Genomic DNA, 144179 nt, shown 5'->3' on the forward strand with positions numbered 1-144179 from the left:
GACACATAATCATTCTCATAGTTACAAATCACCTCTTTACTTGTAATCATTTTCTTTCCTTTTTTTTTTTTTGTTTCAAATTGGGTATTTGTTAACTCCTCCATAAAGCATGTGAGGCAATTTTAAGTGTATGAGTATTAATTACCAATCTATGAAAGGTTGCTGAGTTGTCTTATTTTCAGATTATATAAAACTTTAAAATGATTATTACAAAGAACACCTTCAACATTCAAAATTCTCAAAGAAAATGATAACATTGTTTTGTGAGTCAATTCAGTTTATCTCAGAAAAAAATGGCGATTTGTACTCTGTATAAAACTGATGTCTATTATGTGAAAGTTTCAATTCTATATGAATAAGTTTCCTTTCCTAAACAAGTTTCAATTCTGTATGCATCAAGCTGAAGTGACTTTTCCACTCATACCAAAAGAAAAAAAAGTCAAGTTCAAATACTATTTCCTTCTTGATATTTTTCTCAGAGTTCGAGAGTTAATGGTTGCTTTCTACATGAGTCTAACATACTTTTTTTTTTAAGATTTTATTTATTTATCTGACAGAGAGATCACAAGTAGACAGAGAGGCAGACAGAGAGAGAGGAGGAAGCAGGCTCCCCACCAAGCAGAGAGCCCTACGTGGGGCTCGATCCCAGGACCCTGGGATCATGACCTGAGCTGAAGGCAGAGGCTTAACCCACTGAGCCACCCAGGTGCCCCGATTCTTGTATATTCTAAATTTAACAAAACTATCTTAAATCCTGACTTCTCCTAATATTGCATAACAAAATTAATTTTAGATGGCTGTACTTCCAGTAATTCCCAAGAAACCCCTATCAGATCAACCATATGCATATAATAGGTCTCAGTTTTGTAAATAAGTTAATAAATAGTCAAGCAAATAGATAACCAACAATCTGAAGTCACTACAGAATAACGCAGAACAGGCAGAAATTAAAGGTTAGTCTATACTTAGCAAAACAGAATGGTATTAGATAATTTTCCTTTATTATCTATTTCTGGTATTATATGGATTTTTGCCTGGTTTTAAAAAAAATTTATATACGTATATGAGTGTGTGTGTGTGTATATATAGATATATATATAGTCTTACTGAATCTTAATCTTACTGTATATAATATATTAATATATTTATATATTATATTACACATATAAATTATAGATAAATATAGATATCTTACTGAGTTGAAGAGCTGAAACAAAACTCAGAGAAACCACATTAACTAAATCAAGAGGGAATTCTAGAAAGTCACATAAGGTGAAATTCCAGAGTGGTACATAGGGCTTATATTTTATATATAATCTCTACCCTATATTGGACTGGTTTCAAAACTATGCATATGCAAAGGAGACTTCCAATCAGACCAGCTAAAGCTAACCAAATAGAGATTTCTCTTGCCACATACTGCAGAAAGACCACGCTGGGAGTTTTAATTCACCCACAATAAATGCATCCTAAATCACTTCATAAAAATACCTTAGTTTTATTCTTTTCCATGTAGCTGTCCAGTTTTCCTATCACCATTCTCTGAAAGACCGTCTTTTCATCATTGTATATTCTTGCCTCCTTTGCCATAGATTAATTGACCATATAAGCCTGGGTTTAGGGTGCCTGGGTGGCTCAGTCATTAAAATGTCTGCCTTTGGCTCAGGTCATGATCCCAGGGTCCTGGGATCAAGTTCTGCATCGGGGCCCCTGCTTAGTGGGAAGCCTGCTTCTTCCTCTCCTACAAAATGGGTCGTGTTTGTGTTTCCTCTCTCACTGTCTCTCTCTCTGTCAAATAAATAAATAAAAATCTAAAAAAAAAAAAAAAAAAAGCCTGGGTTTATTTCTGGGCTATCTGTTCTTTTTCATTGATCTATGTGTCTATACTTGCACTATTACCGTATTTTTTTATTATTATAGTTCTGTAGTATGTTTTGAAATCTGGAATTTTAATACCTTGCTTCATTCTTTTCAAGATTGCTTTGGCTATTTAGGTTCTTTTGTGGTTCTTTACAAATTTTAGTATCATTCTTGTTTTGTGAAAAATGCTATTGGTATTTTGTTAGGGATTACGTGGAATCTATAGATTGCTTTTAATAGTATGAACATTTTAGAACGTTATTTTTTCTAATCCATGAGCATAGAATACTTTTCCATTTGTTTGTGTCATCTTTGATTTCTTTCATCAATGTTTTATAGTTTTAGCGTACAGGTCTTCATATCCCTGATTAACTTTGTTCCTAGTCATTTTATTTACTTATTTTTGGTGAAATTGTAATGAAATTGTTTTCTTAGCTTGTCTTTCTGATATTTTGCTATAAGTGTATAGAAATGCAACAGATTTCTGTACATTGTATTTGGCAACTTTGTTGATTTATTCTGCTAGTTTTTGTGGTTGAGTCTTCAGGGTTTTCTTTGTATAGTATCATATCTGCAAATAGTGACAGTTTTACTACTGTCTTACACCATACACAGAAATAAATTCAAAATTGGCTATAGACCTAGAGGAGAAACCTGAAACTATAAAACTCCTAGAAGAAAAGATAGGTGGTAATCTCTGAGAAATTGGCCCTAGAAACCATTTTCTAGGTGTGTCTCCCCAAGAGAAACAAAAGCAAAAATAAACTAGTGGGACGGTACCAACAACAAATAAAAGAAAAATGTTGCACAACAAAGGAAACCATGAACGAAATAAACAGACAACCTATCTAATGAGAAAAGGTATTTGCAAACAGTACATATTATGAGAGACCAATATCCAAAATAAATAAAAAAAATTTAGACAACCCAATATCCAAAAAATAAAAAATCTGATTGAAAAGTCGTGAAGGATCTGAATAGATAGGTTTTTTGTCCCAAAGAAGACCTAAAATTGGCCAAGTGACACAAGAAATGATGCTCCACATCTCTAATCATCAAGACAATACAGTGCAAAACCACTATAACGTATCACCTCGCATCAATTCCGAATGGCTAAAAAAAAAACAAAAAATAAAAACCAAAAAAAAAACAAGTGTTAGTGAGCATGTGGAGAAAAAGGAACCCTCCTGCACCGTTTGGTGGGAATGCAAACTTGTGCAGCCACTGTGGAAAATAGTATGGGGGTTCATCAAAAAAGTAAAAATAGAAATATCATCCAATCTAGTAATTCTACTTCTGGGAATTTACACAGAGAAAATTAAAACAGTAATTCAAAAAGATATATATGCACCCCTATGCTTACTGTAGCATTATTTACAATAGCCAAGCTCTGGAAGCAACCTAGATAAATAGATAAATAAAGAAGATGTATATGCATATGTTGGAATATTATTCAGTTCAAAAAAAAAATAAAAGAGAGAGAGAGATCTCACCAGTTTCAATAACATGAGGAGATCTAAAGAGTATTACGTTAAATGAAATAAGAAAGACAGAGAAAAACAAGTAGCATATCATTTCACTTATATGTGGAATCTAAAAAACAAAACAAATGAACAAAGCAAAAACAGACCCATAAAAATATGGAAGACAAACTGGTGGTTGCCAGGAGGATGGGCAAAATGGGGAAAGGGAGTAGAAGGTACAAACCTCAAGTTTGAATTATGGAATAAATACTTCACAGGGATTAAAGCTATAGAATAGGGAAATATAGTCAATGATATCGTGATGGCATTGTATGGTGACAGATTGTAGTTATAGCTGTGGTGAGCATAGTATAATGTATAGAGTTATTGAATCACTATATTGTATACCTGAAATTAATATAACATTGTGCATCACCCACACTTAAAGAAATAAAAAAAAGGAAAATAAAGAAAAATAAACCAAAAATATTTTAAGTGAATATAATGGAATTCAGAATCTCTAACACATATTCTTCACAATATAAAAGGTATAATCTAAAATTACAACACATAAAAGAAAGTAAAGGCGAACCATAATCAAAAGGAAAAAGAAAGCAAAATAATTTGATGATGATCTTAGCCAAATAAAATTGTAAATAATCTACTGAAACTATGTTCAAAGAGAAAAAGTGCAATTATGTTTGTAATGAGTGAAAAAACAGGAAATCTCAGTAGAGAACTATACAATATAGAAAGGTAGACATTCTACAAGCATGACTAAAAGAACAACAGTAAAAAAAAAAAAAAAAAAAAAAACCTTAAATACAGAGTGGACTTATCAGTGGAACATGGACTTAACTGTTTAACACAAGTAACAGGAAAGAGTCCATGAATTTGAACATAAAGCGATAGAACTAATCTAAAGAACAGTGAAGGGAAAACAAAAATGTGAGGTAGAGTTATAAAATACAAATAGATAAACTGAAATGGAATACCAAAAATACCTTAAGTAAATAAGAGGAAAAACAGAGAACACATTCTCAACTAGAGAAATAAATCCAACCAGAGGAATGAGATTATACTCAACATTAATGAACTACACATATTTCAAAATTAGATTTTCCAAATACCTGTGTAGGAATAATCATACTGTGACTTTCAGTAAAAACTCTGTTCAATGAAAAAAGTGGCTAGTTCAGCTTGTGACCCAATTTCCTATGTGTTTTTCCTAAGAACACCATAATATTTCTATATATTTGAGTAAACTTACCATTTTGGCACAGAGAATATTAAGATACATAATCAAATGCCATAATTTAATAAAATCTATGTCTATCTTTTAGTTGGAACTAGCTTTCTTGTTGTTTTAACTATCTGTGGCAGTACCGTGACCACTAGAACAATTTAGAGTAACTACTGACACGCATTTTCAGATATCAACAACTTTACTCACCACGGATCTTGCACCATTTCAAATGTCAACAAGCGAAAGAAGTCAATTAATGTAATAATTACTTTGAAAACAGTTTTATCTTCAAGAAAATGTAACACACTGATGTGTATTGCACAGATGGTCATATTTTAGGGGATAATTTAAAAGTTAGTATTCATAACTGCTGGTAACATATAGCCTTTCTCCTTTACAATTGTGAAGGAAAAAAGCCAGTTCTCGGCCAGAGCAGTTTAGTTATCATTACAATTGAAAGGCAGTTTTTGCCAATGAAATACTGTTCTTTACTTACTGAAATCCACATTTCTTTTTTACTCCGTGCTGTGAAGGTTAGAGCGAAATGCATCTCTGCAGCGTACCTAAGCCAGAATGAAAAATGTGACATTAGGAGGAAAAAGTGAGTGATGATAACTACTCTAACAGCTTGATCCCATAATTGACCTACTGGAAGCAGCACAGCCGCCATAACTGCTGACTGTACCCAAAGTGTCCGAAGATGGTGTCAGGGGAAATGCATTGCTTTGCACGTATGAAGATGAGGCCCCTGGACCATTGGAGGAGTTATTCCATGTCCGAGAGGGTTTGCACGCACTCTCCATGGAGATACTTCTGTACACGCACCCTTCCTCTACCCACCTGACCACTGAACCCCACAATCTGAAGAAACTGAGGGCGGATACGGCCGTACGTGGAAAATAACAAAAAGCGTCTGACTATAGTCATGGTGGACTTCTTACTCTCACTTATTTTCAGTGGCTACAGGCCATAAGGAGAATTTAAGGAAACCTACCATATCCTTGCCAAACCCCCTTTCTTTACGTGTTAGTTTATTTAACAATGTATCTTACTCTTTATGTAAATATAGATTCTCCTATAAATGCTATACAAGTTGTTTCACTCTAATGCTCTAACACCTGCTTGTCACACTTAGCTGGTTCTTAAAATAGTCTTCCATGAATCCACTGATGCAATAAAAAAGTAAAGAATGGGGGCGCCTGGGTTAAAGCCTCTGCCTTCGGCTCAGGTCATGGTCTCAGGGTCCTGGGATCGAGCCCTGCATCGGGCTCTCTGCTCAGCGGGAGCCTGCTTCCTCCTCTCTCTCTGCCTGCCTCTCTGTCTACTTGTGATCTCTGTCTGTCAAATAAATGAGTAAAATCTTAAAAAAAAAAAAAAAAAGTAAAGAATGTAGTCTAAAGAATCTTGACAGAAAAACTGGGAGGATGATTGGGTAGGATGTGAAAAGAGAATACCTTAAGCTGTTTCAAGGAGACGGATTTGAAAAATACTATTCAGAGTACTGGAGTCTCACACTACTAACATTGGGATTCATTTCCTTTATTATAAAGATACAACGAGTTTTAAGAATGTCATTCAGATCCCATGTCATAGTCTTTTGATTATCCTCAATGTCTTCATATTTTTTATAGAAAATTAAAATTACAAGTATCTCAAACCCCATTCAGATCCCTACCCAACTAGCAAAGTATATGGTCTCTGGAAAAATTTAAGATGCAAATAAAAATAATGAGATTGTATTTCACAAGCCAATACCAAAAGAGTTGTATCGACCTACACCAGTGTTGCTCAGTATTTATGGAGCTCCCTAACTATGCTGACGGGTTCTTATGGCAACACTAGTTTGGATATATTAAACTTATAAAAATTATTAAAAATCAGAGTCCTATATCCAAGAGTATATTATTTTAAGTCAAAATGCATACAGGTTTTTTGTGTAGCTGACTGTGGTATTTTAGGGGTTATAACAAACCAAGTTATGTTATATAATATGAGTATTATCTAATCCAATCAATGTTTCAAACCATTTCATTGAATCTATGTCACATGATCTTTTCTCTGTCTTAGGAAACACTGGTTATAGGACTTCTACATAAAAATGTTTTTTCTCTCAAAAGAATTCCCTTGCTCCCAAATTTGGTTGAGGAGACAAACTGTTCAGTAATAACTATATACTCTAATTCTCCTTCATAGACATTATGACAACTTATTGTAGTTACTTCTTTAATTAATTTGTATCCTTATAGAGTCTGATAGAGTGCATTATATGATCAATTCTGCTTCGTTGGTCTCTCCAAACTTTTCTTCCTGTGAGCTCTTTCCATAAAACCTGCATACAGAACAGCATTTTCAGGAACACATACCTAGGGCATTTCATCCTTCAGGTTCCTAAGAACGCAGCCCTGATATGTAATTTGTGCATTTGGATCATCCAACACCGGCTGGCAGTGAGGTCCATGTTACTGGTAATAGAATGAATGTAGATGGGTGCTGGTATGCTGTGGCAATGTCATTGTTAAATTTCATGAGCGATAAGGTAAACTAGAATGTGATAAAAGTGGAGGTTAATTCACTAATGGATACAACATATCAGTATGTTGAGATGTGTAGGGAAAGTAGTAATTACAAGAAGAATGGCATTTGATCGTTGTTATGGGGACAGTAAGTGCATTGGAGAAAGACCATGAAGGGCTGAGGTGGACTAATCACCCATTTAGGTGAAGTAGAATAGCCAGAGGACCTCTTCAGGTAGCGTATAAAAAATTTCACACCTCAACTATACAGTACTAAAAGCTGTGAATTGAGCCTAAGACTTAATTGGAAAAGAAGCAAAGCTCCCCAACCTTAAAAAAAAAAAAAAAAAAAAAAAAAAAGGTTAACATTTTATTAATTTCAGTCAGAGGCCAATGTCAGAGGACTGTTTGAATAGAATTTAAACTTGAAATATGGCATGGGGATCCCTGAATGACAACACTTTTGAATCTCAAATCATGTATCCCCCTACATGTTCTGGGCCTATAACTAAAGGTTGATAAGGGACTGATTATCATTATGAAAACACTCTCCTTGGATATAAGATTTAAACTTTGCCAAGGTGGGAGTAGAACCAGGAGAAAGAGATGCTCACACACATAGTGTTTTGATTAAAGGCCTTTCAGTAATTAAAGTATGAACCCTGGACCTTCTGTAGAAGTCAGTGAAAAATTAATACAAATAGTGCAGCAAAATGGGGAGGTCTTTCAGAAGACTGAAAATATTCAAGCCACCTATACCCAATGTGATGTCACAGGAATTATTCTATTACCACAGTGAAAGAAATGTATTAGAGACAGATTTCCTATGAGAATCCTGGTGCCTTCTGAAGAATCAGTAATGCCTTCTTTTTTCAGGCTCAGGCTAGGAGAGTTTAAGAACTGGGTCCTAGAAGTAAAGGTGAACATAGGATCCCAATATAATAGCATTCATATACTGGCCATTAATCATCAGAAATAAGGGGGAGAAAATTATCTTAATAAGTGACAATGACAGAGTGGCAGCCAGAGAGTTTGTCTTGTACAGTGCTATCAGGATGGCTACTGGAACATGGTGTTCTTGGGCAAGAGACAGATGGGTAGCAACAAAGAAATTTCACAATCTACATTATGTAAATAAAGATTACTTGATTTATAAAATAAACCAGGAGACTTAGAACAGGGGCAGAAGCAAAGAGTCACAATATCATGCCTACTTTCTTGTCCTGAGCATATATTCAGCTCCAGGATCTATTATCAGATGGAGAGTCAAGTCCCTAAGATAGTATCACCCTAGTAAATGTATCACCATAGCAAAAGTTTATGATGACTTTTCTCTATGTCTTTCCTTAGGGCAACTATGTCCATTAACATGGCTAATATAGTTGGAACAAAAAAAAATGGTAGTGTTTTGTGAAATTTTGAATAGTGGGCCTAGTTTAGCTTTAATATCCAAGGACTCAGACATTGCCATGGACTCTGTTAGAATGGAGCATATAAGAGATAGTTAGTAAGTTGAGTCCTGGACCAGCCCTAGTTCACAGTGAATCTAGTGGGTCTACAAACCGACGTTAATGTGTCTGTCTAAAATATTTGACTGAATGCACACATTGTTTTCATGGCCTGCCAGATAATAGCTGTTGCAGTGGAAAACCCAAGAACAAACCTCTAAAATTGACCCTCTTATAGGCCAAAATAGTAAATCAAAATATGTATCAAGACTTTTTCTTCTAACTATGAAAAACTTATGGTTAGAGAGATTGTCCTCCCTTCACAATTAGAAAACCAGGAAAAAAAAAAAAGAAAGAAAGAAGGCTTCATAAATTGAACTAGAGTTAGCACACAACTCTATCCCCTACGGAAGCAAAACCAATAATTGAACCCTAAATTTTATCCAGGATACTGCCTGGAGGCAGTTTCAAGGCTGAAATGAATGGAGAGGAAATACAAACAAGGACCTGATGACTCAGTGATTTGGGCAGATGGAAGGAGGCCAAAGCCATTATATTTCATGGAGCAAAGTTGTGACAATTAGAGACCTGCAGACATAAAATTTGGAGATGTGAAGAGGAACCTCTTAACTTCTTTGGCTTTGCATTGATGTGCTCTTGTACATGTTGATACTTCTTCCTGCTCAAAAGAACCACTAGGAAGCAGGAGACTGAAAAATTGTCTAAGCAGATGTAAAACTAAATCATTTGTGTCCCCAAGTGTCAGAATAAAGATTCCTTGTAATAAAAGGGAATTAGGTAGAATTCTCAGAAGATTAGTGCCTTCACTGAAAAGAGTAAAATCTATTCTGTGTCCTAGCAAAGCTTAAAAATGAAAAGGATCAAACTGATTTGTAAATTGACTGCATGACAAAACAGAGCCTTAAGACTCTTCTGAAGGCTATAAATCCCAGTAATCACAATATAAAATTCACAATGTCAGACATCAATAAAAAATTAGGAGTCATGCAAAAAAGCAAGAACAAGGACCCATAACCAGAACAAACAGTTAATAGAAATATAACTAGATATGCCAGAGATGATGGGTTAGCAAGAATACATTTACAGCTATTTTTATGTTTATTAAAAATATTTTCAGAGATGAAAGGAAAAGAACAAACATAATGGAGAGAAAAATGGAAGATACAAAGTGCTCTAAATCATCTAGACATGAAAAATGAAACATCTGAAATGCAAGATAAAATTGATAGAATGAACAGCAAGCTAGACAAGAAGGGGGAGAAGGATAATGACTGAAGATAGTGAAATAGAAACAATCTGAAATGAAGCAGAGGAAAAAAATGGAAAATGAACAGAGCATTACTAAGTTGAGGGAAAATATCAAGATGCCTAATAAGTGGGCAATTAGGGTTCCAAGAAGAGCTAAGAAAGAAAACGTTTTGATGAAATAATTCTTCTAGTTGCTTCAAAGTATAAAAACAATTATAAACTACAGATCCAGTAAGCTCAACTAAACTCAAGAATAATAAACACAAAGCAAAGCACAGATATATCATAGTCAATTTATTGAAAAAACAATAATACTATTAGAAGAAGAAAATTTAAAAAATTATGTAGATAGAAAATAATAGAATTATGCAATCTGGAAGGCAATGGAACAGCATATTTAAAGTGCCAAAAAGGGACAAGCAAAAAGAAGTCAACCTGAAATTTATACACCAAGAAAATATTTTTCAAAACGTAAGGCAAATTACTTTTCATGGGGACCTGGATGGTGCAGTTGGTTAAGTGTCAGACTCAGTTTTGGCTCAGGTCGTGATCTCAGGGCTGTGAGGTCAAGCCTGTGTCAGTCTCTGCACTCAGCTCTGAGTCTATTTAAAACTCTCTTTCCCTCTTGCTCTGCCCCTCACCCCTGCAGACATGCTCTCTCTCTCTCTCAAATAAATAAATAAATCTTTCTGAAAAAACAAAAACAAAAACAAAACACTTTTCAGATAAACCAAAGCTGAAAATATTCATACCCAGAAGAATTGCACTATAGGAAATGGGAAAGGGAGTTCTTTAGACAAAATGCAAAGTGAAACAAGCAGATGGAAATATGGCTGTATTTATCTATTTTAAGATTTATTTATTTATTTTAGAGAGAAAGAGATGAGTGGGAAGAGGGGCAGAGGGAGAGGAGAGAGTATCCTCAAACTGACTCCCACTGAGAGTGGAACCTGCCAGGGACTCATCCCAGGACCCTGACATCATGACTCCAGTTGAAATCAAGAGTCAGGTGCTCAACCAACTGAGCCACCCAACCACCCTAGGGCAGAAATATGGCTTTAGATGAAGAGAATGGAGAAGACCAGAATGGTAAATTCTGAGCAAATATAAAATATGCTTTTCTTATTTTGAATCTCTGTAAACTATAATTAACCACCCAAAGCAAGAAAAATAACAATGCAAGAGTGTACTTTTGAATACATAAGATATGTAGAAGGATGGAACTATGCTATTATAACATTAGTAAACCATTTGGAGAAATATTATAGTATAAATTAAAGGTAGATTATGATAAATTTAATATGTAGAATGTAAAATCTAAACTAAGGATTAGTGAACTACGGTCTGAGGCAGGGGGCAAATCTGGATCTGACCTAGTTTCTAGAAATGCTGTTTTGATTTTTTTAGGATCTACAATTATGCATCTCTGTCTGCCTGTCTGTCTATCCTCAATCTATGTGAAGGTAGGAAATACGAAAAGGATGAAAAGCAAAGAGTAGTAGAGGCAAAAGAGGAGGAAAAGAGTGAAAGATAAAAGGATATAATCATATGTGGCTTTTGAGGGTCTGGCAATTTGTTTTTCCTGACAAAAGCTAGGCAAAACTATTTTAGAATTTGTAGGCTGCATACGTCTATGTCACTTAATCATTTTCCTGCATGATGCTCTAGAGCACAACCAAAGAAATAAAGAATTAGCCAACAAAATAGCAGTGGAGATAAAATGAGGTCATCAAACGAGTTTTATAAAAAAATTGTGTTTGCCATTCATAGTCATATCACCTTTTTTTTTTTTTTTTGCTAGAGTTGTGTGTTAATAACAACATTGAAATGTGACCTAATGGATAGTAGGGAAAAAACACATTTAATATGTTAAAAGTTATGAAAGTAAATTCCTTCATCATTGGTGAAATCATAAATTGGCTTCATTATTAGTTAGAGGTGTTCATGACCCCAAAACAATTAAACTCAAGTAAGGGGTACCTGGGTCGCCTAAGTCAGTTAAGACTCTTGGATTCTTGGTTTTGGCTTAGGTTATGATCTCATAGGTCCTGAGATGGAGGTCTGCCTGGGGCTCTGCTCTCAGCAGGGAGTCTGCTTGAGGATTCTCTCCCTCTACCCATCCCCCAATCAAGCGCATGCTCTCTCTCTCAAATAAATAATTAAATCTTTAAAAAACACACATAAGTAAAATTGTTTATTGTGTGAATATAATCAACATCTAAACTTTAAATCATCATTAGAAATGTAAAGGGAGATTACATTTTAACAAATACTTACAAATGCTTATTCAGTTTTTGTTATATGCCAGTTTACAAAGTACTTTATTTTTAGTCATTTATTCAATGTTTTTAACTTTAAAATTGGTACTATTATCATCATCATTTCAATGATAAGGAAATGGAAGCACAGAAAGTATATCTCAGTATTGGCAGTAGGATTGATGAGCTATTTTTCCAGTTTTTATCTGAAGTATTTCTATGTAGCAGAGAACTTATTCAGCTAATTTGATCAATAGAAAGTATTTATAATTAATAGCAAAAGTTATTAGTTTGCACATACCAATTTGATTATAATTGTCAAATTCTGTGCAGCACATGGTGAATATATAATGTGCTGCATAATTTAGTATTTTTTCTATTAATAGGCTGTTCAGTTACAGTAGCATCTGGCGGGGTTTGGTGACAGACTGAGGGATACTACTTCAGACAGGATGGTGAGAAAAAGCCTCTGATGAGCTGATATTTTTGATGTGAGCAATATACAACAAGTCACCACACAAGTATTTTTTTAAAGACTTCCCTCTGTGTTACTCTTATAGGTTATATGATCCTGAAAACAAGGGAGGTCAGGCCCCAGTCTCTAAGAAGCTTGAAAGACAGAGATAGAGCCAGAGGAGAACAAGTTTAAACATTGTTATAAACAAAATAATAGCTTAACAACAACAACAAGCTTCTGGCAGGAGTAAGGGGGAAGTCAGTTTTACTTTTCAATGTCCAGAATCTCTTTTAAAGATTTGATATTTAATCTGGGATGTAAATGTACTGATCTATGGAGGGAATTGCTCCAGCAAGGAATGATCAGGGAAGAGGGCCCAGAAACAGAGACAAAGCGAGGGGGAAGAGACAGAAGTCCTAATTCTTCAAATAACCCATTGTATAAATGTAAGCAAACTCATTGATTACTCTGCACCTCAATTTCCTTTATAGTGAGCTGGGCTGGATGTTCACAGATATCATTTTAGTGCCAACGATTTTCTTCTGTTTCTTAATCTTTTGAAACAACTTTAATTGGTTTTACATTAGTTGAGTGGAGCCCAGGGTGCTGGATGGTGAGCTTCCATTCAATAAGAGACCACAAGAGAAATTAAAATAGAGAAATTTGTGACTCACGGTCCTGGAGGCAGAGTAGACCATGCCTGGAGAGGCCACACAGGGAGGTCAAGACAGAGGGCAGGAAGAGAGCACTGTTTGCTGGGACACATGACTTTATTAGGGCCTATGAGTAGAGTGCTTTGGAGTACCTGAACTAGGCTGGATTCATCATTTCCAACCAAGCAAGCAGGGTTTTTGTTAGCCCCATCTGGGCCATATCTAAGAGATACACAAGAGGGGGGATCTGGGAGGCAGGGGAGACTGGTGTCTATAAAGACTGTCAGGAAGTCCTATCATAAACTTGTAATTGCTTGTGACTCTGAGGGCTTCTGTCTAGGGCGTGCACTTGTGTCAGGGTGCTAGTGTTGGTATAAGGTCCCTGCTAACTGCTTCGCCAGATAAAATAGTTATAGAAATAGCAATACTGTTGTGTTGCTTTGCTAAATTCTCAACAACATTACATTTGATATAACTAGTTTAGCGGTTCTGTCTTGTATTTGTGAGTGGGTAATCATTCGATAAATCTGAGTGTTGTGGCTGGAGGGAAAAATAACAGATTCAGCTTCTACTTTAGGTGTTAGTTATATTCTTCCTTACACCTCAGTCTATTTATAAGACTGTTATATTGCCACATTAGCAGATTTCTGTGATGTAAGCCATATATTTTTTAGGCAAATTTTATTAATTTTAAATAAACATATACTTTGATGCATTACTTAAAATTAATATACATAATGCTAATGGTATATGTGTTTATACTCATTTACAATGTTAATGTTATTCTACCTTACAACATTTGTATCTATGCTGTTACTCAGCTCTGGTTACACACAACATATGGAAACAAAACAAAACAAAAGTTATTTCTAAAATTATAGTTTCATAATAGCCAATTTGAAGGCTTAATTTTGTTTTAATATTATACATGTTTTAGGTAAAGTACTCTAAATTTTGCATTCTGGGGCCATTTAAAACTGAGAATTGATAAATAAAATTTATCCAGAGATAAATGGATACAGTGAGCAGATCTTTCATCATGAGCCACACTGATGGAATAGATACCTATCTCTCTCTTTGTCTCTGTGTGTGTATCCTATATATTCATATTTATTTACACATTAGTTTTCTTTATGTCTTTGCTAACCTAAGTTCATTTGCTACTTTTCTGTGAATCAGAGAAGAAAGCTGTTGTTCATTTAAGGCAAAGGAGTTGTGATGATTATAAATCTAAAGAATAGAATTACAAATAGCAAATAATGTTTGAAGATGAAAATTGCCTCAACAGAGATTTACCCAATATCTGTTGTATGACACATTATTTAAGATACAGGAACAATGCATCAGGATTTGCAGGCTGCAGACACAAAAATATCTGTAGTACTGTAGTACGATCTATGAATTTAATGAATTTAATGAGTCATGTTTTTCTCTTGAAAAAGGTACTTGCAAAAATCATGGTCATGACCAACTTCAAATACAAGGACAGGTGTGTAAATCCTTAGCTGATTTTTTTTTTTATTTCTATATGATGAGAATACTGGTTTGGATATATTCTAAGTCAGACCAGGCAAAATTTGAGGCTTGACATTGTGTGACTCCCAAATACTAAAACAAAATTCATCAAGTGCTTACAAAAATCATAAAAGCAGCTAATAGGAATTAGGGAAGATGCTAAGGTAACAAAGGTGGTGAAAAATAATTATTCAACCTGTTCTATTAGAATCACCTATTAAGTAGGCAATTTTATGTGTTATTTCAATTAATGAAATTTAATTATCACAGTAAACGTGGAGTACTGAATTGGTAAAAAAAAAAAAAAGTCTCAAGGAACAGAAATATACCCTCGCTGGTGTAATTTTAAAAAGGGAATTAGCAAATATAAAATAAAATATAATTAAAAAGGGAATTAGTTTAACAAATAGTTATAACAGAGAGAGAGAGAGAAAGGAAGAGAAAGCTAATTACTATTTTTAATAAAGGGCAGGAATTTTCACAGCTCTAGAAAATTCAATCAGGAACACATGGATTACATATTTTGTGGATGTTCACTTTTGTATTATCTCAAGGTGACATTGCCCTCAAATTTAACTTACTAGGTGCTAAAGCTTAATTTCTGTGATTGATTCATCCACCCATCCAATGATGGCAGGGAAGAGTGGGCAAGAGGAGAGAAAGTTTATATGAACAAAATCTTCCCCAGAACCAGAGGTAATGAAATGTGAAAAATTCCTTTTGGAAATATAGGATCATTTCACTAAAAGCATGGGAAAGGATACTGTATGGAAGAAAGAAAAAAATATCCACAATATGGATAAGTCTTACTGGTTTCAGAGAGATGAAGTACATTAATTTTGGCCAAGGCAAAACAGCTTGTTTACAAGCAGGAGTTTTTCAAAGTCTACTATTTTCCTTTTCATAATACCTATTTATAAAATAGGTATTAGATTTGCAGATAGGTCTCAATGGAACATTTTATTTAATAGTAAACTCTGGTTTGATATCTGAAGCCTAGCCAATTACATATGCTTGTCCACATGACTACAGAGATGAGAATTTATAGAATACACACAAATTAGAAAACAGAAATATATTATAGATCAATTTTTATAATGGGTTGTGCTTCTAATTCTCCCATATTCTTCTGATACAGTTTCAAAAGTGAAACTCTCTACGATAGTTTCAGTCACATTGGTCAGCCAACAATTAAAAAGATAACTGGAAAAATGAAAACTTATTTTCTCAATGCTTCAATTTTAAACAGAAGGCATAAATTTAAAATTATAGCCTGAAACAGATGTTCAACATATGCCACAGATAGAGAGATGATTTTCATCATTATCAATTAAGTGCTCACTGGCTGGATATAATAGGTATTATAAGGAGAATGTCAGAAGCTGTAAATCTTGAAGCACATTGAAGAGGGCAAGGTAAAAATTTAAGTTGTAATGCAGAGTAAAATATTTTCTTGGTGTTGTTCTTTCTATAGAAAACTGAAAAATGTTGTAGTATAGTTTTATATAAAGACTATAAATTATATAAAGACTATTAAATTGTATTCAAAATATTTTGGCATTTTCGCATCAGTAAGTAAAACCTTTATAAGTACCCTATCTATCTGTAAGGTACATACTTCATTGGGAAACAGTTTGTTTCATAGAAATATTTTTTTGTCAGGCACCTGGATGGCTCAGTGGGTTAAGCATCTGACTTTGGCTCAAGTCATGATCTTGGAATCCTGGGATTGAGCCTTGTTTTGAGCTCCCTTCTCAGTGAGGAACTTGCTTCTCACTCTGACCCTTATCCACTCTCCTCTCTCTCTCTCTCTCTCTCTTTCACTCAAATAAATAAATTCTGAAAAAAAAGAAAAACATTGTCAATATTTCCCATACACAGTAACTAAAATAATTGAAATGACAAAAATATAATTGGTAAAAATTTTACAGAATTGCATAACCATGCTTAAATACTCCATAGGAACATAGGACAATATCTATTTAGAAAGACTGGTCTAGTATTAGTGAACAAAATTGGTTTCTTTATCATAATGAAAAAGATACTAAATTACTTTTAAAATAAAACATACATATGTCAAGCATTATGCTATATACTTTGCAATCATTTCTTAAATGAGTGCATTGTTACTATGAAACCTAAAGTATTAATACTGTAACACGTTAGTAATTTCTATCAAATTTCTTGATTTCTTACTCTGTATCATGAATGCATGAAGTTGACCTTATATCTACATTTATGAATTTGTTCTTTGGTAGTACCATTAAATGCTATCAGAAAAACATTTTTTTGGCAAAGTAAAAATTTTGAGTTCAAGAAATTTCTCACAAAATCAAAATCCATTAAAAAAGATAAAGCAGAGTCTCTGACAGCTCTTTGCTATTCAAAGATTTTTGAAAGCTCACTCCAAAGTGGTATTGTGAAGAAAAAAACTGTAGAGCTCTTAACAATATAAAGTGGTAAGTAGAAGCAGAACATACACAAAAGTCTAGTGTAAGAGTTCAGCTAATGTTTCTTCAGGAGAGATGCATTATTTAATATAAGTAGGAATTAGCCAATGGAAGTTTGATGAGATGTGTACATACACATAAGGGAGAAGAAATCACATTATGATTGTGTAGAGATGGCAAAACACAAAGATAGATTGTGCAGGTGATGGTACCAGTGAAAAGGAATGAAGATATAATTGTGTGGGGGGTGGAGGGGTTAGAACTGGGGGAAAGCTACAGTTTAAATATATTGATTATAAATGGCTATGATATATCCAAGTAGAAAAGTCAACTGGAAAATTGAATATAATTATCTGGCCCTTAGTGAGAATTCTAAAAAAATATGTAATCAAAAAAAAAAAAAAAAAAAAAAAAAAAAAAAAAAAACTTGTTAGAAATTCACCTTATACTAAGAACTAGAGTATCCGTATTAAATCAGTCTGGTTTATTGGGTAGAACAAACAATGGATTTAGAGGAAATATCTGAGAGAATATATAATTTACAAGAGACAATAGCTAAAACATTAGCCCTTGAGGATACGTAAGGTATGATTAAAAAATGCATGCATAAGACTTTACAATATAGAAAAAAGACAAAAGGGAAAATCCAAAGAATAAGCACAGCAAATTAGAAAAGTGAGACATTGAAGGAAAGAGTGATCCATTCTAATACTGGAGAAAACTTATCAGTTAAGTCTCCATTTCTTTGTGCTGAAGGCAGGTCATTGGTGATCTTAGAAAGGGTTTTTCAGAATGTTGAAATATTAATAATTACAAGAAATAAGTAGTATGCAGCAATTAAAGATTATGTATGGAAATAGAAATGTAGGTAAGTAGGGGCACCTGGGTGGCTCATTGGGTTAAAGCCTCTGCCTTTGGCTCAGGTCATGATCCCAGGATCCTGGGATTGATCCCCGTGTCGGGCTCTCTGCTCAGAACGGAGCCTGCTTCCTCCTCTCTCTCTCTCTGCCTGCCTCTCTGCCTACTTGTGATCTCTGTCTGTCAAATAAATACATAAAATCTTTAAAAAAAAAAAAAGTAATATAGGTAACTAGAGGAATATATTATTAAATCACTGTATTTATTTATGTTGAGAGAGATGGACAGGAAATAGTAAAAACAAAGTAGAAGTAAAGTAAAGTAAATTAAAGTAAATCACATTTCCAGTAATGGAAGCATGAGTAAGAATGTTGTATCAGTATTCAGATGGAAACGGTTGGCAGAAGACATGGAACTAAATAAAGGAATGTCATGTAAGATGGCCTTAATTTCTACAGTGAAGACAAAAAGTTATTTATGAATGTGAGATATGAAGGTGGATCATATTATGAATTAAGAATATATGATAATTACTTAGGAAACAGGAAAGAAAATGAGTTCCCTGGAAAGATTGCTATGTATACAAAAGTCACAAGAAGTTTTACTTGTCTGAAGACCATGGATCTATAGTATCTATGTGGTATCTAGTTTTTATCATTGTTGTTTTCTCTACCATTCTTCTTATTATTTAAAATAGTTTTCCCATGTGTGAATAATTGATCCAGAGTTAGTGTTTGGAAAGAAAAAAAAAGGACATACACACACAAGCATGTTGAGAGTAGTAGCTAAAAGTTTATGTCATGATATCTGGGTTGCTTAGGGATGCAGGTAGATTAATAAGCTGGTTCCTCATACTGAGTCTTAATGTTTTAATTCTTGAAAAGTAAGAAAGTGAGAAAGAAAAATTAGGTCATTATAACAAGATATCTGGGCACACAGTGTTAAATTCAGCATGTGTGCCGTCCGAGGTCATGACCAAGTATGGTATGTAACCTTGGATGAGAGTTATAAAAAGGAAATGAAGGTGAATTCTTCATCTATTAATTGGAAGATTATTGATTTCATAAAACTATAGAAGTGATTACATAAAAATTCAATCCATGTAGAAAGTTAAAAACTGGCTGACATGTAGTATATGTGCAATGAATATTAACATTTTTGAAGATATTTAAAGTTTCAACACCTCTGTTAACCATCTATTTCATTGTTAGTCTTGATGGGCGTTTACCATTACAAAGGTAACTCCAAGTAAAATACAGCAAGGCTAGAAGTAATTTGTAATACATGGCATTTCACTCACTCTTCTGGAAAGGAGCAAATAATGGAGGAGAAATATGCCTCTATAAAACATTCCGAGAAGGAGATGATGGCAGGGTTGTACCTGAGTCAGCAGGAAAGCTAGTATTCTTCTGGGAAGTCACAGTCACAGGAGAAATCATATACTCAAAGAAAAGAATAAATGTTCCACATATAGTCCGTGATAAATGTTGAAATCAGATTACCAGATCTTCCAAATATTTATGGAGCATCTTGTGCAAATCAATATCCAGGTGCCCCGTAGGTGTTCATATTAGTTGGGGTATAGATGGAACATTCTAGAGAGACAGAGAAGAAAATAGGGAAGAGGAAATGAAGAATTGACTGACAGATGGAATAAATGAACGAATCAAACACATGAATAAAATCTGACCTATTCTGGTGACTTTAAGCTAACCGAATGCTCACAGTCTCTTTTGTTTTATGCTAGAACGCATGGACAAAGGCAGTGGGTTTTTCTTTTGCTATGCAAGTTGGTAAGGTAATATTAATATAAGAAGTTATATTCAAGTAAGCATTTTCACAAACCTAGCATGTATACTATATATTTTTACACTATACATACTCGCACTTACACACATTTTTTCTCTTCTATGTTTTTTTTTAAAACTTACTACTTACTTATTTCTTACTTTTGAGTAAAGGAGATGGTCTTTCTCCCTACTCTACCATTGAATAATAAATTTTCAGTCTAAATTAAACTTAGAGATGATGAATATGAACGTAACTAGTACAGCAAGACTATATCCAGTATTTTAGTTTGGAGCTTGTTAAAACAAAATCTTAGCAATTACCAGTAAATAGAATCAGTGAACTATGAATAGATTTCTTTACATAAAGTGTATAGTTCCTTTAAGTGAAAGGCTTTTGGGTGTCATGTTTTCACTATTCAATACTTTGTATAATTTATCGAGTGATTAGCCAGAAAAAATATTGTCAGTGCAACCTAATGCAACTGAATTTTTTAATGAAAACTCATCATGAAACACAGTCAATAATACTTGGCAAAAGTGCATGAAAATAAAGACCTCCATATAGAAACACAATCTCTAGTAGCTTCATTCTGGCTTCTGAAAGGCAAACATGAACACAGAGAGTGTATCGTTAAAGTGACGTGGATTGAGAATTGGTTCAGATATCCCAGACGTTTCATATTTGGTGTCTCTCAAAAAATCCTTTCCTATTCAATTGGCTTTAGTGCTTATTTTTAGTTGTGATCCATGTATTACAGTTTAGTGTTTAATTAAATACATAATGTAGAAACATACAATTAATAATTCATCACCATACATATTGGCCCTTTATTCCATGTCCCATTTATAACAGCTTTATTAAGATATACATTCATCCCCAAGTTTGCCCATTTCAGTTTAAGTTTATGGTTTTTAAGATATTCACAGAGTTGTACAACTATACTGTGGTCTAAATCTGGATTTTTATCACCCAAAAAGAAATCCTATGCTGATTAGCCATAACTCTCCACACCTCTCCATCAGTCAGCCCCATTCAACTCACCTCCATTCTCTATAGATTTGCCTATTCTGTGCATTTTTGCATACAAAAGTATAGGGAATCTATATTTTCTATATTTTGTATAGGGAATCCCATAATACGTAATCATCTGTAACTGGCTTCTGTCACTTAGCATGTTTTCAAGGTGCATCCATGCTGAGTGTATGTTAATAATTTATTCTCTTTATTGTCAAATCAGATTCAGTTGTATAGATATACCATATGTATTTATCCATTAAAACATTGACAGATGGGGCGCCTGGGTGGCTCAGTGGGTTAAGCAGCTGCCTTCAGCTCAGGGCATGATCCCAGCGTCCCAGCTGAGCCAGGAGCCTTCTTTTCCCTTTTCCTCTGTTCACCCTCTGCTTGTGCTCTCTCTGTCAAATAAATAATTAAGTCTTTAAAAAATTTAAAATAAATATAAGTCGACAGACATTTATGTTACTTCCATTTGACCATTCTAAATAATGCTGCTATGAACATGTTTTTGAGAGGGCACCTATTTTTTATTTTTTTATTTCTATTTACTATTTATTCTCCTATATCACTTATTTTTCTTGAGTACCCCAATAAGAGTAAAATTATTAGGTCACATGGTAACTCTATAACATTTTGATGTACTGCCAGATTATTTCCCAAAATGGCTATACCAGTTTTTATTAGTACCAGCAGGGTGTGAGGGTTCCAATTTCTTTATATCTTTGCCAACATCTTAATTGTCTGGCTCTTTGATTATAGCATCCTAGTGAGTGTGAAGTAGGAACTGATTGTGGTGTAGTTTTGCAGTTTTCTAATGATTATTGATGTTGAACATTTTTTCATATGCTTATTGGCTATATGTATATCTTCTTTGGAAAAAAGTTTGTCCAGATCCTTTGCCCATTTTGAGTCAGATTACTTTTCTCTTATTCAGTTGTAGGAGTTCTTTCTGTATTCTGTATACAAATTCCTTATCATGTATATGATTTCAAATATAGTCTCCCTTTCTGGTTTTGTTTTTCTACTTCCTTGATGGCATCGTTTTACTGCACAATGGTTTTTAATTTTGATGACTCCATTTTATCTAAGGTTTTCCTTTGTCATTTCAGATTTCAGTGTCATATCTAAGAGGCAGTTGTCTAATGAATTTAAAAATATTTCCTGTTCTTTTCCCTAAGTTTTATACTTTTATATCTTACATTTAGTCATTTGAACTATTTTAAGTTAATTTCTGTGTACAATGAATGAAGTGCTTAGATGCCCAAATTTGTATTTTTCATTTGGATATAAAGTTGTCTTGGTACCATTAGTTAAAAAGACATTTTTATTCTATTGAAATGCTTTGGCACACTTGTCAAAATTCCATTGACCATAAATACGAGGGCTTATACGGGATTATTAAATTCTATTCCATTGACTGATATGTATATCCTTATGCTAATACCACATTGTTCATGTTACTTGGTAGAAAGCTTTGAAATTATAAAGTATGAGTCATCCAATTTTCTTCTTTGTTTTTCAATATTTTCAATACTGTTTTGGCTATCCTGGCTCCTCAAACATGTCTATGAATTTTCAGATGAGCTTGTCAGTTTCTACAAGAAGCTAACTGAGACTAATAAGGATTACATTGAATCTGAACATCAATGTAAGGATTATTGCCATTTCAACAATAGGTTTTGTGATGTATGAACATGGTGAATTTCCTTTGAGTCTTTCTTTTTTCTTGTTTTATTTTTTATTTTAACTTCAATGCAATTAACATACAGTGCTATATTAGTTTCAGGTGTACAGTACAGTGACTCAGCAGTTCTATGTGTTATTCATCATAGTAAGTGCACTCACTCTTAATGCCTTTCACCTGTTTCACCCATCCCCTCACCAACCGCCACTCTGGTAGCCATCACTTTAAAAGTCATTTTTTAGTCTGTCTCTTTTGTGTTGTTGTTGCTGTTCATTTGTTTGGTTCATTTGTTCATTCTTTTATTTGTTTATTAAATTCCACATATAAGTGAAATTGTATGGTATTTTTCTTTCTCAGGCTGACTTATTTCACTTAGAATAGTACCCTTTAGGTCCATCCATTTTTTTTTTTTTAAGATTTTATTTATTTATTTGACAGAGATCACAAGCAGGCAGAGAAGCAGGTGGTTGGCGGCGGGGGGGTGGGAAGCAGGCTCCCCGCCAAGCAGAGAACCCGATGCGGGGCTTGATCCCAGGACCCTGAGATCATGACCCGAGCTGAAGGCAGAGGCTTTAACCCACTGAGCCACCCAGGTGCCCCTAGATCCATCCATGGTTTTTGCAAATGGCAAGATTTTATTCTTTTTATGGCCAAGTAATATTCCATTTTACATATACATCACATCTTCATCCATTCATCTATCAATAAACACTTAGGCTGCTTCCATAATTTGGCCATTGTAAATAATGTTACAATAAACATAGGGGTGCATATATATTTTGGAGTTTTTATGTTACTGGACCATGCAATAGTTCCTTTCTTTCCTCTTTTCTTCCTTCTTCCTCTCTCTCTCTTTCTCACTTCCTCTTTCCCTTCCCTGCCCTTTCCCCTCCTCTCCCCTTTTCTTTTCTTTTCTTTTTTTTTTCTTTTCTTTTTTTTTTCCTTCTGAGAGAGTGAGAGCAAGTGGAGAGGAAGAACAGAGGGAGAGAGAGAATCTTAAGCAGGATCCACACTGGATATGGAGCCTGATGTGGAAAGGATCTCATGACACTAAGATCATGACCTGAGCTGAAATTAAGAGTCAGATGAGCCAGTCAGACTTATGTAGTAATTCTAATTTTTAATTTTTTGAGGAACTTCTACACTGTTTTCCATAGTGGCTACACCAGTTTACATTCCTACCAACAGTGCGGAAGGGGTCCTTTCTGTCTATATCTTCACCAACACTTATTTCTTATGTTGTTGATTTTAGCCATTCTGACAAATGGGAAATCAAATTAATGGTTTTGATTTGCATTTCCCTATGCTTAGTGATGCTAAGAATGTTTTCTTTTGCCCATTTTTAATCAGATGACTTTTTTTTAATGTTGAGTTGTGTAAATTCCTAATGTTTTTTCGTTACTCACCCTTTATGAGATATGTTATTTGCAAATATCTTCTCCCATTTAGTAGATTGCTTTTTAGTTTTGTTGATTATTTCCTTTGCTGTGCAGAAGCTTTTTATTTTGATGTAGTCCCAACAGTTTATTTATGCTTTTGTTTCCTTTGCCTCAGGAGACATATCTGGAAAAATTTTGCTCCTGCCAGTGTTAGAGAAATTACTGTTTGTGCTCTCTTCTAGGATTTTTATCATTTCACATGTCATATTTAACTTTAATTCACTTAAGTTTTTTTTCTCTGTATTGTTCCATTTCTTTGCATGTAGATGTCCAGTTTTCCCAATACTATTTATTGAAGAGTTTTTTTTTTTTTTAACCACTGCATATTCCCATCTTCTTTGTCATATTTAATTGAACATATAATCATGGGCTTATTTCTGGGAACTCTATTCTGTTCTGTTGATTTATAGGTCTATTTTTGTACCAGTACCACAGTGTCTTGATTACAGTTAGTACAATATTTTGAAATCTGAGATTGTGGTGTCTCCAGTTATGTTCTTTTTCAAGATTGCTTTGGTTACTTGAGATTTTTTGTGGCTCCATATAAATTTTTGGGACATTTTTTTCTAGTTCTGTAAAAATGTTATTGATATTTTCATAGGGATTACATCAAATTTGTAGATTGCTTTGGGTAGTATGAACCTTTTTAAAATATTTCTTCCCCCAGTCCATGATCATGGAATATCATATCACTTGTTTAAATCACCTTCAATTTTTTTCATCAGTGTTTCATAATTTTCAGAAAACAGGACTTTCACCTCCTTGGTTAAGTTTATTCTTAGTTATTTTATTCTTTTTGGTACAGTTGTAAATGAGACAGTTTTCTTAATTCTTATTTGCTACTTCATTATTTGTGTATAGAAATGCAACAGATTCCTGTATACTTATTTTGTATCCTACAACCTTACTGAATTCATTTACCAGTTCTAGTTTTCCTGTGGAGTCTTGAGTTTCCTATATATACTATCATGTCACTTGAAGACAGTGAAAGTTTTACTTCTTTCTTACCAATTTGGATGCTTTTGTTTTTGTGTGTGTGTGTCTGATTGCTGTAGGTAAGACTAACAGTACTATGCTGAATAAAATTGGTGAGAGTGGACATCCTCATCTTATTCCCAGTCTCAGGAATTTTAGGGGAAACACTCTCAGTTTTTCATATTGAGGATGATGCCAGCTGTGAATTTTTCACATATGGCCTCTATTATATTGAGGTGTGTTCTCTCTAAACCTTCATTGCTGGGCGCCTGGGTGGCTCAGTGGGTTAAGCCTCTGCCTTCACCTCAGGACATGATCTTGGGATCCTGGGATTGAGGCCCGCATTGGGCTCTCTGCTTGGTGGGGAGCCTGCTTCTTCCCCAACCCCCTGCCTGCCTCTCTGTCTACTTGTGATCTCTCTCTCTATGGAAACAAACAAACAAACAAACAAAATAACCTACATTTTGTTGACTGTTTTTACCATGAATGGATGTTGTATTTTGTCAAATGTTTTTTCTGCATCTATCTAAATGATCATATTCTTTTTATCCTTTCTCTTGTTGATATATCATGTTGATTGATTTGCAAATATTGAACACAGTTGCATCACAGGAACAAATTTCACTTGATCATGGTGAATTATTTTTTAAATATATTGTTGGATCCAGCTTGCTAATATTTTGTTGAGGATTTTGCAGGTATGTTTATTGGAGATACCTGCCTAAAGTTCTCTTATATAGTAGTGTCTTAATCTGTTTTTTCTTTTAAGATTTTATTTATGTATTTGACAGAGATTACAAGTAGGCAGAGAGGCAGGCAGAGAGAGAGAAGAGCAAGCAGGCTCCCTGCTGAGCAGAGAGCCAGATGTGGGGTTAGATCCCAGAATGCTGAGATCATGACCTGAACTGAAGGCAGAGGATTTAACCCACTGAGCCACCCAGGTGCCCCAGGACTTAATCTGGTTTTGATATCATGGTAATACTGGCCTCAAAGAATGAATTTGGAAACTTCTTTTCCTCCTTTTTTTTGGAATAGTTTGAAATGAATAGGTATTAACTTGTCTTTAAATTTTTGGTAGAATTCATGAGCAAAGTCATCTGATTCTGGACTTTTTTGGGAATATTTTGGTTGCTGATTGAATTTCTTTCCTCATAATTAGACTGCTCAAATTTCCTATTTCTTCTTGATTGAGTTTTGGAAAGTTACAAGTTTCTGGGAATTTATCCATTTCTTGTAAACTATCCGATTTGTTGCCATATAATTTTTAAAATATTTTTTATAATCCTTTATATTTCCTCTGGTGTTGGTTTTTATATATACTTTTTCATTTATTATATTGTTAATTTGAGTCCTCTATCTCACTTTTTCTTTCTCTCTCTTTTTCTTATGGGTCTGACTAAAGATCTATCTGTTTTCACTTTTGTTAATCTTCTCAAGAACTGAGTCCTGGTTTCTGTGATCTGTTCTACTGATTTTTGTTTGTTTGCTTGCTTCTACTTCATTTATTTCTGCTTTAATGTTTATTTTTCCTTCCTTATGGTGTCCCCCCCACCCAGATCCTTTAGGTATAAGTTTATGTTTTTCAAGATTATTATTATTGGTTTTGTTTGTTTGTTTGTTTGTTTGTTTTTGCTTCTTAAGGTAGGTCTTCATTGCTATAATATTCTCTCTTAGAACAGCTTTTATTAATTCCCATGGATTTTGGATCACTGTGTCTTCATTTTCATTTTTCTCCATTTTTTTTTTTATTTCCTCTTCGATTCCTTGGTTGACCCATTCATTGTTTAGTAATATGCTATTTAACCCCAATGTATTTGTATTCCTTCCAGATTTTTTCTTATGGTAAATATCTAGTTTCATGGCATTGTGGTTAGAATGAATGCATGGCATTTGTTAATTTTTTATGAATTTGTTGAGATTATTTAGTGGCCTACCATGATGTATTCTGGAGAATGTTCCATGTGCACCATGAAAAGAATACAGATTCCACTGTTTCAGGATGCAATGTTCTGAATATATCAATTGGATCCACCTAGTCCAATGTGTCATTCAAAGCCACAATTTCCTTGCTGAATTTCTCTTTGGATGATCTACCCATTGATATAATTGTGGTGGTAAGGTCCCCTACTATTATTGTATTATTATTGATAGCTGCCTTTATGTTTGTTCTTAGATGCTTTATGTATTTGAGTGTTCCCAGGTCAGGGGCATAAATATGTATAATTGTAACTATTTTCTCATTGGATTACACCATTTATGATTATTTAGTGTCATTTTTTTTGTATTTCAGTCTTTGTTTGAATCTGTTTTGTGTGATAAAAGTATTGTTCTCTGGATTTCCTTTCACTTCCACTTGCATGGTAAGTGCTTTCCCATTCCTTTACTTTCAATCTGTGTGTGTCTTTAAGTCTGAAGTAAGTCCTTTAGGCAGCATATAATTGTGTCTTGCTTTTTTAGACATTTCATCATATGCTGTCTTTGGACTAGAACAATTAGTCCATTTATATTCAAAATTAAAAATTATTAATGTGTGTATTTATTGCCTTTTTTTTTACTTGTTTTTTGGTTGTTTTGTAGTTCTCTGTTCCTTTTTTCTCTTGCTCTCTTCCTTCACAGTTTGCTGACTTTCTTTACTGATAAACTTGAATTACTTTGTCTTTATTTTTTTGTATATCTATACCATTATTGATTTGCATTTACCATTATGTTCATATATAATTTATGTGTCTAGCAGTCTGTAGTAAGTTGATGGTCACTTAAGTTTGAACTCTTTTTAAAAGCACTAAATTTTTACTCTCCTCCCTAGTAACTCTTAAATACATGGTGTCATATTTACATCCTTTTATTTTGTGAATCCCTTGATTTTTATAGATACACTTAAATTTATTATTATGTTTCTTCTTGTAAATCTCTTTTAGCTTATTTTACTTGAAGTATGTTGAGCTTTCTGGATAGATATATTTATATTTATCTATAAATTTTTGATGTCTTAACCATTATTTCTTCTTATTTGTTTTCAGCTACTTTTTTTTTTTTCTTCTGGCTTTCTTATTATGATCACTTTGTTCATTTGAATACATCCCACATTTCTCTGACACATTGTTCATTTTTCTTCATGTTTTTTTTCTCTCTGACTTTTGCCTTGCAAATCAATTATCAGTCTATCTTAGAGTTTGCTAATTGTTCCTTCTACCGGTTCAAATCTACTACTGATCCTTGGTGATTTTTTTATTTTAGTCACTATTCTTTTCAACTCTAGAATTTCCAATTGTTTCATTATTATAATGTCTCTAATTAGAGTATATTTTTATTTAATGTGATATTGTCATCATATCTGACTTCTTTAATCGTGGTTTCCTTTAGTACTGCAAACATATTTATAATGGCTACTTTAAAATCTTTTTAAAATCTACTGTCTGGTCACACTGCAATCTGATTTTTGTTGGTTGTCTTTTGGAAGTATAGGGGTCATACTTTCCTATTAGTCCACAAGTCATGTTTTCATATTTTTTCATATTGCTGTTGGAAATTGGACATTTTGCATAATAGGCCTTGCATTTACATAATAGATAATCTGAGTATGCATACTGCTTTCAGAGCTCATACTGTTATTTATTTGTTTTGTGGCTAGCTGGATTATTGTAGTCAAAACTACTCCCCATCCAGTGCAGTTTGAACTTTCTGTTATTATTCCCCAGGGAAGGGCAGGTTTGTATATGCCCAAAGTCACTCTGGGAGAACAGTAGTTTTGGTAGGTCTCTCTTAGCTATCTCTTTCCCTGAAAATATGTTAACTTCCATTAATTTCCAGCAAATTTCTCTTTCTCTCAATCTCTTTTTCACACACACACATACACACACACACACACACACACACACACACATTTTAACAGTATCTTGAATCATAAATTACTTCATAGGCTAATTCAATTTGCACTCTTTTTAAGGGATAGTTTCCTAAGTCAGTGTTTGAAATTATTTTTTCTGACTCCAGGAATAACCTTCCCATGTATTTATTTTCCCATTTATCACTGGGAAAAATAGGCAGCATACAGCTTAGAGGCTAAACTAGATAGACTTTCTGCAGATAAATCCATGAATCTCTTCCTATTTCTTTCACCACAAGTTCCACTGTTTGAGTTCCTTTGGGGTTGGCCTTTCCTACACTCTATTGCAAATGAAGCAAGTTCCTTTTCATAGGACTTGAAGGTCTCTTTCTCTCTCTCTCTTTTTTTTTTTTTTTTTTTTTTTTGTTTTTAATCTGTTCCTCAAGGTGCTTAAGTGGCTTAGTCAGTAGTTAAGATCATGATCTCAGGGATCCTGGGATTGAGTACCTCATCAGGCTTCCTGTTCAGCAGGGACTCTCCCTTTCCCTCTGTCCCTCCCCTTGCTTGTGCTCTCTTGTTCAGTCTCTCTCTCTCTCTCTTTCTCTCTCAAATAAATAAATCTTAAAAAAAAAATCTGCTCCTCTACCACAGGGAAAATCTTCAGAACCAGGATTTTTTGTTTGTTCATTTGTTTGTTTTACATTGGTAGGTCAATAGCATACTTCTCTCTAAGTGACACTCCCACTTTAGAAGCTGTGTGTTTGGTGGATGGGAGATAGCAGGTTAAGATGTCTTTACCTTTCTTCTCTTGGAGTGAAATCCTTATCCCACAGCTGGGACCATTAGAAACAAAGAATTCTCAGTGGTGTTTTACTTATGTAGAGCCTCTGTTTCATGAATGAGAACAGGTGGAATAAGAGAACCTCACCTCTCAGCCAGAGTTATCAAAATATGGACTTAACAGTAGATAGCCATGTTGATGACCTGCCTCTACCAGGGGCTAGCCCACCACTACGTCTGGGGAAGAGGGAGGCTTGAGCAGAGTTTTCACTTCACAGAGGTGGGAAGGTGGAGAGTAGGTACACTTCTTGGTTCAAATACAGTAGACTCACAAAGTTCTTCCTAAATGTTAGTTGATTTTCTTGAATATTTATTCATTTGCTATATGCTCATATAACCCATTCTAGATTATTTGATTTATTTTTCATTTTTATTTAATAATTTCAGCAATTTAACTGAGGAGTGGGCCTTTTCATCTTGTCTACTAGAGGTCTTCAATGGAGTTGGAGTTTTGATTATTGAGCTTATGTTTTACAGTCTTGCTGAAATTATTATTTTATATTGCTTTATTCTTTTTTAATTTTTTTTTTATTTATTAGAGAGAGAGAGAGCATAAGAGGGGAGAAGGTCAGAGGGAGAAGCAGACTCCCTATGGAGCATTATCCTCCACCCTATATATTAAGATTATATTTACTATGAATACTTCTATAGTTCCCCTGTGAGCATTCATGTCTTGTATTAAAATTATGTATCTTTATCATTGCCAAACTCTTAAAAATTGCATATTTTCTTTTACCATTCTGTTGATCAAATTTTCTGTTTTTGTCTTTTAACAGTTAAGATTTATATTGTATGCTACTCTTTGAGTGAACAATGTTATGCTTTTCACATGTGAACTTGTCTTAAGAAAGTCTTAACTGAATTAATACTTCTACAAACTTCCTTAACAACAACAAAAAGAAAATTAGGCCACTTAAATTGGATGACTCTTCAGTGAATGTTCTTTTTATGGCTTTGTTTTCCTTATTTTATTCTGCTGTATTATCTGTCAATTGAATTAATTTAATTGATTTTTTTTTATTTTTATAAGGTTTCTTCTGTAAAGAGTGTTCTTTCTGTGGTAAATTATTTTCCTTCTTTTAGTTTAAACATTTATGTTTTTTTTTACATTGTAATTCTATTTTCTTGTCTTTTAAGTCTATTACTATTATTTTTTTGTAATTTATCTTTTATATTTTTAAAATTATGGGTTTATATTCCACATTTTTTTTTCTCTACAAGAAAACCTTGAGGTTTGTCTGTAGAACTGCATCTCTCAATCAATTTTGGATTAGTTTTTGCTTGACACCCGACACATACTCTAGGTCTTGGACCAATTTTTAATACAGTTTCAAATTTTGAGGTTTCCTGAATATATGAGTAGTATAAATTTGAATCTCAAATTTGTATGAATCTTAAACCTATAGCTTCAGACTCTCAGGAAGATTTTTTTTTTTCTTTCAAAGCTCATACATAATCAAATACATCTTCCTATCATCTCTCTTTGCTGCTAGTTGTCTTTAAAACTACTGCATAAAGACCCTGAAAATTCCAACTTTTTATAGAAGTGATAGGTCCAATCCATTACTGTATAAAGATCCAAGGCCTTACCTCCTATGTCTCTGGGGGATAACAAAACTTTTTCCACTAGGTTACTTCTCTTATCCACACCCTACCTCACTCACATCCCAAGCACTTATGATTTTACCCCTCAGAGATTTTTCTTTGTAATATAATTTTCATGTTGAGCATCTAGAACTTTCTTTTTTTTTCCTCTTTTGGGCACTTAATAACACAAATAATGTTTTTCTCTCTATTATGCAGAATTTCATATATCATGGAAACTATTTTTAAATTTTTCAGTCCATATATTGTAGAAAATAATAATTATTCTTCTTTATTCAAACTGTTCTATTTGTCAGGAAAACTCCAGTCTACGCTTCAGGCAGTCATGTGTTAGAAAGCAGGTGTATGCTTCATAGGCTCAGGTGGTGGAACTGTTGGAGAAGCTCTAAGAAGCAGAAAATGGCTGAATTCATGACTCTTATAAGCTAGTGGGTGCTGCCCCAAGCTCCAAATGGGGATTGGAACTAATTATCGTATTGTTTTTTTCTAATCAAATGTCATTCTAATATATTCTATTTTATTATTTTATGTATCTGTTAGATCTCTTTAATCTAGGATATAAAGCTGGAGAATGACAAATGCCAGAATAAACAGTTAATAAATATAAAACCACACAGTCTTAAAAAACACAGAACATATCTTGACTATGACTATAGGTATAGAGAAGGTAGAGTAAGAGTCCTGTTGGCCTCTACTAAGATCCATGCCTTAGGAAGTCAGGCCTCTTTGAGAATCTGGAAAATGTTGAACCTCATGTGGGACTGGTTACAATTATTTTTTAATTTAATCCTCTAAAAACTCTCTTTAACTAAAACTTCGCTCTTTCAAACTGAAAATTTCAGCACTGTCTTAAACAGAAATTCCTTCAGTGTTTTAGTCTATAGGAAAATAGTCCTGAATAATACAATTCTGTGCTTATTATTTATTTTGGGAGGTAGATGATGAAACACCTACTTAATTTCATCATTCCATTTTACACAGCAATTTCATCACAGGATATGTTTTTTAAAGATTTATTTATTTTGTTGTTGTTGTTGTTTTAGGGAGAGAGAAAATCTTCAGCAGACTCCATGCTGAGCATGGAGGTCCATGTGGGGCTTGATCTCACAATCCTGAGATCATGACACCGAAATCAAGAGTCAGACACTTAACCAACTGAGCTACCCAGGCACCCCAGGAAATGTTTTTTTGAAAATATATTCTAATTAGCTGATGTCTGTCATTTATGGTGGTTAAGATTATTATTATAAAATCGCTGATTCATGCTGCTGTTTAAGAAAAAGTTAATTAGTACTATTGGTAATATTAACTTTTTTGATCTTTAATCTCTACTAATTTTATGGACAGTCATGGTATGTTGATATAACTATTAGAGGGAAAGAAAACTACAAAACTCCAGTTAGATAATAATTCTGGTTATCTGAGAAACCTATAACCTTATCAGGTAGACGTTAAAAAAAACATAGTGTGTGGCATGGCCATTTCATATTCCAGATTTATAATCAGCACTGTATATTATATAGCACCAGTATTTGTAGAATTGTAAAAACTAAAAATGCTAGAACACATATGACCTTGGAAATACTAATTGTATCATTCAGAATGTTTTCTCAGATTAACTGCATATGTCATGCAAGAGTAGGCTAACTCTAAGCTTTCCTACGTATTTTTCTTTCAAATTATCAATTTGAGATTACTGTGGAGAATACAAGGAAAAAATATGAAAAATAATCTGATGGCCAGAATTTATTAAACAGCTAATTTTTCAAGTAACATATGGAGAAATGAGAATAGAGAGTAATAACTAAAATGACTATAGTCAGTAAAATAGCAAGGCAGGAGATGCATTCAATTATAGTTTTATTTGATTCATCTCTAAAATATGTGAAATGCTGATTCAGACATGATAGGTAAAATTTACTAACATATTCCCAAGAAAGCTCTGTGTTACTTACAATTATGTGCTAAACACTACAAAGTAACAGGAATATAAATATCGGTACTCCTCAGATAAATGATTACCTATTTTAAAAATTAAGCAGGGAGGTGATTGCAGGAAATATCAGCCCGACAGAGAATGTTAACTTTTTTCTGATTAAACAAGAATTATTTAATTAAATAATCCTTGGGCTGATATTCTAGAGATTTATGATATTTAAATTGCATGCAATTTTAATAATGCAATGTTTCCTTTCTTGTTTAACTATTGTTAGAGATTTATTGTAAGTGGAATGCATTGTGAAGAAACAAAGTTCATTTTTATTTGGAAAATATCAAAATGATAATTTTCAAAGTATACATAAAATATACATATGAACTCATGTTTGTTATACAAAAACATAATCCTCAAAATTGTGAATGGCAAGGCATATTAAGCTAGATTTTCATTTAAGTAAAATTATAGATAATTGATAATCCTCAGGACTGAATTAGAGAACACAAATTATTAGATTATAAAATGACTTACAATTCCATAAAATTTAAAATAAAAACAGAATATGCTGCCCACTTCTGTGCCAGATTCTAAAATAAATCAGAATTACTGCTCTTCAGAAGCTTATATTTTTAAGGATAATATAATCATTATCTATTGAACATCTATGAAACAGTAGACATATTATATGTATAATGTACTTGGTGTTTTAATATATGTTATTTCCTTTATTTTCCCAAGAATTCATGATCTAATATTTCCCTTATATTACAGAGTAGAAAAATGAAGCTCAAGGATTTAGGGCATATGGAAAAATACCTGCTGACACATGATCTTCATACAGACCCATTAACAATGCAAAGGATTTGTGATAAATTTTTTGTTTACTTACTATATGACATTTAAGCTTTGAAAGCCTAAGCAACCTAAAAAAGAATAACTGACACCACACATACTCTCCTTGTATTATGAAAAAGCTTATAAATATGCAAGAATAAAATATTATGGGACCAGGATATAATACTGAGGAAAAAGACAGTATCACTGAAAGTGTCCTATTTCTAATTTTATACAGATACTTAGACTCCTGTCCATACACATATTGTTGAAATCCAGTTGTTATTTCATGCTGAAAAAAGAAAAGTATTAATGGTTGCCTATACCAGTTATACCATTACATAAGTCTAATAATAAAGATATAATTCTCTAGTGACAATAAATTCCATATACCTCAGGTTGGTTCTCGTGTTTGGTTCAATTGATATATAATGATGAAAATACAGTATCATCAGATTAAATTATTTTTTAGATTATTTTCCATTTGCTTTTGAGTAATTAATATATTCCAGGAATCTGATATGCATAATTATATCTTATTATCATTTAATATTGGGTATTATTGAGAAAATGGACATGTAAGAGATTAATTTAAAACTTAAATATTATATATTTTCATTACTGAATTTTTAAGTTTTTTTTATTTTTATGTGCAGCTAGTTATTAAAGGTCTTTAAATTTCTATATGTATATGATATAAACTTACGTGTGTATGATATAAAATTTGTAGACAAGTCTTTCACTTTTTTATTGGCTTTGTAGAACTAAACAAACCTAACTATAGACATTAAAATTACAGTAAAGGATTTTAAATACTGGTGTATTATAATCAGGATTCCCAAGAGAAACAAAATCAACAGGATATTCTTGGAATTGGATCATGTTATTGTGGAACCTAAATTCCAGGATCTGTCATCTGCAAGCTAGATATGCAGGAATAGGATATGTGATATATATGATATAATTCAGCCTGACTCCAAAGGTGTAAGCACTGGGAGAACGGATCATGTAAATTCTTGGCCAAGGGCAGTAGAAGATGATGTAAGATATTGTAGATCAAGCAATGGGACAAAAGAAAAAGAAAAAAAAAAAAGAAATTTTCTTTGTACCATTGTTCTACCAAGGCACTCAATGGACTGGGAAGGGCACAGTGAGTTCAATTCTAATCTCATTCAGAAACACCTTCCAGACTCACCTAGAAATGATATTTAGTCCTACCACCTGATGGTAACTCAAGTGGACACATAAAATTAACCATCACACCAGCAACATTAAAGGTCAAATTAAAGTATATAAAACCACAAAATAATTTAAAGAAATATAAGTTTTGCCTCTTTGGACAAAAATTTATGGTTCAAAATTTTAATTTTCTTTACAAAATTTCAAACAGCAAAGTATGGAAAATTAAGACTAAACCATCTAAAAATCAGTTCCACTATTTAAGGTTAAACTACTTTAAAACATATTACTAAGTGAGTAAATAATTCTAAAAATCTAAAAATAAGATACAGGTAGACATTTTTCTGGAATGATATCAATATTTTATCTTTTGACCTGTATTTGATTATATGATAGAATATATGGTATTGACCTATAGTCATACCTCAGAGATATATGGGTTTGATTCCAAACCACTGTGATGATGTGAATAAAGTGATTTTTTTTTTTTTTGGTTTCCCAGTGCTTATAAAAGTTATGTTTACACCATAGTGTAGTCTATTATATATGCAGTAGCATTAAATCCAAAAAGTACATATTTTAAAAATACTTTATTACTAAAAAATAAAGTCATCTTAACTTTCATTGAGTGTCTGTTCATGTCTTCTGCCCATTTTTTGATGTGATTATCTGCTTTGTGTGTGTTGAATTTGAAGAGCTCTTTATAGATCTTGGGTATCAGCCCTTTGTCTGTAGTGTCACTTGTGAATATCTTCTCCCATTTCATGGGTTGTCTCTTTGTTTTGTTGACCATTTCCCTTGCTGTGCAGAAGCTTTTGATCTTGTGAATATCATCCTCAATGGGGAAAAGCTGAGAGCCTTCCCTCTGAGATCAGGAACAGAGCAACGACATCCACTCTCACTACTGTTGCTCAACATAGTACTAGAAGTCCTAGCAACAGCGATCAGACAACAAAAAGAAATAAAAAGTATTCCAATTGGCAAAGAAGAAGTCAAACTCTCTCTCTTCACAGATGACATGATTCTTTATATGGAAAACCCAAAAGACTCTACCCCCAAACTCCTAGAACTCATACACCAATTCAGTAATGTGGCAGGATACAAAATCAATGCACAGAAATCAATTGCTTTCTTATACACTAACAATGAAAATACAGAAAGGGAAATTAGAGAATCAATCCCATTTACTATAGCACCAAGAACCATAAAATGCCTGGGAATAAACCTAACCAAAGAGGTAAAGGATCTATACTCAAGAAACTACAAAATACTCATGAAAGAAATTGAAGAAGACACAGAGAAATGGAAATGCATTCCATGCTCATGGATCAGAAGAATAAACATTGTTAAAATGTCTATACTGTGTAGAGCAATCTATACTTTCAATGCTACCCCAATCAAAATTCCACTGACATTTTTCAAAGAGCTGGAACAAATAGTCCTAAAATTTGTATGGAGACAGAAGAGACACTGAATTGCTAAGGAAATGTTGACAAAGAAAAACAAAACTGGGAGCATCATGTTGTCTGATTTCAAGCTTTACTACAAAGCTGTTAATCACCAAGACAGCATGGTACTGGCACAAAAACAGACACATAGAGCAATGGAACAGAATAGAGAGCTCAGATATGGACCCTCAACTCTATGGTCAAATAATCTTCGACAAAGCAGGAAAGAATGTCCAATGGAAAAAAGACAGTCCCTTCAATAAATGGTGCTCAGAAAATTGGACAGCTATGTATAGAAGAATAAAATTCGACCATTCTCTTCCACCATACGCAAAGATAAATTCAAAATGGATCAAATAACTCAACATGAGGCAGGAATCTATCAAAAACCTAGGGGAGAACAAGGCAGTAACCTCCTCGACATCAGCCACAGCAATTTCTTTCAAGACATGTCTCGAAGGCAAAGGAAACAAAAGTGAAAATGAATTTTTGGGACTTCATCAAGTTTCTCACTGTTTTGAAATCTTATTATTGATTGCATCAAATCAGTGTTATCCTTAGGCTCCACTTCTAATTCTTGTTCTTTTGCTATTTCCACCACATTTACTTCTTCCATTGAAGTCTCGAACCACTCACAGTCAACCATGATTAGAATCAATTTCTTTCAACCTTTTGTAAATGTTGATACTTTGACCTCATCCCATGAATCATGAATATTTTTAATGACATCTAGAATGGTTAATCCTTTCCAGATTTGCACAGATTCTTCAAAGGAGTCACTATCTATGGCAGGTGCAGTCTTACAAAATATATTTCTGAAATATTAAGACTTGGAATTCAAAATAATTCCTTGATCCATGGGCTAGAGAATGTATGTTGTGTTAACATGCATGAAAAAGAAAATAATCTCATTGTACACCTCCATCAGAGCTGTTGCATGAACAGATGCATTGTTAATAAGTGGTCATATTTTGAAAGGACTCTTTTTTTTCCCCCTCTAAAGATTAGGTTTAAAATATTCATTAAATGATGTTGTAAACAGATGTGCTGTCATCCAGGATTTGTTGTTCCACTTATAGAGTACAGGCAGACTAAATTTAGGATTATTCTTAAGGATTTTCAAAATAGCAAATGAGAATTGGCTTCAACTTAATGTCACCAGCTGCATTAACCTCTAAGAGAGTCTGACTATCTGTTGAAGCCATGCATTGCCTTCTTCTCTCTATGGAAGTCCTAGATGTTATCTTCTTCCACCATGAGGCTGTTTTGTCTCCAATGAAATTTTTTTTTTTTTTGTAGTCACCTTCATTAATTATCTTTACTAAATCTTCTGGATAACTTACTGTAGCTTCTACATCAGCACTTGTTGCCTCACCTTTTCCTTTTATGCTGTGTCCCAGGAACAGAGAGGCCTAAGGAGAGGAAGAGAGAAAGATATGGCTGGTTGGTGGAGCAAATATGTATTATATAGAAATGATTAAGGTAGGAAAACATAGTCTGGCTTTAGAATAATTTTAGGTTAATAGAAAATTATAAGAATAGTACAGTGTTGCCGTATATCCAACACTTTCCCCATTAACATTTTTTTATTAGTATCGGTACATTTTTCACCATTAATAAACAAATACCAATAAATATATTCTTCATTTGATCCATTCGAGGATCCCATCCAGTATGTGCATTACATTTAGTTTTCATGTCTCCTCAGTTTCCTGTAGACTATAAAAGTTTTTCAGAATTTGTTTTGGATAACTTTGACAATTTTGAGGAGTACTGATTACGTACTTTGTAAAATGTTTATCAACTTCAGTTTGTCTCCTTTTCTTGGGGTTGCATAGGAATTGTGTATCTTTGAGAGAAAGGCAATAGAGATAAAGTTCCATTCTCATCACATCATATCAAGGTTACATGCTATCAAAATGATATCACTATTAATGTTAACCTTGATCTCCTAGCTAAGGTAGGGTTTGTCAGTTACTCCACTATAATTTTCCCGAGTCTCTTGGAGTACTATACTGTTTGGAAATATGTTACTCTGTATAACTCAAATTCAAAGGAGGAATTGGAGGGGCAGCATCTTTATAAACTATTTGCAATTCTCTTTGGGTGGATTGTCTATTCTTCTTCACTTATATATTTAATAATTCATAACTGAATGGAATTGGAGCTATTTACTTTATACCTTGAGTTATAATCCAATAATATTTCTCCCTCAAACCTCCATGGTTTGGGCAATTAGGAGTTCTTTCAGTTGGCATATGTGTCCTTCAATGCACTTCTGTTGTTGTTGAGTTTGTGTTCTTATTTTTAATATCTTTAAATCCTGACACTACAAGATGTTAAGATGATCCAAGCTCATTCTGTGTATTCTCTGTCAAGTCTTAATATCAACCATTTCTCTAAGGAGCTCTGGTTGCTTTTATTGGAGAATGGTATTTGAATCTAAGATTGGTCACAAAGTGTGCTCCTTGCTACTGAGATGTCTTTGCTTCTAGGGTCTCTTGGCTGGCAGAACAAGGAAATACATGTGTGTATACTAACTTATGAATATACACATATTTATAAATATACATTTGTATCCATCTTAATATTTAGGTAAATACGAGTTTATATTGATTAGTCCAACTCTAACCCCCCACAAAATGAATTATTCTAGTATACTCCCTTGACTGTCTATAGTCTTCCACACCTACAGTGATTAACTTGGCTCCCACCATTAACCATCCATTTGCTCCATTATTCCATTTCTCTATATATCTGTACAATGGTTTTGGAGATGTTAATTTGTACCTTGTGGGCAAATCTTTATAAAGTTTAGACAGTGCTTATGTAAAATTCCTCTTGCCTTTAGTGTTAGAGTCTATACTCTCTTCCAAAGTCAAGTAGGTAAGCACATTTCCACCCTAACTTCATCCATGGAAACATTTCATAAATTTGTAATACAGGTAAAATCTTTTGGCATAGTCTGAATTCTACCTCAAATCTGACAAACTATATTTTTAAGTTCTATGGATTTTTTTTAATTTTCATGTATCCACCATTATACTATCATATATAATAGTTTTATTGTCCTAAAAAATTCTGTGAACTTCACCTATTCAAATCTGTTTAAAATCTGTGTAAAATCTCTAGTTTTGTCTTTCTAAAATGTCACAGGACTAGAATCTCATAGCCTTTTAGACTGACTGCTTTCACTTAATTTAGGACTCATCAAGTTATCGGCATTGCCAAAACCCACTGATGGCCCATCGCTTTATATCACCATATACTGTTTCATTGTATGCATGCACTGTGATTTATCTATTCACATATTAAAGAATATCTTAGTCATATTTTAGGTAATTATAAATAAGTGTTTTATTCATTTGCAAGTTTCTTGTGTGAACATATATTTTCAAACAAGCTGGGCTAAAAACCTTGGAGTACAGTTGCCTAGTAAGACCATGGTTAGGTGTATAGCAAGCCTATACATATATGTCTTCCATGGCAACTGAGGACAATTTTGCATACCACCAGTAACGAATAAAGGAGTTCTTTTTGCTCCATTTCTTCACTATATTGATAATTGCAGTTTTTAAAATTTTAGCTGTTAGAATTGATGTGCAGTGTATTTCATTATAGTTTTAATTTGTACTTTTCAAATTACAAATATTCTGGACAAATCATGTCCAGAATCTTTCACATATTTTATGTATTGTGTTTATATATTAACCTTTTATGCTGTGATAATGCTGGAGTCCATTAATTACAAAAAGTATTTTTGTGGGGCACCTGGGTGGCTCAGTGGTTTAAGCCTCTGCTTTCGGCTAGGTCATGATCAAGTTCCTAGGATTGAGCCCTGCATCAGGCTCTCTGCTCAGCAGGGAGTCTGCTTCCCCCTCTCTCTCTGCCTGCCTCTCTGCCTACTTGTGATCTCTCTCTGCCAAAGAAATAAAATCTTTTTTAAAAAGTATTTTTGTAAAATTTTCAATGTTTTCTAAATAGGTAATCCTATCATTTATTCATAAAAAGTTTTATTTCTTGTTGTAAATGTCAAGAATTATTTCTTTTATATGGCTGAGTAATATTCCATTATATATATAGCACACACCTTTTTTTTTTTTTTTGACAGACAGAGATCACAAGTAGGCAGAGAGGCAGACAGAGAGAGAGGGGGAAGCAGACTCCCCGCCGAGCAGAGAGCCCAATGCAGGGCTCGATCCCAGGACCCTGGGATCATGACTCCAGCCGAAGGCAGAGGCTTTAACCCACTGAGCCACCCAGGCGCCCCAGTACACACATTTTTTATTCATTTATCTATCGATGGACATTTAGGCTGCTTCCATAATTTGGTAATTATAAATAACGCTTCAGTAAACATAGGGGTGCATATATCTTTTTAAATTAGCATTTTTGTTTGTATCAAATAAATACCCAGTAGTACAATTACTGAATCATATGGTAGTTCTATTTTTATTTTTTTTCAGGAATCTCTGTACTATTTTCCACAGTGGCTGTACCAGTTTGCATTTCCAGCAAGAGTGCACAAGCATTCCTTTTTCTCAACATCCTCACCAACACTTGATGTTTCTTGTCTTTTTTTATTTTATCTGTTCACAGGTGTAGGGTAATAACTCATTGTAATTTTGATTTTCATTTTCCTAATGATTAGTGATGTTGAGCACTTTTCATGTGTCTGCTAGCCATCTGTATGTCCTCCTAGGAGAAATGCCTGTTCATATCTTCTGTCTGTTTTTAATCAGATTACTTTTTTTTTTGATGTTGAGTTTTATAAGTTCTTTATATATTTTGGAAACTAATCTTTTATCAGATATCTCATTTGCAAATATCTTCTCCCATTCCATAGATTGCCTGTTAGTTTTGTTAATTGTTTCCTTTGTTGTATAAAGCTTTTTATTTTAATGTAGTCCTAATAGTTTATTATTTTTTTGTTTGTTTGTTTCCCTTGCCTCAGGAGACCTACCTAGAAAAAATGTTGCTATGGCCTGCATCAGAGAAATTGCTGTCTTTGCTCTCTTCTAGTATTTTTATGGTTTCAGGTCTCATATTAGGTCTTTAACCAATTTTGAATTTGTGTATTGTGTAAGACAGTGATCCAATGTCATTCTTTTGCATTCAGCTATCCAGTTTCCAAAAACCATTTGTTGGAAAGATTGTCTTTTTCCCATTGCATATTCTTGACTCCTTTGTTAAAGATTATTTGACCAAATAAACATGGGTTTATATCTGGGCTCTTTATTCTGTTTCATTGATCTATAGGTTGTGTGTGTGTGTGTGTGTGTGTGTGTGTGTGTGTGCTGGTACCATAGTGTTTTGATTACTAGAGCTTTGTAGTATATGATGAAATCTGGGATTATTCTTCAATTTTGTTCTTTTTCAAGATTGCTTTGGCTACTAGGGTTCTTTTGGGGTTCCATACAAAATTTGGAGTTATTCATATTTGTCCTATGAGAAATGTTGGTACTTTGATAGAGATTGCTTTAAATCTGTTTATTGCTTTGGGCAATATGGGCCTTTTAATATTTGTTCTCTCAGCCCATGAACATGGAATATCTTTCCATTAGTTTGTGTCATCTTCAATATCTTTCACCAATGTTCTATAATTTTCAGAATATAAGTCCTTGGTTAAGTTAATTCCTCGATATTTTATTCTTTTTGGTGAAATTATATGGAACTGTTTTAAATTCACTTTCTGCTACTTCATTATCAGTGTACAGAAATGCAACAGATTTATGTGGATACTTATTTTGTATCCTGTGACATTACTTAATTAATCAGTCCTGGTAGTTTTTTGGCGGAGTCTTTAGGGTTTTCCATATATAGGATCATATTACTAAAAGTAGTGAGTTTTACTTCTTCCTTACTGATGTAGATGCCTTTTATTTCTTTTTCTTGTCTGATTGCTGTGGCTAGGACTTCCAGTACTGTGGTGAATAAAACTGGTGAGAGTGGACATCCTTATCTTGTTCCTGATCTTTTGGGAGATGCTCTCAGTTTTCATCACTGAGGATGATGTTAGCTATGGGTTTTTCATATATGGCCTTTATTATGTTGAGGTATGTTTCCTCTAAACCCACTTTTTTGAAGTTTCTTATCATGAAAGGATGTTGTACTTAAATATTTCTGCAAGTATTGAAATGATCATATGCTTTTTCATCCTTTCTCTTATTCATGTGATGTATTATGTTGATTGATTTGTGAATATTAAACCATACTTGCATCCCAGGAGTAAAAACCACTTGATCATAGTGAATGACATTTTTAATGAATTGTTGGATTTGGTTTGCTATCTATTTTTTTGTATCTATATTATTTTGTATCTATATATATATATATATTATTATTTTGTATCTATATTCATGCCTATGTTTCTGTTTTTTCTAGTATTTTCATCCAATTTTGGTCTTGCATAATTCTGGCCTCATAGAATGAATTTGGAAGCTTTCTTTTGTGTTTAAGGAGAAGTTTGAGAATAATAAGTATTAACTCTTCTTTAAATGTTTGATAGAATTGACTTGTGAAGCTGTCTGTTGTGGACATTTTTTTGTTGTTGAGAATTTTTAGATTATTTATTCAATTTTCTTGCTGTTAATCAGTCTATTCAAATATTCTAGTTCTTCCTGATTGAGTTTTGGGAGGCTTGTTTCCAGGAATTTATCTATTTCTTCTAAGTTGTTCAGTTTGTTAGTATATAATTTTTCACAATATTCTTTTACAGTCCTTTGTATTTCTGTGATGTCATTTGTATTTTTCCTCTCTCTTACTTTTTATTTTGTTTGTGTCCCCTCTTTTCTGGCTTGTGAATATTCTCATTAAAAGTTTATCAAATTTTGTGGTGCCTGGGTGACTCAGTGGATTAAAGCCTCTGCCTTTAGCTCAGGTCATAATCCCAGAGTCCTGGGATTGAGCCCCTCATTGGGCTCTCTACTCTGTGGAGAGCCTCCTCTCTCTCTGCCTGCCTCTCTGCCTACTTGTGATCTCTGACTGTCAAATAAATAAATAAAATCTTTTTAAAAAGTTTATCAAATTTTTTGATCTTTTCAAAAAAACAGCTCCCACTTTCATTGATCTGTTGTATTGATTTTTTAGTTCTATGTTATTTATTTCTGCTCTAATCTTTATCATTTCCTACCTTTAATTTTTTTTTTCTAGCTCCTTTAGGTATAAGTTTAGGTTGTTTGATATTTGTCTTGCTTCTTGAGATTGGTCTGTATTGTTATAATTGTCCCTCTTAGAACAGCTTTTGCTCAATCGCATAGATTTTGGACCATTGTGTTTTTATTTTCATTAGTCTCCATGAAATTTTTGATTGCCTCTTTGATTTCTTGTTTGACCCATTCACTATTTAGTAGCATATTATTTAACCTTCATGTATTTGTACACTTTGAATATTTTTTTTTTCCTCTTGATTCCTAGTGTCATAGTGTGTTTGGAAAACTTGCATGTTGACTTTAATCTTTTTGCATTTGTTCAGATTGTTTCATGGAATAACATGTGATCTCTCCTGGAGGACATTCCATGTGCACTTGAGAAGAGTGTGTGTTATTCTGTTTTAGGATGGAATGTTCTCAGTATATAAGAGATCTAACTAGCCCAATGTGTCATTCAAAGTGACAGTTTCCTTGTTAATTTTCTGCTCAGATGATTGTAACTGGGGTGTTAAAGTCCCCTACTATTATTTTATTACTATTGATAACTTCCTTTATGTTTGTTGTTAGCTGCTTTATATATTTGGATATTCCCATGGAGGTGCATAAATATTTATACCTGTAAATATTTTTTTGTTGTTGTTGGATTGTTCCTTTTATGGTTATCTAATGTCCTTCTTTTTATTTTGTTACTGTCTTTGTGTGTGTGTGTGTGTTTTCTTTTTTAGATTTTACTTATTTATTTGACAGACAGAGATCACAAGTAGGCAGAGAGGCAGGCAGATAGAGGGGAGAAGCAGGCTCCCCACCAAGCAGAGAGCCTGATGTGGGACTTGATCCCAAAACCCTGAGATCATTACCTGAGGTGAAGGCAGAGGCTTAACCCACTGAGCCACCCACACATCCCACTGTCTTTGTTTTTAAGTCTATTTTATCCAGCATAAGTGTTGCTACCCTGCTTCTTCTTTTTTTTTTTTTTTTCACTTTTACTTTCATGGTAAACATTTTCCCATCCCTTCAATTTCAAATTACATGTGTATTTAGATCTGAAATGAGCATGTAGATAAGTTTTTTTTTTTCCCTAATCCATTTCATCACCCTATGTCTTTTCACTGGACTTTTTAGTCCATTTACATTCAAGTAATTATTGATGGGTATGTAGTTATTGCTATTTTGTTATTTGTTTTATGGTAGTTTTGTAGTTCTTCTCTGTTCCTTTCTTCTCTTGCTTTCTTCTGTCATTGTTTAGTGGTTTTCTTTAGTGATTTACTTGAATTTCTTTCTATCTATCATCTATCTATTTTTGTATATCTGTTACTGGTTTTTGATTTGTGGTTACTATTAGGTTTATATATAATGTCTTATGTATATGGCAGTCTATAATAAGTTGATAGTCACTTAAGTTTGAACCCTTTCTAAAAGCACTAAATATTTACTCTCCTCCTTGGTGCCTCTTAAATATGTAGTCTTCTATATTACATTCCTTTAACTTGTGAATCCCTTGACTGGCTTTTATAGTTATATTTAATTCTATTTTTCCCCCTACCTTTCTTACTCCTGCTTATGGCCCTTCTTTTCAGAGAATTCCCCTTAACATTTCTTGAAGGACTGATTCAGTGGTAATGGATTCCTTTAACTTTTGTTTGTCTGGGAAAATCTTCATCACTCCTACTCTGCATGATAGTCTTGATAGATAGAGTATTCCTGGCTTCAAGGTTGTTTTTTGGGCTTTGTTTTGTTTTGTTTTTCCATTCAGTGCTTTGTATATACCATGCCACTTTCATGTGGTCTGGAAAGTTTCTGCTGAAAAATCAGCTGGTAGCCTTATGGGGTTTCCCTTTTATATGACTCCTTCCTCTTGCTTTACAAATTCTCTTTGCCATTATATTTAGCCATTTTGATTGCAATGTGTCTTTGTGTGTGGATACCTGAGGGTTGATTTTGTTGGGGTTTCTCTGTGATTCCTGTATGTGGATTTCTGTTTCCTTCCCCAGATTTAAGAAGTGTTCAGCTATTATTTCTTCAAATAAGAAGACAAAGTCAATGTAGAGAAGTGTGTTGCACTTTTATACACCAATTTTGGAGCAGCAGAAAGAGAAATCAAAGAATCAATACCATTTACAATTTCACCAAAACCCATAAGATATCTAGGAATTAACATAACAAAAGAGGTAAAATATCTGTACTCTGAAAACTATATGACATTGATGAAAGAGATTGAAGATGACACAAAGAAATGGAAAAACATTCAATGTTCATGGATTGGAAGAATAAGCATTGCTAAAATATCTATATTACCCAAAGCAATCTACACATTTAATACAGTCCCTTTCAAATTACCAGAAGCATTTTTCAGACCTAGAAAAATTGAAAAATTGTATGGAATTGAAAAAGACCTCAAATAACCAAAACAATCTTTAAAAAGAAAAGCAAGGCTGGAATCATCACAGTTCTGCACTTCAAGCTATATTACAGAGCTATAGTCTTCAAGACAGTATGGTACTGGTACAAAAACAGACATATGGAACAGAATAGAAAACCCAGAAATGCACCCCCAATTATATGCTCAATGAATCTTTGACAAAGCAGGAAAGAATATCCAAAGTAAAAAATACTCTTCAACAAATGGTGTTGGGAAAAGTGGACAGCAACATGAAGAAGATTGAAACTAAACCCCTTTATTACACCCATACACAAAAATGAATTCAAAATAGATGAAAGACCTAAACAGGAAACCATCAAAATCCTAGAGGAGAACACAGACAGCAACCTCTTTGACCAGCTATAGCAACTTCTTTCTAGTACATCTCTGGAAACAAGGGAAACAAAATAAAAAATGAACCATTGGACTTCATCAAGATAAAAAGCTTCTGCACAAAGAGGGAAACAACAGAACTAAAAGGTAACTTTTGGAATGGGAGAAAATATTTGCAAATGACATATCTGATAAAGGGTTACTGTCCAAAATCTATGAACGACTTTTTAAACTCATCCCCGCCCCCCCCCAAAAAATCCAGCTAAGAAATGGGCAGAAAATATGAATAGACCTTTTTCCAAAGAAGACACACAGATAAGGGTGCCTGGGTGGCTCAGCCATTAACCGTCTGCCTTTGGCTCGGTTCATGATCCCAGGGTCCTGGGATTTAACCCTACATCTGGTTCCCTTCTCCCTCTCCCTCACTCCTGCTTGTGTTCTCATTCTTGCTGTGTCTATCTCTGTCAAAATAAATAAATAAATAATCTTTTAAAAAAGACATATAGATGGCTAACACACATGAAAAGTTTCTCAGTATCACTCATTATCAGGGAAATACAAATGAAAAACACATTGAGATTTCCCCTCACACCTGTCAGAGAGGATAAAATTAACAACAGAGGTAACAACAGATGTTGGCAAGGAGGCAGAGAAAAGGGAACCCTTTTACACTGTTGGTGGGAATGCAAACTGGTGCAGCCACTCTAGAAAACAGTACAGAGATTCCCCAAAGAGTTAAAAAGAGAACTACCCTATGACCCAGCAATTGCAATACATGGTATTTACGAAAATATATAAAAATACTGATTCAAAGGGATACACACATGCACCCCAATATTTATAACAGCATTATCAACAATAGCCAAATAATGGAAAAAAAAAAAAATATATATATATATATATATATATTCCAGTGAATATATACACTGGACTATTACTCAGCTGTCAAAAAGAATGAAATTTTGCCAATTGCAATGATGTAGATGGAGCTAGAGTATATAATGCCAAGCAAAAGAGAAGACAAATACCATTTGATTTCACTCATATGAAATGTAAGAAACAAAACTGTTGAACATAGGAGAAGGAGGAAAAGGGAGAAAAGCAAAGAAACAAAAAAAACCAGACTCTTAACTATAGAGAACACACTGAGGGTTGATGGAAGGAGGTGGTGGGGGTTGGGATAAATAGGTGATGGGTATTAAGGAGGGCACTTGTGATGAGCACTGGGTATTTTGTGTAAATGATGGATCACTAAATTCTACTCCTGAAACCAGTATTACATTGTATGTTAACTAAATAGACTTCAAATAAATACTTGAAACAAAATATAAATTAAATTTTAAGTATCTAGAACATTAAAAAATGTATAAGAGCTCCTTATTCTCAACATCCTTTTCAACTCTTGATATTTTTTGCCTTTTTTTCTAAAGGATTTGTTTTTAGACTTTATTTATTTATTTGACAGAGAGAGCGAGAGATAGAGAACACAAGCTGAGGGCAGAAGCAGAGAAAGAGAGAGAAGCAGTCTCCCCACTGAGCAGGGAGCCAGATGCAGGGCTTGATCCCAGGACCCTGGGATCATGACCTGGGCCAAAGGCAGACGCTTAACCAACTGAGCCACAAGGACACCCTGTTGTCTTTGATACTAGCCATTTTAACAGGTTTAAGGTCATATCTGATTGTGGTTTTGATTTGCATTTCCTGGATGAATAGTGATATAGAGCATAATTTCCATGTGTCTATTGGCCATTTATATGTCATCTTTAGAAAAATGTTTGTTCAGATTCTCTGTCTACTTTGAATCAGATTATTGTTTGTCATTTAATTATAGAATTCTTTATATAATTTGGATATTATTAACCCATTATCAAATACATCATTTGCAGATATTTTTTTTTTCCCATTCAGTAAGTCGCCTTTTGTTCTCTTAATTTTTTTTTTCTTTTGCTTTGCAAAAGCCTTTTCTTCTGGTGTTGTTGATGTTATTTCAATAGTTCATTTTTTGCTTTTGTCTTCCTTGCTAGAGGAGACATATCCATCAATATTTGGAAAGGCCAATGTCCAAGAGATCACTGCCTATGTTTTCTTTTAGAGGTTTTATGTTTTCAGGTACCACATTTAATTCCTGAGTCCATTCTGAGGTTTCTTCATTTGTTTATCTGTTTGTTTGTTTGCTTCCCTCTTTGGCATGATGTAAGAAAGTGGTCCAGTTTTTATCTTTTGCGTGTAGATGTCCAGTTTCCTCTAAACCATTTATTGAAGAGACTCTATTCCCCATTGGATATTCTGACCTTCTTTGCTATAGTTTAGCTGACCATATAAGCATGGGTTTATTTATCTCTCTATCCTGTTCTATTACTTTATTAGTCTATTTTTGTGTGAGTACCATACTCTTGAATATTGTAGCTTTGTATTATATCTTGAAATCTAGGATTGTGGTACTTCCTCTTTCTCAATATTGCTTTGACTATTCAGGGTTTTTATGATTCTATACAAAATTTAAGAATAGTGTTTTTGTTCTGTAAAAAATTCTACTGAGATTTTTTATGGGAATTGCATTCAATCTGCAGATGACTTTGGGTAATATGAACATTTTAACAATATTATTTTGATCTATGAGCATGAGATTTTTTTTATTCGTGTCATCTTCAATTTTTTTAATCAACATCTTTTAGTTTTCAGAATATGTTTTTCACCTCCTTGGTTAAATTTATTTCTAGGTTTTATTTTATTTTTTTAACTTTTTGGTGTAATTGTAATTTGAATTATTTGCTTAATTTCTTTTTGTACTACTTTGTTATTAGCATATAGAAACAGATTTTTGTATATTAATTTTGTATCCTGCAACTTTACTGAATTCATTTATAACTTCTAGTAGTTTTGTAGTGGCATCTAGGATTTTCTATATGTAGTATTATATCATCTGCAAATAGTGACAATTTTACTTCTTCCTTACCAGTTTTGATTCATTTTATTTATATTCCTTGTCTGATTTACGTAGCTAGGACATCCATTACTATTTGAGTTAAAGTGGTGACGGTGGATATCTTTGTCTTGTTCCTGATCTTAGAGAAAAAGCTTTAAGTGTTCCACCATTGAGTAAGATGTTAGCTGTGGATTTTTTCCCCTGTGGCTTTTATTATGTTGGGGTATATTCCATCTTAAACCACTTCATTGAAATTTTTATCATGAATGGATGTTGTGTTTTGTCCAGTGTTGTTCCTGGATCTATTGAGGTGATGATTGTTTTTATTCTTTCTCTTTAATGTATTTTATCACAATGATTAATATGTGAAAACTGAATCATTCTTGCATCCCCAGAATAAACCTCACTTGTTTGTGGGGAATAATCCTTTGAATATATTGTTGAACTTGACTCGTTCATATTTTATTTAGAATTTTGCCTCTACGTTTATCATGGATATTGGCCTGTAGTTTTCATTTTTATGCTGTCATTGTCTGATTATAGATAGGGTAATTTGGGCCTTGTAAATGGAGTTCAGAAGTTTTTTTCCCCTTCAATTTTTTAAAAAGCTTGAAGAGTTATTAACTCTAAGTGTTTGGTAGAATTCATTTATAAGCCCATCTGGTCCTGGACTTTTGTTATTGAAAATTTTATGATTAATGATTCATTTTCCTTCCTAGTAATGGGTCTGTTCAGATTTTTCTGTTTCTTTCAGGTTTAAAAGATGGTATCTAGATATTTATTGGCATAAATTTTTCATTATATTCTCTTATGTCTACCTATGGTGGTGTTATTTTTCTTCTTTCATTTTTATTTTATTCATTTGAAACCTCTCTCTCTCTCCTTATTAATATCAGATGTAGTATTTAGTGATTCATCAGTTGCACATAACACCCCATGCTCATTACATCAAGTACCCTCCTTGACGTCTGTCACCCAATTATAACCCCACCTCCTCTTCAGCAATCTAAAATTTAGATGTTTGTTTCTTAAAATTCAGCATCTCTTATGGTTATCCATTCCTCATTTTTTATTGATTGCTCTAGCTAAAAGTTTATCAATTTTATCTTTTCATAGAAACAACTTTTGGTTTAAGTGATTTTTTTCTATTGTAATTTTATTTTATATTTACATTCGGATATTTATTAGTTTCTTCCTTCTTCTAAATTTGGGCTTTGTTTGTATTGTTTTTTTTTTTTTTTTTCTTTTTTTCCCCCACTTCTGCTAGGTGTAAAGTTAGAATTTTTGAGATTTCTGATTTTTGAGATTTTTTGAGATTAAAATTTTCTGACTTTTTGAGATTTAAGGTAGGTCTGCATAGTTATAAGTTTTTCTCTTAGAACTGCTTTTGATCCATGCCAAAGATTTTAGACCATTGTGTTTCCAATTTTCTTTTTGTCTTCAAATATTTTTTTCTTTCTTTTTGATTTCTTCATTGACCGATTGTCTTTTTAGTATCCTGTTGTTCAGCTTTCACATGTTTGGGTTTTTTTTTTCCAGTTTTTTTTTTTTCCTCTAAATAATTTCTGGCTATATAATATTATAAAAAGAGAAGCTTGATAGGATTTCAATCTTTTTAAATTTATTCCAGCTTGTGTTGCTACCTAACATATGATCTATACTGGATAATGTTCCATGTGCACTTAAAAATAATGTGTATTCTGCTACTGTTGGGTGTAATGTTCTGTACATATCTGTTAATGCCATATGGTCTGATGTGTCATTCTATCTGCATGATATATCCATAGATACAAAAGTGTGGTGTTAATGTACTTTCTATTATTATATTACTGTCAATTTCTCCTTTTAAGTCTGTTAATATTTGGCTTATGTTTTTGGTTGCTTCTAAACTGGGTGCGTAGATATTTACAATATTTATATAATTTTGGATTAGTCCCTTTGTCTTTATATAATGTCTTTTATAAAATGATAGTCTGTTTTAAAGTCTGTTTTGTCTAATATAAGTAGGGCTATCCTGGATTTTTTTTTTTTTTTTTTTTTTTGCTTCTATTTACACACACTCTTTTCCATTCTTCACTTTAGCTTTAGGACTGAAGTGAGTTCTTGAAATCAGTATATAGCACATCTTATTTCTTATTCATGTAGTCACTGGGTGTCTTTCAATGGGAACATTTAGTTCAACTATATTTAAAATAATTACTGATAGGTATTACTTGTTCCCAATTTGTTATTTTTGTTTTTTGTTTTTATTTAAATTCCAGTTAGCATACAGTGTAATATTAGTTTCAAGTGTAGCATTTAGTAATTCATCACTTACATACAACACCCAATTCTCATCACAAGTGTACTTTTTCATAATTCTCATCAGTCACCTCCCCTTTTGTAATCATTGGTTTGTTTTCTATAATTAACACTGTTTCTTGGACTGCCCTCCTCAACTCTTTTATCCCCACTGTGTTCATTTGCTTTATTTTTTATATTCCCACATATGAGTGAAATCATATGGTATTTGTTTTTCTCTGACTGACTCATTTCTCTTAGCATAATATTCTCTAGCTCCATTCACATTGTTGCAAATAGAACAATTTCATATTTTTAATGGCTGAGTAATCATTATATGCTTAAATTACTTGACTTTTCATATATCTATTAAAGATTTTTGATTTGTGGTTACCATGAGGTTCATTTTTAACACCCAATGCCTGTAGCAGTCTGTATTAAGTTATAGTCACTCAGGTTCAAATACATTCATATTTCAAAGCTTTTTATTTTATATAGTCCTTGACTAATGTTTATAGTTATAATTTACTTTTGTGTCAACCTACATAGTGGCTTTATAAGTGATAAATCTACTACCTTTATATGTTTGCTTTTAGCAGTGGAATTTTTTCTTTTCATAATTTTCTTCTAGTTATGGTCTTTTTTTTTTTTCCACTTAAGGAATCCTTTTTAAAAGTTTGTTTTAAAGCTGGTTTAGTGGTAACGAACTTTAACTTTTGTCTGAGAAACTATCTCTTCTTCAATCGTGAATGATAATCTTGCAGGTATATTAGTCTTGGTTGTAGTTCTTTTTGGTTTTATTCTTTGCTCTTTTGTTTGTTTTTCCTTCAGCACTTTTTATATATCATGCACCTCTCTTCTGGCTTGCAAAGTTAACTATTATGGATCATTTGTTTGAGGCTATCTGTAATTGGTGGACCTGAGTATCTTTCTCCCCCCAGATGAAGGAGGATTTTAGCTATTATTTCTTCAAATACAGTGCCTGCCCTCTTTTCTCCCTCTTCTCCTTCTAAAATGCCTAGAATGCAAATGTTAGCATGCTTAGTGATATTGCAGAGGTCCTTCAACATATTCTTTTTTGATGATTGGTTGATTGATTGATGTTCAGGCTTTTTCTATTACCCTGTCTTCCAGATCATTGATCCCTTCTTCTACATCCTCTAGTCTGCTGTTAAATCTCTCTAGTCTCTATTTTCCAGTTACTTACTGTTTCCCTCAGCTCTTTGTAATAGTTTCTTAGTTTTCGTTGAGTGCATTCACTGTCTCTCAAGTCCAATGAGTATCTTTTTGACCAGCACATTTAAGTCTTTATTATGCATAATGTTTATTTCCATGTCATTTAACTCTTTTTCTGTGATTATTTTCCTGCTCTTCATTTAGGACATATTCCTCTGTCACCTCATTTTGTCTGTTTATTTCTATGTATTAAGGTGGCTATGTGTTCTGGTCTTTAAACTAGTCAGTGAAGTAGCCTTTTCTAGAAGAGATTTTGTGATGTCCTATAACATAACAACCCTGTCAGCAGAACCAGGTGATCCAGGGGTGTCCTCTCTGTGGGCTACATGCCATCTTCTATTGTGGCTGAGCTATGATTACTGTGGGCAGGTTGCCCTTCAGCCCAGCTATATGCAATGACCCACTTTGCTAGCTGAGGGGGGCACTAGGCAGGGTTTTTTCCTTGGGATGTTGAGAGGCTTGGTTATAGTTGTTGTAGGCTCATTGGTGGGCAGGGATAGCCTCAGCTTGGCTGTCTACAATAAGCCACTGTGATAGCTCCAGGAACATTGTAGATCAGGGCTTATTCCCTGAACAGTCAGCTATGAGGTTCCACCTACAGGAATTGCAGCAGTCTCTTTGGAATGCTGCCAGTACTGACCATGGCTGTCTATAGGGAATAGTGGGACAAGAGAGCTTTGGAGGGATGTTGGACAAAATGGTGAGGATGGAACCAAAGGAGAATGCCAGGGCATGACATGGAGTGCTAGAAAGATATGAGAAAATTAGAATTGAATCCTACAAACATCTAGCTATTCAATATAGAGGAAGGCACAAATAATGGTACATGCCATTGCTTTTGTTCCTGGAAAAATTTTCTGTAGACCTTTGCCCCCTTGGCACATGTCCTAGAATTAATCAATAGATCTCCTTCACATAGATGTCTATCATTTTTCAGACTGCTCCTTCAGTGCTGTCCCAGAACATGCTTTTTAGTGTGTTGGTTCTTTAATTCCAGAAGCTTTACAAATCAGTAGGACTTAAATAACATTGGTTTTCTTTTTCTTTTTCTTTTTAATAACATATAATGTATTATTTGTTTCAAGGGTACAGGTCTATGATTCATCAGTATTACATAATTCATAGCACTAACTATAGCACATATCCTCCCCAAAGTCCATAACCCAGACACCCTATCCCTCCCCACAACCCCCAACAACCCTCAGTTTGTTTCCTGAGATTAAGAGTCTCTATGGTTTGTCTCCCTCTCTGGCTTTTGTCTTGTTTCATTTTCCCTCCCTTCCCCTATGATCCTCTGTCTTGTTTCTCAAATTCCTCATATCAGTGAGATTATATGATAGTTGTCTCTCTCTGATCAACTTATACAGCTTAGCCCAATACCTTCTAGTTTCATCCATGTTTTTGCAAATGGCAAGATTGTAAATTTTTTATTCCATTTGTGTGTGTGTGTGTGTGTGTGTGTGTGTGTGTGTATCACATCTTGTTTATCCATTCATCTATTGATGGACACCTAGGCTCTTTCCATAGTTTGGTTATTGTGGACTTTGATGCTATAAATATTAGGGTGCCCATGCCTCTTCAGATCACTACATTTGCACCTTTAGAGTAAATACCAATAGTGTTAAATTGTTGGGTCATAGGGTAGTTCTATTTTCAAATTATTGAGGAACCTCTATACTGTTTTCCAGAGTGGCTGCAGCTGCTTGTATTCCCACCAACAGTGTAGGATGATTCCCCTTTCTCCAAATCCTCACCAACACCTATCATTTTTCTGACTAGTTAATTTTAGTCATTCTGACTGGTATGAGGTGGTATCTCACTGTGGTTTTGATTTGTATTTCCCTGATGCCAAGTGATGTTGAGCACTTTTTCATGTGTTGGCCATCTGGATGTCTTCTTTGCTGAAATGTCTGTTCATGTCTCTGTCCATTTCTTTTTTGGATTATTAGTTCTTTGGGTATTGAGTTTGATAAATTCTTTAAAGCTTTTGGATACTAGCCCTTTATCTGATATGTCATTTGCAAATATCTTCTCCCATTCTTTTGGTTGTCTTTTGGTTTTGCTGTTTCCTTTGCTGTGCAAAAGCTTTTGATCTTGATGAAGTCCCATTTGTCATTTTTGCCATCACTTCCTTTGCCTTTGGTGATGTTTCTAGGAAGAAGTTGCTGCAGCTGAGTCAAAGAGGTTGCTGCCTGTGTTGTCTTCAAGGATTTTTATGGATTCCTATCTCACATTGAGGTCTTTCATCCATTTTGAGTCTATTTTTGTGTGTGGTGTAAGGAAATGGTACAATTTCATTCTTCTGCATGTGTCTGTCCAATTTTCCCAACAATATTTGTTGATGAGGCTGTCTTTTTTCCATTAAACATTTTTTCCTACTCTGTCAGAGATTAGTTGGTCATAGAGTTGAGGGCCTATTTCTGGGTTCTCTATTCTGTTCCAATGATCTAGGCATCTGTTTTTGTGACAGTACCATACTGTCTTGATGATTACAGCTTTATAATACAGCTTGAAGTCTGTAATTGTGATGCCACCAGCTTTGGTTTTCTTTTTCAACATTCCTCTGACTCTTCGGGGTCTTTTCTTGTTCCATATAAATTTTAGGATTATTTGTTCCATTTCATGAAAAGCATTGATGGTATTTTGATAGGGATTAAATTAAATATGTAGATTGCTTTAGGTAGCTTAGACGGTCTGACAATATTTGTTCTTCCAATCCATAAGCATGTAATATTTTTCCATTTCTTCTAGTCTTCAATTTCTTTCATGAGTATTCTATAGTTTTCTTAGTAAAGATTCTTTGCCTCTTTGGTTAGGTTTATTCCTAGGTATCTTATGGTTTTGGGTGCAATTGTAAATGGGATCTTCTCCTTAATTTCTCTTTCTTCTGTCTTGTTGGTGTATAGAAATGCAACTGATTTCTGTGCATTGATTGTATATCCTGACATTTCACTGAATTCCTATATGAGTTCTAGCAGTTTTAGAGTGGAGTCTTTGGGTTTTCCTCATAAAGTATCATATTATCTGCAAAGGCTGAGAGTTTGACTTCTTTGCCAATTCAGATGCCTTTTATTTAGTTGTTGTTGTTGTTGTTGTTGTTGTTGTTGTTGTTGTTGCCATCTGATTGCTGAGGCTAGGTCTTCTAGTATGATGTTGAATAGCAGTGGTGATAAGGGACATCCTTGCCATGTTCCTGACCTTAGGGGAAAAGCTCTCAGTTTTTCCCCATTGAGAATGATGTTTGCCATGGGTTTTTCATAAATGGTTTTTGTGATATTGAGGTATGCACCCTCCTTCCCTACACTGTGAAGAGTTCTGATCAAGAAAGAATGTGTAGTTTTGTCAAATGCTTTTTCTGCCTCATATGGTTCTTGTTCTTTCTTTTATTGATGTATTGTATCACATTGATTGGTTTGTGGATGTTGAACCAACCTTGCAGCCCAGGAATAAATCTCACTTGGTCGTGGTGATTAATCTTTTTAATGGACTGTTAGATCCTATTGGCGAGTATTTTGGTGAGAATTTTTGCATCCATACTCATAAGGGATATTGGTCTGTAATTCCCCTTTGTGATGGGGTCTTTATCTGGTTTTGGGATCAAGGTTATGCTGGCCTCATATAAAGAGTTTGGAAGTGTTCTTTTCATTTCTATTTTTTTGGAACAGTTTCAGAAGAATAGGTATTATTTCTTCTTTAAATGTTTGGTAGAATCCCCTGGAAATCCATCTGCCCCTGGGCTCTTGTTTGTTGGGAGATTTTTTATTAATGCTTCAATGTCCTTCCTCTTTCATTCATCATTTATTCATTTGGGTTCTTTCTCTTTTCTTTTTGATATGTCTGGCTGGGGGATTATCAATCTTATTAAATCTTTCAAAGGATGAGTTCCTACTTTCGTTGATCTGTTCTACTGCTCTTTTGGTTTCTATTTCATTGATTTCTGCTCTGATCTTTTTTATTTCTCTCCCCCTGCTGGTTTTAGGCTTTATTTGCTGTTCTTTCTCCAGCTCCTTTAGATGTAGGGTTAGGTTGTGTATTTGAGACGTTTCTTGTTTCTTGAGAAAAGCTTGTATTGTTACATGCTTCCTCTTAGTACCAGCTTCGCTGCATCCCAAAGATTTTGAGCAGCTGTGTTTTCATTTTCATTTGTTTCCATGAATTTTTTAAATTCTTCTTTAATCCCCTAGTTGACCCATTCATTCTTTAGTAGCAGGCTTTTTAGCCTCCATGTATTTGAGTTCTTTCCAATTTTCCTCTGTGGTTGAGTTCTAGTTTCAAAGTATTGTGGTATGAAAATATGCAGGGAATAATCCAATCTTTCGGTACTGGTCAAGACCTGATTTGTGACCAATGATGTGATCTATTCTGGACAATGCTCCACGTGCACTAGAGAAGAATGTGTTAGTTGTGGCTTTGGGATGGAATGTTCTGTGTATATCTGTGATGTCCACCTGTTCCAGTGAGTCATTTAAAGCCTTTATAACTTTGTTGATCTTTTGCTTGGATGATCTGTCCATTTCAGTGAGGGGGTGTTAAAGTCCTCTACTATTATTGTATTATTGTTGATGTGTTTATTTATTTTGTTATTAATTGGTTTATATAATTGTGCTCCTATGTTAGGCCACACATATGATTTTTTTTAAATATTTTATTTATTTGAACAGAGAGAGAGAGATCACAAGTATGCAGAGAGGCAGGCATAGAGAGAGAGAGGAGAAAACAGGCTCTCCGCTGAGCAGAGAGCCCAATGCGGGCCTCGATCCCAGGACCCTGAGATCATGACCTGAGCCGAAGGCAGAGGCTTAACCCACTGAGCCACCCAGGCACCCTAGGCCACACATACTTAAAATCATTAGATCTTTGGGGTGCCTCGGTGGCTCAGTGGGTTAAAGTATCTGCCTTCAGCTCAGACCATGATCCTGCGGACCTGGGATTGAGCCCCACATCGAGCTCTATGCTTAGCAGGGAGCCTGCTTCCCCTCTACCTCCTGCCTGCCTCTCTGCCTGCTTATGATCTCTGTCTGTCAAATAAATAACTAAAATCTTAAAAAAAAATTGTTAGATCTTCTTGTTGGATGGACACTTTAAGTTTGATATTGTGTCCTTCTTCATCTCTTGTTATAGTCTTTGGCTTAAAATCTACTTTGTCTGATATAAGCATTGCCAACCCAGCTTTCTTTTGATGCCCATTAGCTTGATAAATTGTTTCCCACTCCATCACATAAAATCTGGAAGTGTGTTTGGAGCGAAAATGAGTCTCTTGCAGACACCATATTGATGGGCTTTTTTTTTTTTTTAAATCCATTCTGATACCCTGTATCCTTTGATTAGGGCATTTAGCCTATTTATATTCAGAGTACCTATTGAAAGATATGAATTTCGTGCCATTATATTGTCTATAAGGTGACTGTTACTGCATATTGTCTCTGTTCCTTTCTGGTCTATGTTACTTTTAGGCTCTCTTTTTGCTTAGAAGATCCCTTTCAATATTTCTTGTAGGGCTGGTTTGGTGTTTGCAAATTCTTTTAGTTTTTGTTTGTCCTGAAAGCTTTTTATTTCTTCTTCTATTTTCAATGATAGCCTAGCTGGATATAGTATTCTTGGCTGCATATGTTTTTTAGTTTAGTGCTCTGAATATATCATGCCAGTCCTTTCTGGACTGCTACGTCTCCATGGATATGTCTGTTGCCAATCTAATATTTCTTTCTTTTCTTTTCTTTTCTTTTTTTTTTTTTTCTTTTCAATCTAATATTTCTCCTTCATAGGTTACAGACCTCTTGTCCTGAGTCTTTTTCAGGATTTTCTCTCTCTTTTTTTTTTTTTTTTGAGAATTGTAAGTTTTACTATTAAATGACTGGGTGTGGTCCTATTTTTATTGATTTTGAAGGGGATTCTCTGTGCCTTCTGGAATTTGATGCTTGTTTACTTCCCCAAATTAAGGAATTTTGCTGGTATAATTTGCTCCAATATACCTTCTGCTCCTCTCTTTCTTCTTCTGGGATCCCAATTATTCTACTATTGTTTTGTTTTATGGTATCACTTATCTCTTGAATTCTCCCCTTATGATCCCATAGTTGTTTATCTCTAATTTTCTCAGCTTCTTTATTCTCTATCATTTAGTCTTCTCTATCACTAATTCTCTCTTCTTCCTCATTTATCCTAGCAGTAAGAGCCTCCACTTTTTATTGCACCTCATTAACATCTTTTTTTTTTCTTTTTATTTCAAATTGGTTAGATTTTAGTTTCTTTTCATTTCTCCAGAAAGGGATTCTTTAGTATTTTCTATGTTTTTTTCAAGCCCAGATAGTATTTTAATGTCCATATTGATTATGTCCCTAGCAGTCACTACTGCCTCTTGTTCTTTTTTTTTTTTTTTTTGAGGTGAATATTTCTGCTTTGTCATTTTGACAAGAGAAGTAGATGAGTGAGAGAACAAAATGCTAAAAGAGTAACAATGACTCTCTCCCAAAATATACACTAAACAAATTAGAAGAGACCTTCCAGAAAGTGGTTGCTTTTTTGTTCATAGATTGCTGCCATTCTTTTCTTCAATGGCCAATTCAGTTTGTAGGTGTTTGGAATGATTTGATAACTATCCAGCTAAATTTCTAGGACCAGATGAATTTATGTCTCCTACTCCTCTGCCATCTTGCTCCTCCTCTTATATACCATTGATTTTTCAAGCCAGGCATTATGGGGACCTGTTCTCCCAGTGCAGGGGCCGTGTGTGTTTTTGGACTACCTCATTCTTCTGCATGTGATATCCCACCATTTGTAGTTAGTTTATGTTGGAAATTTGGTTCCCTACCACATCTTTGATACCCCTACCCTTTTCAATATGGCCTTCACTCTATAACTAGTTGTGAAAAATCTACTCTTCTCATCTATAGATTGTTTTCACAGTTGCAATCCATGTTGTTGTTCCCTCGGTGTATCCATGGCGCAAGCAAGTAAGCCTAGGATGCTCCTACTGTGACATCTCCCCCTCCCCACTTTATTTTTGTTGCTGTTGTTCAGTTTGGAGAGGTTTTTTTTTTTTTTCCTTCGTAATTTGGAAAATAGTCCTTTATCAGATGTGTGTTCTATAAATATTTTCTCCCAGTCTATGGTTTATCTTCTCATTTTCCTGACATTCTTTCATAGAGGAAAATTTTTAAATTTTCATAAAGTCTAGTTTGTCAATTATTTATTTCAGGTAACGTGCCTTTGGCATCATCTCTTAAATGTGTAAAATCTCCAAGCCCAAAGTTATTTAGATTTTCTATCTAATCTTGTAGGAGTTTTATAACTTGAGTTTTACATTTAGGTATGGGATCCATTTTGAGTTAGTGCTTATGGTTTGTGTCTAAATCCTTTTTATGTCTGTGGACATCAAGTTCCAAGACCATTTATTGAAATGGTGAAAAAGATTTTTGTAGAAGCTTATGTCTTCTGTGGTGGTGATTTGTCTATTAAGTTCTTTTTTTTTTTTTTAATTTCTTTTTCCTTATTTGACTTTTTTTTTTTAAGGATTTATTATTTTTAGAAAGAGATAGAGTGGGGTGAAGAGGAGAAGAAAGAAAGAGAATCTCAAGCATATCCTCAAGTGAAGACAGATTCAGATGTAGGGCTCAATCTTATGACCCTAGTTTATGCCTGAGGTGAAATTAAGAGTCAAGTGCTTATCCAAATGAGCTACCCAGGCACTCCTCTTATCTTGACTTTTAAAAAAATATTTTATTTATTTATTTGACAAAGAGAAAGATCACAAGTAGGCAGAGAGGCAGGCAGAGAAAGGGGGAAGCAGGCTCCCCACTGAGCAGAGAGCCTGACACAGGGCTTGATCCCAGAACCCTGAGATCATGACCTGAGCCAAAGGCAGAGGCTTAACCCACTAAGTCACCCAGGTGCCCTTCTTATTTTGACTTTTAAAAGTTACTTGTATATGTTGGAAAGCAGTCCTTTATTAGAAGGACTTTTGTCTTTTGCAAATATTTTCTTCCACTCTATGGCTTGTCTTTTCATTCACTTAACATCTTAACCAGAGTAGACATTTTGAATTTTAATAAAGTCAAGCTTACCAATTATTTCCTTCATAGATTGTGCCTTTGGTATTATATCTAAAAAGACTGCCATACTCACAGTCATGTAGGTTTTCTTTTATGCTACCTTCTAGGAATTTTAGTTTATGTTTTATATTTAGATCTGCTACCTATTTTGATATTTGTGAGAAAACTGAGGTATGTGTCTAGATTCCTTTTTGTTTTTGGTTTTTTTTTTTTTTTTTTTTTGGCATGTAAATACTCAGTTGTTCCAGCACCATTTGTTGAAATGACTAACCTTGCTCCACTACATTACTTTTGCTCTTTTGTCAAAGATCAATTGACTATATTTATGTAGGTAACAAGTTTTAAGCTAATTAAGAAATAGAACAAAAAATTATTTACTCCTTCTTTAACTTTATTTATTGCTCAAAGCTTTTCTTTCATGTAGATACAAATTTCTGATTTATTTGATTTTCCTTGTATGTGAAGAATATTTTGCAACATTTCTTGTAGGATAGGTTTGGTGATAATAGTTCCTTTATATTTTTGTTTGATTTAGAAAGTCTTTATTCTCTTAAAATTTGAAGAATCATTTCACTGGCCCTAGAAATCTAGATTGGTGGTTTTTTGTTTTAACATTTTAGATATTTTACCCTTTATTTTTGCTGGTGAGGTTTCTGAAAAAAATAAAAAAGTGGTTTCTTTTTTTAATCTATTGATGAAAAGATATACAACATTTTAATAATTTGCACATCATTCTTGTGCAGGGCCCATACTAATCTCTGTATCATTCAAATTTTACTATATGTGCTGCTGAACCAAATATTACTCTGTAATTCTTAAACTTGTTTCTTTGTTGATTATGTTTTCCTTCACCCTGGCCTTTTCCTTCAGGATTTTCTGTTTCTTTTTGGGTTTTTACATTGCCATTCATTTTTTATTGTTCTCCTATAGTTCTAGGATACTCTCTCTTTCATTGTCTCCTCTCTTTATGTATTTCAATTTGGAAAGTTTCTATTGCTTTATGCTCAGGTCCACTTACTATTTCTTCAGGCCGTCAATCATATTTATAAGACCATTGAAAGCATTTATCTTTTTTTTTTAATTTCTAGCATTTACTTTTGATTCTTAAGTTACATAAACTCTAAGATAGAATCTCTATCTGTTCTTGCATGCTATTTATAGTTATTCTAAATTTCCTGTCTACTTTATACCTGTGTTATATCCTAGACTAGTTCTGATGACTTCTTGTCTCTTCAGTTTTTTCTGACATTCAGTTTGGCTTATTTATTTATTTGATTGTGCTATCTAGAAAAGTAGTTTGATATTTAATGTGATCTGTTATATCATGTTGTATTAAGGAATAGAACTTGAGATAAATAGGTTTTTAATGTGAGAATTTATGCTATTTGACTAATTATTTGACTGTATTTAGTGTCTGTTGTAAGTACCAGAGAATGACATTCCTTAAATCCCTTATTTTTGTCTCCCTTCTGTCCTTCCAGGATTTCTATATGTTGTTGATTAGAGAGAGTTATGTCCCCTACACCCTTGCAAGGAATCTTCTTTAGATTCTCACTTTTAAAAACTTGGTGGGACCCCTGGATGTAAAGTTTATTACTCCAGGGGCTTCTGTTCCAGTTAAGCAGAACTCAGAAAGCACCTACCTCTCCAGATTTCAGAATGGCATTTGACTTCCAAACTTTGTTCCATGGTGAGTAATTTCAGTTTGTATAGTTTTTTGTTTGTTTGTTGTTTTGTTTTTAATAATGTGATGGGTGACAATCTCTGTCACTTACATGGTATAGATGCAACTGTTTCTTTGGTTTGGATTACTACTATGTTGAGTTTTAATCCCTAGGGAAAAAGAAAGGAACAAAAGCATTTTTCCCCTGATAAGTAGTTTTACTTCTCTATGCCTTAAATTATGGATAATATTACCTACCTTATAGAATTGTTAAAAGGATTAAATTAAATGAGGCCTCTGTTAATCATAATTAGTGGCATCTAGAAAATGTTTAAGTAAGTATGCTACATTAGTTTTCCCACAAATGTCCTATCCATGTAAATATTTGCAGACAAATATATACTGGCCCTAATTCAATAAGATGGCATAAGCATAAACATAGGCTTAAGCATAGATTGCATAGGCATAAGCATAGCATATAGCATATTATACCACACCTCTGTGTACTTTTTAGAAATATGGGTAGGGTTATTCAAATTGACACAAGGGAATTTTTCTCTATATCATATAGTTATTCTAACAAAGAAAATCCAGAGAGTTTTATTTATTTATTTATTTTGTAGCTGAAAGTTATATAATAAAGATTCATTATTTTTTAAAGTTTAATTTTATATGCTTTAAGTATAGAATATTAATCATATTTTGAAATAATTCCTGCATTGCCAAGACCTTAATATAAGGCAGAATTTTTTTTCTGTGTATTTAGATTTTTTTCCTTACTGTACTAAAATCAAAATGAAGTTTGGTTTATTTATTTATTTTATTGTGCTATCTAGAAAAGTAGTTTGATATTTAATGTGATCTGTTATATCTTAATTTCTAACACTAAATGAAAATATAAAACATATGCTTGCATCTTTAATTATCTTTTAGACTTGAATTAGAATATAATAAGCAGTTGTTCCTTAAGTAATAAAAGGCCAAATTTAGAAGATTACCATTTAAAAATATATTTATAGAAGTTGTCAGTCAATATAAAAAATGTTGTACCATTTCTCTCATCTGATTTATGACTTAGTTATAAGTGCAGCTGTATGAAGAAATTAATGACATAAGTGGGAGGTATAGTTAGTAATCCTATACTTAGAGAATAGTATTTTATATCTGCAGGTCATTCAAGCCTCAAATATTTTTGGTAAATTTTCCATCACTTATATTATGGATTGAGTTGTGCCTCCCCATATTCATATGTTTAAGTAAAACCCAGTATCTCATAATGTGACTATATTTGGAGACAGATCCTTTAAAGAGGTTATTAAGTTAAAATGAAGACATAATCCAATATGATAGATATCCATATAAGAAATTAGGACACAACATAAACAGAGGAAAGACCAGGTGAAGGTAGAGTGAAAAGACTGCTATCTACAAGACAATGATGGAGGAGGCCTGTAAAGGAACCAAACCTGCCAACTGCTTGATCTAAGAATTGGAGCCACCAGAATTTGGAGAAAATTTTCTGGTTTAAAACACCCACTCTGTGGTATTTTGTTATGGCAGACCAGCAAACTAAATACCTAATAAGAAACAATAAAAAAGATATGAATAAAAACATTGCAATAGAAAATAAAAAAGGCCAATGGGCATTTGAAAACATGCTCAAATTCATCCGTAATCAGGACAATGCAAATCAAGCAAGAATGAGACAGAACTTCACAATTATTAGATAAACAAAAATTTAGAAGATGAAAAATGTCAACTGTGGCCATGATTGTAGGGAGTTAAAAACCTTATTGTATAAGTTACTGTAAATTGACACAAGTATTTAGGAAAGTAATCTGATACAATTTAGTTAAATAAAGTACAGGCATTCCTTATGGCTCAGCAATTCTGCTTGTTGATCTATCCCAAGGAAATTCTAGCACAAGTAGAAAGGTAACATCTAACAGTGCTTGCCTTAGCATAATTTGTGGTAGCAAGATGTTGAGGGTAATTTGGATGTCCACAACTTGGGTAATGGGTGTTTAGAAGCACGATAGAGGAGTTGAAAGCAACAGTTTAGACACATACATAGCAACTTGCGTGGATAACAAAAAAATAATGTTGAGTTAGTAGATAAGAAACTTAGTTCAGCATATGGTATGATAATACCATTGCATAAATTGAAAAAAACATATGTACACTAAACAAAAATGAATATTTTTTAAAGAATAATGAGATAAGTGAATATTAAACACAGAATAGTTGCCTATGAATGTAAAGGAAGTAGAGGGGCTCTCAAAGATACAAAGAATAATGTTTTTAAAAATAAATAATATAAAAAGATACGTAAACATTGTGATTTTTTAAATTACATATACATTTCATTTGTATAAGATAAGAAGAACATGTAAGTTTAGAGTGTTTATTTCTATGTCTGGCACATTGTAAAAAATCAAATATTTAATGAATTTATAATTGAGTGAATGAACAAATGGATGGATAGATGAATGATTAGAACAATAATACCTCCTATACACAATATGTGCTATTGGATACTGTTATTTTCTTTCCATATATCAAATTAGTTAATCATCACGTCCCTAGAAAGTGGTTACTATTAATAACCCTGTTTTACAAATGAAGTAACTGCAGCAAAAGATTTTAAAATTCAGCTAAAAGTATAGAGGCAGAAAACAACAGAGTGTGGATGTTAGACATATCTTAAAGCATACCCACCAACAATCCCCCCTCCAACATAAGTTGTTCAAGAAAGTAAGAGATATAAACTTAGGCACAAGAAAAAGGCTATAGTTACCACTATAGAAAGAATTGAAATTAAGCTAGTTTTTTTTTATCTTACTATTTAAATGTTATATATTCATACAGATATAAAACCTAGGGCATTGAATTAGAGTCCACCCTAATGACCCCATTTTAATTCCATTGTTTTTGCCTTTACTATTACCTTTATTACCCCTATTACTAAATAAGGTTGCATTCTGAAATACTAGAGGCTAGGATTCCAACATTTTTTTTTTTTTACATTAACCTTGACACAATGTTATTGAATTTATAGACCTTATTCACATTTGGCCAACTGCCCTAATTCCATATTCATGAAACTTCTGTCTTCTTCAATTTTTAATCTTTCTCAGTTTGTCCCTTCTTTTATGAGCATATTTTTAAAATCATTTTTAAATTTATTTTCAACATAACAGTATTCATTGTTTTTGTACCACACCTAGTGCTCCATGCAATCCGTGCCCTTTCTAATACCCACCACCTGGTTCCCCCAACCTCCCAGCCCCCACCTCTTCAAACCCTTCAGATTGTTTTTCAGAGTCCATAGTCTCTCATTGTTCACCTCCCCTTCCAATTTCCCCCAACTCCCTTCTCCTAACTCCCCATGTCCTCCATGTTATTTGTTACGTTCCACAAATAAGTGAAATCATATGATAATTGACTCTCTCTGCTTGACTTATTTCACTCAGCATAATCTCTTCCAGTTCCATCCATGTTGCTACAAAAGTTGGGTATTCATCCTTTCTGATGGAGGCATAATACTCCATAGTGTATATGGACCACATCTTCCTTATCCATTCGTCCGTTGAAGGGCATCTTGGTTCTTTCCACAGTTTGGCGACTGTGGCCATTGCTGCTATGAACATTGGGGTACAGATGGCCCTTCTTTTCACTACATCTGTATCTTTGGGGTAAATACCCAGTAGTGCAATTGCAGGGTCATAGGGAAGTTCTATTTTTAATTTCTTGAGGAATCTCCACACTGTTCTCCAAAGAGGCTGCACCAACTTGCAGTCCCACCAACAGTGTAAGAGGGTTCCCCTTTCTCCACATCCCCTCCAACACATGTTGTTTCCTGTCTTGCTAATTTTGGCCATTCTAACTGGTGTAAGGTGGTATCTCAATATGGTTTTCATTTGAATCTCCCTGATGGCTAGTGATGATGAACATTTTTTCATGTGTCTGATAGCCATTTGTATGTCTTCATTGGAGAAGTGTCTGTTCATATCTTCTGCCCATTTTTTGATATGATTATCTGTTTTGTGTGTGTTGAGTTTGAGGAGTTCTTTATAGATCCTGGATATCAATCTTTTGTCTGTACTGTCATTTGCAAATATCTTCTCCCATTCCGTGGGTTGCCTCTTTGTTTTCTTGACTGTTTCCTTTGCTGTGTAGAAGCTTTTGATTTTGATGAAGTCCCAAAAGTTTATTTTGGCTTTTGTTTCCTTTGCCTTTGGAGACATATCTTGAAAGAAGTTGCTGTGGCTGATATCAAAGAAATTACTGCCTATGTTCTCCTCTAGGATTCTGATGGATTCCTGTCTCACGTTGAGGTCTTTTATCCATTTTGAGTTTATCTTTGTGTACGGTGTAAGAGAATGGTCAAGTTTCATTCTTCTACATATAGCTGTCTAGTTTTCCCAGCACCATTTATTGAAGAGACTGTCTTTTTTCCACTGTATATTTTTTCCTGTTTTGCCGAAGATTAACTGACCATAGAGTTGAGGGTCCATATCTGCGCTCTCTAATCTGTTCCACTGGTCTATGTGTCTGTTTTTATGCCAGTGCCATGCTGTCTTGGTGATCACAGCTTTGTAGTAAAGCTTGAAATCAGGTAACGTGATGCCCCGTTTTATTTTTGTTTTTCAACATTTCCTTAGCGATTCAGGGCCTCTTCTGGTTCAATACAAATTTTTGGATTATTTGTTCCAGCTCTTTGAAGAATACCGGTGGAATTTTGATTGGAATGGCATTAAAAGTATAGATTGCTCTAGGCAGTATAGACATTTTAACAATGTTTATTCTTCCAATCCAAGAACATGGAATTGTCTTCCATCTTTTTGTGTCTTCTTCAATTTCTTTCATGAGTGTTCTGTAGTTCCTCGAGTACAGATCCTTTACCTCTTTGGTTAGGTTTATTCCCAGGTATCTTCTGGTTCTTGGTGCTATAGTAAATGGAATCGATTCTCTAATTTCCCTTTCTGTATTTTCATTGTTAGTTTATAAGAAAGCCACTGATTTCTGTACTTTGACTTTGTATCCTGCCACGTTACTGAATTGATGTATGAGTTCTAGTAGTTTGGGGGTGGAGTCTTTTGTGTTTTCCATATAAAGAATCATGTCATCTGCGAAGAGAGAGAGTTTGACTTTTTCATTGCCAATTTGGATACCTTTTATTTCTCTTTGTTGTCTGATTGCTGTTGCTAGGACTTCTAATACTATGTTGAACAAGAGTGGTGAGAGTGGGCCTCCTTGTCATGTTCCTGTTCTCAATGGGAAGGCTGCAAGCTTTTTCCCATTGAGGGTGATATTTGCTGTGGGTTTTTCATAGGTAGATTTGATGAAGTTCAGGAATGTTCCCTCTATCCCTATACTTTGAAGCCTTTTAATAAGGAATGGATGCTGGATTTTGCCAAATGCTTTTTCTGCATCAATTGAGAGGACCATGTGGTTCTTCTCTCTTTTCTTATTAATTTGTTCTATGACATTGATTGATTTGTGAATGTTGAACCATTCTTGTAGCCCATTAATGAATCCCACCTGGTCATGGTGGATAATCTTTTTAATGTGTTGTTGGATCCTGTTTGCTAGGATCTTGTTGAGAATCTTAGCATCCATATTCATCAGTGATATTGGTCTGAAATTCTTCTTTTTGGTAGGGTCTTTGCCTGGTTTGGGGATTAGGGTAATGCTGGCTTCATAGAAAGAGTCTGGAAGTTTTCCTTCTGCTTCAATTTTTTGAAACAGCTTCAGGAGAATAGGTGTTATTTCTTCTTTGAAAGTTTGGTAGAATTCCCTAGGGAATCCGTCAGGTCCTGGGCTCTTGTTTTTTGGGAGGTTTTTGATCACTGCTTCAATCTCGTTACTAGATATTGGTCTATTTAGGTTGTTGATTTCTTCCTGGTTCAATTTTGGGAGTTTATAGTTTTCCAGGAATGCATCCATTTCATCTAGGTTGCTTAGCTTATTGGCATATAACTGTTGATAATAACTTCTGATGATTGTTTCTACTCCTTGGTGTTAGTTGTGATCTCTCCCTTTTCATTCATAATTTTATTAATTTGGGCTTTCTCTCTTTTCTTTTGGAGTAGTGTGGCCAATGGTTTATCGATCTTATTGATTCTTTAAAAAAAAAAACAGCTTCTAGTTTCATTGATTCATTCTACTGTATCTCTGGTTTCTACCTCATTAATCTCAGCTCTAATCTTGATTATTTCCCCTCTTATGTGTGGAGTTGGCTTGATTTGTTGTTGATTCTCCAGTTCTTTAAGGTGTAGAGACAGCTGCTGTGTTCTGGATTTTTCAATTTTTTTGAGGGAGGCTTGGATGGTTATGTATTTCCCCCTTAGGACCGCCTTTGCTGTATTCCATAGGTTTTAGACCAAAGTGTCTTCATTCTCATTGGTTTCCATGAATTGTTTAAGATCTTCTTTGATCTCCTGGTTGATCCAAGCATTCTTAAGCAACGTGGTCTTTAGCTTCCAGGTGTTTGAGTTCCTTCTGAACTTTTCCTTGTGATTGTGCTCCAGTTTCAAAGCATTGTGATCTGAGAATATGCAGGGAATAATCTCAGTCTTTTGGTATCAGTTGAGTCCTGATTTGTGACCCAATATGTGGTCTATTCTAGAGAATCTTCCATGTGCACTTGAGAAGAATGAGTATTCTGTTGTTTTAGGGTAGAATGTTCTGTATATATCTATGAGGTCCGTCTGGTCCAATGTGTCATTCAATGCTCTTGTTTCTTTATTGATTTTCTGCTTCAATGATCTGTCATCTATTTCTGAGAGAGGCGTGTTAAGATCTCCTACTATTAATGTATTCATATCAATATGAGTCTTTATCTTGATTAACAGTTTTCTTATGTAATTGGCTTCTCCCATATTGGGGGCATAGATATTTACAATTGTTAGATCATCTTGGTGGATAGTCCCTTTAAGAATTATGTAGTGTCCTTCTGTATCTCTGACTACAGTCTTTAGTTTAAAATCTAATTTATCTGATATGAGAATCGCTACCCCAGCCTTCTTTTGAGGCCCATTGGCATGAAAGATGCTTCTCCATCCCTTCACTTTCAGTCTGGGTGTATCTTTAGGTTCAAAATGGGTCTCTTGTAGACAACATATGGATGGGTCCTATCGTTTTATCCAATCTGCAACCCTGTGCTGTTTTATGGGTGCATTTAGGCCATTCACATTGAGAGTGATTATTGATAGATACATTTTTATTGACATCGTGTTACCTTTGAAGTCTTTCTTTCTGTAGATTGTCTCTATATTTCTGTTCAATGCTATTCTTAGGATTTTTCCTTTTTTATAGAACCTTCCCCCCTTAATATTTCCTGCAGTGTCAGCTTTGTGGTTGCATAGTCTTTTAAGCCTTGCCGGTCTTGGAAACTCTTTATCTCTCCATCCATTTTGAATGTCAGTCTTGTTGGATAAAGTATTCTTGGCTGCATGTTCTTCTCATTTAGTGCCCTGAATATATCTTGCCAGCACTTTCTGGCTTGCCAGGTCTCTGTGGACAGATCTGACATTATTCTGATGGGCTTTCCTCTGTAAGTAAGGAGCCTCTTTGTCCTAGAGGCTTTCAAGAGATTATACATACAATTATGATTCCTCAATTTGACTATCAGGTGCCTTGATGTTTTTCTGGAATCTATAATCTTAGATGGAGACCGTTCAGCCTCTAGTACATGAACGTTGGTTCCATTCGCGAGATTGGGAAAATTTTCATGAAGAACTTGTTCCACTCTATCTTCTAGACTTCTTTCTTTCTCCTCCCCTTCAGGGATTCCAATAATTCTGACGTTGGAACGTTTCATGGTGTCATTTATTTCCCTGATTCTGTTTTCATGGTTTCTAAGCTGTTTGTTCCAGGCTTCCTCTTGATCCTTTCTCTCTGTTTGTCCTCCAGATCACTAATTCTATCTTCTGTCTCAGTTACCCTAGCTTTGAGAGAATTTAGATTAGATTGGAACTCATTCAGAGCACTGTGAACCTCAGCCCTGGTAGCTTTTAGCTCTGCCCTAACATTGAGAACATCCTGTCTGGTTGCTTTCAGCTCGGCCCTAATCAATTCCATTTGGTCATGCATGGCTTTCTCCAACCTAGCTATTGCCTGGATAATTGTTAGCCTGAATTCTCTTTCCGACATATTGTCTATGTTGATAGCCATTAGCTCTGTTGTGGAAGGTCCATCCTCTGTATTTTTCTTCTGGGGATTCCAACATTTTTACTTTTTTTTTTTTTTTTGCAATGGGGAACATAATTTAACCCATAACAAATTCCTATAATCTTATTTTCTTTGATAGTGGGGTCATTCTTGGGCTATTAATTTTCAAAATAGTTTTAATGTTTTGTACTTAATATATGACATTTATCTAGATATATCTTGTACTTTTGAATCATTTCGATATATCTTGTACATTTGAATCATTTATTTTGTTAAGAGGGGGTGGGCGAAGTAGGATGACATGTATTTTTTGCAACAGTGGCCGGGAATTAGTTATAATGCTATTAGTCTATAATTTAAACATTGTAAATAGGGAACTACATGTGGAATATGTTAGTCAGCATGGGTTGTTTTCCAGTCTCAGAACTGCAGACTATTGATTGCTATGCAAAATTCCTTTGGTTTTGTTTTGAATTGAATCTTATAATCTGGTTTTTATAGTCCTGGCACTAATAGAAAACATTCATAGATTTATATGGTCAACATTGAAGTCAGTGGATAAATATCTTAATTATAATTATCAGAATAATTTTCCTAACTTATCAGGATTATTTTGGGGGATTTGATGATATAAAACTAAATAAGATAAATTTAACATACTGAAGGTCCACTAATGAAAGGATAGACAGGATAGAAAATGACCCAAAGAAATTGAATATTAGAAAAGCATTATTTTTTCACTTTGGTTCTCAAAAACAATGATTAGAACTAAGCAGCTGGTTTTGTTCTATTTTGATTTTACATATGGGAATTGAACAAAATAAATGCCTAAGTTTGGGAATCTCTGTGCCAGAAATTTAGATTTTTACATTATGTCTCTTTAATGGGGTCCAGACTCCCTGAACAGAAGGAAGTTCCTATTTCTGGGATAAAGGAAAAATAAAGATACTACAAAATACAGGTACTATTAACTGTGTCTTGAGAGCTATTGAATGTAACTTGTTGAAGGACTCTAAGTTAAAAGATCATAAATAAAAGCAATTTGTTATTTAAGAAAAATGAACAATCATAAACAAGTAAAATATTAGAACAGAAGCTATATATATATATTCACATAAAAGAAAATTAGGATAAAAATTTTGTCCAGAGTCAAGGGCAGTATATTTTTAGTGTATTAGTTTTGAAGTTTGAATAACATGTTTTGGAAGCCTCTATACAAAACAGGTTCAACTATACTGTTACTTTTATCTTCTTGCCCCATATTTATATATAAGCTGTAAAACATCCCTAGGAGTCTTAGGATCTCATGTTCACCAGTTACTTAATTTCTTACTTGAAATGAATTAGCTTAAGTTTTTAATCATTATACATTTCTTCTACATCCTGTTTTCTGTATTCTGCCAGCTTATGTTTGGAAATATTCCTTGATTTCTTCAATATTGCATGCCTTCCAGATACACACTCAATTTAGAAAACATATATATAAAATGATTTATATTTTTGATCTATCTTGGCCCTAGCCACCAGCCTGTAAAACTCATAATTTCTTATATAAAGTTTTTTTTTAACCTAATATAAGTTATTTTTTTTCAGATTTTATTCATTTTTATAGAGTCAATAGAAGTGGGGGGTGGATCAGAGTGAGTGAGGGAATCTCAAGCAGACATATTGAGCACAGAATCCCATGGAGGGTTTGATTTCTTGACCCTGAGATCATGACCTGAGCCAAAACCAAGAGTCAGATGCTTAACCAACTGAGCCACCCAGGCACCCCAAATTTGAAATTTGGAAATTTCAAAATTCCCCAAATTTTGAAAGTCAATCTATCCTTCCCAACATCAACTATATAAGTCTTACGAAGCTACAATATTTAAAATTTCACATATCATAAATTAGATGGAGACTGAAGATGATGGAGTAAGGAGGTCCAAGAATCATTCCTTCTAACAAAATATCTATTGAGTTTGTAAGATCAAAATAAAATGCTATTAAAATTTCAATACTAGCCAAGCACTTGTAGCATTTAGGGCATTGTTTTATTTAAAAGAGAGAGAGAGATACTGGTATATCTTGGTGAATTTTGGTGTGACTATTACCAGCCTAGACAGTAAGAACTGTGATACCATAAATGGGTTTGGGTGTTTTAATCTCTCTGGCATTTCACTGGAGAAGGGTTAGGTTATTGTCTCAAACACCTGTGTCACAAATGGATTCTCAGGAAGCATCTGTTGAGAGAGTTTAAAGATAAACAACACTTTATTATTTTCTCCAATTACTGGATCCAGACATTTGAATCTCAATCTCTGTGAGGTCACTGACTGCCGAAAGAGAAAACTAAAGAAAGGTTTCAGTGACTATACCTGAAAAAAAAAATAGATTTTGCAAAAAATAATCTAGCTAAACAGACAAATGAAGCCCCCCCAAATATTAACAACAGCAATGAAAATGCAAACCATAAAAAGAAACAGGAAAGTATATTCCAATCACGGGGGGGGTGGTGGAGAATAATTGACAGCAGCCATCCCCAAGGAAGCTGCATCACTGGACTTAATTAGACAAAGACTTTAGCTGTCTTAAATGTGTTTTTAAAAATAAGTGGAAGAAAACTATGGACAAAACACTAAAAGGTCTCAGAGAAAGTATGAATCAGAAGATAATATCAATAAAGATAAAAAGGATCTAAATAGAAATCATGAAGATCAAAAACATAGTAGTATAAATAAGACATCTACCATAGAGATTCAAAATCAAATTTGGGGAAATATTAAAAAGAATCAGGAAACTTGAAGATTGGGCAAATAAAATCATGCATTCTGAGGTGCAGAGTAAAGAAAAATGAACAAAGCCCAAGGGAATTTATGGCATATGATCATGAAGGACAACATACACATGCTAAGAGTTTGAGAAGGAAGATGGAAAAAGAGAAAAAAAAATATATATGTATATATATATTTTAAGAAACAATGAGTGAGAACTGTGGTACAATGTTAGAGTGAAACAGAATTTTATCTCCTCACCTATGCAACAAATGTTCTGGCAGAATCTAACTATTTTATAATTTTGGATCAACTGGAAATATGAACAGTAAATTATGGTTAATTTTCGTCAATTTCATAGGCACCATGTTCTCTCTGAGACTTAGATCAACAAACAGGTTGAAAGTAAAAGGATGGGAAAGGATATTTCACACAAATAATAGCAAAGAGAGAGGGAGGTGGCTATACTAATATCAAACAAAATAGATTTTAAATCAAAGTTTTTATGAAGCGAGATTGTATAAGATAAATGAGTCAAATACAGCAAGAAGATATTAAAATTATAAACATTTACACATCTAATAACAAACCATCAAAATATGTGCAACAAAAATCTATAGACTTAAAGGAAGAAATAGACACTAGTTGAAGCTTCAGTAACCCATTCTCAATAATGGATAGAAAACCGAACAGAAGACTCATCAAGGAAACAGAGGACTTATACAACAAAATAAACCAACTAGATCCAACAGCAGATCTAATACACAATATTGATGGATGAATGGATGAGCAAAATGTGTAACTACAGTGTGGGGTGTAAATAAAATGAAATATTATTTAGCTGTGGAAAAGAAGAAAATTCTCTGTTTGCTGAGGAGATAGTGGAATAGAAGGATCCTGAGCTCCCCTCATCCTATGAGCACACTGACAACTAAATGCATTGCAACTTCTCCTGAAAACAACCTGAGACTGGCAGAATAGATCTTCCACAGCCAGTCCTAGAGAGAAGGCTTGAACAAAAGCAAGGACAAAGAAACATAAAGAACCTGGGGAAAAACCGAGAGCTTTCCCCCTAAGGTCAGGAACATAGTAGTGATGTCCACTATCACCACTGTTGTTCAACATAGTACTAGAAGTCCTAGCCTCATCAATCAGAAAAGATAACTGACTAAATAAATAAATAAACAAATGGCATCTGAATAAGCAAAAAAGAAGTGAAAGTTTTACTCTTTGCAGATGATATGATACTCTCTGCAGAAAACCCAAAAGGCTCCACCCTAAAATGACTAGAACTCATACAAAAATTCAACAAAGTGGCAGAATATAAATCAATGCACAGAAATCAGTTGCATTCTATAACTAACAATGAAACAGAAGAAAAGAGAAATTAAGGAGTTGATCCCATTTTTAATTGCACTAAAAACCGTAAGATGCCCAGGAATAAACCTAACCAAAGAGGCAGAGGATCTGTACTCAGAAAACTATAGAACCCTCATGAAAGAAATTGAAGAAGACACAAAGAAACAGAAAAGCATTTTATGCTCATGGATCCAAAAGAAATATATTATTAAAATGTCTATTCTACCTAGAGCAATCTACACATTTGATGCAATCCCTATCAAAATACCATACACTTTTTTAACAGAGAAGGAACAAATAATCTTAAAATTTTTATGAAACCAGAAAAGACCCTGCATGACCAAAAGAATGTTGAAAAGAAAACCAAAGCTGGTGGCATCACAATTCTGGACTTCAAGCTCTATTACAAAGATATATTCATCAAAACAGTATGTTAATGGCACAAAAACAGACACATAGATCATTGGAACTGAATAGAGAACCCAGAAATGGATCCTCAACTCTATGGACGACTAATCTTCAACAAAGAGGAAACAATATCCAATGGAAAAAAGTATCTTCAATAAATGGTGTTGGGAAAATTGGACAGCCACATCCAGAACAATGAAGCTGGACCATTCCCTTACACCATACAGAAAAGTAGACTCAAAATGGATGAAAGACCTAAATGTCAAATAGGAATCCATCAAAGTCCTAGAGAACATAGGCAGCAACCTCTTTGACCCTGGCCACAGCAACTTCTTGCTAGACCTGTCTCCAAAGGCAAGGGAAACAGGCAAAAATGAACTACTGGGACTTCAAGATCAAAAGATTTTGCAGAGCAAAGGAAACTGTCAACAAAACTAAAACACAACTGACAGAATGGGAGAAGGTATTTGGAAATGACATATCAGATAAAGGGCTAGTATCCTAAAGAGACATTTCTCTAAAGAAAACATACAAAGAGCTAACAGACATGTAAAAATGCTCAACATTACTGGGCATCAGGGAAATATAAATCAAAATCACTATGAGATACTACCTCACACATTCAGAATAGCTAAAATTAATAAGTCAGGAAACAACAGATGTTGGCGAAGAAAGGGGAACCCTCCCACACACCAATATTTATAGTAGCAATGTCCACAATAGCCAAACTATGGAAAGAGTCCAGACATCCATCAACAGATGAATGAATAAAGAAGATATGGCATATATACACAATGCAATACTACTCAGTCATCAAAAAAGGAAATCTTGCCATTTGCAACAATGTGGATGGAACGAATCAATCAGAGAAAGACACTTATCATAGGATCTCATTCATACATGGAATTTAAGGAAAAATATAACAGAGGATCAAGGGGAGGAGAGGAAAAAAAAAATAAGACAAAATCAGAGAGGGAAACAAAACATAAGAGACTCAATCATAGAAAACAAATTGAGGGTTGCTGGAGGGGGTGGGTGGAGGACAAGTTACCTGGGTGATGGACATTAAGGAGAGAACACGATGTAATGAGCATTGGATATTATATAAGACTGATGAATCACTGAGCTCTACCTCCTAAACCAATAATACATTATATGCTAATTAATTAAATTTAAATTTTTAAAAATGGTAGGGAAAAAAAAAAGAAACATCAAGTACCAAATTTCTGGTGAGAATAACTACAAATGGGAGGGAAAACACAAGCATAGAGGAGCAAAGTAATCAGACCCACACCAAGCACTCTTGGCTTAAGGTCTCATGCTCACAAGGTGTGTCTTTAAATTGCCTGGCATTGAAAATCAGTGGGACTTAACCTTGGCAGAACCAGAGGGAATAGAAAACTGAGATCCTAGCCTTAACAAACCAGAAGACCAAACAATTCCATCGGAGATGAGACACAAAAGAAGCAGTTTTACAAGGGCCTAGAATATATGTAAAAGAGATTTATTGACTAATTTTAGGGTGGGTGTAGAAGGAGCAGAGGTTTGCACATGTTTTCTCTGATACCAGAGGAGCTTGTGAGCACCTTTTTCCTTGCCCTTCCCTAGCCTATGTAGCTAGAAAATGGTGGAAGTCACTGCTAGCACTTTTAATCTACCCTGCTAACATATGAGTGTTTCCCAAGGGCTTTCCCCACCTGCTCCTGGTGGCCAGAGAAAATAGTGCTATAGGACAGCACAGTACCTCTTCTATGCAAAGTTATTACTTTCAAACCAGGAGGCATAGCTGACTCATCTATACCTAGAAACAAACAGAGAAATTTAGACCAAATGAGGAGACAGAGGAATATGTCCTAAATTTAGAACAAGACAAAACAACTGAATAAGAGCTAAATGAAAGAGAGATGAGCTATTTGTTAAAGAGATCAAGGTAATGGTCATAAAGCTACTCACTAAACTTAAGAAAAGAGTGGAAATACCCAGGGAGAACTTCAACAGAGATAGAAAATATTTAAATATAACTAGTCAGGAGTCGAGAAGACAATAATTGAATTAAGAAATAAGAAGATATAGAAGAATGAATCAGCAATCTGTAAGCAAGTGTAATGGAAAACAACTAAGCTGTATAGCAAAAATAAAATAGAGTGAAGATAGGTTAAGAGGATAAGGACTTCATTATAAGAGTCCCGGGAGAAGAAGAGAGACATGGGGGAAGAAAACCTATTTTAAGACACAATAGCTAAAAAGTTTCCATCCAGGTTCAGTATGCATTGAGAGCCTCAGTCAACATGAACCCAAGGAGGTCCACAGAAAGACACATAATAATTAAAATGACAAAGATTAAGGAGAAAGAGAAAAGCTTAAAAGTAGCAAGAGGAAACAGTTACAGGAAGGGAAATCCCATATGGCTATTAGCTGGTTTTTGAGCAGAAAACTGCAGGCCAGAGTTAAGTGATATATTCAAAAATCTACAACTGAGAATACTCTGCCTTGCAAGGTTATCATTCACAGACAGACAGGAATTAAAGGAGTTCATCACCACCAAACCAATCTTAAAAATCTTAAAAGGATTTCTTTAGGTGTAAAGAAAAGGCCATAACGAGAACAAAATAGTGAAAGGGAAAAATCTTACAGGTAAAAGCAAAGATGTAGTAAAGATATTAAATTAATCACTTAAAAACCCAGTATAGATATTAAAACACAAAAGTAGTGAAAGCAGTTATAAATAATTAGGGACATACAAAATAAAAAGATATAAAAAAATTGGACAACCACGTGCAGAAGAATGACACTGGACAATTCCCTTACACCATACATAAAAATAGACTCCAAATGGATGAAAGACCTAAATGTGAGACAGGGATCCATCAAAATCCTAGAGGAGAACACAGAAAGCAACCTCTTCAACCTCAACCACAGCAACTTCTTGCTAGACCTCTCTCCAAATGCAACAGAAACAAAAGCAAAAATGAACTATTGGGATTTCATCAAGATAAAAAGCTTTTACACAACAAAGGAAACAGTCAAGAAAACCAAAAGACAACTGACAGAATAGGAGAAGATATCTGGAAATGACATACCAACTAAAGGGCTAGTGTCCAAAATCTATAAATAATTAACAAACTCAACACCCAAAGGATGATTAATCAAGAAATGGGCAGAAGACGGGAATGGACATTTTTCCAAAGATGAAATCCAAATGGCCAAAAGAGATATGAAAAAGTACTCAACACCACTGGGCATCAGGGAAATACAATTCAAAACCACAGTGAGATACCACCTCACACCAGTCAGAATGGCTAAAATTAACAAGTCAGGAAATGACAGATGTTAGTAAGTATGCAGAGAAAGGGGAACCCTCCTACATTATTGCAAGCTGTTATAGCCTCTGTGGAAAAGAGTATAGAGGTTCCTCAAATAGTTGAAAATAGAGCTAATCTATGACTCAGCAATTGCACTACTGGGTATTTACACCAAAGATACAAATGTAGTGATCTGAAGGGGCACATGCACCTAAATGTTTATAGCAGCAACATCCACAGTATCCAAACTATGGGAAGAGCCCAGATGTCCACTGACAGATGAATGGATAAACATATGGTATGTACACACACACACACACACACACACACACACACACACAGAGGAATGTTATGCAGCCATCAAAACATGAAATCTTTCCATTTGCAATGAGCTAGAGGGTACTATACTACATGAAATAAGTCAATCAGAGAAAGACAATTATCATATAATCTCACCCATATGTGGAATTTAAGAAACAAGGAAGAGGATCATAGGTGAAGAGAGGAAAAATAATGAAACAAGATGAAACCAGAGAGGGAGTCAAACCATCTTAATCGTAGGAAACAAATTGAGAGTTACTGGAGGGTGGGAGGTAGAGGGATGCAGTAACTGGGTGGTGGACATTGGAAAAGGTATGTGTTGTAATGAGCAGTGGGTATTACATAAGATTGATGAATCACAAACCTGTATCCCTGAAACAACTAATATCTTTTTATGCTAATTAACTGAATTTAAATAAGTTAAATAAAACATCATATATAAAACTTAGAGGATAGTAAAAATTTAGTGTTTTCAGAATGTGTTTGAACTTTAGTGAACATCAGCTTAATATAGACTGCATACTCATTGGATATTGTATATAAATTCCATAGTAACTAAAATTAAAAAAACCCTTTAATAGAAGACATAAATAAATAAATTCAAGCATAACACTGAAGGAAATTGTTAAACCACAGGGAAAAGAGCAAGAAAAAAAAGAACTACAAAAACAGTAAGGAAATTAACAAAAGGGGAGTAAGTTTATATCCATCAATAAATATTTCAAATGTAAATGAAATAAATGCATCAATTCATAGATACTGTGTGACTGAATACTTAAAAAAAAAAAGACCCATATATACACTGCCTATGAAAGACTTACTTCAGATCTACAGACACATACAAACTGAAAGTGAAGGGATAGAAAAAATATTCTATGCAAGTGAAGACAAGAAAACATCCAGAAGTGTAGCAATACTTATATCAGACAAAATAGACAAGAGAAAAATTCTAATGAAAGACAAAAATGTTCATTACATAATGATAAAGGGATCAATCCAATGAGAGGATTAAATATAAGTTTAAATATATGTGCACACAGCACAGAAGCACCCAAAAATAAAAAGCAAATAGTGTTATGGATGAAAGGACAGACTGGTAGTAATACAGTAATCGTTAGAGACTGTAACACCCACTGACATTAATGGGGAGATCCTCCAGACCCCCCCCAAAAAAAAATCAATAAGGGAACCCTGGCTTTGAATGACACATTAAGCCAGGTGGACTTAACAGATACATACAGAACATACATTCTTTTAAAGTGTTCATGGAACAAGGTCCAGGATAGATCACATGTTAGGCTACAAAACAAATCTCAGAGTTTCAGAAAACTAAAATCAATTATAAGAAAAAAAAAATATATATAAGAACAAAAACTCATGGAAGCTAAATTACATGATGCTAAATGACCAATGGGTCAATGAAGAAAACAAAGAGGAAATCAAGAAATACTTAGAGACAAATGAAAATGAAAACATAACAGTCCAAAATCTTTGGGGACACAGCAAAAACAGTTCTAAAAGGATAGTTTATAGTGCCATAGGCCTAACTCAAAAAAAAATAATAATAATAAATTAAAATAAAAGAGAGAAAGGCGGGGGGGGAGAGAAATCTTAAACATTCTGACCATTCACCTAGAGTTCATGACAGAAAAAGACAAAACTCAAAGTTATTCCAAAAAGGAAAATTAATAAAAATCGCAGTAGAAATAGAGCTTGTGCTTTCAAATCAAACAATATTCATAAACTTTTAGTCAGACCAATCAAGAAATAAAAGATTCAAAATTAGAATTGAAATAAGTTACAACTGACACTGGAAACAAAAAGGATTATAAGAGAACGCTGTAAGAAATTAAATGCCAAAAAAATGGACAACCTAGAAGGAAAGGATAAATTCCTACAAAAGTATTTTCTGAGACTGAATCAAGAAAAAATAGAAAATCTGAACAGACTGACTGCCAGGAACAAAATTAAATCAGTAATCAAAAAACTCCCAATAAAGAGAGGTCCAGGACCAGATGGCTTCACCTATGTATTCTACCAAATATTTAAAGAAGAATTAGTATTATCCTTCTCCAATTATTCCATAAAGTAGAAGAAAGGGCGCTTTAAATTCTAATAGACCAGCATTACTCTGATACAAAAACCATAGAGACACTACAAAAAAATAAAATTACCAACTAATAACCCTGATGAATATAGGTGCATAAATCCTCAGCATAATATTAGCAAATCAAATTCAAAACTACATTCAAAGGATTATTCACTAACATTAAATGAAACTTATTCCAAGAATGCAACACTGGTTCAGTATTCACAAATCAACGTGCATTAAAAAAATTTAAAAATTGTATATCTCAGGAAATGAAGAAAAACCATTTAACAAAATTCTATATTTGCTCATAATGAAAATTCTCAACAAAGTGGGCTTACAGGGAAAATATCTCAGCATAATAGAGGACAAATGTGAAAAAGAGAGATTTTTTTTTCCTCCAAAATCAGAAATAAGACTAGGATGTTCACTCTCATCACTTTTTTTTCATCATGGCCCTTGATATCCAAGCCATAGCAATTATATAAAAAAAGAAATAAAAAGCAACTATTTTGGTAAGAAAGAAGTAAAACTGTCACTATTTGTAGGTCATATAATACTATCATACAGACTTCTACTCTGCCAAAAAACTAATAGAAGTAATAATAAATGAATTCATTAAAGTTGCAGGATATAAAATTAACATACATAAAGTTCATTGTGTTTCTATATAGTAATAAAAAATCAACAGAAAGGGAAATAAAATAATGCCATTTATACTTGCATTAAAGAAAGTAGAATAGCAATAAATCTAACCAAAGAAGTGAAAGACCTGCACTCAGAAAAGCACAACATTGATGAAAAAAATCAAAGGTGACACAAATAAATGGAAAGATATACCATGTTCGTGAACTGGAAGAATACTGTGTAAACATCCATACTACCTAAAGCAATTTACAGAGTCAATGAAATCCCTATCAAGTAATCTATAGTGTTTTCTTTTCTTTCTTTTCTTTCCTCTTTTCTACAGAGCTAGGACAAAAATCCCAAAATTTATATGTAACTACAGAAGACTCTGAATAGCCAAAACAATCTTGAGAATGAACAAAAAATCCTGGAGGTATCACAATCCCAGATTCCAAAATATATATACTTTTTAGAGATTTTGTTTACGTATTTATCAGAGAGCAAGAGAGCGCAAGTAAGGGAAGTGGCAGGCAGAGGGAGAAGCAGTCTTCCTGCTGAGCAAGGAGCCAGATGCAGGACATCCCAGGACTCTGGGATCATGACCTAATGGCAAGGCAGATGCTTAACTGGCTGAGCCACCCAGGCATCACTCCAATATATATTTATAAACCTGCAGTTATCAAAATACTATGGTGCTGGAACCAAAATAAGCATATGGATCAAAAGAATAGAATTGAGAACCCAAAAATAAACCCATGCATAAATGGCTAATTAGCCTATGAAATACAAGGCAAGTATATACAATGTGGAAAAGACAGTCTCCAACTAATGGTGCTGGGAAAGCTAGACAGTACATGCAAAATAATGAAACTGGATCATTTTCTTAACACCATACACAAAAATAAACTTTGAGCGGATTAAAGATCTAAGTGTGAGATCTGAAACTGTACTACTCCTGAAAGAAAACATGATCAGTAATTTCTTAGACATCAACCTTAGCAAGATTTCCAGATCTGTCAGTTCAGGCAACGGAAACAAAAGCAAAAATAAAAACTCGTGATTCCATCAAACTAAAAAGTTTTTGCACAGAAAAGGAAACAAACAAAATGACAAGGTAACTTATTGAATGGTAGAAAATATTTGTAAATGATATATCCAGTAAGGGATTAATATCTAAAATATATAGAAAACACATATAATTTAATGCCAGAGAAACAGACAATCTGATTTAAAAAAAAAAAAAAAAGGCAGAGGACCTGAATAGAGTTTTTTTCCCAAAGACATGCAACTAATCAAGAGAAATGTGAAAAGATGATCAACATCACTAATCAAGAAAATGCAAATTAGAACCACTGTGAAAAATCACCTCACACCAGTTAGAATGGTTGTATCAAAAAGAGAAGAAATTACAAGTGTTGAAGAGGGATGTGAAGAAAGGGGAAACCTTGTGCACTATGATAAGAATGCAAATTGGTGCAGCCACTATGGAAAACAATACGGAGGTTCCTCAAAAAAATAGAATGCTACATAATCCAGTGATTCTGCTAGGTATTTACTTGAAGAAAATGAAAACATTACATCAGAAGAATAAATGTTCTTTATGTTTACTGAAGCATTATTTACAATAGCCAAGATATGAAAACAACCTAAATGTCCAGGGATGGATAAATAAAGTTGTATAATTACACAATGGAATATTATATAGTCATTAAAAAATAATGAAATCTTGCCAGTTAGCAACAATATGGATGGACCTAGAGAGTATTATGCTAAGTGAAATAAGTCAGGCAGTGAACAACAAATGCTAATTTCACTTACATGTGAACTGTAAACAAACAAACAAAAACAGGAAAAAAAAAAACAGATTCATAAAGATCAAAGTGCCTGCAGCCAAAGAGGAGGGGCTTGCAGTGGGAGAAGAGGATTAAGAGGTAGAAATTTCAAGGTACAAAATAATTAGGCATGGGAAGGAAAAATATAATATACAAATTATAGTCAATAACACTGCAATATACTTGTTGTGGTGAGTGTTCTATAAGGTATTTAATTGATCACTGTGTGGTACACCAGAAAGTAATTTAATGTTACATGTCAACTATACTTAATTTTCAAAAAATATGATAAATAAAATAATTTAGCCACAAAAAACCCTCAAATACTATAAGATTATAATTATAGGAGGTTTGGGATTTCTGGGTAAGGAGTAATGGACAATGGGGAATTACTGTTTAATGGATACAGAATTGCAGTTTTATGAGAGGAAAAGTATCATAGAGATAGATAATGGTGATAGAAAGAATTTCGTTTATAATTAACATTATACAAAAGAATTAAATACCTAGGAATCAATTTCACTATGGAGAGAAAATATATGTTCACTAAAAAATACAAAACATTACAAAAATATTAAAGAAGATTAATTAAATGAAAAAAATTTCTCAGACTAATGGGTTGGAAAACTTAAGATGATAATACTTCCCAAAGCAACCTATAAATTAGATGGAATAACTATTAAAATTCCAGTGACCTTTTTTAAAAGTATTAGTTGAAATTCAGTCATATGAAATTACAAAACAATACTGAAAAAAAAAGCTGAAAGATTTACAACTCCTGATTTAAAATTTAACATAAAACTATTTCAATCCAAACAATGTGATACTAGCATGCAAGTAGACATACAAATAACATAAAATTGAAAATGCAGAAATAATCTCAAATGTTTATGGTCATTTGATTTTAACAATGGTCCAATAACTTTTAAAGGGGGAAAATAATGTTCTCTTCAACAATGGTGAAGGGACAATTACATAATCACATTGTATTAATATAGTCACCCCATTCATGAGAGAGGGATTCCTATCCTAGAGTTTTAGGTGTGGCTGACCACACCTGATCTGACACTGGGAAGATTAGATTGATAAAAGTTTATTAGTCACATATACTTAGAGCCAGTCCGTAGTCCATGGTGGGAGCACACCACATGCTATGCAGGGTCACATTGGAGTTGCACTTAGGAACAAAATGAACAACCAGATGTAGGCAGGCTTTGTAGTATCAACATGTTGGGGTGGCCTTGGGGCCTTCAGGATGATGTGATGATATGCTTCAATAATTTCACGGGCTGGCAATAATTCCATGGGCTGGAAGGGAACTGAAACTCATTGCTTAAAGATAAAAAGGAGCTGTATGTGGTTTGCTTGATAAAAACAGTTGTTTGGTTAGGGGACCTATCTGCTAGAGCATAGTGAAGAATAGAACTTGCAGTTAGGCTATTTGAAGCCTTGCCTATTTTATCAGATATCAAGTCAGCACATAATACTATACCATGATATTAGGCCTTTTGCTACACATATGCAAAATAATGATGTCAGATCTCTAATTCACCACATACACAAATATTAAGTCAAAATGGAATGGTGCTCTAAGTACAGAAGCTACTATTCTAAAACAACAAAGAAAACATGAATAAACCTTCATGACATCAGAATTAGCCATGGAAATATCTGATCTCCCACAGTTACCAACACAGATGGACTGGGGTCATTGTGCTAAATAAGGTGAGCCAGTTACACAAGGATGAACGCTGCACAGTTCTAGCTATATGAAATATGCAGGTAGGCCAAACTCATGGAAGCAAAGAGTTCGTGGGGCATTTCAGAAGCTGGAGGGAGATGGAAATGGGAAGTTGTTTTTAAATAGGTATAACAATTTCAATTATGCAAGATGAATAATTTCTAGAGATCTGCTCTAAAACACAGTGCCCAAATTTAAAAATACTGTATTGCACACTTAAAATTTTAAGGGGTTGGTTTCTAGTTAAGTGTTCCTAGTATAAGAAAACTTAAAAAAATAGATTTCTTAAAAATTAAAAAAAATGCATCAAACAACATTATCAAACAAATAAAAAGACAACTTATGGAATAAAAAAAAAGTTGTTTCCAAATCATATCCAATAAGGGTTAATATTTAGAATCTATGAGAATTCTTACAATTCAACTTCATAAAAGACAATGCAATTTTAAAAAGATGGTCAAAGGATTTAAATATACATTTCTCTCAAGGTGATTTACAAATGATTTTTAAAAGATATTTCACATCACTATGGGCATCTGGGTGGCTCAGTCAGTTAAGCATCTGCCTTTGGCTCAGGTCATGATCCCAGGGTTCTGGGATCGACCCCTGTGTCTGGGTCCCTGCTCAGCAGGGAGCTTTCTTCTCCTTCTCCCCCCAGCTTGTGTTCTCTCTCCCTATATCTGTCACTATCTCTGTCTCTCTCTCAAATGAATAAAGTACTTTAAAAAAATAAAAGATGTTAAACATCATTAATAATTAAGGAAATATATTTCAAATCCCATTGAGCTAACCACTTCATACCCACTAGAAATGCTATACTAAAAATGAGAGAAAACAAGCATTGGTATGGGTGTGGAGAAATAGGAACACTTATACATTGCTAGTGTGAAACTAAAATGACATAATCACTGTGGAGAATGGTTTAGCTGTTCTTCCAGGAATTAGAAATAGAATTAACATATAATCTGGTAATTCTGCTCCTTGGTATATGGGCAAGAGAAATGAAAATGTATATTCACATAGGAACTTTTTATACATGTATGTTTATAGCAGCTTTATAATAGCCAAAAGGTTGAAATAACTCAAATGTCCATCAGTAAATGTATAAATGTACAAATTTGGGTACATATGTATAATGAGATATCAATAAAATAGAAAGAAATATTGATAAATGTTCCCATTTGGATGAACCCAGAAAACATTGTACTGAGTGAAATAAGCTGGACACAAAATGTCACATGTTGTTTGATTCCTTTGAAAAAAAAAATCCATAATAGGAAAATCCATAAAATCAGAAAACAGATTAGTGGTTGTCAGGTCATAGGGCAACAGGTTATAGGGAGCGATTACTTAATGGACATAGAACATTCTTTTACAGTGATAAAAATGTGTTCAAACTAGAGATGGTGATTGTACAACATTGCAAATGCACTAAATGCCACTGAATTATACACTTTAAAATGGTTGTGTGTTTTACTAACTAAATGCCACTGAATTATACACTTTAAAATGGTTGTGTAAATTTCACCTCCATTCAGCACACACATGAATTTGCTTCCACATATATGAAAATGTAAATTAGACTCAATTCTTCAGTCTGAAGTTTTATACATTTTCAACTTCTGGAAAATAACATTGTTGAAAACCATGCTTGCTTCTCTAAAATTATGAAATAAAAATATAAGTTTCATCCAGTTCTTATTTGGGTTTATACAAGTAAAATATACTAATCTAACACTAATGTGCCTGTGATATAAGCCTATATTTCCTGAAATTCTTCGATTAAAATTTTGCTGATAGGAATTGAAAAATATATAATGAGAAATAATTTCATATAAATTCCTGAGATTGATTAGTTATTTTCTATTTTTCATATTCAACATCTCAAACCATGTATGCCTTCCTTGAGCCTAGAGAGCCAAATAATTTGTTTGTATATTATATTTTTCTATTACCAATAATTCAATTAAACATAGCTTTAAACACAAACTTGTCTTGTTCTCTGACTTATATTTATTTGAGAGTTAATGTAAGTGATCTATTTAATGTTATTTTCTGAAATACTATCTTCATATGCTATCTCAGGCTTCTCAGGAATGGTATGACACTTCAGGGAGTTACTTGATCTGTGCAAAATGCGCATGAAGCTATTGCTGTCTTGTTAGACTATAGGGAGCTAAAGAATGAACACCAGGTGCATCCTGTGGTAAGTTTTTGAGTACTGCTTCCCTTTATTTGGAATCATATGACAAACTTGAAATGTACTAAACATTTTATGACAGATACTGACAGAAATCAGAGATTTTTTTTTTTTTCTGAAGAAAGGGAAAATATTGTGAAGAGAAAGAATTTACAACGAATAACCAAGGTACATTCAGGGAGAGAATGTTCATCATTATCTTGATTTTTTTTTTTAATGCAGTATTTCCCACACTTAAATATATTTCCTTCCAGATTGTTTTAGGAAAGTCTAGTTTTGTGACATAACACATGTCAGGGCAAGGTCACACATAACAGGATGCTTGAAGAAGTACCAATGGACTGGGGAATATAGATTTTAATATCAACAGGTTCAAGTTGCTGACAGATTGGACATACTTGCTAAGACATCTGATCCCACAGGAAAAGTGCATTTTAGAAATTGATAGCTGATCTGACTGTTCTAGTGTACTGGGAAAAGGAAAGGAAAAAGAATGTGTTAAGGTTGAATGAACTTGTAGTTTTCTGATTAAATTTTGTGATTCTGCTCAATTTTAATTATTAAGAATGTAAAATAAACGAAGATAAAAATTAAAGCATTTTTTCATAGAGATTTTTTTTCATAGAAATAAGTGTATACACATTTATTAGTTGAGATTTTGTTTGGTGAAAGAGTGAAAGTTCTGTATAGGACCTTCAAAAATACGTATCACAGATAAATTATATATTTCCATAATTATGTCCAATAGAGTTATGTCACCATTATGAGGAAAATATTGTGACAAAACACATTAATAATTTTTCTTCTGAATATAGTGAACCTTAAAACAGATAATATCATGTCTCTTAATAGTTTTTTTCTAATAAATTCCTAAGGATGTTTCTAAAGCAAGACTCTATCAAAGATAAGGAAAGCAAAGAGGAGAACTGTCACTGAGAATTAGTTCTAATATAATGTTTCAAGTGAGGGTATTGATTAATTTACAAGAGGAAGGAAGCTAGCTTTAGAACCTATGACAGAATATTTTGAGGTTTTCCTTAGATCTTTATGTTCAAGAGTAAATGGTTTTGTTGTCTTTTTTTTCTCCTTTCTCCAGAACTTGCAAAACTCCAAAAATAACACAATAATAACATATCAAAAGATTTTTATAAATTCAAGTGACAAAATAATCATTTATATTCAAATGTTATATAGCTCACTCTGCCCCCTTTATATATATATATGTGTGTGTGTATGTACATTATATACATATGTATATACCCACATATATAAACTTTTTACTGTGTAGTAAATTTTATTTAGAATGAATAAAAAGTCCTTTTAAATGAAAATACAAAAAGTCATTGTATCAAGATTTTTTTATCAAAATATTTTGTTAAGATACGACTTAAAACCTAATATAATATTTCAATGGCCACTTAAAAAGAAAACCTTAAACACTGTTGGTATGTGGTAGAGAACACAGAAAAGTATGTTATAAAATCAATCATTTTCATAATCTCCAAGATGCAGAGACTTTCATGGATCATATAGCATTGTGCTTCTATCAGTAAATTGGAATAAACCTTAAGATGTGGTTTTAATTGTAGTGACTCTGGCTATACATCTTATATAATAAGGTTACCATTTTCATTTAACCCACTGAAAGGGCAAATACTACCTTACCTTTCACAGAAATATAGTAGTCTCTCCTTATCCATTGAGGGATATGTTCCAAGACCCCCAGCTGATGCCTGAAACTGTGGTTAGGACCAAGCTCTATATAACCATGTATTTTTCCTAAACACACAAGCCTATGGTAAAATTTAATTTATAAATGAGGAATGGTGAGAGCTTAACAATTACTAATAATAAAATAAAATCATAACTATATTATATTAAACTTAAATGAATGTGATTTCTCTTTCTTAAAAAATATCTTGGAAGTACTCACCCTTTTTCTTGTGATAATGTGAGATAAAAAAATGTCTACGTGATAAGGTGAAGTGAAAAGAATGACATAGATATTAGCATTGGGGTACTACTGACCTGATGATTCACCAGGAGGATTATCTGCTTTGGACCGTTGTTGACTGAGGGTCACTGAAACTGTGGAAGGCAAAACCACCAATAAGGGAGTGCTAAGGTATTCCCCATTTCAAAACTCTGCCTGCCCTTCTACCCCACTTCAATTATTTTGACTCTTCCATACCTAAACCTAGATACAGAACAAGAAGCTGTAGTATGGAAATGGAGTACCCAGATAGCTAAAATAGAAAGTTTTGTCCTAATCCTCCCTCAAGATGGCACAAACAAATTAGGGAAAAATTGAAAGGCATTATAACCAATTTGGATATCTATCTACTCTTCTCAAAAGTACTTTTGGGAATCACAATAAACATTTATTTCTCTGTAGCAATCAATTAGTCCAATGTTTTATTTATTTAAAGATATATAGAAATATTAGACATAATTATAGAGAAGAATTATTTTCAATTTCAAAATCCTGAAGACAAAACCAAACTATTTCCTCTCTTAACCTATGGTCAGATTTGTAATATCACCTTAAAGCTAAATATAAATCTTGTCATTTAAAAATATTACCAAAAATGCTCAGAGTTTTCATTGTTTTTTAAAGAGTATTTTTTAAAAACTAAAATGTATTTTTATTTCCATTTTTTTCCACTTTGTCCCTTGCCCCCCCATTTACCTTAATGTTACTTTCTCATCTTTGTTGTTTTTCCCTCTTTCTTAAAAATATCTTACATGGTGAGAGAGACATTAACATTTTATATATATCTATTATATATATAGATAGATATAGATATAGATATATATAGATATCTATAGATCTGTATATTTATATAGATCAGAAATAACAATAAATCTATATGTCAAAACACCCTTATTGCTAATGCCAACTTCCAAAAATAAATCTCTTAGCATTTTCTTCCCATGTTTCCCAATCTACTATTTATTTAACCATTTTCTTTCCCTTAAAGTTCTGAACTTTTAGTGAAACCTCTTATCTGATCTTATTCTCTTCAATTCCCTCTTCACTATGGTGAGAAGGGGGAGGGGAGATAAATTCAAGGATTGCATCTGCCATATTTAAATAACTCTTCTTAAACAATGTCTAAATCTTGATACCCATAAGCAAGCTTTATATGTTCTGCATGTGCATTCACAGTTAGTAATTGAATGAGTACATTGACATAAGGGTCAATGTAAGTATGCATAGTTTATTTTACTTTTATTTTTAATATATAATGTATTTATTTTCAAGGAAAAATAAGTTCAAAACCACATTTTATCTAAATTTAAGAACTCCGAAGGGTTTCATATGAAGAAAGTAGGAATGATCTAATGTGTAAGCTTATTGATTGGAAATACATAAGTAATTTAACTTTTTGCATAACAACTTTTTCTAAAAATTTAATATAGTTAATGAAATATAATGATCATGTTTATAGTAATAATTATAATATTAGACAATGAACATTTGTACTATTGATTATATTCCCCTCAAGGTCACTTCCATTCCTTTACAGTTGCTTCCTTAAAGAAAGCATCCTTCAATAATAACAGATCATCTGATTTTCCAGGTTATATTTTCACCCATCTATTTATTGTACCACTACTTTGTTAAGGAAAAGAATGCACAAAACATCTTCTTAATCATATATATTTTTTTCATTTTTTATGTTGGTAATTCTTTTTTTTTTTTTTAAGATTTTATTTCCTTATTTAACATACAAAGATCACAAGTAGGCAGAGAGGCAGGCAGAGAGAGAGGATGGGAAGCAGACTTCCTGCTGAGCAGAAAGCCCAATGTGGGGCTTGATCCCAGGATCCTGGGATTGTGACCAGAGCTGAGGCAGAGGCTTTAACCCACTGAGCCTTCCAGGAGCCCCATATGTTGGTAATTCTTAAAATTTATACATTAATCTTTTGTTTTAGAAGTAACTTTGGGGAAGGGGAGAGGCAAGATGGCAGAGGAGTAGCAGCTGAAATGACATCAGGTCGCAGGAGTTCAGCTAGATAGATATCAAACCATTCCGAACACCTACAAACTCAACAGGAGACCCAAGAAAAGAAGAGCAGCAATTCTAGGAACAGAAAATTGACCACTTTCTGAAAGGTAGGAGGTGCAGAGAAGTGAATCCAAAATGACGGAAAGAAGAACTTCAGGGGGAGAGATCAGCTCCTGGCAGTGGAGCAGTGGAGCACAAAATCAGAGCTTTTAGAAGTCTGCTCCACTGAGGGACATCTTTCCAGAGGCTAAGCAGGAGTGGATCCCTTGCAGGGATAGTATGGTCTCAGGACCCTCGAGGTCACTGAAAGGTCAGAGATGTCTGAGGGTAGCAGAGCTCCCAGGTATCACAGCAGGGAAGCTGACTACAGAGACAGCTGAGGAGTGAGCTCTTAGCTCGGGGTTAACTTAAACCATGATCCATGGCATAGTATGCCATTGCTCTTTGAGTAGGGACCCCACAAGTGGCAGATCCAGGGAGACTCACCTTCCTCCTCTGGAAGCAGGAATCTGCTGGGTTTGGAGACTCCAAGTGGGGCTGTGTGCAAGAGACAGAGATGCTCAGTCACAGGCTGGGTGAGCCCAGAACGTAGCCGGAGACCAAGGAGATGGGAGTGATTGACCCCTTTTCTCTGGGGGTACACTGAGGGGTGGGGCCCTGAGCTCTCAGCTCCTCTGGGCTTAGGAGGCTGCCATTTTCATTCCTGTCCTTCAGAGCTCTACAGAAAGCATTCAGGGAACAAAAACTCTGGATAGCAAACTCAAGCAGACTTCTTAGCCTGGCCTCTGGCAAGGGCAGGGCAATTCCACCTCAGGCAAAGACATTTGAAAATCATTAAAAGAGACCCCTCCCCCAGATCAGCAAGAACATCCAGCCAAGACCAAACTCACTGATCAAGTAGAACAGCAAAACTACAGAGCTAGGGGAAAGCAATGCATCGAATTAATGGGTTTCTCACCATGATCCTTTAGTCTTGCAAAGTTAAATTAAAATTGTTTATTTATTTTTTCTTATTCTAATTTTTAAACTTCCCTTTTTCCTCTTTTTACGTTTTTTTAGCTAGTTTATCTTAACAATATCTTTCTTAAAAATATTTTTAAACCTTCATGATTATAGTCATCTTTTATCCTTCATTGTATTTAACCTTATTTTTTGGATATATATAAGTTTTTGATTCTCTAAAAAAATTTAGATACAATTTCTTCTAATAGATCAAAATATACCCTAAATCTATCACAGAGCTTTAGTCTTATCTCCAACCTGAGCACAATGTCTCTTTTTTTCTCTTCTTATTTCTGTTTCCAACCAACTTATCTTATCAATACCTTTTATAGAATTTTTTAAAATTTTGATCTTTATAGTCATATTCCATCCCTTCATTGTGTTTACCCATATATATGTTTTTTCTTTCTTTAAAATTTTAGAAGGTTGTTTAGAAGGTTGTTTCTTCTAAGAGACCAAAATACACCCAAAATCAAGTGGATGTCTCTGTTCTATTCACCAGTCTTATATATACATACATATATATATATATATATATATATATTTTTTTTTTTACCCCCTTTCTTTTCCCTCCAGTTTGGGGTCTCTTCTGATTTGATTGGCACACATTTTTCTGGGGTCTTTGCCACCCTTTTAATATTTTATTCTCTCATTCATATATTCTAATCTGGATAAAATGACAAGGTGAAAGAGCTCACCACGAAAAAAGGGAGCAAGAGGTTGTACCAATGTCTAGGGACCTAATCAATACAGGCATTGGTAATATATCAGATCTAGAGTTCAGAATGACGATTCTCAAGGTGCCAGGTGGGCTCAAAAAAGGCCTGGAGGATATTAGAGAAACCCTGCTGGAGAAATAAAATACCTTTCTGGAGAAACAAAGGAACTAAAATCTAAACAAATTGAAATAAAAAAAGGTAATAATGAGATGCAATCAAGAATGGAGGCCCTTACTGCTAGGATAAATGAGGCAGTAGAGAGAATTAGTGATATAGAAGACCAAATGATGGGGAATAAAGAGGCTGAGCAAAAGAGAGACAAAGAACTACTGGACCATGAGGGGAGAATTCAAGAGATAAGTGATACCATAAGATGAAACGATATAATAATTGGGATTCCAAAAGAAGAAAGAGAGAGAGGGGCAGAAGATATATTGGAGCAAATTATAATAGAGAATTTCCCTAATATGGCAAAGGGAACAAGGATCAAAATCCAGGAGGTACAGAGAACCCCCTTCAAAATCAATAAAAATAGGTCCACACCCCATAGTCTAAGAGTAAAACTTACTAGTCTTACTGACAAATAGAAAATCCTGGAAGCAGCTAGGGATGGGAAGTCTGTAACATACAATGGTAAAAATATTAGATAGGCAGCAGACTTATCCACAGAGACCTGGCAGGTCAGAAGAACTGACATGATATATTCAGAGAACTAAATGAGAAAAATATGCAGCCAAGAATACTATATCCAGCTTGGCTACCATTGAAAATAGTAGGAGAGATAAAAAGCTTTCAGGACAAACAAAAATTAAACAAATTTGCAAACACCAAACCAGCTCTGGAGGATATACTGAAAGGGGTCCTCTGAGCAAAGAGAGAGCCTAAAAGTAGTAGAGCAGAAAGGAACAGAGACAATATACAGTAACAGTCACATTATAAGCAATACAACAGCACTAAATTCTTATCTTTCAGTAGTTACCCTGAATGTAAATGGGCTAAATACCCTAATCAAAGGACACAGGGTAACAGAATGGATAAAAAAACAAGACCCATCAATATGCTGTCTACAGGAAACTCATTTTAGACCCACGACACCCCCAGATTTAAAGTGAGCGGTTGGAAAACCATTTACCATGGTAAATGACATCAAACCTGGGGTGGAAATCCTCATATCAAATAAATTAGATTTTAAGTCAAAGACTATAATAAGAGATGAGGAAGAAGACTCTACCATACTTAAAGGGTCTGTCCAATGGGAGATCTAATAATTTTAAATATCTATGCCTGTAACATGGGAACAGCCAACTATATAAACCAATTAATAACAAAATCAAAGTAACACCTCAACAATAATAAAATAATAAGAGGGAACTTTAACACCCCCTCACTGAAATGGACAGATCATCCAAGCAAAAGATCAAGAAGGAAATAAAGACTTTAAATGACACACTGGAATAGTAGGACAGCACAGATATATTCAGAACATTCCATCCCAAAACAACAGAATACACTTTCTTCTCTAGTGCATGATGTGACACATTCTTCAGAATATATCACATCCTGAGTCACAAATCAGGTCTCAACTAGTACCAAAAGATTGGGATTATTCCCTGCATATTTTCAGATTACAATGTTCTGAAGCTAGAACTCAATCACAAGAGGAAAGTTGGAAAGAACCCAAATACATAGAGGTTAAAAAGCATCCTACTAAAGAATGAATGAGTCAACCAGGAAATTAAAGAAGAATTGAAAAAAATTCATGGAAATAAATGATAATGAAAACACAACTGTTCAAAATCTCTGAGACACAGCAAAGGTGGTCCTGAGAGGAAAGTATATAGCAATACAAGAAACAAGAAAGGTCTCAAGTACACAACCTAACCCTAAACCTAAAGGAACTGGGGAAATAATAACAAAGAAAGCCTAAACCCAGCAGGAGAAGAGAAATAATAAAGATCAGAGCAGAAATCAATGAAATAGAAACAAACAACAACAACAACAAAAAACCACAACACAACACAACAAAACAAACAACAGTAGAACAAATCAACAAAAGTAGGAGCTGGTGCTTTGAAGGAATTAATAAGATTGACAAACCCCTGGCCAGACTTATCAAAAAGAAAAGAGAAAAGACCCAAATAAATAAAATCATGAATGAAAGAGGAGAGATCACAACCAACACGAAAGAAATACAATTATAAGAATATATTATGAGCAACTATATGCCAGCAAATTTGACAAGAAATGGATGGAAGAAATGGATGATATTTGATGAAATTGATACAAATCAGATGCATTCTTAGAGACATAGAGACATAGAGTTAGAGACATAGAGACATATAAACTACCAAACCTGATCCAGGAAGAAATAGAAAACATGAACAGACCCATAACCAATAAGGAGATTGAAACAGTCATTAAAAATCTCCCAACAAACAAGAGCCCAGGGCCAAACGGCTTCCCAGGGAAATTCTACCAAACATTTAAAGAAGAAATAATACCTATTCTTCTGCAACTGTTCCAAAAAATAGAAATGAAGGAAAACTGCCAAACTCAATTTATAAGGCCAGCATTACCTTGATCCCAAACCAGATAAAGACACCATCAAAAAAGAGAATTACAGACCAATATCCTTGATGAACACAGATGCAAAAATTCTCACCAAAATACTAGCCAATAGGGTCAAACAGTACATTAAAAGGATTATTCACCACGACCAAGTGGGATTTATTCCTGGGCTGAAAGTTTGGTTCAACATCTGCAAATCAATCAATGTGATACATTAATAAAAGAAAGAACAAGAACCATATGATACCCTCAATAGATGCTGAAAAAGCATTTGACAAAATACAGCATCCTTTCTTGATCAAAACTCTTCAAAGTGTAGAGATAAAAGCTACATACCTCAATATCATCAAAGCCATCTATGAAAAACCCACAGTGAATATAATTTTCAGTGGGGAAAAACTGAAAGCTTTTCTGCTAAGACCAGGAACATGGCAGAGATGTCCACTATCACAACTGCTATTCATCATAGTACCAGAAGTCCTCGCTTTAGCAATCAGACAACAAAAAGAAATTGAAGGCATCCAAATAGGCAAAGAAGAGGTCAAGCTCTCACTCTTTGCAGATGATATGATACTTTATGTGGAAAACCCAAAAGACTCCACTCCAAAACTGCTAGAACTCATACAGGAATTCAGTAAAGTGGCAGGATATAAAATCAATGCACAGAAATCAGTTACATTTCTATAACCAACAGCAAGACAGAAATTAGACAGAAAAGAGAATTAAGAATCCTATCCCGTCTACAACTGCACCTTAAAAGCATAAGGTACCTAGGAATAAACCCAACCAAAGAGTCAAAGAGTCTGTACTCAGAAAACTGTAAAGCACTCATGAAAGAAATTGAGGAAGACAGAAAGAAACAGAAGAGCATTCCATGCTTGTGGATTGGAAGAACAAATATTGTGAAAATGTCTATGCTACCTAAAGCAATCTATACATTTAATGCAATCCCTATCAAAATACCATCTACTTCAAAGAAATAGAACAAATAATCCTAAAATTTTTATGGAACCAGAAAAGACCCTGAATAGCCAGAGGAATGCTGAAAAAGAAAACCAAAGCTGGCTGCATCACAATTCCAGACTTCAAGCTCTATTACAAAGCTGTAATCATCAAGACAGTATGGTACTGGCACAAAAACAGACACATAGATCAATGGAACAGAATAGAGAGCCTAGAAATAGACCCTCAACTCTATGGTCAGCTAATCCTTGACAAAGCAGGGAACAATGCCCAGTGAAAAAAAGACAGTCTCTTCAACAAATGGTGTTGGGAGAATTGGACAGCCACATGCAGAAAAATGAACCTGGACCATTTCCTTTACCACACACACACAAAAAAAGACTCAAAATGGATAAAAGATCTCAATGCAAATCCTTGAGAAGAACACAGGCAGCAACGTTTTGATCTCAGCCACAGCAATTTCTTCCTAGAAACATCGCCAAAGCAAAGAAAGCAAAGGCAAAAATGAACTATTGGGATTTCATCAAGATCAAAAGCTTTTGCACAGTGAAGGAAACAGTCAACAAAACCAAAAGACAACTGATAGAATGGGAGAAGATATTTGCAAATGACATATCAGATAAAGGGCTAGTATCCAAACTCTATGAAGTACTTATCATGCTCAACACCCAAAAAACAAATACTCCAATCAAGAAATGGGCAGAGGATGTGAACAGACATTTCTGCAAAGAAGACATCCAGATGGCCAACAGACACATGAAAAAAAAATGCTCAACATCACGTGGCACCAGGGAAATACAAATCAAAACCACAATGAGATACCACCTCACACCAGTCAGAATGGCTAAAATTAACAAGTCAGGAAATGACAGATGCTGGTGAGGACACGGAGAAAGGGGAACCCTCCTACACTGTTGGTGGGAATGCAAGCTGGTGCAACCACTCTGGAAAACAGTATAGAGGTTCCTCAAAAAGTTGAAAATAGAACTACCCTATGACCCAGCAATTGCGCTACTGGGTGTTTACCCTCAAGACACAGATGTAGTGATCTGAAGGGGCATGTGCACCCAAATGTTTACAGCAACAATGTCCACAATAGCCAAACTATTGTAAGAACCTAGATGTTTATCTACAGATTAATGGATAAAGAAGATGTGGTATATATACCCAATGGAATACTATGCAGCCATCAAAGGAAATGAAATCTTACCATTTGCAAAGACATGGATGGAACTAGGGGGTATTATGCTGAGCAAAATAAGTTAATCAGAGAAATACAATTACCATATGATATCTCTGATATGAGGAATTTTAGAGGCAGAGTGGGGGATTTGGGGGTAGGGAAGGAAAAAATGAAACAAGATGAGATTGAGAGGGAAACAAACCATGGTAGACTCTTAATCTCACCAAACAAACCGAGGGTTGCTGGGGGGAGGAGGGGTATGTAGAGGGTGTTTGGGTTATGGACAATGCGGAGGGTATGTGAAGTGTGTAAGCCTGACGATTCAAGACCTGTGTCCCTGGGGAAAATAATACACTATATTTTAATAAAAATAATTTAAAAAGAAGCAACTTTGGGATATACTATATATAGATTATAAAATTTAAAAACATTACATTTTTAAATATTAAAATATTTATATAGAAAAATAAAATAAACCATTATCATATTTAAAATTTCTGTTAATTCAAGAGAGCATCTTTTTCTCTGAAATTGTTCATAGATAACTTCTGAGATATTGATTCCAGTATTTTATAATGAAGGCTCTGTTTTATTTAGATAATAGACAAGTATTACATAAACAAATTGAGATCTGTAGATACTAACAATGTCTGCAACAGACATTCACATATTACCAGCCTAATTTTTTAAAAGGTAGATACTTTTCTAAATACTAAAACCAAGCAATACAGTAATTTGCAAGATTCAAAAGAGTGCCACAAATGTGATACAGGGTTGAGACATTTATTTTTATTTTGTGTAACAAATTATTTATTAAAGTTCTAACATGTGAGAAAAAAAATTCAGGGAAGACAAAATTATTTGACCTGAGATGTTCATTGAATATTGCTTGATGGTTGATGTGTTTCCTTGGCAACATCAGACCTAAGTCTCAGAGCTCACTTATTTGTGAAAAAGCATTAATGGCATTGTAGTTTTAATCTGTAAAGTATAATTTAATGAACAAAGTGTAAATCTAGATATTTGAGAAAAAGTTTTGAGTTAATTAAAACAAAAATAAAAAGCATGCGACCTTATATTTTACACCAATGAAAATAAAACATGAAGATTAGAAAATGTGTTTTGGTTGAGACACTTACAAAATAGTATGGTGTAATGAATCTGCCTACTGTTCTATTACTAAGGCTCACTGGCCATTTTCCTAAAAACCAATTTAAAAATATTTTTGTAGGGGAACTTGAATGGATCAGTTTGTTAAGCATCCAACTCTTGATATTAGATCAGGTAATGATTTCAGGTCATAAGATCAAGATATACATCGGGTTCCACACTGGACATGGAGCCTGCTTAAGATTATCTCTCTCTCTCTGCTCCTCCCCTACCTCTCTCTTTCCTTCCCCAAAATAAATACATTTGTGTGTGTGTGTGTGTGTGTGTGTGTGTGTCTGTGTGTGTGTGTGTAGTATTGATGCATCTCTTGGTTATATATGTCAAATATTTATAGGAAAATTTTCACTCATCTTTAACTAAAATTATAGCTATTAAGTCTCTGGTCATACATTTTCAAAGTCATGGTTGAAGAAGCATATATGTGATGCTTATTTATTAATGGATCTAATGTAATCTAAATATCAAGGTCAATTGAAGTATAAGAGACATAATGACCAATAAATCACAAAAGTCTGTGGAGGTGATTGAGGATATTCACTCTACGCTGCTGAGAAGTAACTAGTTCCTTAGGTTGCTGCTAATTGTAGGAAGCAATTAACATTGAAATAATTGAGGAAAAATGTATGAGAAGTCCATTAAACATGTCTAACCCACCCCCTTAAAGATGTTTAGTAGAGCATGTTTCAGCGCAGTTTACACTAAAGCCATAGCAATTTCAAAGTAAATCATTGGTCCCATAAACAGATGCTTCTAGGTACTTATAGGAAGCTTTAAAAGTGTTTTTTTTTTAATTGCAAAATGGATCTGTGTCATTATTCACAAAATGATAATGAGGATATAACTTTCCATCCATCTATGACAAAATGGTGTTACTTTAATCTGAAGATATTATGTTTCAAAATATAGTAATGAGTAAAATGTGAGCTCAAATTATATTTCAGCAGTAGCACCATGCTTCATTTAAAATAGTAATTCAGGAATATATCATAAAATTCAATTAATATTTTGTATATTATCTCAGTTATGGAAACAAACATAACAATAAAAATGACAATATTAAGCCTCACTTATTCCATAAGAGAGGAAAATGATGGATTAGAGCATAACATGAAAGGAAATTATGGATTCTACAGTTCAATGTAACAATGCCCAAAGCTAATAACTGAGGCAGTGTATTTTAAGAAGCAAGCACTGAACTTCCTAGAGTGAATAAGACATTGGTATTGCTCAATATTATTATGAGTAAATACTGAAGATAAAAGAGCTAAATTATTTTTTAATAATTTCACCTCAAAATATTTAATTCTTCCCTCTTTATACATAAACTATCTGAACAGATCAATGTTTTTTATAATGTCTGTGAAAATAGAGCCAGACCATGTATCTGCAACCTAAAAGATATCTCACTGGATTAAGGAAATATTTTTAAGCTACATGCTACATAGCACAAAACATGGTCTATTAATAAAGGTGGGGAAAAATGCAAAGCAAAAAAAAAACGAACAAGCAAACAAACAAACAAAAAACGACTTCTTGAGTCATTACCGGGTAGATGGAGACAAAAAGGGCAAGTAGAATGGATTATTCAGACTAGCTCCAGTTCAATTTGTTTCATATATTGGAAATGCAGGTAAAGTTTCATTTGAACAAAAATTTCATGGTTGAAAAAATAAACACTCTATTGAAAGACATCAGGTGATCTATGATAAATCACAAAGCAAGGAGAAAGATTATAAGTTATTAACATAATTTGCCAAGATAAGTGGTTTTGGGTGTATGCATGTTTTTGGACTATTCTGAAATATAGGTCAGGAAGTCATCACAAAGCTACTTAGAAATTTAGTTAATGTTTTGAAATAACATATAACAAATATAAAAAAAGTAAGATGAAACCAGAGAGTGAGACAAAGGGTGAGAGATTCTTTAATCATAGGAAACAAACTGAGGGTTGCTGGTGGGGAGTGGGGTGGAGGAAGGGGTAACTGGTGATGAACATTAAGGAGGGCATACAGATGAATCACACACTTGTACCTCTGAGACCAATAATACGTCATATTATATATGTATATATGTTTATATGTATATATATATATATACACACATATATACATATTATATATGTATATATGTGTGTATATATACATATATATATATATGTAATCTATGTTTTTGCTCAACAAAGTTATAAGTTAGGAGAAAAGAAAACAACTTTTTTTTTTTTTACCTTGTAACAAATTATTTTGGATTTAGGATTTTCAGCACAATCACTATTTCATGTTTTGTAAATAATTATGTTAAAGTGTTTGTTGATGTTTTGAGTAGACTGAGAACATTTAATTCTTTACCCAAGAAATAGGAATTTATTTTATGTGTTCCACTCTACAGCATATTTACTCTAAACAAAAAGAGCCTTTCTTTTGGACATTAAATAAAATACATTAAAAATATGTTTGTTCCTCAACAAGATATTAGCCCTGAATTCAAGAGGATCATACCGCCTGATGAAGTGGGATTTATTCTAGCCATGCAACATCAGAAATCAATAAATATGATACACTGCATTAACAGAATGAAAGATAGGACTCATATAATCATTTCAATAGTTGTAAGAAAGCCATTTGAAAAAATTCAAACCTTTCATGATAAAAAATCTCAAAAAACTGGAAAGGGAATATACCTTGACAAAATAAAGTCCATCTATGATAAGCCCACACCTACCATCATACTCAAAAATGAAAAGCTGAAAGGTTTTCCTTCTAGGTCAGGAAAAAAGCAAGGATGCCCACTCTCACACTCTTATTCAACATAGTGCTGGGAGTCCCAGCTATACCATTTAGTCAAGAAAAAGCAATAAAAGGCATCCAAATCAGAAAGGAAAAAGTACAATTTTATCTATTTGTGGATGACATAATCTTATAAATGGAAAATTCTGAAGTATCCTAAAAACTGTTAGAACTAATGAATTAATTCAGTAAAGTTGCAGAACACAAAATCAATACAGATCAGTTATATTTCATACACTAACAATGAAGAGAAATTAAGAAAGCAATCTATTTGCAATAACAAAGAATAAAACACCTCAGAATAATTTAACCAAGGAAGGAAAAGTTCCGTACACTGAAAACTATGACATTGATGGAGGAAACTGAAGAAGACACACATGAAAAGAACTAGAAGTCCAATATTCTTGGATTGGAATAATTAATATTGAAATGTCCTTTCCATCCAAAGTATCTATAGATTTAGTGTAATCCCTATCAAAATCCCAGGGGTATTTTTCACAGATAAAAAAAAAAAATTCTAAAACTTGTAAGAAACCACAAAAGATCCCAAAACAGCCCCTCAACAGCAAACTTGAGAAAGGAGAACAAAGCTGGAGGCATCACAGATACTGACTGCAAACCATGTCACAAATCTATTATAAATCAAAACCCTATGACACTGGCATAAAAACAGACACATAGACTGATGGAACAGAACTGAGAACCCAGAAATAATCCCCTGCTTATATATTTAACTGATATTTGACAAGGATGTCAGGAACACACAACGGAGAAATGATAGTCTCTAAAAGAAATAATGTTGGGAAAACTCAACTTTCACCATGCAAGAGAATTAAAACAAACCCCTACATTGCATCACTCACAAAAATTAGTTCAAAATGCATTTAAAACTTAATAGAAGACTTAAAGCTGTATAAAGTATATAAGAAAACCTATGGGAAAACCTCCTTGATATTAGACTTAGCAAAATTTTTTTGGATGTGACTCAAAATCATGAGCAAAAAGAGCAAAAACACAGAAGTGTGACTACATTAAACTAAAAATCTTCACAGCAAACAAAACAATGAACAAGATGAAAAGACAGCCTATGAAATGGGAGAAAATACTTGTAAACCACATATTCGATAAGAGGTTAGTATCTGAAATATATAAGGAACTACTATAGCTCAATAGCACAACAAATAATAATGCAATTAAAAAATGGCAGATGACCTGAATAGACTTTTTCCCTCCCTAAACAAGACATAGATGGCCAACAGGTACTTGAAAAGATGATCAACATATCTAATCATCATTTATGGTAGTTGTTCAAAAATTTAAAAACAGAATTATAATATGGCCCAGCAATCCTACTTCTGGGTATATACCTAAGAGAAGCAATATGAGTATTTCAGAAAGATATCTGTATTCTCATGTTTATTGCAACCTTATTCACAATAGCTAAGTCATAGAAGCAACCTAGGTATTCATCCACAAAAGAATGTAGAGAATGTAACTTTACACACACATACATACATGATGGATTATTAATCAACCATTAGAAAGAAAGAAATTTTGCCATTAATAATAACATGAGTGAAACTGGGGGACATTATACCAAATGGAATAAGTAAAGAAAGATAAATAGTGTCTGATATCACTTTTATGTAATTTTTTTAAAAAGCCAATTTCATAGAAATAGAAATAGAGAATAGAATAATGGTGTCAACGTTGCCTTCCATTTGTCAATTAGCAGCAAATGTGATCAATTTATATGATAGTCTAAAAAAAAAAATTATCTTTCCCAAATCCCACGGGGGTTATTGTATACTTCTTTAGAAATGTATAGACTAAGTCTATACATTTGAGAAGTCACCAGTTTTAAGCTCTTGGATAATTTACTAATATATCTGCACATTAGTTTTCTCTTTTGTAAAATGGAGCCAATAACAATACCTATCTCCTAAGGTTGTTATTAGCATTAAATGTGGTGATATATATAAAGTGATTAGAAACAGAGGGACATATATTAAGCATTTATGACATTGTTAAAGAAAATAAAAAAAAATATATAAGAACCAATTTCAAAGAACTAAATTCTAGTGAATTAAAATCAATCTTAAATATACACTCTGTATGATGTTTCGTATTTTTAATTTATTTTAATATTTGTTATAATTAACTTAGCAAATACATTTGATAATTATTTTACCCATAGCTTAGAGGAAAAAAATAAATTCACAAGGAGGAACTTACAAAGTTACAGTTTTACTTTATTTGTTGAATAGTAGATTTATTAAAGATTTTATTTATTTATTTGACAGAGAGAGAGAGACAGAGAGAGATGGAATACAAGCAGGGGGAACAGGAGAGGGAGAAGCAGGCTCTCTGTCAAGCTGGGAGTCCAATGCCAGGCTCGATTCCAGGACCCCAGGATCATGGCCTGAGCCAAAGGCAGACGCTTAACGATTTAGCCACTCAGGTGTCCCTCTTGAATAGTAGATTATGTGATTTGATAACCTTATAGGTAAATTATTTCATAGTATGTCTTGTCTAAAATTATGAGAATAGTCAGTGATCTAGGAGATATATTAAGAAATATAAAATAAAATAGGTAAAGTAATGTGACCATATTACACAAATAGCTATGGTATTTAATATCTATACAACAAAATAAAGAGGGTGTACTGACTTATATTAACTCTATTTCAGGGACTCTAAAATGATACTAATTATAAGTGCATGATTTTATCAGCTAAGAAAAAAGCTGTAAATTAAACCATAAGAAAATGGTTCTTAGGATAGAAATGTGCCCAAATATGCTATAAATATTTAAAGATCCCTTTTAGACATAGTAAAACATATATACCAATTTAGATATTAATTTCATGAATAAATGAGAGACAATTTGCAAAATTAACTGATTAAGATAGTCTTAGAGTCATTTTTGTGTGTGTATTTTTTTTCTAGTCATTAAGAATGATAGGAAGACTGCATGTTTATAAGGAATATAATACTCTCTTCTCCACCATTTTCTCCAAGCCACTGACATCTTTTTATGTGTTTTTGTGATTTGATTACAAGATTTGAAACAACAACAACAAACATTTTTAGAAAGTGTCCAGGAATAACATATCTTCCTTAAATTGCCCTTAAATATTTTTTTAAGATTTTTATTTATTTATTTGACAGACAGAAATCACAAGCAGGGAGAGAGGCAGGTAGAGAGAGAAGGAGGGGAAGCAGGCTCTCCGCCGAGCAGAGCCCGATGTGGGGCTTGATCCCAGGACCCTGGGATCATGACCTGAGCCGAAGGCAGAGGTTTGAACACACTGAGCCACCCAGGTACCCTTGCCCTTAAATATTTTTTTTCCTTAAATATTTTTTATTTAAAACATCCAGTGATTGCAATTTTCTAGTTATGGCATTGGCAATTTCTACCATATTTATGCATGTCCAAATGATGAAATCTATCTTATGCCTAATCCTAGTTGATAGCAGTTTTAAAATGACTTTGGCTGGTGCCTAGGTGGTTCAGTCAGTTAAGCATCTGACTTTGGTACAGGTCATCATCTCTGCTTGTCTCTCTGCCTCTTACCCTGCTCTCTCCCTCTCTCTCTCTCTCAAATAAATATGATCTTTTTTTTTTTTTAAATGACTTGGCTATAGGTATATCTATTGTGCAGAGAGATGTTAAAATGTGAGGGAAGAATGTCCCAGGAGCCATGAAATTTGATATCTAGGAACAAAAGTGCTAGATGTTGTAAACTGTACTACTTAATCTTTATTTTTTTTACATATTAAAACATAAACAACAAAATGGGACTGGGAATTTAGGCTAATTAATATCTTAAGGTTAATCTGAAAGTAAATCAGGATTTAATCTCAGATCTTTTGGTTTCCAAAGTTGCTACTAATTCTATTATATCACATAACTTAGAAAGCTTAATTCAGGCAGTCTTAATATTGAAGATACAAAAACCATACTTATTTCTGATATAGTGGTAACACTAAATGAAAGGAAATAAACATTTTTAATAAAACGTGTGCAATATAGAAGACATTGGAGAAGAAATTAAGATGAATAAAATCTAATCTTGGAATTGAGAGAGGATAGGCAATGAAGAAAAGACAGGCTAACAAGAAACCATAGATAGGCATAGTTTAAAGTAGAAGGCATCAATCATTATACTTGGGGCTTCTTGGATAGAATTATACCTAATACTATTGTGAAATGTTTAAAATGGGAACAAAATGTATTATCAGAAAGTTAAGACACACAAGGATTAGTTTTAGTGTGTTTTAAATAAAGTTACATAACTTTCTTAACCTCAATATTATCAACTGTGTTATTATCCATCCAGCATAATCATATATATATATATACATATATATGTATATATATATGTGTGTGTGTATATATATATATATATATATATATATATGTAGTGATGAACTTATGAATTGCATGCTCAGTATTGGATTAACATAAGAAATAGTTAATTCCTAAAAGAAGATTTCCTAGGTTTACATGAAGTGCTCAATCTGGATTTAATAAGGAACAGATAAAAAAGTAATGAAGGGAATAGTCCCTATTAAATGAACAGTATGTCTAATAAATAAACATGTAAACATATGAAATTAAAAATCTAAAAAAGAATGGGATAGGGAGGTGTTTTAAAGCAACCTTTTCTCCCCCCTTAAACATATTTTCTCTGATTACTAAAAAGATTCAGAAGTACTGACAACCCATTCATGATGATTAGCCTTAGTGCCAAGGCTGTGGTCTCTAAATACCATTTCCCACTAAAACGAACAAGGTATAGGCTGGTTCCAGATCTGGGACAAGAAATGTGAAAAATGAAAAAAGGAAGTTTTCAAAAGCTGCCAGTATCATGTAAACAGACATAGGAGCTGATTTAAAGGGGATTTCACTGGTTTAAGATGGAAATATATATATAATAAAGAATACTGTAATTGATCTATATTAAATACATTAAAATTTCATGAATTTATTAAAACCTCACTGGTTACCTTTAGATTGCTAAAAACACTAGATTATTATTCTGGAAATTAAAAATAAAGGACAACAATTGAGGATTAATCCTGCCTTTACTTGATGTATTATATTTCAGAGAATTCCTATAATGAACAAATCAAGGTAATGAATGTCGGGAATTATTGAATTAAATTATCACTTTTTTAAACCCTTCATGAAATAATGGATCTAGGCAACGACCATTAATGGTAGCCAAAAATATTTAGTAAATTTTTCTGGAAATCTTTATGAATCATGCTAATGCCACTGGAATCCGCTGATTAATGTTGACAAAAAGCAAAGCAGTCTGACAATATGTCACCTAATGTGATGAAGCAAGAAATATTCAGCCCCACTTATGACATAATAATGGCTGAAAAGAAAGCATTCTAATAAAACATCTATCATTAAATATCAGTTTAAGGATATAACGGAACTAGAGGAACATAGTAAATGAATTTAAGAATCAATCAAACTGTGAAAGTGACAAAAAAGTGTAAGACAAATAAATGTCTGTCTTTGGATTCCCCAGAAGCAGGTCCTTGGACAAAGATTACAGTGACGGCAACATTAAAGGGAAAGGAGAAAATAGGGCAGGGATGGAAATACAACTATAAAGCCTGCATTATGAATTAGCTAACACTGGGTGACCAAAGCCTAGTCCCATCACTGGAAACTGGTAAGAAAACTTGTACATAGTACACTTCAGAGGCATTCCACACAAGGGTCTAGGGAGCTGGAGTATTTCTATACTAATAGCCATTTTTTTTTTTTTTGGTTATATTTTGATCTCAGGGCATTAATTCTAGTTTTCCATCCACTATTTGAATGGCTTTCTGAAACTTTAAAGGAAGTCCCAAAGAAAAGAAGTCAGATACTACCTACATTATAAGGTGAAGCCCAGAGATGAGAGTATGAATTTCACAAAGGTCTATGGGACGCAATACAGTGTATTCAACAAATACATGGTGTGGAGGTGGGAGGAGAGATATAAAAAGATTAGAAATTAGAAGAAGCTCTATAATGGAGGAAACTTAAATGCATGTTACTAAAGAAGCCAATCTGAAAAGACTACATACTGTGTAATTCCACTATATGACATTATGGAAAAGACAAAACTGTAGAGACAGTAACAAGATCAATGGTTATAGAGAATGGGGTTGGGGACATATGAGTAGGTAAACAGAGTATCTTTAAGGCAGCATAGTTAAAGTGCTCTGTCTGATACCATAATGATGGATAAATATCATTATACGTTTATTCAAATCCACAGAATGTATAATACTGAGTGAACTCTAAATTATGGACTTTGGGTGACTGTGATATGTTGATGTAGGTTCATTAATCGTAACAAAGGTAGCACTCTGGTGGAGGATGCTGGCAATGGGAGAGGCTATGTATATATGGGAGCAGGGGGATAGAGGAAATTTCTCTTTCAGTATCTTTCTCTTAATTTTGCTGTGAAACCAAAACTGTTCTAATAAATAAATAAATAATAAACTTTACAGATTAATGAGAACTCTTCATTATCTATACAAATTCATATCATTATATGGTAATGATTTCATGGGTGTATACATACGTTCAATCTCATAAAATCATTCAGATTATTTTTTATGTATTTTATTTTATTTATTTATTTGGCAGAGAGAAGGAGATAAAGAGAAAGCATGAGCCAGGGGGAGAGGCAGAAGCAGACTCCTTTCTGAGCAGGGAACCTGATGTGGGTTTCGATCCCAGGACCCTGAGATCATGACCTTAGCCGAAGGCAGATGCTTAACTGACTGAGCCACCCAGGTGCCCCAGAATTGTACAGTTTAAATACATGAAGCTTTTCATGGTTGGTTATTTTTCAATAAAGTGATTTTAAACAACATTAATGGGGAAAAAACTTAAATATTCCATCAGCGAGCTTAAAAAAAAAAAACAACAACTTTGGATCTTGCTTAGAAACAAAGCAACCTTAAAAAGAACACATTTGTGGTTTGCCTGGGTGGTTCAGTCACTTAAGTGTCAGGACCCTTGATTTCCGATTAGGTCATGATCTCGGGTTCCTGAGATTGAGCCCTGATCAGGCTTTGCACTCACCAGGGAGTCTGCTTGAGATTATCTCCTTCTCCCTTCCCCATGTTCTCTCTCTCTCAAATAAAAAAAATCTTTAAAAAAATAAAAAAAAATGTACAGTCTACAGACTGATATTAGATGATATTGAGGAAATATAATTAGTTTTGCTGAGTAAGATGATGGTTATATAATTATGTTAAAGTAATATCTGTTAGATATTATGTCTAGGATTTGTTTTAAAATACATTTGGGAAGGGGCGCCTGGGTGACTCCGTCAGTTAAGCATTTGTCTTTGGCTCAGGACATCTAACTTTGCTCCCAGGACTCGAATCCAGCCCCACATCAGGCTCCCTACTTCTCTCCAAACCCTCTGCCCCCCAGCATTCATGTTTTCTCCTGCTCACTCTGTTCTCTCTCTCTCTCAAATAATAAATTAAAAATCTTCAGAAAAAGATACATTCGTGTAGAGAAAAATGTTTGCATAGGCATCAGAGAAAATAAGAATAGGTCATGATGATTAATTTTGTTATTCCCTCTCTTTTTGCTATTATGTTCCATAATAAATGATTAAGATCGTCGTCTCAAAATCAAAGGAAAGAAAGAAGAAAAAAAAAAACTATCCGAAAATTTTGCACGTAGGTAAGTAAAGTATGTATTTAGTTACTATTACTTTCAACATTAGCACAGCTTTTGTTTTGATTTTTATAGATGCCTGGGTTTAAAAACTCTACCATGTACCATGATTTATACCATGTTATCTCTATTGTTAAGTGCATTGCAAAATCATTTAAACTATTAGAGAAACAGTTGTATATACTAAATTTATTTTTAATTTCTCAAACAACATCTACAGTTAATAGATTTTGATCCACTAAATATATTTTTTGTAAGATTGGGTAAATCTAATGAGGCATTCTAAATTATTGTAGAGCTGGGCTATGGGCAATACCATGCTTTTCTCTGTCCCATGAGTTTGTAACTATCATTAATTGCTTTGGATACATTAGGTTTACTCTTTTGTCTTTCTTCTTCACTTCACTTATAAGTGTAGAGTCAACCTTTTGAAATTCTTCACAATACATTTTCACCAACATGTATTTCATTCCAAAGGAAGATTTGACTGCTTAAAAAATTCATCTGTATTTTGTTATATAAACTGAAATTTTTAGCAGTCTATATAAAAATAAAATATGATGGTCTCTTACTATTACCTTCTTTCTTTATAGAATTTGTTTTAGTATGTACTTTCATTTAAAACATTTTTGCATGTTCATTCACAAAATAATATATGTAATTCTTGAATTATAATAATTTGAAGATCATATTCACTGAGTCCAGTTTCTGGCCTAATAGAACTTATAATAAGATGAAACTTCAAAAATGCAAATAAAATGGTACATGTTGTTAGTATTTTCTGAAATTAAAGAGAAAAAAATGGGATGAGAAAAAAATTACTTGGAAAATTCAGTTTAATGTATGCAGTCAGTTCAATGTAGTATGTTGAAAATCTAATCAGATATTGTCATTTTCTGCAAGAAATGTACTTTTAACACAACTTAATAAGTAGAGAGGAAGACAGTCTGCTAAAATAATAATTTAATTTTTTTACTCAAGATAACTGCTACATCATAATGATGAAAGATTTCTTGTATGTGCAAGACAAAGCTGAGCTATAATGAGGTTATTAGTTTTTCTAGACCAGTAAATAAATGAACTATAAGTAATGGGTTCTGATTTAGAGTTCTTTTTTCATGCTGAAAATAAGGACTTTGAAAAACTCTGATATATATATCTATGCCTCTGCATGCTTTTCAGTCATTAGAAATGAATTTATAGGGGTTGGGGGGAAAGGGAGACTGGAGGTCTATTTATGTTCTGTAATATAGTAGCATGTCATGAAACCCTGAGGCAAAATGTTCTAAGGAAAACAAATAATGTCTATAATGAATAAACTAGGGAAGAAATTAATCTAAAAAAAAAAATCCTAATTGAGACTAAACCAAATAAAGCAACTTTCTTAAAGTCTTTTGTGGGAGATTTTTTAAGTCATGAGACAGAATAAAATCACAGTAAAAATCACACATTTGATAATCAAAAGAAAACTTGAATGAGTTACCCACTAGTTATTTTAAGGGATGAAAAATACTAACTTGTGACATCTATATAGTGTGGTCCATTCTGAGCCTTTAGGCATATATTTAATATGCCTGAAATTCATTCCATTATCTTTAATGAGGATGATATTTATACTCCCCAAATCAATTGCCTAACATGGGTCTTAAAAAGAAATCCATGTTTGAAAAGGGATTTGAAAGTGGGAGTGGTTTTAACACTATATTATGGATGACCAATTTTAGAGATATTAAAATACCTTTAACTATACACACTCTTAGAATTTTTCTGTATTCTCATAAAAGTTGATTGAGGTAAAGGAATGTAGGAAATACTGTGGGAACACTTTTGTAAGTGACACACTGCTTTATTTCTACTATTCATATAGTAACTCACAAACTGAAACTGAGTGCTCTTCTCCTGACATTTCTAGTATCTAATACTAGTCTCTAATGGTAATAAACTTGATCATTTGAGAAAATGAGTATTTATGGAATGATGTGTTTTCTGAGAAGCATTAATATGTGCAGACAGGAAAACAACACTATATTTAACTGTATGTTTTAAAATTATCAAAGTTTTTTTGTTTTTTGTTTGTTATTTTCAACCTATTTATTTTTCCTGAAAACCCAAACACTAAATAACATTCAACTCAACTTCAATATTCTTATTTATCTATATGCTAGTCAATGAGATTTGTACAAAACAAATTATATTAAACAAACGTGTTTCACCATCAATCACCAATGACAGAATATCACCCTCATCATTTTATTTATGTGATTTTATGATCACACTTGTTTTTGTTTCTATATTGAGTAAACTTATAATACTTAACAGTATTTTATATGTGTCCTTATTCATTGCAAGTATGAATTCTATAATTTTATGATCAATATAGTCATAATTTTCAATAGAAATACCTGCATAAATTAATATTTTTCAATGAAAAATTGAGTACTTACTATGTTTTAGATATATCATGTACTAGTAATAAAAAGATTCATATAGATATATAAACAATTACAGTGAAATGTATAAATGATGAGATCCTGAAAAAGCATACAGGGATTAATTCTATTAAAATATGATACTGAGGGGGGAGAAGAAAAATTCTTGTGAATTTTGAGAGAAGGCAACATTTATACAGTGCTGTAATTGGCAGGATGTACAAGGCAGGACAAGTGTGAGACAGACCTGGCTCTTCCACAGAATTCACAGTAGTTTTCTAGTCTACTCTGTAAAGGGAGTGGTAAAGTGTGGTTGCTAAGAGCTCAGCCTCTGTCCAGAAAGGCAGCATACAAAATTCTAGTTTTTACACTTAGTAACAACATGACATTGTGTTCTTCATAATATAAATTCTTCTCAGAGACAGAAAAGTTAATGCCTATTTTTTTCTAGAATATATTTTGATGTAGCATTGATAAAAGAATTTTACATGCAATAAAGCATTTAATTCTTTCAACTCTGGCAATTTTACTCAGATTTTAAAGATTGCTACCAAAGTTTAGAAAACTAAATAGTTTCCCTAGGCTCAGAAAATATGTAAATTGTTTAACAAGGATCCAAATCCAGGACCACATGTTTCTTGAATCCATGTATTTTCCACTGCACAGTAATAGCTCCCCTTCCCTCCTTCCTTCCTGCTGGCTTGCCTGACAGCCTGAAATGATTTATAAATTATCTAATAAATGAGGTGTGTGCTCAATACTCTCTATCAAGTATAAGTAAGATTTAGCTGTTTTCAAGGAGAAGTTGAGTGGACGGAGTCCAACAAAATAACTACTATAAAAATTTGGTCTTTTCAAATTGATCCAGTGTTTGTTCCTCTTTACCTTGGGATGGGCTCTTAGTATTGGTCACTGAAATGTTCATCATGTGGGGAGCATAGAGATTTCAATAAAACTGGAAAGCAGGAAGTTTTATCTTCAGAAAACACAATTCTATCTCAAAAGATTTCATATTAAACCTTGGTTTTGGAGGATACATCAGCAAGATAAAGGGCTAGAGGGGCCTAAAACTTGTTTCCATAACAAAAATAATAACTACAAACTGATGAAAGTAGCTCCCTGAACTATAGTGAAGAAACAGCAGAAACCCTATGGAGCGCAAAAACCAAGGGTGGCTGGAAATAAAAGTGTGAAAAGCATTTTACCTGTCACCCTATCCCTCAGTCCAGAGCAGCTTGGCTTCAAGGTGGTTCCCCTCAGATGGTTTATCCCATGAAGAAAAAGAGCAGGAGAACCTCAGCATGCCTTGCTGCCATGGACATTTTTGCAGGTTTTGCTACCGGTGACCCCCATGCCTGTCTTCACTAAAGTTAAAACCAGAACAGAGCTGTCTAGATTTTCTGCTGTGGTATCTCCTCAATAGAGCCAGAATATTGGTGTAGTAAGGCCTGATCCTAGAAGCCCCAGTCACTGCCTGGCTTGCTTTCTAGTGTCAGGACACCATAGTGCCTTGTTGTCTGTGAGACTAGAGACATGGCTGCCCTGTGCTCTGCCTCTGGGTCCAGATAATGGCTCTAACTGTCATTATTAGAGCCATACTTTTATTGCTCTCCACCCTATCCTCTGGGTTGCAAATTGCAGTCTTAACCGGCCATCAATTGGCTCAAGTTCCTGCTGTTCTGTGACTTCCTTTTGAGACCTAAGTAGTCCCAGCTTCAACCCACCATCATTGGGCTGTGCTTGCTGCTGTGCTGTACCCAACCTCTGGGAATTCTAAGCCAAGGCTTAAAATTCAAGCTTCTGCTATTCTATGACTGCTCACTGGGGCAAAATTTGGTACTTTTACTTACCATCCATCCACGATGTGTGCAAAATTTTCTTTGCTAACCAATACATTCTGTGCATTTTTCTAAGAACATAATCTTCTATTAACCATGCAATTTCTTATGTCTTTATATTGATCCAATGTCTACCAACACATATAGAAACAGTACTTTACCTAGTAATCTTGACTAAACTATAAATTTTCTGATATTACTTACCATATTTACACAGAAATAAGAAATACAAAAGTAGGTAAAATATTCAAGTTTAAGGCCTTTAGATGATATGGTAGATTGTGCCACTAATTTCTATATTTAATCTCTCCCTCTATCCATGTCCTTTACCTAATATCACTTCAATTTACCCACTGCTTTACTCTAGTCTTGGCCATGCAATTTACTTTGACAAATTAGATGTTATAAGACATTAAGCAGGCTTGAAGTTTGCCTATATGATTGTTTTATTTCTCTCTCTCTCTCTAGTACTTTCATCAACACTATGAGAATATTCCCAGACTCATCTACTGGAGTATTTGAGACATGTGAAATATAACTGAGTTTCTTTAGTCATTTCATGTGTGGGCAGCCTTGATAAACAAATAAACTAGTTGACCTCCTAGACAAATAAGCATACCCAACCAAAAATAACAAATCACCAACTGACCCAAAGATAGCTCGTAAGAAAATTGAAACTAGGTACTGTGTATTTTGTACTTTTTCTAGAGTTATTTAACTTTTTAGAATGTATTTATGTACAACATTGACAGAAATAAGGATTTATCTTAAAAATTGAGATTTTGGTTGTGTTTTTGTTTTATTATGATTATATCAATCTGCATGTACTCTTATTGGTACTCTTAGAAGCCAAAATAAATGTAATATAAAAAACAATCATCATTTTTAAAAATTTCTTTTTAAAATGGACACCTCCTTATAAAATAGATCCACAATGTGCACTTGATGATAGCAACAGCTGCTTACTGATAAGTTATGAATCCTGAACTATTTTGAAGGCTAAACTCCAGTGTGAACTTTGTCAGTGTCAATACCTATTAATAATTGCTGACAAATTCAACAGTTCAGAACCAAATTGTCTGTTGATAATTTGTAAAAAAAAAAAAAAAAAAAAAAAAGAAAAGAAAAGAAAAAAAGAAACAAAAGAAAAGAAAAAAAACATATGGTAACTTTGACATTCTCTTAATTTCTTGCAGTAAATTTTTATTTCAAGATGGAGAAAAAACAATAAATTTCAATGAAATTTGGTTGATGTTGGTAGAGAGTCTGAAGGGTTTCTCTCAATGTGTTTTCTTCATTACTGTTTCAATATGACTTTCTGAAATGAAGAATGTATCTAGAAAAGATCTGGATAAACTCAAGTACAATATGAATTAAAGACATTTCCCCTAACAAAAGTTATTTATGAACTTAAAAATGTCATTTTTAAATGTATGTTTTCATGTATAGTATTCTTATCTAAGTTTCGTTTTCAGAGGTAGAAAGGCCTAATGTAGCAATGTGAGTAATTAGATAGAAGACAGGCAGGAAATTAAACATAAGGTATTTTTTCTCTAAGAGATACTAGTTATAAAATGGTATAGCCAGTATAGTAAATTATCTTCAAAGATTTTATTTATTTATTTGACAGACAGAGATGACAAGTAGGCAGAGAGGCAGGCAAAGAGAGGAGGAAGCAGGTTCCCCGCTGAGCAGAGAGTCTGACATGGGGCTTGATCCCAGGACCCTGGGTTCATGACCTGAGCCAAAGACAGAGGCTTTAACCCACTGAGCCACCCAGGCACCTGTAAATCATCTTTAAAACATTGATTATTTCCTCTTTGGAATGAAAATTTCCCATGAAAACAGGGTAGGCTTCTATATAGACAGACAGAAGGCACTTGAGAATAAATGAGGTCAATTTTCTTATGAAGCGTGAAACTCACAGATTTCATTCTCTTAAGAATATTATATATTAAGGCAATTTTTGAATGATAAAACAAAACCTCAATTCTATCTCCACTTAGGATATGAAAAGTTGCTATTGATTGTCATCCTTGTCCTAACAAACAAATTGGATACTGTAAATAACCTATTGATCAAAGAATAAATTACAAGAAAAATTGGAAAATATGATAAATTCAATGATGAACCACTGCTTACCAAAATCTGTGAGATGCAGCTAGAGCTTCTTGTTAAGTGATATTAAAAGGTTATGTCATAAAAGATGAAAAACCTAAAAGCTTAAATGCTTCCAACTTAGGAGTAAAAGAGAAAAAGAAATAAGAGAAATTCTTAAAACAAGAGAAAAAGAAATAAGAAAAATAACAGGGAAAAAAGCCACCATTTAACAGAGCATCTGGAATAAAAAAGAACGAAACTTCAATCAAGCAGCAGAAGGGGATGCTGAAGTAAGGCTCTCCAGGATCTGATGGGCTCTCAGTGGTATCATTTACTTTCCTCTTCCATTCTGATAGCACAGAGAGGAGAAGGTATGGGTGCCCTAGACAGCCTGCTACTTCAGCAAGTCCTGGGCCCTAAACAACACCAACCCCTAATACCCTGGAATACACAGAAACACTGTGGTTTAAAAGATCAACTAGAATATAGAGGGATCCATCCTACAGCATCTGGGAAATAGCAAGGGAGCTACTGGAATGCTCTCCCCGTTCAGAGATCCTGGCTAGTGCCAATGTTAATGTCACCTTGCACTTTGGTAGTACAGACAGGTACAAAGTCTGGGTACCATAGATGGCCTGCCACCTCAGAGGGCTCCAGGCCCATAGACCATCCAGTCCCAATCCATCTCACAAGGCAGCCCCCCACATACATGCTCAAACTATAGCTGTCCCACTGAAGTGACCCTAGCATAGCATTCACTGGGATATACCCAAAAGGTGCCTATTACAGCTTCAGCCATCTCACCAAGGTGACAGAGGCACAAAGCATCCTAGGGGCACTTAGGACTATAAATATTTCAGTTCCAAATGACTCCCCCGAGGCACTGAGTGAATGCTCAAACTGTACCGAGCTCATCTCCAGCTGACCCATCAGGGTACCTGCTGAGCAGAGTACCCCAGACATCCAGCCCATACCTGCATAAACTCCATCCATTCCACCAGATGGCCCCAGCATGAAATGCCCAACAACCAGCAGCCAATGCTTAACACAACTTCAGCCAGCCAACCAAAGATGCAAAACATGCACAATCTACACAAGAGATATTCCTACAAAATACTGTTCCTTTAAATACCAGAGAAGTAGTTGTTCTGACTAATTTATAGAAATAAAACACAGTTAGTTAAACAAAATGAGGCAATATAGGAGCATGCTTTCAATGAAAGAACAAGATAAAACTGCAAAAAAGAACTAAATGAAAAGAAGATAAGCTATCTATCTGATAAAGAGTTCAAAGTAATGGTCATAAATATGCTTAACAGGACTTGAGAGGAATGGATAAACTCAGTGAGAACTTCACAAAGAGTGAGAAAATATATTTAAAAAAATGATAAGAAGAATGCAACAACTGAAATGAATGCTGCAGATTAGAGGATGCAAAATCAACAAAATGAAAGACAGAATAATAAAAGCACCCAAACCAAAAGCAAAAAGGAAAAAAAAAAAAGAAAAAGAAAAAGAAAAAGAAAAAGAAAAATAAGGATAGTGATAAATTTCTTACATTTAAAAAAAAAATGTAGGTTAAAGGATCTCTGGGAGAAAATCAAATGTACTAGCATTTGTATTATAGGATACCAGAAGAAGAACAGAAAGAAAGGGGTAGAGAACATTTGCATAAATAGCTGCATACTCCACTTGAGGAAGGAAAGAGACATCCAGTTCCAAGAACCATAGAGGCCCCCCGAAAGGATGAAACCAAGGAGATCCATACTAAGACACATAATAATTAAAATTACAAAAAGTAACCATAAATAGATAATCTTAAAAGCAGCAAGGAGAAAGCACCTAATTATATATAGGGAAAATAAAACAACTCTATCAGCTAGTTTTCAGCAGGCACTGCAAGCCAGAGGGAGTAGCATGATATATTAAAAGAGTGGAGAAAAAAACAAAACAAAACAAAACAAACAAACACACAAGCTATAGCCAAGAATACTCTATGCAGCAAGGTTATCATTCAGAATTGAAGGAGATAGAAATTGTTTCCCAGATAAGGAAAAGTAAAGGATTTCATCACTGCTAAAATAGATTGTCAAGAAATGTTAAAGGAACATTTTTAGTTGAAAAAAGAAAGACCACAATTAGAAGAAAACTATTTTGCAAGTGAAAGAAATCATATAGTGAAAGTAGTTGTTCAACTACTTAAAAAATCTAATATGAATGTTAAAAGACAAAAACAGTAAAATCAAGTATATTAAAAAATAAGATAACAAATACAAAGATGTAAAATATGACACCACAAACATAAAACTCAGAGGTGGGAAAAAAAAGTAGTATTTTTCCAATATGTTCAAACTTAAGTGACATCAACCTCATAGATACTGTTATATCTTGGAATGTTATATATAAACCTCATGGTAACCATGAACTAAAATCCTATAACAGATACACAAAAAATTAAGAAAAACAAATTCAAACATAACACTAAACAAAATTAACATACACACACACACACACACACACACACACACACAAGAAAGGGAGAAGAAATTAAGAGGTGGATTGTAATAACAACCAGGAAACAGTGGACAAAATGGCAATAAGTAAACAAATATTAATAATTACTTTATATGTGAATAAATTAAATGTTCCAATAAAAAGGTATAGGGGGCCAAACAGATTAAAAAAAAAAATCCATGTCTTCCTTAAGAGAAAGCTAAAGACATATACTGAAAGTTAAGGCATAGAGAAATATTCCAAACAAATGAAATTGGAAAAAGGAAAAAAAAATCCTATGAGGCAATACTTACATCAGGAAAAGTGCACTTTAAAACAATGACTGTAACAAGAGACAAGGGCATTACAAATGATAAAGGGATCAATCCAAAAATAGAATACAGAAATTGTAAATATCTATATACCCAACATAGGAGCATTTATATATATAAAGCAAGTAAAACAATCATAAAGAAATTGAAAATGATACAATAATACTAGAAGACATTATCACCATACTTATATCAATGGGTAAATCCTTCAGACAGAAAACAACATTAAGGCAACTGTCAATACAATAGATCAGATGGTCTTAAACATATATAGAATATTCCATCCAAAACCAGAACATACATTCTTTTCAAGTACAAATGAAGCATTCTCCAGTATAGAGCACATGTTAAGTTACAAAACAAAATTGGATAAATTTAAAACTATTTGAACCATGTCAGGCATCTTTTTCCAACACAACAGTATGTAACTAAAAATTAACTCAAGGAAAAAACTCAAAAAACACAAACATGTGGAGGCTCAGCAACAAACAACTAAACAGCCAATGATTAAATGAATAAAGGAAAAGGAAAGAAAATAACTGAAAACAAATATTGAAAACAATGGTCCAAAATTGGGGAGGGGCAGTTCTAAGAGGGAAGTTGATAGCCATACATGTCAAACTCAAGAAACAAAATAAAATATCAAATAAAAAACTTTACATTTAAAGAGACTAGAAGAAAAAAAGAAAGAAAAACAAACAGAACAAAACAAAACACAAATTAGCAGAAGGAAATTAAAAAAAAAAAAACTCAGAGTAAAAATTAAATGGATTAGAGCAAAGCAAGACAGAAAGAAAGAAAAGGTAAAGAAAAAGAAGGAAGGAAGGAAGAAAAAAGAAAAGAAAGAGAGAGAGAAAAGATAATTCAAATAAAATCAGAAATGAAAGAGAATCCACAAACTACACAACAGAATACAAAGGATTGTAAGGGACCATTATGAAAAATGATATGCCAACATTGGACAACCTAGAAAAAAATAAGCTCCTAGAAACATACAATATTCCCAAACTGAATCAGGAAAAAGAATATCTGAAAAGAGAGATTACTAAGAACCAAATTGAATGGATAATTAAGAAACAACACCCAAAAACCAAAAATCCAAGACTAAATGTCTTTACAGGTGAATGCTACAATTTAAAGAAGAGTTAATACCTGCTCTTCTCAAACTATTTCAAAAAATAATAATGAGGATACCATCCAAATTTATTTTATGAGATCAGATTTTGATACCAAAATCAGAAAAAAATGCTAGAAAAAGAGAAAACCACAGGCCAATATCCTTCATGAAACAGGGATGCAAAAATCTCCAACAAAATATTATCAAGCTGAATTCAATGATACTTTAAAAAAAATCATTTACCTCACTTAAGCAATATTTATTCTAGGTATGCAAGAATGGTCAATATATGCAAATCAATTAATGTGATACATCATTGATGTACATATGTGGAATCTAAAAAAAAAAAACAACAAAACAGAAACAGACTCATAAATATAGAGAACAAAATGATAGGTGCTATAGGGAGGGTGGGGGGATGGGAAAAAATAAATGAAGGGATTAAGAATAGAAACTTCCACTTATAAAATAAGTAACAGATAGGGATGAAAAGTAAAGTAGAAGAAATATAGTTCACATTATTTTAATAATGTATAGTGATAGTTACTTCATTTGTTGTGGTGAGCATTGTGGAATTAATATAATTGCTGAATCACTCTGTTGTACACCTGAAACTAATAGAGCATTGTATATCAAGTATACTTCTACAATATTTTTTTAAAAAGAAAAAAAAATTACTAAAAGATGAATTTAGCAAAGTTGCAAGATACAAGATTATACAAAAAGCAACTGGATTTGTAGCAATGAAGTAATAACAATAAAATTAAAATAAAAATACTTATGATAGCAAGAATAGTATACGTTACAATATATTAAATTGTATGACATATATTTGACTTTTTACCCTAACAGCAAAACACTGTGGTGGGAATTTTTTAAAAAGTAAAATAATTGGAGACATATACCATGATCATTGAAACTGAAAGACTATGTACTCTTCATCTATCCTCACAAAAGTGATCTCTGTTTAAAAAAAAAAAAATGCTGATTCTAAAATATATACAAATATGCAACAGATATAGATTAGCAAAACAAACAAACAAACAAAAATACCTTGAAAAAGATAAAACATTGCAACTTGCATTACTTGACTTCAAGAGTAAAGCATGATTATGATAATAAGTATTAGTATAAAGATGGAAAGATAATTAAAATAATAAAAGATAGTCCCAAAATGATGTATTCATTTATAAACACTGGAATGTTGACCAAGTCAATTCAAAGGGGAAATAATGTCTTTTCAACAAGTTGTTTTGGAACTAACTAGACGTGTAACAAAAACATTTTTAAGGGCACCTGGGTTGTTCAGTCTGTTAAGCATCTAACTCTTGGTTTTTGCTTGGGTCAAGATTGTGAGATCAGGTCCCCCACCAGGCTCCATGCCAGGCCTGCAGCCTGCTTAAAATCCACTCTCTTTCTCTGCCCCTCTTGCCCCAGCTTGCATGGCCTCTCCTTCTCTAAAACAATTTTTTTTCTAAGCACATTTATATCATTTTTTATCAACTATTATATCACAAAAAATATTTTAAGAAGGATCATAGACATAAACACCACCATCATAAATCTCCTAATAGAACAAAGAGGATCTTCATGCCTTACATTAAGAAAAATTAATTTGAAAGACAGGAAAGCAATCCTTATTTAAAAAACTAATAATACTGATTTAATAAAGAATAAACATTTCTTTTCATCAAAAGAGAAAATCATTGTGGTTTTGATTTGTATTTCCCTGATGCCGAGTGATATGGAGCACTTTTTCATGTGTCTGTTGGCCATCTGGATGTCTTCTTTGCAGAAATGACTGTTCATGTCCTCTGCCCATTTCTTGATTGGATTATTTGTTCTTTGGGTGTTGAGGTTGCTAAGTTCTTTATAGATTTTGGACACTAGCCCTTTATCTGATATGTTGTTTGCAAATATCTTCTCCCATTCTGTCAGTTGTCTTTTGGTTTTGTTAACTGTTTCCTTTGCTATGCAAAAGCTCTTGATAGTTCATTTTTGCCCTTGCTTCCCTTGCCTTTGGCAATGTTCCTAGGAAGATGTTGCTGCAGCACTCAGCATCAGGGAAATACAAATCAAAACCATAATGAGATATCACCTCACACCAGTCAGAATTAACAAGTCAGGAAATGACAGATGCTGGCGAGGATGTGGAGAAAGGGGAACCCTCCTGCACTGTTGGTGGGAATGCAAACTGGTGCAACCACTCTGGAAAACAGCATAGAGGTTCCTCAAAATGTTGAAAATAGAACTACCCTATGACCCAGCAATTGCACTACTGGGTATTTATCCTAAAGATACAAACGTAGTGATCCGAAGGGGCACGTGCACTTGAATGTTTATAGCAGCAATGTCTACAATAGCCAAATTATGGAAAGAACCTAGATGTCCGTCAACAGATGAATGGATAAAGATGATGTGGTATATATACACAATGGAATACTATGCAGCCATCAAAAGAAATGAAATCTTGCCATTTGCGACCACGTGGATGGAACTAGAGGGTATCATGCTTAGCGAAATAAGTCAATCGGAGAAAGACAACTATCATATGATCTCCCTGATATGAGGGAGAGGAGATGCAACATGGGAGGTTAAGGGGGTAGGAGAAGAGTAAATGAAACAAGATGGGATTGGGAGGAAGACAAACCATAAGTGACTCTTAATCTCACAAAACAAACTGAGGGTTGATGGGGGGAGGGGGACTGGGAGAGGGGGGGTGGGGTTATGGACATTGGGGAGGGTATGTGCTATGGTGAGTGCTGTGTGAAATGTGTAAACCTGGAGATTCACAGACTTGTACCCCTGGGGATAAAAATATATTATATGTTTAAAAAAAATAAAATTAATTAAAAAAAAAAAAAAGAGAAAATCATTAGGGAAACCATAGACTACAGTTGAAGAGTATATATCAAGCAATGGACCAATATATAAAATGTGTAAAGAACTTCTATAAATCAATATTAAAATTATTTTTTTAAAAATAGGACACCTGAGGCTCAGTTAAGCATCTACCTTTGCTCAGGTTATGATCCTGGAGTCCCAGAATTGAACCCTGCATTGGGCTCCCCACTCCATGGGGAGTCTGCTTCTCCCTCTGACATTCCTGTCTCTTGTGCTCTCTCACAAATAAATAAATAAAATCTTTAATAAATATACATATATTAAAAAAACAATTAAAATTAACAAAAGTCTTGAGAAAGTACTTAAAAATGTGTTTGTATATGTATTTAATATTATATATGTAAATAATATATATATATATTTAGTATATATGGCATATTTTTATGTATGTGGAAAATAAGCATGTGAAAGGCAAAATACATCTATGTAATTGAGAAAATGTAAATTAAAACAACATTGATATAATATTACTTCCTGATTGATATGGAAAATGCATAACCAACTTGTAGGATAGTTGGGGATTTTTGTGAAAAGATAAACCACTACTAGGTATTTATCTAAAACAAATGAAAACCTAGAAACACAGAAAGACATGCAAATATGTCCATAGTAGTCTTATTCATTGTAATTATGTAAATGTGCTGTCCATCAAAAGGAAAGTAAACACATTATATATCCATACGATTGTACATTCAGAAATAAAGAGGAATAAATTACTGATAGATCTAATATGAATGGGCTCAAAAATATAATAAAGAGGAGCCATATATACTAAAAAATATAAAATGTGTTGTATTATTTCATATATATGACTTCCGAGATATATCAGGTAGCAATAATCTATGGAGAGTGTTCTTAGAAAGTAGTTTATGATCAGATGGGAGGTATCAAAGTTGAAAAGAGGGGAGCAAATTTATATACAGTTTAGAGAGGTGGTTACATGGGTATATGCGATAGTCAAAATTCAAATTGTTCCTTGATATGTGAATTTTGTTTTATCAGTTGATTTTATATTTCAATAATCAAGAAGTTGTCCCATTTCTAGTTAGTCATAACCACTCTTGAAAAAGGGGATATTCAATCCTCTGAAATGGAGGATATAGTCTGGACTTTGGGCCATCTAGAATGTTAAGAAATAGTTTGGTAGAGATTTGAAAAGCTAAAGAGCTTTCTGCTGCTCAATGTATAAAAATGGCTCATAAGTATAAAGTGGTCTGGGGCATATTTAAGTTTGAATAAGTGAGATCAATTATTTTTCAAAAGGCTCCTGGGCATTGATAAAATCTGCATCTTGTTTAATAGCAGATTTGACAAATTACCATCGGTTTGTGCAGAACTTCACGGGTGTCAGAATTTGGCAATAAAGAGTTCAAGTAATTTTGAGCAGTGATCTGCTGACTTAGTACATAATATTAAGTAGAACGTCATTTAACAGTTAAGTCACCAGCTCGGAAGAGCCATTGGCAGGGAACATGCAACCTAGAGAGGGATTCACAGATTACTGAATAACTTGTATTTTTATCTGTATCTATATTTATATCTATCTATATCTGTATCTATATCTTTGTCTATCAATATCTACCCACCTACAGTTACTCTCTTCAAAAGAAACCAAAAATAATAAACACTAAACCTATTTTTTTTTCTCACTTCAAATATCTGACGCTATCCCCATGGTCTAATAACCAGAAGACTGGACTCCAAAAAAACCTCACTGATGCTACACTAATGGGGGTGGGAAGTATTAAAGCACAGTCCAGAGTGGATATGGAAGGAGTTTGGATCTGGAAGGGAAAAAAGAAAGTCTCTAATATTTTTTCCCAAAAATAAAAATTAAATAAATAATTTAAAAATTAAATAAATAAATAGAAGAAATTAGGGTATTAAAATAGATAACTACCTCCATACCTAATGTGCTGTCAAGCTTTCCTTCCTGAAGTTAAATGAAAATATTTCTTCTACATCTATTAGTTCAATATCGCGGTCATGACTTGGAAGAGTTTGAGATTTTTATCCTACATTCAATCTAACAAGTTAGCCTGCCACCGTTTCATAGGTGGTGGCCAAAGACATAAGATTATTGGGTCAGAAAAGGAAAAAAAAAAGTTTATTACAGCAAAAGCAATAACCAGAAAATCAGCAACTGGAACTTGGCCTCTACCCAATTCTTACAGAGTACTACACACATAGTAGGTGTGTTACAAAAGAGGAACACTGATGTTGAAAAAAAAAATCTTTTCTTTTTTTTTTTTCATTCTTTTTTTCTTAATTTCTTTTCTGTGTTTCAGAATTCATTATTTACGGGCCACACCCAGTACTCCATGCAATGTGTGCCCTCCATAATACCCACCACCAGGTTCACTCAACCTCCCATTCCCTCCTCTCCAAAACCCTCAGTTTGTTTCTCAAAATCCAGACTTTCATGGTTTGTCACCCCCTCCAATTCCCCCCAACTCACTTCTCTCCATCTTCTCATGTCCTCCGTGTTATTCCTTATGCTCCACAAATAAGTGAAACCATAGGATAATTGACTCTCTCTGCTTGACTTCTTTCACTCAGCATAATCTCTTCCAGTCCCATCATGTTGATAGAAAAGTTGGGTATTCATCCTTTCTGATGGAGGCATAGTACTCCATAGTATATATGGACCATATCTTCTTTATCCATTCTTCCGTTAAAAGGCGGACCCGTCCATGTTGATACAAAAGTTGGGTATTCATCCTTTCTGATGTAGGCATAATACCCCATTGTATATATGGACCATATCTTCTTTATCCATTCATCCATTGAAGGGCATCTTAGTTCTTTCCACAGATGGTGACTGTGGCCATTGCTGCTATGAACATTGGGGTACACATGGCCCATCTTTTCACTACATCTTGTATCTTTGGGGTAAATACCCAGTAGTGCAATTGCAGGGTCATAGGGAAGCTCTAGGTTTAATTTCTTAAGGAATCTCCACACTGTTTTCCAAAATGGCTACACCAACTTGCATTCCCACCAACAGTGTGAGAGGGTTCCCCTTTCTCCACATCCTCTCCAATACGTGTTGTTTACTGTCTTGTTAATTTTGGCCATTCTATCTTCTGCACAGCAAAGGAAACAGCCAACAAAACAAAGAGGCAACCCACGAAATGGGAGAAGATATTCGCAAATGACAGTACAAAGGGCTGATATCCAAGATCCATAAAGAATTCCTTGAACTCAATACACACAAAACAGATGATCACGTCAAAAAATGGGCAGATGACATGAACAGACACTTTCCAAAGAAGATATACAAATGGCTAACAGACACATGAAAAAATGTTCATCACTAGCCATTGGGGATATTCAAATCAAAACGACATTGAGATACCACCTTACACCAGTTAAAAAGAATCTTTTCAATGAGTTGTAGCCTGCCCAACCTGTGCTCCAGAAATAGATACTATTTTTCTTAAAGTGGACAGTAAACAAACTTGCCCTTTGCTTCTGAGGGAAACATTATCTTTATCTTCCAAGGATTTTTGCTAAAACAAGTTTTTTAAATTTACTTTAATTTGTTTTTCAGTGTTCCAAAATTCATTGTAAAACAAACTGTTAAAAAAAAAAAAGTCATTTAGAACATAGTCAGGACCTCTACTTGCAGGATGGGCAGAAACTTGAGACTCCCACAAAGAATATTCTCTCTTTCTTAAATATTGCCTGTTTTTCTAGAATTCCATCACTAACTATCCACAAATAATGATCTACCAGATTTTTTTTTAAAGAATACATAACATTTGTGAAGTCTCTAAAGCTACATGAGAATAGAAGCATTCCACAGGTTTTCTAGCCAAGACTCATCCTGTGGACAATTGACAAATACTTTAGTGTAATGAAAAAGGAATTTGCTGACACATTTTTTTTTGAAATCTGTTAATGTCTATTATTTTTCCACATATTTTAATGTTTCATGGTGAGATATATGAAACAAAAATCTAAGTGCTCCATCTATTTTCTTTTTATAGTAATGTCACAGGCAGGGTTATGATATCACATCTCAGGGGTATTGATATGTTATAACAGGTATGGCTCAGCATTTTTGTCTATTTGAGGTAACCATAGCTGTATTGGAAGAGTATATTTTCATAAAATTAGCTAGTAAAAAAATAAAAATGCAAAATTTGTCACCTTTTTTCAAGGTGACCAGTCATTATGTTCCTCCAAGGCTCCAAGGAAAGGTAGACATAATCTTCAGCTATGACTATCATGGAACACAGAATTCCTTGACATCTGTGCCAGCTGTTCCTTTATTTGAACTAATTTAGCTTCTTAATTTGTGAAAAATGTTATCTTTAAATAAAAACAGTGATTTGAAGCTTGGTTATTTTTTAAATTAAAATATGCTTCCTTTATTTCTGCATATTGAGACAACAAATAATAATAATTGTAATAACTTGCACACTAGGAAAATAAAAATAAAATCTTGCAAAGTGTACCTCAATAGATTAGAACCTATTATTTCCATGCTGGACAGGCAATTTCATAAATTCAAATGTCTCACCTCTAAGCATAGGGTATTTGCTCATGTTCTAGAGTGGCTGAGTTTTCAGCATGCCTGTCAATATTTGGAAATTTCTATGATTTACTTGCAGGTATTACACTGAAGCTTAAGCCTTTAACTTAGAAATATAGAAAAGGATCACTTTGTGTATAAGAGTTTCATTGTATAATATTGCAAGAAAATTCCTGAAATGTATGCCTTTAAAAAAAGAAAAAATGAATAAACTATTTGAACTTCATCAAAATATAACTCTTCTGCACAGCAAAGAAAATCAATAAAACTAAAAGGCAACCTATGGAATGAGAGAATATATTTGTAAGTAACATAGCTGATAAAGGATTAGTATCCAAAATCTATGAAGAACTTATAAAACTCAACACCTCAAAATGAAAAATCCAATTAAAAATGGGCAGAAGACATGAGTAGACATTTCTCCAAAGAAGACATGCAGATGGCCAACAGGCAAGAAAATATGCACATCACTCATCATCAGAAATCAAATCAAAACTACAAATCAAAACTACAATGAGATAACCACCTCACACCTGCCAGAATGGCTAAAATCAACAACATAAGAAACAACAGATGTTGGTGAGAATGTGGAGAAAAAGGAACAAATGTTATTGGGAATTCAAACTAATACAGCCGCTGTGGAAAATAGTATGAAGATTCCTCAGAAAGTTAGAAATAGAACTACCCTATGAACTAGTAATTGCACTATTAGGTCTTTACCCACCGAATACAAATATACACATGCACCCTGGTGTTTATAGTCACATTATCTACAATAACCATATTATGAAAACAGCCCAAGTGTCCATCACCTGATGAATGGATGAAGAAGATGTGGTATGTGTGTATGTTATGGAATATTACTCAGCAACAAACAAAAACGAAATCTTACCATTTTCAGTGACATGGATGGGACTAGAGAGTACTGTGTTAAGTGAAGTAAGTCAGGAAAAGATAAGTGTTATAGGTTTTCCCTAATATGTAGAATTTAAGAAACCAAACAAATGAGGAACAGGAAAAAAGAGGAGGGGGACCAAGAAACAGACTCTTAACTTTAGAGAAAAAATGTGATGGTTACCAGAAGGCAGGTGGGTGGGGAGATGGGTTAAATAGGTGATGGGGACTAAGGAGTGCCCTTGCAATGAACACTGGGTTTTTATCAAAGTGCTGAATCACTACATTGTACATCAAAAACTAATATTACACTGTATATTAACTACTATATTAAGTTTAAATAAAAACTTAAAAAATAATAGATCAAAATAAAAAGATTTTGGATAGCAAAGAAAGCCATCAATGGGATAAAAGGTCAATCTATTCAATGGGAGAAGATATTCGCAAATGTTATATTGATAAGGGCTTAAGGTCAAATGTATAAAAATAACATATACAACTCAACACCCAATCCACAATTTGGTTAAAAAATAGGCTGAGAAGTGAGTTGGGGGAAATCGGAGAGGGAGACAAACCATGACAGACTGTGGACTCTGAGAAACAAACTGAAAGTTTTGCAAGGGTGGAGGATCGGGTGTTGGGTGAGTCTGGTGGTGGGTATTATGGAGGGCATGTACTGTATGGAACACTGGGTGTGGCGAATAAACAATGAATTTTGGAACACTGAAAAAAATAAAATTAAAAAAAAGATGAGAAGAGCAAGCTGTGAAAGGTTCATGCTCAATATCATTTTAGTCAAGGCAGAAGATACTGGTTCTCTTGCTGGTTTTACATTCAGATTCTAGCCTTTTCAGCATATCCTCTGATTTATTTTACAAGCAAAATGGCTTAGCTACACTGACTTGGTTTCTCCATCTCCTATATAATTAACGGCTACCTTTTCTCATGGTTACAATTAGAATTACCAGGACTAGGGTGCCTGGATGACTCAGTGGGTTAAGGCTCTGCCTTCAGCTCAGGACGTGATCTCAGGGTCCCGGGATCAAGTCCCGCATTGCGCTCTCTACTCAGTGGAGAGCCTGTTTCCTCCCCTCTCCCTGCCTGCCTCTCTGCCTACTTTCTCTCTCTCTCTTTCTGTGTCAAATAAATAAAAATAAAATCTTAAAAAAACCATCATCAACAACAACAAAAATGGAGACCTGAATAGACATTTTTTTCCAAAGAAAACATATAGATGGCCAATGGCACATGGAAAGATGCTGAACATCTCTAGTCATCAGGAAATGCAGATCAAACCCACAATGATATAAAACCTTACACCTATCAGAATGGCTAGTATCAAAGAAACAAGAAATAACAAGTATCAGTGAGGAGGTAGGGGGCTCCACCCTCGTATAAGGCTAGTAGGAATTGAAAATTGGTGCAATGTCTGTAGAAAATAGTATGGAGGATCCTCAAAAAAAAAAAAAAAAAAGTGGAAATATACAATCCCATAATCCTAGTATTAATCCAAAGAGAATGAAAACACTATTTCAGAAAGATATATGCTTCACTAAGTTTAATGTAGAATTATTTATAATGGACAAGATATGGAAGCAACTTTAATATCTACTGATAGAAGAATAAAGAAGATGAATAGATAAAGAAGATGGGGTTTGCTTCCATATCATTATATAGCCTACAGAGAAATGCACTTAGAAAAGTGAGTAAATTGAAGATCAGAGAGGTTATCTTACAATTTATTATATCTCAGATTGTAACTTAGAATCTGAGTTAGCTCATGTGGTCCATGAGCCAAATCATTGTGACTTATCCAAAATTTAGGAACATTAGAAAATACCTTGTTAGTCACCTTTTACCAGATAAAAGGAATTTGGATTTTTTCCATTGAAATAAAAACAGGAAGGGATATCTTAATAAGAAGAATGGTGTTGGTGCTCGCAGTGGTGACAGTACAAGAATATGAGGTATTAACAAATAGTAATAATTTAGAGATTTTAGTCCCTGCAGGAGTAAAAACAGGGTGAAATGATGAAATGGTAGGAATGTGTTTGATATGCATTTAATTTTTAAAACTAGTAAAATATTGTGGTTATTTTCATTTATCTGAATTTGTCCTATTTAGCTTACAGTGCATAATTTTGAACAAGTGATATTCTGTATTTTTAAACTTTAAATACATACTTATTAATATCTTTTCTTTTTAAATAATGTGACTTAAATGTTCAGTATAGTCTTCATAGTTAATGAAAAGCAAATATTAGAAAGGAACAGATTTTAGTGCTTTAGTAGCAGAGTATTAAAAAACATCAAAGTCTTAGTACATATTCCATTTTATATTTTAAAGACATTCATCTATGTTATGAGTTTTTAAATGGCCAATCATTTTTATTCATAATGTCACAATATTTTTCATCCAGGAAATATATATAACTTTCCTTGACTATTTAAATACCTTCTGAGAAGTTCATAAAAGTACTTCAGGAAAAATTATAATTTTATTTCAATACATATTAGGCTGTCATTCTTTGTTCCAGCAAAGGAGTTATGCTCTCTTTTACTATATATAAAGTACATAGACATTTATCTTAACTCATAAAGGCATTTAGAATAAATGAAAGATTCCCAAATCTACTAACCTCTATAAAATCAGACAGGATTTATCTCAAAGTTGTTTGTAAAAAATGGATACTGATAAAGAAAACAACCTGATGTTTACTAACCTAATATTTAGATTAAAATAGCCTGTGTTGTAAACATCAAGAATCTCACATTGCATAATATTTTTACCAAAAATATTTTTGGAACTTTGATGTACAAAGGTAGCAATAATGTGGTTTTTAGCAGAGAGTCTGGAATAATAAAACTACAGTTTTTATGCCTAAGATATGTATGCATAAATAGACTCAGTGCTCTAACATTGTCCTAATTTTGTACTATAGCTTTAAAGGATAAATCATGTACAAAGGATGGAGGATAGAACATTTCTAAGTGTTGCTATCTTTGATTTGGAACATATATTGGGCATACAAACTGTAATAAAGAAAGACAGCATTGTAGATGGGATCTCTCTGTGTATATATATGTATATATGTGTACATGTGTTTTTCCATGTAGATGAGTATGTATGAGTACATATACAAGAATGGATTTAGGTCTACCTCTAGCAGGAGGGTCAGAAGACATACTTGAAATTTGGATTGCACTCTCTTCTATAACTTATTCAAGTTTTGATCTTCACATATTTGGTTTACTATGTTAGCTTATTTATCCGTTCATTTAATAAACATGTTTTATTTTAATTTTTTAACTTCTTTTCAGTGTTCCAGAATTCATTGTTTATGCACCACACCCAGTGCTCCATGCAATACGTGCCCTCCATAATACCCACCACCAGGCTCACCCATGCCCCCTCCAAAACCCTCAGTTTGTCTCTCAGAGTCCATAGTCTCTCATGGTTTGCCTTCCCCTCCAATTTCCCCCAACTCCCTTCTCCTCTCCATCTCCCCGTGTCCTCTGTGTTATTTCTTATGCTCCACAAATAAGTGAAACCATATGATAATTGACTCTCTTGATTTATTTCACTCAGCATAATCTTTTCCAGTCCTGTCCATGTTGATATAAAAGTTGGGTATTCATCCTTTCTGATGGAGGCATAATACTCCATAGTGTATATGGACCATATCTTCTTTATCCATTCATCCATTGAAAGGTATCTTGGTTCTTTCCACAGTTTGGTGACTGTGGCCATTGCTCCATGAACAGTGGGGTACAGATAACCCTTCTTTCCTCTACATTTGTATCTTTGGGGTAAGTACTCAGTAGTGCAATTACAGGGTCATAGGGAGACTCCATTTTTAATTTCTTAAGGAATCTCCACACTGTTTTCTAACCCACATAATGAGAGAAGATATTCACAAATGACAGTACAAAGGGCTGATATCCAGGATCTATAAAGAACTTCTCAAACTCAACACACACAAAACAGATAATCATGTCAAAAAAATAGGCAGAAGACATGAACAGACTCTTCTCCAATGAAGACATATAGATGGCTAACAAAGACATGAAAAAATGTTTATCACCACTAGCCATCAGCGAGATTCAAATCAAAACCACATTGAAATACCACCTTACACTGGTTAGAATGGCAAAATTAACAAGACAGTAAACAACGTGTGTTGGAGAGGATGTGGAGAAAGGAGAACCCTCTTACACTGTTGGTGGGAATGCAAGTTGGTGCAACCACTTTGGAATAAACATGTATTAATACTTGTGCCAAGTTTTCTAATTTTCCCTTTTTTATGTGAATGTCTGTGTAAATAATAGGAGGAAGGCTTAAGAAGTGAGATGTACCCTATTGGTGAATGTGGCATTGTGATAAATGACAAAGATGATGATTTTCAGTGATACTGATAAAAAGGTAGTGAAGAAACTCATACCTATGCCTTAAGAAAATAAGACTTAGAAAAATGTTTTAAACAGATGCCAAGATAAACAACAACAACAACAAAAGTATAGAAATTAATAAACAGTGAAGATGTGAAGATAACCTATACTACTTCCAAGGGATTTCCACAGTCTATGTCTTCTTAGCTTGTATATATATGGATATACTACACACATTTTAAAAAGTCAGATTAGAATGTTTGGCTTCTAATAAAAGGTATTTAGAGATATAAACATAAACATCTATATACTCCAACTTCAAGTTGAATGTATTTGGTTGCCAAGGACAAATAAATAATTATAAAAATGGAGAACAAGTAGAAGGGAGAAAAAAAGGGAGAGTATATTTCTAATTAGTGATTCAGAAAATAGAAGAAAGAAAATTTATAAGGGGTAAATACTAATATTTCAAATTTGAAAAAGATACAAGGAACTTTTCTAAGGAATATCTACTGCAGGTTTAATTAACTTATGGCACAGAATTAAGAACTAAAATATAGGTAACTACTAGCTCTGCAAAGAAATTATGAGTCAGTCATAGGTACAAAAGTCACAACAAATTTCAAGGTGAATATTACCAGAAATTCACACTTAGGCGTATTATATTAAAACCAAGAAACAACAAAGAACAGGTTGAGATAAAGTAAGCTTACATATACCAAATTACAGTTCAACCAGCAGTTAATTCTTAATGTCAACACTGGATGTCAAAAGACAATCAATATCTTAGAATTGTTTTGAGACTAAAGTTGTGGGAAATATTTTATTTGTAATTAAATAATCTTTTATAGATAGAATATAATCAAGTTTTTCCAATAATCAAGGGTAGGAAGAGTTTGCCACATTCAGTTTGCCACACATTCAGCCTTTGCAAAGGAATTGCTAAATATTGTGCCTCAGGGAGACAGACAATGGGAGATAGATAGCCCAAGATGGCAGAGGAATAGGAGACTATAGTTTTTTCTGGCCCCAGGAATTTAGCTAGGTAGCTATCAAGTCATTCTGAACACCCACGAACTCAACCAGATCTAAGAAAAGAATAGCTGCAACTCTACAAACAAATGTAACCACTTACTACAAGAATGACAAGGCAGAAAAATTCACCTCAAAAAGGGAGCAAGAAGCAGTATTGCCTGCCAGGAACCTAATCAGTACTGACATAAGACGTCAAAACTAAAGTTCAGGATATTGATTATAAAGATACTATCTGGGCCTGAAAAAGCATAGAAAACTTCCTTCCAAAGAAATAAAAGAACTAAAATCTAAACAACTCAAAGTCAAAAAGGCTATTAATGAGATGCAATAAAAAATGGAAGCTAGGATAAATGAGGCAGAAGAGAGATTTGGTGATGTAGAAGACCAAATGATGGAGAACAAAGAAGCTGAGAAAAAGAGGGATAAACAGCTACTTGATCATGAGGGGAGAAAAAAGAGATAAGTGATACCATAAAGTGAAACAATATCAGAATAATTAGGATCCCAGACAAAGAGGAAAGAGGGAGGAGCAGAAGGTATAGTGGAGCACATTACAGTGGAAAACTTCTCTAATCTGGGGAAAGAAAAATGCATCAAAATCCAAGAGTCACAGAGAATCTGCCTCAAAATCCATAAAGATAGGCCAATACCTTGACATATAATAGTGAAATTTGCAGTTCTCAGGGGGGAAAAAAAGAGAGAAAGAGAGAGAGAAAATCTTGAAAGCCCCTTGGGATAAGAGGTCTGTAACCTAAAAGTGTACAAACATTAGACTGGCAGAGGACTGATCCACAGAGATCTGGCAGACCAGAAAGACTGGCATGATATATTCAGGGGACTAAATGAGAAAATTATGCAGCCACAAATACTTTATACAGCAAGAACGTCCTTCAAAATAGAAAAAGAGAAAAAAAGCTACCAGGACAAACAGAAGCTAAAAGAATTTATGATCACTAAACCAACCCTGCAAGAAATGTTAAAGGGGATCCTTTAAGTGAAGCAAGTGCCAGAAAGCAACATAGACCAGAAAGGAACAGAGCCAATATACAGAAACGGTGACTTTACAGGTAATACAATGGCACTAAATTTGGATCTTTCAATAGTTACTCTGAATGTAAATGGGTTAAATGTCCCAATCGAAAGACAAAGGGTGTCAGATTGGATTAAAAAGCAAGACCCATTGATAAGCTGCCTGCAAGAGACCCATTTAGACCCAAACCTCCAGATTGAAAGTGAGGGGGTGTAAAAAGATTTATCATGCTAATGGGCATTAACAGAAAGCTGGGGTAGAAATCCTTATATTAGACAAGGTAGATTTTAAACAAAGACTATAAGATGAGAGGAGGAAGGACACTATATCATCATTAAAGGGTCTCTCCAACAGTTAGAAGATCTAACAATTGTAAATATTTATGCTCCTAAAATGGGAGCAGCCAATTATAAATTCCAATTAATAACAAAATTAAAGAAATACATTGATAATAATACAAGTAGAGCACTTTAACACCCTCACTACAATGGACAGATCATCTAAGCAGAAGATCAACAGGAAACCAGGGCTGCGAATGACACACTGGTCCAGATGGACTTAACTGATATATTCAGGGCATTCCACCAGAAAGCAACAAAATACACATTCTTCTTGAGTGCACATAGAACATTCTCCAGAATAGATCAGATCCTGGGTCACCAATTAGGTTTCAACCAGTACCAAAAGACTGGGAACATCCCCTGCATATTTTCAGACCACAGTGTTTTGAAACTTGAACTCAATCACAAAAGGAAATATGGAAGAGATTATGCTGAGTGAAATAAGTCAAGCAGAAAAAGTCAATTATCATACGGTTTCACTTATTTGTGGAGCATAACAAATAGCATGGAGGACAAGGGGAGATGGAGAGGAGAAGGGAGTTGAGGGAAATTGGAAGGGGATGTGAACCATGAGAGACTATGGACTCAGAAAAACAATCTGAGGGTCTTGAAGGGGCGGGGGGTGGGAGGTTGGGGGAAGCAGGTGGTGGGTATTGGAGAGGGCACGGATTGCATGGAGCACTGGGTGTGGTGCAAAAATAATGAATACTGTTATGCTGAAAAAATTTAAAAAATTTAAAAAAATTTAGAAAAAGAAATTAAATAAAATTTAAATAAAATACCTTAAAAAAAGGAAATATGAAAAGAACTCAAATATATGGAGACTAAAAAGCATCACACTAAAGAATGAATGGGTCAACAAGAAAATTAAAGAAGATTTTTTTTAAATCATGAAACAAATGAAAATGAAAACACAATTATTCACAGTCTTAGGGATACAACAAAGGTGGTCCTAAGAGGGAAGTATATGGCACTACAAGCCTTTCTCAAGAAACAAGAAATGTCCCAAATATTCAACCTAATCTTACACTTAGAGGAGGTGGAGAAGGAACAGCAAGTAAAGCCTAAACCCATTAGGAGAAGATAATTAATAAAGATTAGCAGAGAAATCAATGAAATAGAAACCAGAAGAACAGTAGAACAGAGCAATGAACCTAGGAGCTGTTTTTTTTGAAAGAATTAATAAGATTGCTAATCCCTGGCCAAATTTATCCAAAATAAAAGAGAAAGGACCCAAATAAATAAAATCATTAATGAAAGAGGAGAGATCACAATGAACACCCAAGAAATAAAAGAAGTATAAGAATATATTATGAACAACTATATGCCAACAAATTACGCAATCTGGAAGAAGTGGGTCTATTCCTAGAAATATATAAACTACCAAACTGAAACAGGAGTAAATAGGAAACTTGAATAGACCTATCACCAGAAAGGAAATTGAAGACATGACCAAAATCTCCCAAAAAACAAGAGCTCAGGGCCAGATGGTGTCCCAGGAGAATTCTACCAAACATTTAAAGAAAAACTAAACCTATTAAACTTAAGCTGTTTCAAAAAATAGAGATGGAAGCTCTTTCTCTGAGGCCAGCATGACCTTGATCCCAAAACCAAAGACCCTGTCAAAAAGAAGAATTATAGACCAATATTCCTGATAAACATGGATATAAAAATGTTCACCCAAATACTAGCCAATAGCACCCAACAGTCCATTAAAAGGATTATTCACCATGACCGAGTGGGATTTATTCCTGGGCTGCAGGGTTGGTTCAACATCCACAAATCAATCAATGTGATACAATACACTAATAAAAGAAAGAACAAGAACCGTATAATACTCTCAATAGATGTTGAAAAAGCATTTGGCAAGTACAGCATCCTTTCTTGACTAAACTCTTCAAGGTGTAGGGGTAAAGGAAACATTACTCAATATCATAAAATCCATCTATGAAAAGCCCACAACAAATGTTACCCTCAATGAGGAAAAACTGAGAGTTTTTCCCCTAAAATCAGAAACACGGTAGGGATGTCCATTATCACTACAGTTCTTCAACATACTACTAGAAGTACTAGAACATACTACTATTACTATTCTCAGCAATCAGACAACAAAAAGAAATAAAAGGCATCTGAATTGGCAGAAAAGAATTCAAACTCTCACTCTTTGCAGATGACATGATACTCTACACAGAAAACTGAAAAGACTCCACCCTAAAGTTGCTAGAACTCATACAGGAATTCAGCAAAGTGGCAGGATATAAAATCAATCCACCGAAATCAGTTGCACTTCTATACACTAACAATGAGACAGAAGAAAATAGAAATTAAGCAGCCAATCCTATTTACAATCCACCCCAAACTATAAAATACATAGGAATAAACCTAACCAAAGAAGTTAAGGATCTGTACTTAGAAAACTACAGAACCCTCATGAAAGAAATTGAGGAAGACACAAAGGAATGGAAAACATTTCATGGTCATGGATCAAAAGGACATGTATTCTTAAAGTGTCTATACTACCTAGAGCAATCTACACATTCGATCCAATCCCTATCAAAATACCATCCACTTTTTTCACAGAACTGGAACAAATAATCCTAAAATTTGTATGGACCCAGAAAATATCCTGAATAACCATAGGAATTTTGAAAAAAAATCAAAGCTGGAGGCATCACAATTCTGAACTTCAAGCCCTATTATAAAGATGTAACCATCAAGACAGTATGGTACTGGCACAAAACAGACACATAGATTAATGAAACTGAATAGAGAACCCAGGAATATATCCTCAACTCAATAGTTAGCTAATCTTAGACAAAGCAAGAAACAATATCTAATGGCAAAAAGACAGTCTCTTCAGAAAATGCTATTGAGAAAATTGAACAACCACATGCAGAAGAATGAAACTGGACCATTTCCTTACACCATGCACAGAAATAGCCTCAAAGTGGATGGAAGCTATAGATGTGATACAGGAATCCATCAAAATCCTAGAGGAGAACATGGGCAACAACCTCTGTGACCTTGGCTGCAACAACTTCTTGTTAGACATGTCTTCAAAGACAAGGGAAACAAATACAAAAATGAACTATTGGGACTTCATCAACATAAAAAACTTTTGCACAGCAAAGGAAACAATGGACAAAACCAAAAGATAATTGCAGAATGGGAGAAGATATTTGCAAATGTCTTATCAGATAAAGGGCTATAACTAAAATCTATAAAGAAGTTATCAAACTCAATACTCAAAGAACAACTAATCTAATCAAGAAATGGGAAGAGGACATGAACAGACATTTTTGCAAAGAAGACATCCAAATGGCCAACAGACTCACAGAAAAATCCTGCACTTCACTTGGCATCAGGAAATACAAATCAAAACCACCATGAAATACCACCTCATACCAGACAGAATGTCTAAAATTAACAAGTCAGGAAATGACAGATGTTGGCAAGGATGCGGAGAAAGGAAAACCCTATTACAGTGCTGATGGGAATGCAAGCTTGTGCAGTCACTCTGGAAAACAGTATAGAGATTCCTCAAAAAGTTAAAAATAGAGCTATACCATGACCCAGCAACTGCACTACTGGGTATTTGCCCCAAAGACACAAATGTAGTGATCTGAAGGGGCACTTGTACCCAGGTTTATAGCAGCAATGTCCACAATAACCAAACTATGGAAAGAGCCCAGATGTCCATCAATGGACAAACAGAGAGAGGATGTGGTATATGTATACAATGGAATATTATGCAACCATCAGAAAAAAATAAAATCCTGCTATTTGCAGGATGGACATGGATGGAACCAGAGGGTGTTATGTTAAGCCAATGAATGAATAACAGTAGGAAATTCACCTAGAAAGTTTCTTCGGTTTTCTTGAATTATCAATTGCAAGGACCACAAAGAAAAAGTTGAAACTAATTTAATAACCATATTATTTAAGAAGAATAAATTTTTACTTTCATTTTCAAATAAAAATCTTATAGTTCTGAGCTACTGAAGCTTACTGAAATTTTTGAGTGCTGTATGTTAGTTTCATGACTTGTATTCATATATTGTATGAAAAGGTAAAATGATCTCCAATCTAGCAGTTAGTATATGAACACAGAATTTACTGTTATAGTAAGACAGTGGAATCAATGATGCATTTAAACCTGAGATTGATTTCTGATATCTGTTTAATATACAGTGCCATACACATAGAGATTAACCTCAAGATTCTCATATGTCATGGATTCACATACCATTACACACACACACACACACACACACACTTGTTTAAGTAAGTAAGTGTGATTTGACGGAGTTTTTTCATCAGCTGAAATTATTCCATATAATGTTATGAGGGGAGAAATGTTCTGTTTTCTAATGATTTTTACAAAGTTTAATTTCTTTTTAAGATTTTATTTATTTTTTAGGCAGAGAGAGAACACAGGCCAGGGAAGCAGCAGGCAGAGGGAGAAGCAGGCTCCCCGCTGAGCAGGAAGTCCAATGCAGAACTTGATCCAGGACCCTGGGATCATGACCTAGCCAAAGGCAGACACTTAATAGGCAGAGTCATCTAGGCATCTCTGAAGTTTAACTATTTGTTATAAAGATCCTTTTGTCTACTTTTAAGATTAAGGAGTACTTTCCTCTCATCTCTAAAAGTAGGCTTCAAATGGTTCCATACATTTGATAAAGTTCAGCACTGACCTCAAGATATTTTTAGCATGGAGGGTCAGTCAATATTTCAAATATTTCGCTCAATAATACATTTTGTTATTATATACACATAATCATTGTTACTATGATATTCTCTTATAAAGACCTAGAAAATATTTATAAAGTATAATGAGTTACCAATATTGAGTAAATTATTGCTTATGTGTTGCATATATTGAAAAAAAAACATTATTTTATTTTAATTGGATTGGCTTTAATTACTACATTGTGGATGTGACCTGTAGGGAAGATAGTTTCTGCACAGTTAAGACACAAATTTTACTGAAACTTGAAGTCTGGGCAAAAAACATGTTTTGAAAGATAATTTATGACTAATTAGACAGAGAGAGCCCCAGAGAGATTTACTTCCTGAGGTGTGTATTTACATTTCAAGGTAGACCGAAACCCTGGGACCTTGAAGACATTTTAGGTTGTAAATCTGGTGACAATGGACTTATTTATCTTTCCCCTGGAGAGATTTATTTATATTCCATGGAGTTAAAGTAAGATGCCAGGATCTTCCCTACTATATTTCCAAAGAGACTCAGGATGGGAGTAATACATCATGCAAATAAGTGACTGTAATCATTTTGTTTGGGGTTCCTTACCAGCATTACAGATTACACAAGTGTTGCATGACATTTGTGTCCTATTACATCACCTCATATGTAAGAGTTTTGGAACAGAAAATCAGTAGTTATTGTTTGCTGTAAATAAAAAATAATAACCTACTTTACTCAAGCAACTTATGTAAATATTCAGGATAACATTAATAATATAGATTTTCAAAATTTAACAGGTTAATTTGAATGATAACCCATATGTAGATTAGATAATTAAAATGTTTTATTTATTAGCATATTCATATATTGAGTCATATACCTAAATTTTATGAAATATAAGAATGCTGCTAATGAAGTACCTATAGGCACATTCTAATTTGGGAATCTATTGAATGGAGTCATATATTGCTCTTTTTTTCCCAGCTTTATTAAGATATAACTGATAGTTGTATATTTTTTATTACTGCAGGACCTCTTGGAACTTTTAATATATTAAAGTGTGGTGTGATTTAAGAATGAAGTCACTGAGTGATAAGGGTTGAATATTGCTTCTTCCTCAATATAGTTGCCTGCAAAACACTTTTTGCATAGAATACTTATTAATATCGCCACAACTTTATCTTCTAAAGAATACAATTTGGGAAATACTTCATTTACTTTTCAGTATTGACTGAATTATTTTCTTCAAGATGAAGTTTTAGTTACTATCATTGCTACCACCAACAGGTAAATATTAGGTTTTAAAATATTTTAACTCAGTTATTTTCCAGTCTTCTTTTGTTTAAAACAAAACAACCCTTAGGTTGTATGTGTCTAACAGTAGAGCATCAAACTATGTGAAGGAAAAGGTAAAAGAACTTAAAAAATAAATAAATGAATCCACTGTCATAGTTGGAAATGATAGCAGCCTTTTATCAGAAATGAGCAGATCTAGCAGCCAGAAAATAAGGATAAATTTGAACTCAAAAATACCATCAATCAACCAAATGCAACTGCCTTCTGTAGCCTACTTCATCCAACAATAGAATTCACATTCTTCTCAAATTCACATGGAAAATTCACTAAGATATACCACACTCTGGGCCGTAAAACACACTTTAATGAATTCAAAAGCATAGAAATAACACAGTGTCTCCTTTCAGACATCAGTGAATTAATATTTAAAAAAAAAAGTCTCAAGAGACACATTTTTTTTTTAAATAACAATACAAAGACAACTTATCAAAATTTGTGGGATGCATTGAAAGTAGTACTTCAGGGACATTTATAGTAAAGAATTCATATATTAGAAAAGAAGAAAGATAAACATGATTAATTAAGGTTTCCAACTTTGGGAACTATAAAAAATATATATAAATTTAATCTAAAGTAAGCAGAATAAAAAATAAGAATTAATGCAGAAATCTATGAAATTGAAAAAAAGATCATTAAGGAAAATTAATGAAACCACAATCCAATTCTTTGAAAAGTTTAATAAAATTGATAAAACTCTACAGTCAAGCTAATTATGGAATATAAGAAATTACCCAAATTAATAATATCAGAAATGAAAGAGGGAATATAGCTACAGATCTAATGGAAATTAAAAGGATAGAAAAGGATAAAAATAAGCAACTATAAGCCTGCATACTTGATAGAGTAATAGAAAGAAATAAAATGTATCCATAGCAGATAAGAATAATTAAATGTGTCATTATTTTCAGATAATATTATTGTATATGTAGAAAACCCAGAGAAAACTACAATACAATTGAGAAAACTAATAACTGAATACAACAAGCTTTCAGGATATTAACTGAATATATAAAAATCAATTATATTTCAATATAGTCACAACAATCTGAAAGTGAAATTATGAAGTAACTTAATTTTTAATAATATCAAAAATTATATAATTCTCAAAGATAAATTTAACAGAAATGCAATTCATGTATAGTTGAAATTAGAAAATTTTGCTAAAGGAAATTAAAGAAGATCTAAATAAATAGAGATGTTTCATATTCATGTACTGAAAGCCTCAACATTACCAAGCTGGTAATTCTTCACCAACTGGGCCAAAATTTCTAACAAAATTGCAAAGGCTTTTTTGTTGTTGTTGCTGTTGTTGTAGAAACTGAAAAGTTATGCTAAAATTTATATGGAGGAGCACCTGGGTGGCTCAGTGGGTTAAGCCTCTGCCTTAGGCTCAGGTCATGATCTCAGGGTCCTGGGATCAAGCCCCGCATCTGGCTCTCTGCTCAGTGGGGAGCCTGCTTCCCCCTCTCTCTCTCTGCCTGCCTCTCTGCCTACTTGTAATCTCTGTCTGTCAAATAAATAAAATCTTTTAAAAAAATTATATGGAAATGCAAAAGATCTAAAATAGTAAAATAATTCTGAAAAAAAAATAGTACAGAGTAGAGTACTTATTACTACCCTGAATCAAAACAAACAATAAAACTACAGTAATCAAGACAGTAACATATTTTAATTAAAGGACAGTGAGAGTCTTCAGAAAAAGACTTTTGGTAAAGTTGCCAAGACAAAATGGAGAAAGGATACTTTTTCAACAATTCTGGAAAAATTGTATATTCACATAAAAATATTTAACTTGGACACTTTCCTCAATCCATACATAAAATTTAGCTCAAATGGATTATATAACTAACTGCAAAAGCCAAAATTATAAAATTTACATGAGAAAGCATACAAAATAATTGTCAGGAGCTTGACTTGGGCAGCAAGCCAATACAAATACAAAGAATACAAAGAAAAATACTACAGATAGTGAGAAAATACTTGAAAATAACAATCTGTAAAGGACTTCTATCCTGAGTTTATGAAGAATGCTTACAATTTAATAATCCAAATATATAATGATAAAAAATTTCATAGACATTGCACTGACAAGATATATACATAAAAAGATGTCAAATTTCATTAGACATTAGAGAAATACAAATTATAATCACAGTAAGGCACTACTATACATATACTAGAACAGATGTTTAAAATATACAAAATACAGATAATATGGGGCCTTAGCAACAAAGTGGAGAAATCAGAATCATATATTGCTAGTGGGAATGTAAATGACACAGATAATTTGGAAGGAGTTTGGATTTTTTTTTTTTTTTAGTTAAGTATAAATATCATACAGCTCAGCATTTTCACTCTTAGGAAAGTATCGAAAATAAACAAAAACATGCATGTTTGTGAATATGCATAGTAGCATTATCCATAATAGCCCTAAACTGAAAACAATTTAAATATCTCTCCACTGGTGAATGGATAAACGAAAGCGTAGAGTAACAGGGAATACCACCTGTTAAAAGCAATAAAATATTGATAGATGATATAACACGGGTGACTCTCAAGAACATTATGTTAAGTCAGGAGGAAGAAAGTCGGACATGAAGAACAGGTATTGTACTACTTCTTTTATATAGAATGTCTAGAAATGAAAGTTAGAGATGCAGAAAACAGATCAGTGGTTGCCTAGAAGTAGAAGGCAATAATAGAAAATAGCTGCAGACACACAGATTAGTGTCTTGGGTGATAAAAACGCTCTACAATAGAGTGCAATGGCAGATGCACAACACTGCAAATGTACTAACATCACTGAATTCACTTGTAAGGATGAATTTCATAGTATGTTAATTATACTTCAATAAAATTTTTTGAATTACATAAATAATAATATACTGAGGAATAATTTTAAAAAGAGACATGGAATGGCTCTATAAAATCCACAAATATTGCAAAGGGAAATTAAGTAAGCTATAACTAAAGGGAGAGCTATTCCTTGTTTAAAATTCATTTTTTTAAGATTACAATCTTTCACAAATTAATTTCTAAATGTATGGAATCTTAATCACAATACTAGAAAGTTTTGTGATGAATCTGGAAAACTGATTTTTAAAATTTACATGATAAAACAAAGTACACTA

At 33.7% G+C, this 144179-nt stretch overlaps 1 pseudogene; it reads right to left on the bottom strand.

Moving 5' to 3' along the window:
- Positions 1-61652: 61652 nt before the first annotated feature.
- LOC116869259 lies at positions 61653-61752 on the bottom strand (annotated as a pseudogene).
- Positions 61753-144179: the final 82427 nt, after the last annotated feature.

Source organism: Lontra canadensis, unplaced genomic scaffold, assembly GCF_010015895.1.
Source record: "Lontra canadensis isolate GAN:19392208 unplaced genomic scaffold, GSC_riverotter_1.0 scaffold18, whole genome shotgun sequence".
NCBI classification, from domain to species: domain Eukaryota; kingdom Metazoa; phylum Chordata; class Mammalia; order Carnivora; family Mustelidae; genus Lontra; species Lontra canadensis.